The sequence below is a fragment of the Amblyomma mixtum genome, chromosome 5 (assembly GCF_055824585.1).
Source record: "Amblyomma mixtum isolate Tamu chromosome 5, ASM5582458v1, whole genome shotgun sequence".
Taxonomy (NCBI): domain Eukaryota; kingdom Metazoa; phylum Arthropoda; class Arachnida; order Ixodida; family Ixodidae; genus Amblyomma; species Amblyomma mixtum.
Genome location: NC_143016.1, coordinates 83,662,632 through 83,797,073, shown reverse-complemented (window position 1 = coordinate 83,797,073; position 134,442 = coordinate 83,662,632). Strand labels below are relative to the sequence as shown.

Here is a 134,442-nt window from a genome sequence, read left to right as displayed (position 1 = left end):
ACAACACCAAGACACACACACAGGACACCCGCTACGCCAAGACATCGGAATAATTTCGGCCACCGGGGGACCTGTAACGTGCAATGACATCGCACAACACACAGCGCCTTTTGCGTTTTGCTTCCACTGAAACGTGGCCGCCGCGGTCGGGTTTGAACCCTGGTATACTCCGGCTTAGTAGCCGAGTGCTCTAAACAATGAGCCACCGCGGCGGGCAGCTTCCAGACGCTCGGCGCCCGTGTGCTGTGCGATGTCAGGTGGTGGAAATTACTCCGGAGCCCCCCCCCCCCCCCCCCCCCCCACACACACACTGCGGCACCTCTTTCCCTCTTTCTTCTTTCAGTCCCTCACGGCGCAGTTGAAATGTCCACCGAAATCGGAGACAGTTACTGCGCCATTTCCACTCTCGAAAACCACTTTTTTTTTTTTTCAGTAGCTCGCCGCGCTGTCCTCAGTATAAGTTTAAGCCATTTCGTTAATCTCCACGTTTCCGCCCCATATGTGCTCCTGGATAGTTGAGCTGTTATATTCTTTTCTCTTTAAGGATATTGACAAGCTGCTATATTCATGATCTCAGAGTACCTGCCAAATGCGGCAGGAATTATCATATAGTTATTTCACTCTCGTGATCCTGATCCGCAGTCACTGCCTGCCATAAGCTGATGCATTTCCTTACCGATTCCGGTGCTTCGCTGCCTGTTGTAAACTGTCGTTCCCCTCCTAGGCTGTTTAAAATACATAGCTGTCTTCATATTAATTTTAGACTGAGCGTTTTGGTTTTCGTGTCTAGCTCCTCAATCATGCTCTGCCATTCGTCTCCTGAGTTACTTAGCAAGGCAATGCATCATCAGCAAATCGGAGAATGCTCAGGTATTCTCCATTTACTTTTAACTCCAGTTCATCCCAATCCAATTCTCTGAAAACCTCTTGTAAACACTCGATGAATGGGAGTGGAGAAAACGTGTTTCTCTGCTTAACACCTTTCCTGATTTCTGTGATATTGATGAACGTCTGGATAAACAGAGAAAAATACGACAAAAAAAACTAAATGGCAAAATATATAAGCTTGTCTGGACGTGTAAATACGTCTGCATCCAATGCGTATTAGTGACATCTACGGATGTGCGTAAAAACGTTCTGACTTAAAATAGCGCGCAGCTGAGCGGCCAGCACATTCTCGTCACCACATGCTACATTTTAAACACGAAGGATCGAGTAAGCAGCTCGAGTACGCAAAAAGCAGGGAACGCGATCATCTCTTTTCACTATGCACCCGCTTCAGACCGCACTCTTCGTAGCCCACATGTAAACTTGCCCCACAAAATAATCGCAGCCACTACCAGTGACCCCTCTGCGTCGAGGTTATTCGATGCGTCTCCGTTTACACGAAGAGAGTATCGAGTCTCGCATGTATGCAGGTGGCGGCACCTGGTTTCATCTGTAGAAGGTCCATCCCCGCACTGCTGTGAGCGAGTGATGGACGGCACTCTCGCCACTCGCCCTGTAGACCCCTATCCTCCTCTTGGGCTCTATATAGAGACAAAATTCTCTATAAAAAAACTGTTTATAGCGAAATGATGGATATAACATAGCATAGGAAAAGCCATCACGGGCGTCACTATTGAAAAGTATGCTTGGGGGTGATCTGCTATTGAACCATGTATTGTCCAAAAAATTAGATTGAACATGGTTTTCTGATTTTCCCATGTAAAATTTCTCACAAGGGTGAGGAGGAGCTACCGTCCCTGATAGCCACTTCCCCTTAGAAGCTACCACAGCAGCCGATGTCTCGTTTTTATGAAGTATGTGCATGAATCCCATTCACCTAAGATGAACCCCAATGACCCATTTCGCGCTGAGTATGCCTATTAGTAGCGGTGCCAAACACTTCCACCCCCACTTGATGCGGCAAAGGGAAATTGCCGCGCACAACGCTCTCTGGTCGAGCACTGCACAAAACGAGCGAAAAACTTTACCCGCCTCACGCGGGGCCTACATTGAGAGTTTATCTGCACGATTCTCAGCTTCGGCTTCGGCACACAATTTGGGCTGACGCTCTTATATTCGCTGGAAGAGGCCCACGGAAGGATGTCACCATTACGGATGCATGCACCAGGTTGCGCGTGCTGCGCCTCGTTGCCAATGCCACAGGAGCTCCCCCATCCTCCAACCTCCTCGCTCACAAACACACGGCTTGCTGCGAGCGCGCTCTGCTCTCTAGGAGTCAGGTGCCGTGTGCACTGTGCAGTTTAGTCTTCAAAACCGTTCGGGGTTGCGTTTGGTCTGCTTGGCGGTGTCACTGTCCAGCTGCTTTCACAAGGTCAGGTGGTTGGTTGGGTTGTTTTTGTTTTTAGGAAAGGAAATGGCGCAGTATCTGTCTCACATATCTCGGCGGACACCTGAACCACGCCGTAAGGGAAGGGAGGAAGGTGGGAGTGAAAGAAGAAAGGGAGAAAGAGGTGCCGCAGTGGAAGTCTCCGGAATAATTTAACGTGCACTGACAACGCATAGCATCGAAACGCAGCCGGTCAAAAAGAAAGAGCAAAAACAAATTTTCACTCACCAGAACGCGTCCATTGTTAAAGCAGTTGCATCGGGTGCGAAGAAGGTATGTTGTCAGTCTGAAGTACCTGTTCTCCTAACTACACTCGTGCACTGGAAAGAAACCACATTACCACTGAACATTTAAAAAACAGTGTGGAAAAGCCTGTCTTGCAGGCGTGCCAAATCTCCAAGCAACTCCGAATTGCAATATGGACTCCAGCTCGGTCTGGAATCCCAGGCAATCTAGCTGCCTATACCTCAGCCCAAGAATTGGACAACCGGGCGAAAGAATTTACTGTCGAGAGGTGGCGTCTGGATCTAAGTATAGCCCCCAAACTTACCGAGAAATTACAACAGCATACCAACTGCCGCGCACCCTCTAACCACTCGCTCACAAGGCGCTGACCAAAACCCAAGCGAACGCATGGCGACGGCTACAGACAGATATACCTACCTGCATTCGCTTCAGCTCTCGCGAATACGTCGCGAATACGTTGAATGCGCTCATAATCAGTTACATTAACACACTCCCTTTGGGAATGTCAACACCTATCCTTCACGCACCCAATAATCGCCACAGCCGGACAGTGGGGGGCACTGTTGCGCAGCTCAAAAGCCGCCGTTCAAGCGAGAACGGTCACTACGGAGGCCACCGCCGCGCAAGGGCGCTTGCGGCCGTCTAACCTCCAGCCCCTGCCTTAAAATCTCTCAGAAAGTCGTTACCTACCTACCTAACAACTCCGAAAATATGCGAGGAAGCTACCCTACCTAGAAACAGCTCCATAAAAATGCTTCACTGGACATTTCGGTCATGCGGTGAAGTTTCATGGCCCGCACGCACGTTCGTTGTGCAGCGAAGCCAACCAAAACGAGCACTCGGGCCAAAGTCGCCGCCGTGCCCCCTCTTTTAAAGCGATCCCATCGAATCCGACGCCTATAAAACGTAGCTAAATATTCGCAATAGGCCTCTTCCTGTCCTCTACCATATTATTCCCCAAGACCCGTTTTGTAGCCGCTGATGACTCTGCGGGCCGGAGGAAGGACGAGTGCGCGTTATCAAGGCCGTCATATTCGGTTTGTGTCGGCCGCTTGGTGGACGCCCGGTGAGCGTGTTGAAAGCTCCAGAAACGCACATCGGCGGCATATTATAAACCCATCTATCTAGTCTGGACCCCTCCACCAGCAACAATCCCCCCCCCTCCCCCCCCCCCCCCCCCCCCCCCGCGCCGCTTTCATGCATACTTCCCCGCGCCTTTCGCATCAAGGCTTTCCTTCTTCCTCCGCTACTTGCATACTTAACGACGCTAGCTACTGCCCCCAGTCACCCCTGAAGAAGCAGCCTATTAAAACTTCGTGTCAGTGATTTTATAAGAAACTCTGACACATCTCCAACCAAAAACTTTGAAACCTTGGCTTTAAACTTAAGTTTTTGGTTGGAGATATGCGTCAGAGTTTATTATAAAATTATTCGTATCGAACCCTTTCCGGATAGTTTTTAAATAATTGACACGAAGGTGTAATAGGGCACGCCGTAGTTTTTTTGTTTTTTTTTTCGGCGTTCTTTCAAAACCAGGGTACATTCCGACGCCGCACAGCATGCTGCCGTGGTCGGTCTGTGCGGGAAGGGTATAGTGTCGCTACGCGGTCCACTCGTGTTACGGAATTCATGATGCTCGTACATATGAGCTTCAAGATTTGACGACGCGACAGAGTTCAGCAAGGTTTATTTAGCAAAGCCTGCCTTAATTCCCCATATCGGATGTCACGGCTCGAATTCTCGTCCTTCTCATCGACCTACGTTTGACGCCATTTAGTAAGTAGAAAAGTCTGGGAGACACTGCTGCGAAGCGCGGACTCTGCCATCCAGCGACGCACCATCTATCTGGCGGAAGAGGCCGCAACAATCCAAGAGCTCCCTGCCAGTCTCTAATCCGCTGGCGCACGACTCCCTGGGGGAAGGGGGGGGCGTCTTTTTTCTGATGGAAATAAAGTTGTTTCAATCAATCAAGCAATCAATTCGGCTTGAAATGAAGGTCATAGAAATAATACATTGCTTTCGTGTTACATGTCTCCTAGTGGAGGAGATAAGTACTGCGTCTTCGACAGCTACAGCGTTAAATGCATGTTTTAAGCGGCACCGCCAGCGCTTCTCTCTCTTTTTCTCACTAAGATCCGTTCCGTAGCACAAGTAGTGGATAATCGCACAAACATTCGATTCTTATTCGATTCAGTTCTTACACTATTCGATTAATATCCGATCCAGTCTTTAACTACCCTATTCGTATTCAATTCAGTAGCAAAGATAGTCAAATGGTATTCGATTCGGTATCGGAAAAGAACAATTCGCACACCCTTACTCTGCAACCCTTCTTAGCCTCTTAATAGCCGTTTATAGCCCATGACCCCTTCATAGCACGAACAAGCTCTACCTACAAACAATAGCGACGTGCTTGACGTGCTCTTTGTCCTCGATTTAGCCTTTTGCCCCAACTCCGTCTTCCACTACCGCAGAGCATTGCGCTCCGCTGTGGTTTCGTAGCGAACCTGGTGCGAGCTGATCTAGAATGACATTACAAATTATAATCATAGCGTGATAAAGAAAGATTTCTGGTGCTTTGTAGCAGCTCTTAGTCGTGATGTAGAACTAATATAGTATTCAGCGCACGTGAAAGGACCGCGTGACATTGCCAGCGTTGTTCAAATCACGCGCTCCGGCGCAGATAACCTGGCAGTAGTAGTAGCGGCTATGGTTAGATGCATAGAGTTTCTTACTACTACCTAGAGGGAAAGCTGGCGGCGCTGCACTTCAGCCAACATGGACGCTCAAAGCATCATGGGGCGGTGAGCTACTTGTTGCGGCACAGTCGTAGTTTTTCGGGAACACAGAGTGGCAGTACTAAGGCGTTTCATTTCGAAAACGTAGTTCGTGTGTGCGCAGACGACTTTCGCGCGAACGCAGTGTGCAAAAGCCATAGTAGTGAAGACGCGACGACACACGACGCCAATAAAAGGTTTTACTCTTCCGAAATGCCATTAAAAAACCTCTTAAAGTATCTAAACAACAACATTTTTTTTAAAACATATTTACTTTTAAAAGTGCGCCTGTTAATTACGAAATATTAGTTTTTTTAGTGTTCATCACTTGGCCAATAGGAAAGCTAGTCATGTCTTATTTTAGGCAAACTTTGCACTTAAATGCTTTTCTGCTCGTTTGTTGCAACCATTAGACAAGATATTGAATGTTAGAACGTTTGTAGCTATCAAACAGCTTTATTTTTTTATTAATTTTTGGCCAAAAGTTAGAGTTCCGCAACAAGTAGCTCACCGCCCCATGATGCTTTGAGCGCCCATGGTGGCTGAGGTGGTCACGTGGGGTCTCCATGCAAACTCCCATAGACGGCTTGCCAGCTTTCCCTCTAGGTAATAGTAAGAAACTCTATGGTTAGATGCGTTGAGTGCCATTCTAGAGGGAAGTCGCGCTAGTCGCGCTGTGGTAGAGGGAAGTTCTGCTCTGCCCCACTGATCTCCACTAGGGGAGCTGGATGCCGCATCGGGCACCCGAAAGTGAAGCCACCGGAAGTAAGTGGCCTTGTCCCGGAAGTCAGCCTTTGGCAGTGCATGAAATCTGACCTCAGCACGGTTTTTCAGTTCCAGTTTTGTTTTCCTACTTAGCATTTCGTATTTTCGTCGTTCTCGTCTTTTTACATGACAATGCCTACCTGTTGCGTCATCAACTGAGTGAGGAGACCAGCGAAGTCTTCGGGAAAGACGTTTCAAAAATAAGGGCCCATTGCACCTCAATGAGACTACAATAGCAGACGACAGGACGTCGCTACGCGCAGCAAGTATGGAGCCTCGTTTACTCGGCTCGGGGTCGTCCCGTTTGCCTAGCTTCGCCAACTCTGCTCTTTACTGTGATGCTTGTTCCCACGCTCAAGCCCAAGTTATGCTTTCAATGGGGGATAAATATAAGAAAGAATAGGTTGAAACATTCACCAGGCAGCTTACTTCGCAGCGACCATTTTACCGAATTATATTTAGCGAAGGAGCGAGGGCTAGGCTACTTATCTTGTGAGGTGTCGACGGTGTTCGGTTGGTTCACATTAGCGCCTCCAAAAGGTATGGTACTGCTTTTTCGACGGAGCATGTCATGTACTGATTCGTATTGGAGCAAGTTAAGCCTGAATGGGCTTTAATTCGTGGTGCTTGGTGCATTTGACTTCTAACAGCGCTTCTCACGCGCACTGCAGCATTCGTCTTTCTTGTCAGTCATTCCTCTCGCGCTGTGCCTTTTCTTTCCTGCACGAAAATTCGGTTTTAAGAAGACCTAGCCTCATCATCATTCCACAACTTCTCCTTTACGCTCGGAAGACAGGAACCAGGCAAGAACATAGTGTTCAATGCACGTACCCCTTTGCCGAGGCAGGGCCTGCATGCCTGTTTTCTTCGCTTTCGCAGAAATTACAGGGTTCTGCACACGATGCTCACATTTCTCGCGTTCAGCTTGCTTGTTCTTTTCATATAACAGCAGACATTACTCGAGAACAGCGCAAAAAACTCAGAACGAAAGGGCGAAAGTCGCGACTTTTTGCATTGAAATACACAGCAGACACCCGACTTTCGGGACAAGCGGTCCAACTTCCGGTGGCTTCACTCGCGCTCGTCTCTGTTATAGCGGGACAATCTTTAGGGCCAAGCAACCCTGAGCTACCATGTGTCACGTGTTGGCGGCTTTCCCGCCAGTCTGTACCCTGCCACCAGCAATAAAGGACGTAACATATAATTGGCGACGAGGTAAAAATGGCAACTGCGCTGGGCACGATTGGGGAATTCGTTCCAACAGAGGCGGCGTCTTGGCCCTTGTATTTGGAGCGCCTCGAATTTTTCTTTCAAGCAAACGACATCGACGGTAACGAGAAGAAGCGAGCAACGCTCTGCAGCGTTTGCGGCCCAGCAACGTATGCCATCGTTCGCTCCCTTTGTTCTCCGGATGCGCCGTCGGCCGTGGCCTACGATGAGATCGTCAGGCGTCTCTCAAACCACTTCTCGCCGCGACCGTCGGTGACAGTACAGCGTTTCAAGTTTGGCACACGTCAACAGCAGCCCGGTGAGTCAATTGCCGACTACATCGCAGAATTGCGACGTCTCTCGGAACACTGCGATTTCGGTGCGTCGCTCGATGACATGTTGCGCGACCGGCTAGTGTGCGGGGTGCGAAGCGAGACCCTTCAGCGTCGGTTGCTGGCGGAGCCGGAGCTTACGTTTGCTACAGCTCGGGAGAAAGCCATTGCAATGGAATCTGCGCAGCGACAGACCGAGCAAATTCGCGGCAGTGCAGCATCGTGTGAAGTTGGCAGCGTGAGCGGGCAGCGTTTCGACCCGTGTGTTGCGAAGGTCTCTGCGCCAGTGACAGCCAAGGAGGGTACCCATAAGCAGGCTGGTTCGCCTGGAGGCACAAGCGTATGTTTCCGCTGCAAGGGTGCGCATTCGCCAAGCAGTTGCCCATTCATGAATATGCAGTGCCACTTCTGCAAGCAACGAGGGCACATAGTGAGAGCATGCAGGAGGAAGGCGGCAGCTCGCGCTTCGGCTGAACCCAACTCTCAGAACAAAAAACGGGCCAGTGGAGGCCGTCACAAGAATGCTGCGTCGGACGTTTACGACGTGTTCGTGCTGTCTGGTGAAGAGCCAGCCGTGAGAGTGGAAGTGCGCGTCAACGGAAGTCCCCTAGAGATGGAGGTGGACTCTGGTGCAGTGTGTTCAGTCATCAACGACCAGACTATGCGGAAGCTGCGAATATCGAAAAGGGCGTTGCGCCCAAGTAATCTTCATCTCCGAGCTTACAATAACAAGGAACTACGAGTGTTGGGTGAACTGACCGTGAAGGTGGAATTCAAGGGGCAGGAACATCGCCTGCGATTGGTGGTGGTTAAGGGTGCTAGTATCGGACTTCTCGGTCGGGACTGGTTCAAGTCTTTGGGAATAAGTCTGAGTGGTGTTCACAGTGTGTACGAGCCGAGTCGAACTGGCAGTAGGGGAACAACAGCCTTGCTCAAGAAGTATTCTTCAGTCTTTGAGCCTGGACTTGGGACAAGTAAAGGGCCTCCTGTACGCATAGAGGTGAACCCGGCAGCTCCGCCGCGATTTCTGAAGCCACGACAAGTACCGTTTGCATTGAGACCGAAGGTGGACGAAGCACTGGACAAGTTGGTGAGCCAAGGCATTTTCCAGCCTGTGCGGCACTCGAAGTGGGCAACACCTGTCGTTCCAGTTGTCAAAAAAGATGGATCGATAAGGATCTGTGGGGACTACAAGAGCACAGTCAATCGTGTAGTGCAGTGGGAGACGTATCCCCTGCCGACACCGGAGCAGCTGTTTGCCAGGCTGGCAGGTTGCTCGAAGTTTTCAAGGCTAGACCTCGGACAGGCGTATCAACAGAAGACTGTTGATGAAGAAACAGCTGACTTGTTGACGGTTACAACACATCGGGGACTGTTCCGCGTAACCCGTCTTCAATTTGGCGTGGCAGTGGCAGTGGCTATCTTTCAGAGGTACATGGAAGAACTGTTGCATGGAATTGATGGTGTTCTTGTGTTCTTGGATGACATCTTGATCGGTGGAAAGGATGAGGTGCAGCACAATGCTCGTTTACAAGAAGTGCTCAAAAGAATTCATGAAGACGGTCTGCGACTAAAGTTTGACAAATGTCAATTTGGTGTTGAGGAAGTGTGTTACTTGGGATTCCGTGTGAACTCTGCAGGTGTGCAGCCGACAGAAGACAAGGTGCGTGCTATTCACAAGGCCCCAGAGCCGACATGCAAAAAGGAACTTCAAGCCTTTTTAGGAGCTCTGAACTTTTACAACAAGTTTCTTAAAGGAGCAGCTCATGCCTTGGAGCCACTGTACCGGCTGTTGGACAAGGGTCGCGAGTGGCGTTGGATGGAAGCTGAGGCGGAAGCATTTCGCCAGGCGAAAGATCTGCTACAGTCATCACATGTTCTGGTGCACTATGATGTCAACAAACCCCTAGTGCTGGCCTGTGACGCATCCCCGTACGGACTGGGTGCTGTGTTGAGTCATGTGTGCGAAGATGGCAGCGAGAGACCGGTTGCATATGCGTCGAGAACTATGAGTGCGGCAGAACGGAATTATGCCCAGACAGACCGAGAAGCGCTCGCCATCGGCTTTGGCATAAAGAAGTATCATCAGTTTCTATATGGGAGACATTTCAAAATTGTGACAGACCACAAACCTCTCTTAGGACTGTTGCACCATGCCAAGCCCATTCCCCAGGTGCTATCACCACGGATGCTGCGTTGGACCCTCATGTTATCGGCTTATGACTATGAAATTGAGTATCGACCAGCGGAGAAGCTTTCCAATGCTGATGCATTCAGTCGTTTACCACTGAGAGCCAGTAGGGCAGAGGAAGAGGAGCAGCGTCTTTGGGAAGTAGGGATGCTGGAAATGGCGCCGGAAGTAGCATGGAACTCTAGGAAGGTGGCAAGATTCACGTCAAGGGATAAGCTGTTGGCTAGAGTCTGCAATTGGGTGCAGCATGGGTGGCCAGAGGGTAAGCTGCCAGAAGAGTTTGCAGCGTTTGTGAGCCGCAAGCATGAACTGTCGGTGTACCAAGGTTGTTTGCTGTGGGGCAGTCGTGTGGTCATTCCAGAGCCAGCTCGACCGTATGTCATGGACATTCTTCACACAGCTCATCCAGGAATTGTCAAGATGAAGGGGCTTGCCAGAGGAGCCGTGTGGTGGCCAGGAATCGACAGAGATGTTGAGCAGAAGGTGAGAGACTGTGCACGTTGTCAGGAATCCAGGTCTGCGCCAGCAGCTGCAAAGATTCACCCTTGGGAATTCACCAAGCGTCCTTGGACAAGACTACACATCGATTTTGCTGGGCCCTTCCAAGGCAAAGTTTTCCTCATTGTGGTGGACTCTCACTCAAAGTGGTTGGAAGTGTGCCGGATGAATTCCATGTCGACAGCTACAGTTTGTGCGAAGCTTCGTTTCCTTTTTGCTACCCATGGCATTCCAGAAACTGTTGTTTCTGATAATGGCACTGCCTTTTGTTCGGAGGAGTTCAGAGACTTCATGTGCCGGAATCAAATCCGACATGTGACCGTTGCCCCATATCACCCTTCTTCGAATGGTCAAGCAGAACGCATGGTGCGCGAAACCAAGGGAGTACTCAAGCGAATGGTTGGAGGCGATATCGACACACGTCTGGCTAGGTTTTTAATGACCCAGCATATCCTGCCTCATGCTACAACAGGCAAGAGCCCGGCCGAATTGCTAATGGGCAGGAAACTTTCAACTGTGTTAGAGCGTCTGCATCCTGACCTGCAGTCCAGTGTGCAGCAGAAACAAGAGCAGGTGATGCAGCGCCGTAGCCAGGCAGTGCGACTGTTTGATGTGGGGGATCGAGTGTTTGTGCGCAACTATCTCTATGGGCCCAAGTGGTTGCCGGGCATTGTGGATGCTGTCACAGGACCAGTGTCGTACTTGGTCGTCACCAAGGACGGTCGTCGATGGAGACGTCATGTTGACCAACTCAGAAGTCGTTCTGCCAGCTACGCATTGGACAGTTTCGCTTCTGGGATGTGTGAAGAGGAGGAACCGCTGGTTGCTTCCCCGGCAGGGTGTTCCGGGCTTGGCATTCCTTCAAGCCTAGAGGACCCTGGAAGACGGGACCAAGGAGAAAGACTGGAGGAGGCTGCAGCACCCAGTACCGAATCTGCTTCCTGTGGTGAGGACCGTGAAGCGAGTGCTTCCCTTCAAGTCCAGCGACCACAGCGCCAACGCAGCCGCCCTGCGTATCTGAAGGACTTCGTGACGTAGGGGGGAGGAGTGTTATAGCGGGACAATCTTTAGGGCCAAGCAACCCTGAGCTACCATGTGTCACGTGTTGGCGGCTTTCCCGCCAGTCTGTACCCTGCCACCAGCAATAAAGGACGTAACAGTCTCGGAAAGCGGGAATGCGGCATCCAGCTACCTAGTGGAGATCAGTGCTCTGCCCCACTGATCTCCACTAGGGGAGCTGGATGCCGCATCGGCGCCCGAAAGTGAAGCCACCGGAAGTAAGCGGCCTTGTCCCGGAAGTCAGCCTTTGGCAGTGCATGAAATCGGACCTCAGCACGGTTTTTCAGTTCCAGTTTTGTTTTCCCACTTAGCATTTCGTCTTTTCGCCGTTCTCGTCTTTTTCCATGACAATGCCTACCTTTTGCGTCGCCAACTGAGCGAGGAGACCAGTGAAGTCTTCGGGAAGGACGTTTCAAAAATAAGGGCCCATTGCATTTCAATGGGGCGACAATAGCAGACGACAGGACGCCGCTACGCACAGCAAGTATGGAGCCTCGTCTACTCGGCTCGGTGTCGTCTCGTTTGCCTAGCTTCGCCAACTGTGCTCTTTACTGCGATGCTTGTTCCCACGCTCAAGCCCAAGTTATGCTATCAATGGGGGATAAATATAAGAAAGAATAGGTTGAAACATTCACCAGGCAGCTTACTTTGCAGCGACCATTTTACCGAATTAAGTTTAGACCGAACCGGAGCGAGGGCTAGGCTACTATCTTGTGAGGTGTCGACGGTGTTCGGTTGGTTCACATTAGCGCCTCCAAAAGGTATGGTACTGCTTTTTCGACGGAGCGTGTCATGTACTCTTTCGTATTGGAGCAAGTTAAGCCTGAATGGGCTTGTATTCGTGGTGCTCGGTGCAGTTGACTTCTAACAGCGCTTCTCACGCGCACTGCACCATTCGCCTTTCTTGTCAGTCGTTCCTCTCGCGCTGTGCCTTTTCTTTGCTGCACGAAAATTCGGTTTTAAGGTGACCTAGCCTCATCGTCATTCCACTACTTCTCCTTTACTACAGTGAACTAGAATATTGGGTAGTGTGCTCATAGGCCCGCTCGGGGTGACCCCGCCGGTGTCGACAGGGCGCGGTGGCGCGTGGTGGCGCTGCACGCGTCTTCACGGGTGAAAGCGAGTGGCGCATTCGGCTGGCGTCGCAGTAGCCGTGGTAGCCGCGCCGACAAATTGAATTATTATCGCAACATTCGCGTGTGTGTCATCGAAATGGGTCGGCAGATCTTGAATGGAACTTAATTTCTGGCATGTGCACATGTTTATTTATTTCTCAAAGTTCCACAAGGGACATTGCATGAGGGGTTACATGAGCAACTTTTATCAGTATACGCTTGGCACGCAGCGATGATCACGTATTGTCACTCGTGCCTGCAATGTTTCCTTGCAGTTACAACGCACTGCGTACCGAGGGGTCATACCGCTTTTTGTCTTAATACTTAAAGTTAATAGTAGTAGCATGTGGTGTGGCGGAATTTGATTATATGCCAGGGACAAACGCGGAATGGAGAGTGTGTCGGCGGCAGCAGTTATTTCTATTCGCAAGGAGCCAAGCTGCAGCACACATAACACAGAGGGGCAGGGAGGTAGAAGGGAGACACATAAGTGAGCGAAAGTACAAGGAAGGGGGGGGGGGGCATATACATTATTTAAAATTAGCGCTTTGCGCTAAATACGATCGAGGCACGCGTACCGAAACAATTTCGACACAACAGTAACTGACTTCACATTTTTTTGCCATGCAGCATCCACTGCTATTTAAAAAAATAAAGAATGAGGCAGATTTGTCATCACTGCATGCATTTATGCTCGCTCATTTCGCCTCTGGCAGTGGTGGCTCAGATGGCGCTCGGCTGCTGATCCAAAAGACATGGGTTCGAACCCGGCCACGGCTGTCGAATTTCGATGGAGGCGAAATTATAGAGGCCCACGTACTGTATGATGTCAGTGCACGTTGAAGAACCCCAGGTTACAGTGAGTTGTACCCATGTGGTGGAAATTTCCGGAGCCCTTCACTATAGCGTCCCGCATAGCCTGAGTCGCTCAGAGACGATAAAACCCCGTAAACTAAACCACTTCGCCTCTTTTTCGTTCAACTTTTTCTAGCACTTCAGAGCAGCGTCAGCAACGGCTCAGTTTAAGGTACTTCGCCCGTTCGAGTTTTTCTTCGCTGCAATGAATTACATTCCGAAAGCATTCTTCATATGTTGGAAGTGGTTAGAAGCAGACTTCAAAAAGAAGTTGGTTCTGTGAGGTTTTCTGTGGAGAGGTTTTCAAGCTTCAACACAAATCCATAAAGCTGCGCCGGTGGGTAGAGCAGTTCGATCCATGGTCGCGGTATTTTGTCAGCCTCGCAGGAAAACAGTTTTCATTGGGAGACTGCATTGTAAGCAAGGTAATGCACATTTGGCAATTTGTCTCCAGTACACACTTCCGTGCAACATACCCTATTACGTAGAAAACAAGTCTACAGTCACTTCTACCTACGTGCTCATCGCGGTCATGCGCAGGCACCCAAGTTTGAATCTGGAGGGCCCTGCATTTGAAGGCCGCTTATTTGGGCAAGCTTGAACAAGCACTGGCACCATACGTGAACAAAAACGTGAAATGACCCCCCGAGAAGCGCTCAAACCAGTACAAAACCGCACAACAGAACAACAACGAGCCCACAAATACACACGGCGCACTGACGGCGACGGCAAATCCTACCGTGAAGTCTACTGTGGCGCCACCTCGTGTCGGCGCCGCGAAACAGAAACCTGTCGACATTCGCTGGGCCACCGCTCCCCCATTGAGCCGGCGCGGAGTGAGCACACTACCCAATATTCTAGTTCACTGTACCTTTACGCTCGGAATACAAGAACCAGGCAAGAACATAGTGTTTAATGCACGTACCCCTTTGCCGAGGCAGGGTGAGACCTGCATGCCTGTTTTCTTCACTTTCGCAGAAATTAGAGAGTTCTGCACACAATGCTCACATTTCTCGCGTTCAGCTTGCTTGTTCCTTTCATATAACAGCAGACATCACACGAAAACAACGCAAAACACTGAGAACGAAAGGGCGAAAGACACGACTTTTTGCATTGAAATACACAGCAGACACCCGACTTCCGGGACAAGCGGTCCAACTTCCGGTGGCTTCACTCGCGCTCTTCTCGGAAAGCGGGAATGCGGCATCCAGCCACCTAGTGGAGATCAGTGCTCTGCCCTCATGTGGATTTCTGTCGTTACAAAAAAAATTGTATTCGTTCTCGTAAAATAAGTTTCTGAGCGTAAATATTTTAAAATTGTTATAATTGTAATTAATATAATTAATAATTGGAGTTTGATTTTAGGATAATGTAGTGAAAATTAACAAAAAAACGCTCGGCGACTCGGCTACGGTGGCCGTAACTCGGCCGACTCGGGCCGACTTCCGTCTGACTTCATGCCGATGCCACGGAGTTCGTTTTAATTTCTACTGCTTGCATTGCGAGGTTTTTCCTTTGGGTATTAAGCCGTCAGAGTTTGGAATTTCGTTACAATGTCTGCCCAGAATCAGCCTGATCCTCTTTTTGACATCCGAAATGCTTTTTACATCGGGAACTACCAGTACTGTATCACCGAAGCTCAAAAAGGAAAGGTAAGCAGACCACACGGAACCGCCTTGCAGACTCCGCACAGAACTGTTGCTGGGACTTGCGTTTTCAGGGGGTAAATCCCAAACGATGTCCCTTCGCTGTTAAATTATTTGGATACCTCCCCTCCTCACATCTGTTCGGTTGTCGTGTTGTGCCCTACACGTCTACCCCGGTGTGGCGACCAGTTTCGTCGCTTGAAGTAGTGAAAGTTGACGTGTATGACCAGCGACTGTTTTCGCAAGGCTGATGCGCGCGTTCTAGTCGAATTGTGTAAATATCTCTCTGTCGTAGTTTAACGAGAACTGTTTATCATTGGTCGACTGTTGGTCGTCTCATTATCTACCGCAGCGACTCTGTGGTTATTGGGTTCGATACCGGGTGTCGGCACATTTCGATGTAGGCGAAATCCGAAAGGACTTGTGTGCAGACATTTCTGTACACCTTTAACCCCACAGAGTAGAAATAGCCGGAAGCCCTCTGTGCGTGCGGTATGCTGAGATAGCACCCTCTGGGTGCAAAGTAAACCAAGCGAAAGTGAGGAATGGGTTAACTATATCGCCGTGCTACCAGAAAAGTTACTGGAAAATGCTGCAATTGGTCCAGTAACATAATCCCTAGAAGGGGAAGTTAACACTGTTTACAGTTTAAAAACCCGTCACAAAAGCTGACCAAAGCTGACCAAAAGCTAATGTATGAATGTGTAGGTTTGATGTGCAGCCACCCAACAACATGCATGATGTCTGTGTTCCTAGGTGCAAAGGCCTTGCAGGCATTCTGGGGTTGTAAATGATAGCCTGTTGCACAAGGAGGCGTCAAACATGCTCTTACCATGAATCCAGTTCACCAATTCTTGATGCCGCCGCGGTGGCTCAGCGGTTATGGTGCTCGGCTGCTGACCCAAAAGACGCGGGTTCGATCCCGGCCGCGGCGGCTAGAATTTCTAGAGGCCCGTGTACTGTGCGATGTCAGTGCACGTTAAAGAACCCCAGGTGGTCGAAATTTCCGGAGCCCTCCACTACGGCGTCTCTCATAGCCTTAGTCGCTTTGGGACGTTAAACCCCATAAACCAAACCAAACCAATTCTAGAGAATGTCTAATCTTAGTCATCTATTTCTGAAGAATATCAGGCATACAGTACCTGAAATAAAATTGCGTGAATTCTGGGCTGTCGTTAAATTTTTTTGTCCTGAAGAGAAAGCACGTAAATACAACAACACGGAGCCCCTCTTGAGTGTTCATTTTCATTTAACCGTATATTTTCACACTGTTTCTTTAAGATCATAAAGCATGACAAAGTAGCCCAAACCAGGATGTTAATAGCTGCTTAGTGTTTCAGCAAAAATGGAAAACCATGCCCAGGACAAGGGTAGGCTGCCCTTTGGAGTTAGATCAACTGTCAAATTTTGTGGTAGTCTTTTGTCATTGTTGGCATATCCAACATTCCATAGAAATGGTGCCGCTGTAACTAACAGGCTGAGTGCAGACCTTTGTGTGAATGTCTGCTCATGCCCACTCTGAATGCTTTGCAGAACGTCAGTCCTGAGCACAAGCTGGAGAAAGACGTGTTCCTGTACAGAGCTTACATAGCGCAACGGAAGTACGGCGTCGTCTTGGATGAAATCCGTTCAATGGCTCCAGACGAACTGCAGTGCATCCGTATGCTCGCCGATTACCTGTCTGGGGACATGGCTCGAAAGTAAGTAGGCTTACTGCCTGACTTTATTCTAGAAGCTCCCTTCTCGCTTTTGCTAAATTAAACTGCAAAAGGGAGAAGTTCAGCACCTGTGTTACTTTTTTCAATATGCAGTTGTCATTTACTTAGGCAGCGCATTTTTCAGTCAGTAATTATAATTTACACAGGCCGAAGTGATGATGTGTAAGCACTTGGTCTGCAATCAGGCATCTCTGCTTTGTTTTCTGAGGCAGATTTATTAGCTTAAAGTGCTCATCATTTGTTGATACTAATTACTTGCACATGTTGTTAACGGTGCTAAGCTGCTTGATTGGAATACCGCATACCATTCTCATTCCCTTTATACACTTGACCAGTGTTGAGCTCTGCAAGGAGCAAAAGACGTTTCCAGTCTTTTGCACATTTTGCACCAAAACATTCCGCACAATGTACCACATTATTGATTCTGAAAATTTCCTCTAAAAACATGTCTCATTGACTTAATCATGAGGCCATGATTCATGTGATTAGCACAGCAGTTTTAACTGAATGATAGTGAATTTTTATGGCACAGGGCATCCGGAGCCCTCCACTACAGCGTCTCTCATAGCCTTAGTCGCTTTGGGACGTTAAACCCCAAAAACCAAACCAAACCAAAAAAGGGCATCTGCGGCCAAAGAGTGCCATGGCACAAAGTATTTTCGTTTGCTCAAGGTGGGGTGAAAGACCCATTTTCCCAGGCACTTCAGCCCGAATGAATCGAGCTCAAGGCCAGGGGAAGCTTGTACCCATTGTATGACCGGTGGGTACCCGGCGGCACTGGGGATCGAACCCCGCTGCAACCGCATGCGAGGCGGATGCTCAACCACTAGGCCACCGCTGCGGTCAGCAATTTTAACTACTCTCATCATGGCCTATTTGTGGCACATGTAGTGCAGCGTAGCTTTACCATAGTGCAGTGAAGAGGGGCCCATCGGAGCGAAGTGTCCTAGCACAAAATTGGGTCGACCTCGCATACCGGCACCATTGCATAACACATCTCAGCCAACTGCAGAAAAAGTTTTTCCGCATCACTCAGTCACACACAAAAAATGTATTCAGACACCCTTGCAAAATGAAGCTCTTTTAAATTTACCTTGAGAAGCAGCAGAACACAAGGCAGTTCAAGTTGCTTGTCATGGTGCGGTCATCTTATGTGAGCATTTTGAAACTTATAAAGGGACCAGGTGGTGAAGCAACTGGACCAGAAGCTGTGCAAGAGCCTGGACGTCAACAATGTCATTCTCCCACTTGTGGCTGCAACCATCTACTACCATGAACAGGTGAGCTTCCACGAATTCCATTTTTTGTGCAAAATTTTTTATGCCGTCACTTTTACAAGAACTAATGGTCAGTTAAATATATTTTTCATGCTGTTGAATTTATTTCTGTCTTGTGCGAAATTTCGGAAACATTTTCAACCTTTCACTGCTCCATAAAACTTTTTTTCAGATTTGCATATGTATGAAGTTAACCAGAACTAAATTCGTGGGAAGTGACAGAACAGTAATTTTTAATGTGGTACCTAGGCTGTAGTTGGTAATGTACAAAGGAATTTCATAATTTTTGCCTCTTCAGATTCTCCAAACAGCTGAATATGTTCTCCCAACTGATTATAGCTGCCACAGCTCCAACATTAATTGTCTGGCATGTTATCAGCTAGGTCCAGTAAGCCAAATCTCGTTACAGCAAGCAGTGGTTCAGCAAAATAACGTACACCTTCCGCTTTCTTAGACAAATCTAAGAAGCATGAAATTTAGCACCTTATCAGCTTTAATTGCACATTCTGCGCTTTTGACCCATCTATGAACATAGCAAACTGCCGCATGTCGTCTCACCCACTGCGGTGGCTCCGTGGCTTTGGCATTTGTCTGCTGATCCCAAGGTTGCAAGTTTGATTCCAGGCCTGACAGTTGTATTTCGAAGAAGATAAGATGAAAAAATGCCCGTGTGTTGTGCGATGTCAGTGTATATTAAAGAACCCTAGGTGGTAAAAATGCGTGCTTCATATCCAATGTGTCAATTTGGGATGTTAAATACTGCAATATGAAATGTACATGTGATCTCGCAGTCCATGGCCTATGTTCTGGCTTGCTGTTTGCAGCGTACAGCTTACTAGTGCCATAAGTGCTCCTTAAAACAGAAGTGAACAATATGACATGCTTCACGATGGCCTTAATCCACTGTCATTAATCTATTGCTATTGTCAGATTTCGAAGAAAGAGGTGGCATCTTTATTGCCATGTGTTGTCTGACAAAAGGCCTAATGTAAACACCAAGCTTTCACGTATTTTGGTCATGGTCCATAGCATTGTTCATTTTTGGATGTCGTTTGTGCATGTCTAGCTGCTGATTGTTTTGCATCACTTTTTATTTATTCTTTTATAATGAAAGCAATTTTGTTTCAGATTCTGTCTCGCTGTAATAAAACTCTAATGCACAAATTACAGTGAACATCAACATCGCTGCAGCTTTTTTTTCTACAGTTGCTTATTTTTGTGCGAGGCCTGCTGTAATGAGCATAGTTTTTCTACATCAACATTTATTTTCAGTTTATATACAGTAGTGGCAGACCTGATTACCCTTCTCTATTTTTCATGCCTGTTTGTCTGTGTTGCTAGAAGTGCAGTTATTATTATCCATTTGGTGTTGCGCTTTTGAGGCATGTGTTTGCGAGCCTGAAGCTTTTGCTGGCAGCCAAAGTGATGTTCATTTTCTTTATATCTTTTCCGCTTGCACAAAATAGAACTACGAAGCAGCTTTGCGAGTGCTTCACCAGACTGATTCCCTTGAATGGTGAGTGTTGACATCATGAGGCATAGTCTCGTTTGCGGAAATAAAAATTGTGTGGAAATAAACTGTTGCATTATTCGAGAATAGCAGACCACTTTTTAGTGGGTGCCTGTTTGGTTTGATCTGAATGGACTGACCTGCTTTGAATTTCTGTTCCAGCTCTGCTCTGACTCTTCAGTGTTACCTCAAATTGGACAGACTTGATTTGGCCAGGTGAGGATGGTAAATCATGGTGCATACATTCAAATGGAGACAGCTTACTTTCAGCATTACACATAAAAAGCTTGAAAGCCACATCACCCATACAAGATGTAGTTGACATAAAGTCTGCAGGAGCCCTTCATATGTCTCTGTGTTCCGCAGTTAGAAAGCCCTCCTTACCTCTAAAGGTGCAGAATGCTCGTACACATTCCATTCCTCCATAAGGCAAGACTGAAAGAAGTGTTAATTTTGTTACAGGGCATCACAGATTCTGGTTGCAATTTTCATAGCTTTATTATTGCACATCTTGTACGTGTGGTGAATTTACTGAGGCAGACAAAGCCTTTTGAAAATTAGAGGTCTCGAGTTAGGGTTTCTTGAAGTAGTAACTGCATTTAAGAGGTAAAAAAATGTATTCAAGGTGTATAGACACCAAACTTTTTCTTGCATGTTTTCTTCTTTCCAACGATGCTTTAGACGTTAGTGTACATGAATAACCGGTTGGTATTTGCCTACGACCGCTAAATAATTTATAATTGGATTTTTTCTTGGTGCCGTTTCGGTTTCTTTTCATGAGCCGAACAATGGCTATGACGTGCAGTTGATGTGTAGGTCACATGAGGCATGAAAAAAAACGGCAATATACCTGCCGATGTCGCTCTCGAAGCAGGCTGGTTTAAGTGTTGTTGTAATTAAAGCTATGAATCAAGGACTATATTTTTGTTTTTTTTTGTGCCTCACGTGACCTGAACACCAACTACACATCACAGTTTCCGTTAGGTTTATGAAAGCGAAACTGGAAAAAGCATCAAGAAGATATTGAATTATGAATTATTTAGTGGTCATAGTCAAATACCACATGGTGAACATGTATTTTGATGTATAATGCATAATTTGAAAGTAGTATAAAACATGCAACTAAATTTGGTGTCAATGGCCGTTTAAACAAAACATGGTGTGGCAGGTCATGTGTTTTCTGGTGTAGAAATTTTACACAAAAGTGTCTCGCATTGTCACATTTCAGAAAAGAATTGAAAAGAATGCAAGAGAAAGATGACGATGCAACTCTGACACAACTGGCACAAGCTTGGGTCAACCTCTACCTGGTTAGTGCTGATCTGTGCTTACAACTATGCTGAAATGGTAATGCGAGCCTATATCTCAGGCTTGTTGCTCTCTCTTTATATTTCCTGATGCAGTAGTGGAGTAGAATTTTTACGAAAAACTTTATTCTATGGGAAAACAAAGTTTAACTCGTATGCATTAGTTTGCACTGTACAGGAATGCTCGCATGGTTGAAGTAAATTGATTGATTCACAGATTTTGTGGCGCTGGTAGATTGCATCAGAATTCTGTAAACTGCCGATGCAGTGGCTCAAGTACAGATTTTCCAAAGTAAACTAGTGCTACTTTTGTGAGATTTAATGTGTTGAGTAATTGATGTTTTAGTAAGTGAGTGTATAGCATCACTGTAGTAGCAGAAGCATGTGGCTCACCAGGGTGCCCCAAAATATGCAGGGTGGAGACAAGCTGCAGGAGGCCTTCTACATCTACCAGGAGCTGGCTGAAAAGAACGCAGCTACGCCACTGCTGCTTAATGGACAGGCGACTGCCCACATTGCCCAGGGCAAATACGAGGAGGCAGAGGGCCTGCTGCAAGAGGCTATCGAAAAGGTATTCTTCTCTTTTCAAAGATTATGCACCCCCATGGACCTTTGCCTGGTATATTGGCAAATTGAAGGGTATCATGCCGATGTGCTGAAAAACTGGGTTTCCATCCCAGTCAGCCTCTCTTTTTCTAGACCAATCTAAAAGTCTAAAAAAAATTGCCTGTTGCTAGCAGACAAGTGGTGCAGAGACAGTTTTTCATTGCCTCAGTCCTGAATAAGAAACTTGCGAGGACACTTTGGCAACTAAAGTGTTGAGAGGCGAAAGCCAAGGACACTATGCCGTGACGACTTCCGGTGGATGTGACGTCACACCGTTCCCATGGCTATATCGGCGTCCGCGCTATTTCTACACAATTTCGACATTTTTGCCTATAATTAATTACCTAATTAAGCTACAGTCATCAAACTTGACTTCTAGGTTCATTTTTTCCTCCTCTATCTGAAGGAACCATTGGTTTTCTTCTATCGTTTTTAGTTCCCGAATTAGACGCATTTGACACACTTTGTTAACGGACAAAAGTATGAGCCATTAAAGGCCTTCACCTTAAAACTTGTCTCAAACAGATTGATTGAGACATAATTCACAATTCACAGTTATTGGTTTATGTTTAATAGGGTTTAACGTCCCAGAGCAACTCAGGCTATGAGGGATGCAATTCACAGCTATTATCTCTCAACTTTAAGTACCAAGACTGTCATGATGGAGATTGCACCATTCAGTTATAAATTTAGGATGTTTATTTTTTGGCAGATTCACATAGCTGTGTTTACCCTTCCAAACAGCGTGTCTGTGATTACATGCTCTCTTATAAAGGGTTGAAGCCTATTTTTTAGTAAAACATTCTACTTATGATCAGAGATGTGCATACCTTTGCAAGTTACACAGAATGTTTGTTTTTTTGCTGTATCCTCGAGAGTTACATTTCAAGATAACGTTGGATACATACACATTTCATCCTAGTAATGATCCTGTAATGCATGTCAGGGTTGGTGCAAGCTTTAAATGTTTCCATGAAATCTTCAGTTGCCCCCTTCTCCTTTGTAACCTTGCATTTCAGTGCGCTCAGGTTGGTCCTGTGGATAATTTGGGCTAGAGGAGTGTTAGTGGGCGTATCACCTCTGCTTTGCGAAATATTGAGCTCTCAAAACTTAAGTTGTTTACAGTATTGAGAAAGAGCTGCTCTACTTGTTCAGTGGTACGCAAAAAGATCCATGATGTTCAATTTAGGGCACACTGCTAAGTCAAAAACCTTACCTTTTTATAATAATTTGTGTTGAAATGTCAGTGGATCTTTCTTCCCTTACTAGTATTGGCTTACTGTGAATGCTAGCACACGTGGTGCTAGTACCCCTGCTGTTCTCACATTATGGTGATAACAAAAAGCAAGGAGAACAGAACTTCGCTACACTATTTCTGTTGACACTGGGCCACATTGAATGCTGCTTGCAGGATAGCAACCACGTGGAGACCCTGATCAATCTGGTGGTGCTCTCTCAGCATTTGGGGAAGACTCCAGAGGTAATTCATTTGGAAAATTTTCTGAATTGTCTGCATTTATGCTTCCTGTTCTCATTGAGAGTGTTTCCTTTTCTTTTTTTTTACTTTGCAACACTTGTTCTGCTGTTTTTCTAATTTCATTTGTACACTTCTAGCTCCTGCAACCAGACAACTAGACTAGAGTTTGCGTTTTGTTTGAAAAACAGCAAACAAAACGCTCTCTTGAGAAGATATAGATATGCCATAAACACAGCCATGGGCATAGGCACAGAGTGTCTTTGTCTTGAGTGTGGCCTTTGTTATCTGAAATGAATGAGCAAGTTCTAAACAGTCATTAGTAGTCACTAATGTTACCCTCATTACCCATTTGCATCATCATACTGTATACCAAAGAGACTTTAAATGGCCGTCAATGTCAACTTCATAGTCTTCATTGAGCCATATTTATGACACACTTTCCTCAAAATCTTCATCATGGCACATGCATTCGAAGCTTGTAGTGCACACCCGCACTGATAGCTCTTCTGACCACTAGAACCGAAGAGAATGTCCAGCTCAGTGGGTTACAGTGGTACACTGTAAATTGAAAACAACTTCGAGCATTTCAGCACACAAAATCTGTATCGTGTAGTATGAAACAAGAAATAGAAAAGCAGTGCCAGAGACGTACAGCCTTTCTCAAAAATTTATAGCCGAACGGGTTTACTTCTAGGCCGTGCAGTGCAGCTCTTTCTGCATAATCAGTGTTCCAAATCACTTGACGGGGGGGGGGGGAACTATTGTCTTCACCCATATGGAGCTGAGTACTTCCACAGATGCTACAGAGCCCCACCACATGGCTCAGGAGCCAACCCGTTGGACCACATATCTTTGACGAAGGTTGTACCTCAATTGCTGTTGCCGCATTATTAACATGTTAGCATTAGAAGCCCCACCAGGAAGAAAAAACAGCATCCGGCTTTGTAGTGTTAAATACACCACCTGCCACCTTCCATGGTTAGTAGTAGCAGAGTGGAGAGAGGGAAATCCCCCTCTCTGCTTGTAGGGCAGAGGAGGGAGAGGCCGGAAGGTGGCTGCTGTGAACGGAGGTACTGGCACATGCAGAGGAGTGGGCAATCTGAAGGTGGTCGCCATGAGAACAACCGGGCACGTGGAAGATGGAGGGCCAATCAGGCAGTGCCAATCAGCTTTTGCTGATTAATGCATTAAGCTGGCAAACTTAGCTTTTCAGGCAAAGAGAACATGAACTGGTGGGCGAGTTGATCAGACATAATTCTTAGTAAAGCAGTGTGGCTTCGTGTTGTTGCGCTGTTTCACTATGAAGCAAGAAAAAGACCTAATGCCAACACACTGTCATTGCATGATGATAATTGGGCACCCCCCGGAATATTTGTATGCTGCCTTCTGTGAATTTTGTGCTACAAGTGCTCACCCTCGATATTTTATATAGGCGAGCATAGCTGCTCATTAGCATTCACCCAAGAGCAACCATATGGCTACAAAGGGAAACTTAGTTATAGTTGAAGGATAATTTGTTCTGGTCTGGAGATGGAACACAAAGTCACCACCTGTCTGAGGAAATCTTTCTACCATCCAAGCCACACACAACGGCTGGCAGATGGTAGGGCAAGGCCAAATTTATCAACTAACTTGACAAATTCTTCCTTTCATAGAGCAAGTGCCTTGGACAGGTGGAAGTCCCAGGTTAAACCGGCAAACCAGGACAAATTTTTCTTCAACTGTGAAATTTCTGTGAAAGCTCTATTGGTTTCGTTTGTGGCCATGTGGCTGTGCTTGAGCGGATAAATCTGCTCCACCTTGGCAGAGAATTCCTTTGAGTGCATTGGACTAGCCTGTGTATTTTCCAGTGTTTTGTTCGACCATCCTTTTAGTTAAAAGCACAGAAAGCCTTATTCCAGTCTCCTTAGCTGCTCTCTAACTTTCAGTGTGAGAAAATGCGTTTTTGTATTTGCATTCATTTAAAAGCTTATCTTTATGATGCAAGCACACAATGATGCTTGATGCTGCTTGTGGAGGAATGTAACAGATGGTAGAAATGTTTTAAGCCACCAGTGGAATGCGAATGCTCTCTTGTCACCAGCAGAGCTCAAAAAGTGTAGGGTTTCTCGGCAATTTTGCATGCATTATGACACACATTTTCATCATGTTGGCCAGCTTTGCAAGGCACCTGTTTCAAATGCTAGCTTTAGCCACAAAATTTTTTCACTAGGCTAAAAGCCATGCAATAGTCTTGTGTCGGATTAGCACATCTATAGTAATGGACGTGCTTTCCTTTTGGCATGACCATTTTGGCATGACCAAGTTGCTTTTGAAGGCTCGTGTTGCCTGAGGCGAGTGTGTGGCACTTTCTTTTTCTTAACTCACCCGCAGGTGACAAGTCGCCTGTTAAGCCAGCTTCGTGACACTAACAACAGTCATCCATTTGTGAAGGAGTACCAGAGCAAAGAGCAAGAGTTTGACAGGCTGGCCAGGCAGTACGCACCCTGAGCAGCAATTACAAGTGCATTCCAGTTGTTTCCAAGCCCTCATAATAAAATTTTTTCCCCACTGTGAAAACAGTGTGCAAGCAGTGCAATGCAATGCTTTGTGTAGTCTCGATGACTTGGGAGAGGCCAATAGCCTGTCATTAGTGATGCAATACTATCGATACTATCAATAGTTGAGTAACTATTGAACTATCGATGGCAAAAGAAACTATCGATAGTACTATCAATAGTGCGCTATCGATAGTACTATCAATAGTTAGCACTTTCGATAGTTCTATCGATAGTACTTCCGATAGTTCTATTGATAAGTTCTATTGATAGTGTTGATAGCCGTATCGATACTACTTGCTATATAGTGCTGTCGATTCTATAAAATCAACCAAAAAATTGATAGTACTATCAATAGTGTGCTATCGATAGTAGTATCGATAGTTAGGACTTTCGATAGTTCTATCACTAGTACTTCCGATAGTTCTATTGATAGTGCTATCAATAGCTGTATCGATACTACTTGCTATATAGTGCTATCGATTCTATAAAATCAACCACACATACCCACTGCATCCTAAACTTGGTTTCCCGAGTGTGTGGTATGGAGGCGATGGTATGAGTAACTGACAGGACTCGCCTGTTTTCGTAGCTCTGCACCGAGCTCTGCAGATGCTCCATACGTAAAGCTACTGGATAAAGTGTTAGTGTCGCGAATGTCCTAGTTACGAAGCATGTGTGCGAAAAGCATTTCTGCAACAGTTACATCAGCAAGACGACGTCTGCAGTGCACGATGGTGTCGTGTTAGCCAGCACAAGTTGTGCTGTTTGTCCTTTCATTGGATGCAGCTCCAGCTATTTTTACGAACTGTCCAAGTGCACGTTAAAGAACCACAGCTGGTCGAAATTTATCTGGAGACCTCCACTACGGTATCCCTCATGTTCTCTTTGGGACATTAAGCCTCATAAAACTGTGAAACCAGTCAGGTATCGAAAATGTTTTGGTTATGTTGCTAGTCAACAAATGCATAATATCAATGGTGTTACTATCGATAGCCTTACTATCAACAGTCTCACTATCGATAGCGGTACAATACATGTAATACTATAGATTCTACTATCGATAGTACTATCAGTAATACTACTGATAGACTGATAGTAGTACTATCGATACTTTTTTTACACTATCGATAGTTTAAAAAAAACTATCGCTACTATCGATAGTCAATTTCCCGATAGTTTTGCATCACTGCCTGTTTGTGAAGCCTTATGTGTGCGTGCACAGCTGAACCGCTTTCGCTGTGCACATCAAGCACAAGTATCATCACAGAATGCTTTGTAGACAAGTAGTGCCATCAGGCAACGTGTAGTCTTCTTTTTATTTTTTTTTTACTTGTTTTGCAAGGATGAGGACTGAGGGGTCTCTTCTGTGCTTTTCTTTGCCAGCTTTGTGTGGTTACATGTTTCCTTCTCTGTAAGAAAGATGCACATCCATTCATTGTTAGTCTTCTCGTAATCTGAGCGTACATTGAGTGTGAGCTAAACACTAGCAACTATATTTGCTGGTTTATCTCTGAGACAGTTTTCCATGAGTTGTGGCTGAATTGCATCTGAATAGAAAGCCGATTACGATATTACATTGAAGTTGCATGGTGTTAATGACTCGCCAAACCTTACTTTCTATACAGAAGGCAGGGCTAACCAAAGCAAACACAATTATTATGCTGTAATATGGGCGAAGCCATAACAAAAGAAAAATGCCCCAAGAGCCTTTTACTTTTTTGCACCTGTATCAATAGATCCTGCACCTGTATCAATATATTCTGCACCTGTATCAGCAGCCTGTATCAATAGATTATCGCTTTCTAATGACAAAAAGGCAGCTAAGGTGTCCCTCATATAGCCATGTGCAGCTTCGGAACCTTAAACCCCATGTCCCGCATACATACCACTTTCACTGAAAAAAAAATGCTTTTGAAAGCTAGAAAATAAAAAAAAAACATGCAGGTATCGCCACCACCATTTTTTATGCACAAACTACTACATGTCAAGATTGATTTTTGTATGCGGACCTCCAAGGTTAGGCTCATGGAGAAAGAATTTACGAGACCGTTACATCACATTATTTGGAGCCAGAAGTGAGGGCTTCGCCATGCTATTTGACTCGTCGCACTCATTGTCTCAGGGCACTTGTGCATGTGCCGGTTGTCGTGCAATGGCAGGCGAGCAGACAATGTCACACCAGGCTGCCAGCAGCTAACAGACCTGCCGGTGATACTGACTGCGCAGCTTAGTCTTAAACTGAAGCATCCTAATAGTTCCTGCAGAAACATGACTTCCAGCACATTTTTTTTCATGCAGCTCAGATACCGAGCGCCTCTCCTATGCTTTCCTTCTTCCATGGTTAGGTTACACTGCTGTCTACTTCCAAATAGTGACCATGGAGTCTTTTTTGGTCTTGGGAGTCATGACTGTTAGTTAAGAGGTGGACAAATTGACGGTCAATTTGCGTAGTTAGGCCAAATGCGAATGAGGTGCGCTGGCATTTCGGTTTTCACTTCGGTTCTATTGTTCGAATCCATTGTTCGCGGATGGAAGTTTTTCGGATAGCGAGAATGGGTCAATGCCCATACATGCGGAATTGGTCATTCTCTGCTTTACATTCATAGAATCCTGGAAGTCCTCATACCACTCCCGGCACAGTTGTTAAGCAATGCGCCACTGCCCCGCGATGGCAGGTGCTGCCGCCGGTGGGGATTGTGCAACACAGGTTGCCCTCCCCGAGCAACCTCTTGCGACCAATCATTAGTTGAACTGCCGCCTGCCACAGTAGAAAGAAAGAGTGCGTGCGTGTGTGTGTACACACATACCTGGCACGTTGCCCACAGCCCAGTGGGCAGCCTGGCACAACGCAGGCTTCAGACAGACAAAAAAAACACACAACGGCTAAATGTGGGCAATGCCCATTATAGGTGCTATTGCACTAAAAGAATTTTAATTTCGAAACCCAGTTTTCTCAGTAATAAATACGTCAAGTGCAACTCTGTTCTATCTCGCATTTCCTGTGCTCAACAGTGTACTGCATTCAAAGCCTAAACATGTCCCAATGCTACCAATATTTAGAGAGGAAAAACTGACTAGGAAAGTTTGTGCATGCTAGAAGAACATGCAAATGAGTCTCCCGTTAGCAAAAAAAAACGGGTGCTATGAATTTTGCTTTAGCTTTTCATGTACCAAGTCTCTTTTCACATGCTTTCTCCGGAATAAGTGCTTCCAGTACTATTTTTTCACTAACTCTGCTTAACCTGTGGTGCTAAATTTCCTAAATGAGAATCATGCAACTGCGCAACGGTATTCAAAACAAGCTGGTGCTAGCATTATTTTCTGAGTGTTCCCCAAGTATTTTGCAGATGTCATTTTGAAGGATGCAGATGTTATTTTGAGGACTCAAAAAAAGAAACCTCCGTGGTTAAAGGTGCGCGAAGTTTAAACGCCTCACATGATGGCAGGAGACTGATGCCAGAGTGCTGCTATATGTGCCAGCTAATAATTATAGCAGGCCAGAAACTGGTCTCAGCTGCAATGGGCTCGTAGTGCCGGTCACATTCTAATGTGACTGGCATGGACCAAGACTGTGCTCACTATCTTGCACTGCTATTTAGTCACCGTTGTCAAAGAGCAGCTTCGCTTGGAATAATAATGCTGATGTTCTCCTGATCATTTTGATGTTCATGTATGTAGCCTTGTACGATACCACTGTTTTGGGGATCATGCTGAAAGTAATTTGCTTTGCCACTAAGGGTGCCTTGTGTAGGGTGCATCAAGCGACATGAAACAGGGGCCAAAGGAAGCAACCGCACAAAGCCAGGTCAATGACCTGGGTTCGCTAACTGTGTATAATAACTGATTTAATTTATTAAAATGCTAGCAATTAATCAGAGTGAACATTTTTACACCTGTTTGCCGCATATAAAGTCCCAAGTGCAAAATCAATCCACCAAAGTCTCAGGTGCAATACGGCACCACTAACATAGAAAACCTAATCACATTTCAGACAACTGGTCAGATGTTCGTGGTCTAAAGAAGCCACGATTGTCTCTCCATTGATCAGATAGCTTATATTACTCTACAACAAAGAAGATGTAGGAGCATCAGCACGCACACAGTTGCGAACATTCAGCACTGACAACTTGAGAAGATACAACATGAGTAGACAAACAAAACATGTCCATAGCTGACACATATGAAGAAGCCTTGCCTGGTGCATCGGCTGCAGCTAACACATAATGTAGGGTATCGCAACACAGTGATGGTATGTCACTTAGCACACACAACATTTTTGCACAAGACAGTTAAGGGCACAGGGTAGGCTGTAATTATTGAGTTTTGGTTTTCAGCCAATCTCAAATGCTGAAAACTTTGTGAACGTTATTCAGCAACTCGCATGCTTTTCAACCCTGCCTGAACAGCTCGGTTCACAGAACCTACTGACAAGTGGGCATGCCCGATTTCTTTGGAGCTTGCCTACTCGCATATCTGCTGAATCATGGAACCAACATTATTCAGCGACTCACATGCTTTCCCGCCCTTGAGTAAAGCTAGAATCTCCCAGTTTGCAAAACCTGCTGGTGTATGCACATGCCTGCCCTTACTTGCAAATCTTTTAGATGCCGAAGCCTTTCTTAACATCGTTCAGTGAGTGTTATGCTTTTCCGGCCTTTAGTAGACCCTGAACAGCCTGGTTTGCTAAATTTGCTTGCAAGTGAATAACGAACATGCCCAATTTCTATCTAGCTTGCCCTCACTTGCATAACTGCTGTGTAAAATGATGCTGAAGGCAAAACTAGGAACTTTTCTAAGCCAGAAAAATTCCTTAAAAGCAGTAAGACAAAGCACAAAGGTACTATCAACAACAAATGAAACACTAACAAGAAAGCTGAAATGGGAAAAGGAAAACGAGATTATTTTCGATGAGGGAGACTGAATTACTAGCACCCTTTTCACGTTGTTGGCGCAACACCGCTGTGTGAAAGTGTTAGTGCACTCCACCTGCATTTCTTCTCTAGCAGAAGACATTTTTGTATTCTTGTGTTTGCACAACAAGTACCCTGTTTATTGCTGACGGTACATAATATATTTCATTGAACAATAGCATTTTTAACTTGTCTCCTACACAGCATGCCATTTCTTCAAACCTGTGCAGTTATTATGTTTTCTTTTGTTTTTGGTCAGAGACTTTTATGAAGTAGTGGTGTAATCCAGGCTATGCCTGGATTACCCCACTGCAGAAATGCATGCATGCTGATCCATGTTATTTTGCCACAGGCAATCATGCCGTCATTCCTCTTCCATGGTTAAAGATCTCGCCTGTTGCTTCTGCAGACGATTGCATCCTAAGCAGCCACCAGCAGTACTTGTGGAAGGTTCCGCCCATGTCGGCGCTATCGTGTTAGATCATAGCAAAACAGTTAAAGAATGTAATTTTCAGAGGCGAGTCAAAACGGTCATTCCATCTCGAGCGCCGGGTGATACCTTTGCGCCGCCAGTGCACATGTGCTGATTGGTCCACACGTACCGTGCACTGCCTGTACGCACACGCTGGAAGCGATTCCAAATGGCACACTTGACATGAGGAGGAAACTCCAACTGTTCTTATGGCGAGTCCTGTATTTAGCTATGCATATATCAGCAACCTTTCCTCACAGATGTACGCTTATGTTGGAAGGGAGTACAAGAACTGCTTACACTCCGCTGCTGCTATCAACGGATACTGCTTCTTACACACCGCCTCCCAGCAGAACCAGTGCTTGCAAAAGACGACACACTGGCTCATACACTATGATAACAAGCTGAGGTGCAAGTAATGTATCGTGTTATACTCTCGTTGTCTACACGAGAAGTGTGGAACATATCTCTACATCAACAAAGACTAGCATTGTTTCAACACTTTTAGTGAGAAGTATATTTTTTTCACTGAGCTCATCCATTTACACATTTCACACACACCAGGTGCCCATTGACTGCAAAAAAATAAAGAAAGAGACTGAGCCCGGATTCCCTCATTTTTGCGAATTATCTTCTTCCTAAATACTCAAATCTCTCCGCATTAATTTTTATTCCACAAAGTCTTAATTTAGGCCTCAAAGGTTAAAAAAACAAGAAAAGGTAAAAGGCTGACTTTTCCCCAGCGTTATCTGCACAGATATGCAAATCTACTCAACAAGAATGAAAGAAAGGGCCATGGCTTCAAAAACAAAAAGTAGGAAAACAGTGAATATTTGCCGAAAAACTGTAATTCTGGTTCGATCAAATGAATATCGAACAAAGAACAAAATAAAGCAACAAATTAGCTATGTTTTGCACTTACTGAGAAAATGGGTCTTAAATATGCCTCAAAATATGTGGAAATTGCAGGGCCTACCCTGTGCCCTTAATACATTAAGTTCTTTATGGCCTTTTGAGTACATTTAGCCAAAGTGCCATACTTTCACGGACACCACTGACGATGTGCATAGACTCAGAAAGGCCTAACTATGGCTCTGTTGTAAGCAACATATCTGCAGTGCTGTATTTACAACAATTTTTGCATAATTGACATCAAAGCATTCATGCGAGCAACAGAGTTGTCCTGCAAGACCTCCTGGCAAGGTCAAGTGACGCAGAGCAAATGATGCTCCAATAACCCTTATTACCACTTCAAAGTGATCACAGTAATCCAATACCATCTGTAGCAACGAGAGAAGCATTCAGTCATCACTGTGAATAAACAATCAAATGCAAAAATACTCATAAGGTGCGCTGGTTAAGTATGCGTATTACGAGGATTTCCACTACTCACTTAACGACTGATATGTCAGAATTTCATGCCATAGAAAAATGAGAACAAGAGGCTAATGACATCTCCATTGTGTGAAGTCATTATCATTGGCATAAAGCTCCAGCAGATCATGAGCGAACTGCCTACCAAATGCGGTATATTCACGAACAACTTGCTGTTAAAAAAGCCATCAAGTAGGAAAATAAAAGTCAAGCTCGTGTAAATCACGTTCAGATAGACAGAAAATTAAAACCCTGGAGATGAAATGAGTTTCTTTGGATTAAGGGGGGATGCTACACTTCATAGACAACTTTTTTATTTATGAATAGATCTCAACCAAATTTTCACATCTTGCATATTTTGATGAAGTGATTCCTCAGGTGTAATTACTTTTGCAATAGGACAAGTAGTTTCCGACATACTGTACAAGTTAGGTTCTTTGTTTGGAGAAAAATTAGCATCTTAACAGAAAGCCACAACACAGTGGTTTGAGTATTGAATGAATCTAGGATGTTTAAGGAGTGTAATAAGGTATAAATAAAAGTTCTGGGCCAATTTGAACTAGACTTACAGCTCATCAAAGTTGCTAGAAAAAAACGCCATCTTCGCACGCCAAAGATATGACCCATTTTTAAAATTTTCTGAAATAAATATTGTATTGAAATTGAGCATATTACATTCTGCATGCATTTACCTTTCTGACAAAAAAAAATTATGTTGATAGCTGAAATAGAACGAAAGCTATTTTTCCTCCAAAATCACAAGTGTACCAAAATTGCTGTTTTGAGAAATCAAGAAAAAACGTTTCAAAACATTTTTATTGGGAAAAACCCAATAAAATTTCAAGGAAATGCTCCAGGGGCATAATCGGGATGCATCCCATCTCTATGCCTCTTTTTGGCCTGCTTCCTCACTTCCAGAGAGGCTTCTCTCTTTTTCTTTGAGCTGGCACTTCGACGCAGATCTTTCTCCCTGGCCCTCTGATATCCACTGCTCGTGATGTTCATATCTAGCTGCTGTAGAATTGCAGATGATGCATGAAGATTCCCAGTGTTGAAGCGCAGGACAGCTTCCGCAACAGCAGCTTGCACGGCAACGAGTGAAGAATGCTGCTCCTTCGACACTAGACTCCAAATCACGGAGTGGAGACTTTCATTTGCATTCTGGGTCTTGCCTCGCTGGCACCTCTGGAGCAGGGTCCTTTCGGATAGCCGAGTGTAGACGGGCAGCATTGCTTCTGCGACATCTTTGGGCAAATTGTAGTGGTGCCCGGGCTCTGGCTCACCCTTTGCTCTAGCAGCATTTTGACGACACCATGAATTTTCTCCAGTGGGGCATAGGCTGTGATCTGAATGTTCGTCAGTGGATGTGACATGCCTGTATGTTGCCATTACAGCCTTCTGCATTGCGTCCACGTCACCGTCGTTAGATTTCAGAGCCCAGCCGTAATACTTGCTCAGTCTCGTGATGAGCTCATTTGTTAGCCGGCCTCTCCCACCAAGGCTTCGCTTCCCCTCTCCTTTTTGTTTCTGCACCAAATTCCTCAGTGCTGTCCCCATGCGCTTCTGAACATGGTTCACGCAGTCCTCCTTCTGCACATCAATGAAACCGTACACTTTTGCTTCTTGGATTGCTGTAAATGTACGGCTGTCACCATCACACAAAATGGTTGTGTACCGCAATCCATGTCGCTCTAGCGATCTTTGGAAAAGTATGAGGCCAGCTTCGACCTCCATGTGACCAGCTTTGCTATCACTATTTTTCTGGCATTGGTGTGTGGCCTTCCACTCTGCGTAGCCCTCAGAATCGGGCTTCGGTCCTACCTCACACCCTAAACAAAAGTTAGAGAGTACAATGTAGTCCAAGACATAACCTGAAAACAACTCTATCACTGCACCCACGCATATGTGTGAGGAGTGACCACGTGTCATCCAAGAGCCATCATAGCTTACTGCTATATTGCCTCTATGACCAAAACACAGGTCTTCATAGAGTGTGGCCACCTTTTGTGCACACTGGTTCATAGCGACCTCGGCCGCTTGTGTGGCAGCAGGTGCCAAAGACTGCTTCAAATGTCGCTGAAAAGTTTTGTGGTGCATACCACGGCGCGACAATCCCATTGCCGCGAATATATCGTTCATGGCTGTCTGGCCATTCCCCGTTGAAACCATCGCTCGCGTAGCCAGGAGGTTGACGTCGAACGGGTTGCAGGTCTTCGAACCATCAACTCGGGGCGAGCTCCATTCGGTCGCGATGTCTCCGCAGTTGTCGCACACGGCAGTCAGCTTCACCGCGAGGCCGTAATCACAATCACCTCTCACTATATGCACTGGCTGGTTGCACGTTTCGCATCGCATAACTTGAAGGAGCGAGTTGAGTGAGGCGATGTTCACGATGACGTAAGGAGCGGCACGCTGATCCGGCACTGGCGCCGTTGCCGCACTGCTTGCCTCTGCAAAAGGCTCAACCTTCCGTGCCGTTGCCGGTATCGACGAAAGTCGTTGAAGTGCCGTTTTTTCACTGGCGAGAGCCTCCCGCACTTCTCTGTCGCCAATAGCATCGGTGCTTATGCGAACGCGGCCGGAGTCGACACAGCGAACGCTGTCAGAGGAAGCAACCTCGCGCGCTTCTCTGTTGCCGATAAGATCGGTGCTCATCCGAACGCGGCCTTCGCGCACGCTATCTGGGGAACCGATCTCGCGTACTTCTTCACTGATAACATCGGTGTTTATGGTCGCGCGGCTGGAGTCGACACCTTGCTCGCTGTCAGGGGAGGCGTCCTCGGGCACGACGGCGTTATCAGGCGATGTCGGGGCCTGATTGTCCATCACATGCTCCCGCAACGCGGTAGCAGCACCAGCACGCTTTCTGCCCCTACCTTTCTTCCGTGTACGGCCAAAATGATGCAGAGATCGGTGTTTTTTCGCACCGCCAGGCATAGCGAACCGAAGTACCACGTTGAGCACAACACGTTTTCGCAAGAGCAAATACCTCTTCAAAATGGCGGCAGGCACCGACCACAAGCTTCCTTAGCCAATCAAAAACCGCCATTTTGGTCACATGCTTCAAGCAACCAATAGAAGGCCACTTCGCGCATCATTTTTGTCGTTGCTTTTTTTCTTTCTGCGCGAAGCTCAGGGTTGCTTACTGAAAAAAAATAAAAGCTGGAAACCGCAGCTTTCAAACAAGACAAAAATGGCGCCGATCGAGTGCGTAGTTCCCGAGCTGAAGGCGGTTGAAATAGGGCGAATTTTGACCTCAATTTAAAGGTCCGCGTGCCGTATTTGTTATTATTAGCTGGTATAATGCGTGAAATAAACGTAGTTTGGAAGCCAAAATTTGCAGATCGGTGCAGAATGGTCTCGGGAACGCGAAAATGAAGTGATTGAAAATGCGATTTTTGGGCCGATTTTCGGCTCTCAAGTGCCGCGTCCCCCCTTAAGCAAATCTCAAGTCACCCCAGCAAGGAGCACAAACACAGAGACAACAAGACAGCACATTTGGCCTATTGAACCTAGTGGTGCTTATCCAATGCATTTCTGACGACTGCAATGGCAAGCACAAAATAAAAAATAGCACACACATGCAAAAGACGTGATCTATTTGTGTGTCGCTAACATAGAGACCATCACAACCCCTGTGTTTTAAGGGCAACTGATGAGGTTTCAGAATTCGATGAGCTTAAAACGGCCAAATGTGTGAAACATGCAGGTAAAGCCTGCAAAAATCGTTTTGACCAAGCGTCTGCAATGGTGGCGCACTTGCCGAATAAAGCGGTGTTGGTGTTCAGGCTTCTCTGCAGTGCACAGCGACGAACAGAGGCCGCGATAATGGCATCATGTATGAAGGCGCTATGTTTCTAGTGAAAGAATAGTTGTTTCATGAAAGAAAACCAAAGCCACCGAACGTGAAGCTCACGAAGCATTGTTTGGCAGCATCAGACAATGCACAGTAGCAAGCAGGCGAAGGCTGCGGACATCTGCAATTTCAGCAGCAATGACCTCGCTACAAGTTTGCCTGCACTTCTCCAATGCAGTGAGAAGAAGCCTGAACATTGTTGTGGTTCAGTCGACAATTGCGTCACCATTTTAGATGCTAGTGCAAAAATACTCTGCATGCTTTAGATAGAAGCTTCATAGATTCGAATTCTTGAATAACCTCAAATTCTCAAAAAACGATTTCAGCTTCCCCTTAGGAAAATTAATACACAGAGTGCATCAAAAGTTCTCAGGCCATAGGGTCAGCCATATATTCTGGGACCAAAGTTCCCTCAGAGGTGAGAGTGATACTTCTCCTACCCTCTACAGAGACTTTTAGGTTTGGAGCTGTCGTAAATGCCCCATGACACAACTCAAAAGCTGACCCTGTAGCCCGAAGGCTTTTGGTGTACCCTGTGCCTCCACTGTTTAAATTACAACTGCAACAATCTACTACTCAATGTTAACTTGAACTGCCACAAAGTTAAAATGGCATCTTATATGCACATACCTATATATACAGAAGCTCGAAGACTCCAGCTCGAAGGCATGGACAATTTTTTTTCCCCATTACAGTTGCAACAATGAATTACTAGTATACTCATTAGTGCGGCCGGTTAAAAAGAAATAATATTGCCCAGCTCGCACTGAATTACTAGTACAGGAAAAACAATTCTGTGCTAGTGCAACTTCACAAATAATCGTGCAAACATAGTTTACAATAAACAGCATATTAGGAAAACATCATGCCACAAGACTCAACAAACAGATTTGTCGTTCTACTAGCTAGATCTGACATTCCTGCGCCAACCCAGTGCAACTGCTCGCAAGGTGTTGGCAATACTCCCAACTTATACACAAATCTAGCCTCATGTGAACAATTTGTCAAGGTTCAGCCAGCAACATTCTTTCTTTTTCACTCTCAGTCGCCTTCACAGAAGGGCGCTACTCGAGCACAGCCTGCCTGCTACAGACCAACACACCATGTGCACAGAATTAAAAAATATACAAGTATGTTCTCAACATTACGAGCATAAACGAGACCTATTTGAAAAACCCGGCCATGCACGGTCTTTTTCACAGCTCATTACCTGCACCAACAAAGAGGTGCACCTCTCCACACAATTAAAACAGCGCCCCAGTATCCAATTAAAGTTAAAACACGATATGTCAGCCCACCATTTGAACTGGCTGTGGCGAAACGTGGTATTCACAGCCATCGCTAGCATTACTAGCGAGCACATCATCATCTGTCTCCGGCTCCATCAGCATCGCTGCTTTTGTGCTCCGGCGAATCCCAAGAGAGGTGGACTTTCTTCAGATGCTCCGCAGCCCGCTGGCTGATGTTCAGCGCTGGTTGGAGCGGTGCCAGCTTCTCCATGCCCATGAGTGACAAGCTTGCAATGCCCATGTACGCATGCATGGGGTCTGTACAAGACAAAGTGGGTCACACAACTTAGGTTCGGCCATTTCTCCCACAAGACATAGGCATGCACGCACACTTAGGTAGCCCGAAAAGCTGATCCTAGCTTTTGTTATTTTATGGGGTAAACGTGCCAAAGTGACTCAGGCTATGAGAGACGCTGTAGTGGAGGACTCCAGATAATTTTTACCACATGGGGTTCTGTAACGGGCACTGAACATCGCACAGTACGCGAGCCTCTAGCATTTGGCCTCCATCAAAATGTGGCCACAGCGGCCGAGATCGAACCCCTGTCTTTTGGGTCAGCTTCCAAGCATCATAACCACTGAGCCACCGTGGTGGCTTAATAGAATTTTTTTGGAAGGGGCTTTCGAACCCAGGCTGCCGCAAACAAATTCACTGTATTAGAGCACTACACTGTCACCGCAGCACCGATTCTAGCTACAACACTACCTGTGATAACTGAACTCATAGTCGCAATTGTTGCAGTGCCGCATTCAAGTTTCAGAGTTTCGTTTTTTTCTTCTTAAATGTGCATAAAAGAGACATAAGAAATAACAGCACTGCATAAAAATAAAGAGAAAAGCAGCACTGAACACGACACCGAAGTCCAGGAATTCTATAAAGGCTATCCATAGCACAAATCTGTTCTCCATTACACCACGAGTAGAGCATGCACAGATGTGGTTGAAGAATGTAAAGCAAACTGCAAGCTTTTCAAGCCTACCAGTACACAAATGGAGGCACAACACTCGCTGACAATACTGAACCACGCCAGCTCACATACCAGGATCACTGTCGGGCCATTTGCAGAAGCCGCCTGTGATTCCATCCTGAGTCGATTGCAAGAACTCATAGTTCTCCTTGTGGTCCACAAATTGGAAGGCACCAAGAAGCTGCACAAAGAAAAGAATGGATGACAGCTGTACGTCTCAGTGTGTCTCTATGAGTCCAATATCTTTAGCACATCTCTGGCTGGCATCTCTACTGGTGTGTTGTAAATCACTAATCCTACTGTACAAACACTTCAATTCGCTAGGCGCAAGCGAGTTTCTAAAGACAACTCAGAAAATTAACAAAAAGTGAGTGCAGTGATGAAGGCTAAGCTCTACAGCTCTACCACTAAGCTCTACAGCGCGAGGAGAAGCCAACTTTTGGAAGGTGTTGGGGCCGTGAGGCAAAGCGCGCAGTGCACACGGCAGAAAAAAAATAATAATAATTAAAGCTGGCTCTGAATGTAGAAAGAAGGCGGTGCGGGGTACTGAGAAAGGGAAAGCTAGTAAAAGTGAAGTGAGAGGTAGGATAGGGAAGAAAAGGACAAACGTTCACAGCACGGCAGTGCGAAAAGCGGAGGTGCAGCAGCATTGCGTTGGTGGTTTTGCCGCACCTGACAGTGTCGCGCACATTTCTTTACTGCCTCTTAAATGACGCTGAAGATGCAGACGACGCCGCTGAGCTCATGCAAAGCTTTGGTTTTTACATAAAATCAATCTAGCATTAAATTCGTAGCCGTGTTGTACTCGTGCAAATACGGTATTACCACAAGACACGAACAAAATTGCAAAACGTAACGAAATGTTATAACTGAAAATAAATAATGATCACATAGAGGGTCGATAAGAGCAGGATGGAAGGTATTTCTGAGCGTTTCATTTATAAACCAACACTCTGTGTTCAGTAAGAAGTCAGAGAGCATCCTCAGAGCCATGCCACCACCAACAACTGATATAAAGATTTTTGCTTGTCTGAGCTACTTTACTGCACAGGGGTTCATGTACTCTGACTGTTGGCACCCACTATTTTACAGGTAAATAGTACAGTTGCACATTACATGCCACAGTTAGGAAATTTAAGTCTCTTTAGACATTAGACATTAATGGAAAAACAAGGCAAAACAGGCCGCTTGCCATTTATAGTAAATGTAAAAATATCGGCTGAATAACAGGTTTAGTCAGTCAGTCAGAAAAAATTGGAAATTATAACGGAAACACTCAATTCTTTTTTAATTCATTACTACTTGAAGCAACTGAGGAAAAAATTAAAACTGCCTTGCAGAGAAGGCAGCTTCAGGCTGAGGTTCACTTAGTTGGATGACACTAAAATCAAAACTACAATTCAAACTTTATGTTGGGGCTCCTTGTTCAAGACCGCAAGGCTAAGCCAACTCAAAGGTGGGGAAAACCGGTGTGCACCTTGAGGGCTCCTCCCACCCAGAAGGAGTAGCAGGTGTCGATGGGCTTGTTGGGGCGACCCTGGAATCCCGTCAGCTGCCGGTTGAGGCACCAGCGCTGCAGGCTACGCAACTGCCGCTCGGTCAGCGCCGATCGTAGCCGTCCCATCAGGATGAGTGCGGACACCGCACAGTACGTCGAACCACCTGCACACACCAGCACGCCAAACTGCCTGCATCACACACCAATCATTACGCCACCAACAAAAATGGGCACCAAGGCTTCCCCTCATCATCATCATCATCAGTCCGACTACGCCCACTGCAGGACAAAGGCCTCTCCCATGTCTCTCCAATTAACCCTGTCCTTCGCCAGTTGCGGCCACCGTATTCCCGCAAACTTCTTAATCTTATCCGCCCACCTAACATTCTGCCACCCCCTGCTACGCTTGCCTTCTCTTGGAATCCACTCCGTTACTATTAAGGACCAGCGGTTATCTTGCATTCGCATTACATGCCCTGCCCAACCCCACTTCTTCCTCTTGATTTCGACTAGGATGTCATTAAGCCGTGTTTGTTCCCTCATCCACTCTGCCCGCTTCCGATCTCTTAACGTTACATCTATCATTTTTCTTTTCATAGCTCGCTGCGTTGCCCTTAACTTAAGCTGAACCCTCTTTGTTAGCCTCCACGTTTCTGCCCCATAGGTGAGTACTGGTAAAATACATATTCCCCTACTGGCTCATTAAATACAGGCACCACTGAGAGAAAACATTCTATACAAAGAAGGCTTTGATCAAAATTAACATGTCCAATGACCACACATGCATTTACCTAAAATAATACTCCATTGCCTATAGGCATATTCGATTCAGGATGTACAATTTCAAATAACAAAGAAAAGTTCTGGCGAAAAAAAAAAAGCAAAGGAAGGCAACAGGACATGTTCCACCTCTATCGTTTTTACAGAACCCTGCAAAACAGCCGATAGCAACTGGCCCAACTCAAAAGCAGTCACACCAATGAAGAAAACGTGTGAGCACCCACCATGCGATTCTGTTCCAGGGTAAGGCGATATCCCTCCATCATAGCTCTGTCAAAGAAAGCAAATTTCCTTAGAACACTGCGCACTTAAAAAAGCAGATATCTTTGCACTGCCTACAGCAGTCGTGCAATCAACTGGCTTCACATGCTAACAAGTACATTTTATGCATTCACATTCAGCTTAGGTTAGGCCACTCTAGCAACCAAATGCATTTTTGAAAAGGTAAAGGAAAGTGAAAAGAATGCCAGTCTTGGTAGAAGCAAGAAATATTTGCGGTTAACAATTTTTTTTTTTCAGTCACTTTTAACAGGCACACAGGCTGTGGAACATAGTAGCGGAGCGCTCCGGGTTGTATTTTTGATCAGCTTAGGTTCGTTACACGCAGCCTTGCGTTTCGCCTCCATCGAAGCATGGCTATCACAGCTGAAAATCACTTTCAAGCTTGTCTTCCGCGGCACAATACTTACAGCTACTGAACGACAGCAGTGCTGAGCGTCATTTGGCATCGCTTGCCGACATTTCACTTTATAGCACTGCTGTGACACTCTTAGAACTCCTACAACTGCAATAATCCATAGCTTGACCATCTAATGTGCCAAGTTTCTATTTCACAAGCCTTTCTCAGTGCTACCCAGGTGACCGAGCAGAGAGTGACTGTCATTGTGATGTATTAAATGCTGGTTAACTTAAATTTTTTCCATTGTTCAGAAGAATTGTGTCATTTGTCCAAGCTTTTCTATTGCAGAAAAGGTCATTATATTTCGAACTCAAAAATGTCAGGTACTTCTTGACTATTTGAGCTAGAAAGAAGCGCTTACTGACAGATTACGAGCATTACTGGTTGTGCCCAGAGCACTAATAAATAAATTTCTTAAGCAATCATGGTGAATCAGTGGCTGTGGCATTCAGCTACTGGGCACAATTTCATGGGTTCAATTCCTGGAGTGGCTGCACTTTAATGGCAACTAATCATAAAGCCACCCACACATTCAGACTTAAGTCGATGTCAAAGGTGCACTGAAGAGGAATCTGAACTTGTCTTTTTGCCGCGGGAACTCGATCTACACGTTCCTAGCATTCTTAGAAACTACGACTTATTGCCCTGTGTGGCCGATTTCCCTAATTAAATCGAATTAACGCCCGGCTCCCGCCTTTTTTTTTTCGAATTTTGCCTCGTACGGTGGGCGGAGTCGACCAACTCGGGGAATGCCTTTCAGCCAGCTCCGTGGAGGCTTTGCTTTCGCTTCATTTTGTTTTTTAGGTTTCCGTGAATAAATAGTTTCAATTGCAGATAATATAACCGCAAAATAAGCCCGCAGAAATAAAAATACGCGCGGACTATTTGCTTCTACGGACTACTACGTATTACTCCGCCGATGGCAGAGCGGCGAGCCGCCACGGGACTGGGTGAAAGGCACTCCCCGCGTTGGTCGACTCCGCCCACCGTACGAGGGAGAATTAAAAAAAAAAAGGCGGGAGCGGGACGTTAATTCGATTTAATTAGGGAAATCAGCCACAGAGGGCAATAAATCGAAGTTTCCAAGAATGCTCGGAACGTGTAGATTGAGTTCCCGCGGCAAAAAGACGAGTTCAGATTCCTCTTCAGTGCACCTTTAAACAATCCCAAGTGGGTAGATTAAATCCAGCGCCTTCCACTGCATCATGGGTCGATGTTCACATTGCAACTTTCGCAAGAAAAAAAAAAGAAAAATCCATTACATTACTTTACTTCAGAGGAATTTTCCATTCAAGCTGTGGGGCTAGTGGCACTACATGCAGTCTACCTGAACTGGGCATGCTGCAGGCATGCCCTACGCTACATGTATACCTAACAACTAGGCCAAGATGTCCAAGACTGACCAGATGAACAAACATATCCATACTCACAATGTCACTCAGGAACTAAAACTGACTGCAGCTGTAGCAGAGGCCGCACTCTGACTAATGGGATGATTCATAGTGCATGAAAGCAATGCTGGCCATCTCTGGGCACATCTCTGCCCATCTCTGGGCACAGAGCAGTGATTGCAAACACAACGCAGCATGACCTTCTTAAGGGGGGACACTGGTCTTGAAAAAAAATTTTTATTAATTTAGTCATAGTTATGAAATTTTCAGGGCACATGTGTTTTTATGCACTGATTCTAGATATGTCATGTAAAACAATTCCTTGAGCACTTATGCACTTTTTATGCAAGTATTTTGCGGAGAGTTTTGGAAGAAAATTTGCTGCAGGAAACTCGCTAAAATGTATGCCATTGGGTTCTCTTGACACCAATGAATACAATAAGGGTGAAATTGTCTTCCTGTTTATCATAGAACTTAAGTTATAGAGTTTTGAAGTTGTCGCTTCAGAAATGAGAAGGAAAGTGTGTATTCCTGCTTCTGAAGTGGCAGCTTCAGTACCCTATTACTCAAGTTCGATGAGAGCCAGGATGATAATTTCACCCTTATTGCATTCATTGGTGTCAAGAGAACCCAATGGCACACATTTAAGAGAGTTTCCTGCAGCAAATTTTCTTCAAAACTCTCCGCAAAATACTAGCATAAAAAGTGCATAAGTGCTCAAGGAATTGTTTTACATGAAATTAAATGACATATTTAGAATCAGCACACAAAAATACATATTCCCTGAAGATTTCGTAACTGTGACTTCATTAATAAATTTTTTTTTTATTTTAAGTAAAATTTCTCGCTTAGGGAGGGCGACCGCCTTCACCGCAGCCCCCTTCAAATCCGCCCCTGGTCAACACAATGAAAATGAGAAACACTTATGGTGGAGCAGCGCCCAGCTGCGGGATGAACATCGACGAAAAAAATTAAACAAAGGGCAGTTAGGCAATAGGGAACACTTACGTAGCAACTCTGAATGAAGTTCACAGCACTGTCCTTGTCGAAAACAGACCAGTCGTGCAACAGGGAACATATAGCAGCAGCACAGTAGACAAACCGCATGTCATCCTCACTTCCATGAATGTTGGCTATAAAGCTATAATGGAAGAAAAAAAATTTAGAGGCGATCAATTGGACTGATGCGGTGGAAATGCAACAGCATTCTTCTTTCACTCGCCAATCTATCCAAGTTCAGGTTCTGTTCCAATTCTGAGTCCACTGTTTTTCACTCCCCAAGCTACTGCAATTGAATTTCTTTTCCAGTTCTGACTATGCAACTACGTAAAGTGCGTCACACTGTTAGATCGCTGCGAGTCCTCATACCAGTACCAGCGCAGTGGCGTTACAGTTAAGCAATGTGCCACTGCATTGGTAGGTGGCTCAGTTATCACACCCAAATGATGAGGTGCTCTAGTAAATGCACTGAACTTATGCAACCTATACAATTAGAGTTTCGTCAGTAATGAAACGCTTTCAGTACTGAACCAAATAATGTAGCATTTGGTTCAATTTCAAAATAAACAGTTCTAATCTCCTACATAAAACAATCTCAAAGTTTAATGACACCGACAACCCACTTCCACATCGCGCCATGTGGTATAGGCCCGAACTGCCATAATTTATGCATTTTTTATTTAACACCCGGTGGAACATCGGCAAGCTCTATTTCTCCAGTGAATTTGCCAGATGTACCTTTCTTAGCCACTGTTGAAAGCAGTTAAGAAGTGTACAACAGAACTGATGTCCCTTTACGATTTCACTGGCTCTTCTTCAAGAAAAATAAATGGTTTGGCTAAATTGCTACAATACCATGTCTACACTTTCCCAACATGTCCATGGTTTTAACAAGCACAATATTCACCTCAAGTTAACAACATTTACTCTGGCCTGAAAACTTTTCAAACAAAATAATCATCCACTTTGTGTTCACTTCAGTTTGCAAAATAATCATTTGCACATGCCTAAAAGCAAACTGCCGACTCTGCACCATAAGAAGCTGCCCGCTATGCCTGCTATAAACACTATGGCAGAAACACTGCAAAAATGGAATGCCTACCATGCCTTCACACCCATAACACTCTAGGTAAAGACAAGACTCAGGGAATGAAACCCACAATCTTCCACCTAGTAAAGCACAGTGATATGTCCCAAACCTACCTTCCAGACTCTTGCTGAAGGGCTTTGAGACCTTGCATGACTGCATACCTGTCCACTCTGCTCAGGTCGTCACCCAGTATGATGAGGGTTGCCAAGGCTGTGTAGGTCATGGCAATATGACCGCAGTTGAATTCGCTTTCACTACCATCCTGGCGATAAGAGAGAAAAGAAGCATATCTCACATGCACTGCATTAAAAACAAGGTGCTTTTCTTTCCTTGTGTAAACTTAGGTAAAATCAGGCTGCACAACATTCACCATGCTCATGTGCACCTAGCTACGCCCATGCTAATCTTGGGCAAATTTAAGTCACTGTCTGTCAAATGGAGCCTGATAAATGTGGACAAGAAAAGAAAGAGGAAGTAAAATTAAAGCTCAGCCTCACAGATATGACATGGTAGCATCAACGGGTTCATGCCCGTATGAGCAAAATTGGCCATTCTCTACATTAGATTTATAGATCCCTGGGAGACCTCATACCGCTCCTGACACAATGCCATCATAGCAGTTCAGCGATGCACCACTGCCCTGCGATGGCAGGTGCTACCACCGGTGGGGATTGTGAGAACCAGGTTGCTCTTCCCGAGCGACCTCTCATGACCAATCACATGCCATGGTGGGCGGTTTGGTCACAATCCGGTGGGCTGGTTACGATGATGTCACAAGGTCATATGACTTACGTGGCCCAACGTGCCACCTAGGTAGCTTCTCTAGGGATTTTTCGTGGATTTTCGCTCACGGTCGACCACGATGACACCGACTTTTCTGCAACACGGGACCCTTAACGCTGTCGCGTTAAAATGATGCAGTGAAAAATAAAATGTAAAAAAGTGCTCAGCTATCATGAACCTCACAACACATCTGTAAAATCAAAGGACAAAATTATTTGACCAGTACAAGTCGGATGGTCCACAGTTACTAACACAGGATCATTATTCACAATACTGCTCACAGAATGGGCACTAGTTCAAGGACAAACTTTGAGAAAAAAAAAAAGCATTGCTATGCAGTGCACAAATGTGCACATCCACTGCATTCTAGTCTTCTTGTCCTACTGTACATTTTTCAACCGGTCAAATATGAATAAACTAACCTAGAAACACGTCATCTGTTAAGCAAAGTTGGGACTGACAAGACCCAACCATGAACAGCAGCAACACAAACTGGAGTCGAGGTGAGTAGTATCATTGGCCACTAATGCGCGGAAACAGATCCAAAGAATCCCCTGCCCAGTCCAAAAACAGCCTTTGCCTTGTAAACGAAATGTTTACGCTGGTCTTGAGATGATGGAGGTTAAAGCGAAGTCCGTGACTGCAGCATACAAATTCAGTTTGTAGCATGCTGCTTAAAGGCTCAGTGTTTCGTTCGCTCACCTCTGGCTGACGAAACTAAAAAATAATGAGTAAACAGCACATCCACACTGGCAAATTACCTGGGGTTAAACGGTGCATCTGAAACGTACATTTTGCAGCAGCAGGAAGCCCAGACTCATGGAACATCTGTTATCTAACACTGTAGGCGTGAACAGCTGTATAAACAATGCCACCATATAGCATGCAGAGTATTGGTTTTAAGTATCCGCTGATGTTTTCTTTAGTCCTCTAGGCCACAAAAGACTCTGCACTACTCAGTTTGAGTTGCTCTTTCTGTACTACTCACTTTGCAAAATGGAACATCTAAAATTTTTTTTGGCAGTTTGGCAGGAGACAATGCACACACTTTGCATTTTAAGTTTACTCCCTGCAGTTCCCATGCTGAATTATGTTTAAAAATATCACACACACTTTGTATCGGTTGAGTAGGGTTCACCTAAACACAATTATCTTGCAAGTTCACAACAGGCGGAGCCTATGTTTTCTTCACCAACAGTCAGCCTTCTGCACTTCCTTTCTCCATCAAGACCGTGAAATGGTGGCAAGTCAGATAGGCAGGCTCATGCATTCTTTGATGGATAATAAAATGTATGACCTTTAAGTGAACACCCTAAAACTTCAACAAATCATGAATGTGCTCACTAACAATCAATCTGTTGATGGCATGATATGTCCCTAAAAAGACGTGAAAAAAAAAAAGAGCAGTAGGGGGTGAGCAGCACATAGATCAAATAGGAATCATTAATAGCACAAGACAGATTGCTGAGCTCACCAAGTTGTCTCCTTTGGAGACAGTTGCATGAGATCCCTTGAAACCACAGCGATCAAGGTTAGTGCCTGAAATAATTCAAACACACAAGTGAACAGAAATGTAGAAGAGTGGCTAAAGGCCTGTGATACATTTACTTCAACATGTACAATGTACAATAAGCAACATGTACAATGTACAATAAGCAACATGTACAATGTACAATAAGCAACATGTACAATAAGCATTCAACAACATCATCATGGGACATGCTATGCAGCAAATGGATAGCCAATGATAAGATTGGGTACCCGAGTGGAATCCAAAGCAAATGTAGCCGGGAGTAACAAAAAGTCTGGTGGAGAGACGAGATTACAAAGACTGCTAGGATGCAACAGCCACAGCTGGTGTGGGACAGAAATAATTGGAAAGCATTAGGAGGGGCCCTTTGTCCTGCAGTGAACATAATTTGGCTCGTCATGACTATGATAACTCTCAACATCTCCACAACTGCGCAGACATATACCTTCAGGCATGCAAAGCTAAGATTCCTCATGGTCATTGCGAAGTCATTTACACTGTGAACAGCTGTCTCAACATACATGAAATGAGATATCAGACAATTTTGCTAAACTGAGATACCCACAAGTAGAACAAGTTCTCTAGGTTTCTTCGTGCTCACGGGATGTATGGAAGTCATGGTCATTACGCAGAAAAGCTCAGGCCACTTGGGGATGCAGACTCACTATTATAAGTTTACTATTTTTAATTTGCCCTGCAGCACATTAACGCAGACACTTACACTGAGCTTTTTAACACCAGATGCAGTCATTTATTGTGCAAAATATATACACTGGTTTTGATGTCTGGTGCAATGGAGGATATGAGCCATGGTCAAAGGTTGACCTCCCTCATGAAGTGACGCTCATGAAGGTTTCATTCACTCATTACTTATTAATTTCCTGAAACCCCTAAAAGCCCTCACTACGAGGGTATTACATGGGGGGTGGCAGAGATACAATCATGAAAAACTGAGCAGTTAGCAAAGCAGAATCATTGAACAGGTAACAATTGTATCAAAATGTGGCGGAACAACACTCAATAAGAACATATAATGGCAAGAAATAAACAGTGCGAAACATAAAAATCAAACGCATTAGGGTGAACAGAACTAGAAGAACTACACATCTCTTTCACTTTTTGAAAGTTCATGAAACACTGTCGGATTATAATTTCAGTTTCGATTGTAGAAGGTAGCCGGTTCCAGTCCATAATAGTTTTGGGAATGAAAGATTTAGATTAATGAAAGATTACCGGTCATAATACGCACCCAGCAAAGCAAATGTCACCTGACCGAATGGAATACTTACGATCGCTGTTCGGAAGCACTTGTAACGAATATATCCATTCAATGATGCGTTGCTTGTTTTCTATCGCGTCCAGGGCGTTCATAAGATCCAGACCGGATATCGCAAAGTAGGCAACAGTCATCCTGAAACGAGGACAAGTGCTCAAAGTTGCGCAGTCGTGTGCATGCCGACTTTTGAGTACTGTTATCAAAACGAAAAACAAAGTGGGAGTCGCATGAAACATGACATCTCCGCGCAGTCCACTGTACTGAAGCAACGAACGTAAAAGCCGATCGGCCGTTTCGAAGCATCAAACTGCTAACATCAACGGCGGGTTAAGCATGGTGTATACTGTTAATGCTCACACAGTAAACTTGTAGTTGTCATTTTCAATTTACCTCATTTCGTCCAAGGATGACATGGCACAGGGGAGAACATTGAGGCACCTTTGAAAAAACTTAATGTGCTGAGCCCTAAGGAAAACCATTGTGGCGACTGTGCACCCAAAAGTACTTGGAGCTTCAAAAAACAAAAGAATCGGCAGATATCCACATAGCAATCGGTGCTAGCAGACCGATCTGAAACCAACACCCAGCACACGTTCCTCAAGCTCGTGCGGCACGCACGGTTTGCGGCTGTTGGAGACTGGTGCTGCCACCTCAGCTTTTTGGCTTGCTAATATTATTGTGCATTAATGTTTGGACTAATAATTAAGCACATACAGAAATATTTTCATATAACTTCAATTTTGTACACGCAAAACTACTCAGGAACAACTGAAAATTAATCAGTCTGCAGATGACGAATTATGGCTGGCGCGAACTAGCAATGGCGGCGGTCAGTGCCAGTAGTATGTTAGAGTTTGTTCGCCGTATTTTTCGCGAACGTCGAGATCATGGGTGCGTACAACACCTGAATCAACTCTCTTAATGTTGCTCGACGTGTTCGCCTAACAATTCTTTCCGTCTCATCTGCCTAGCGCCCAGTCTTTGTTTGTGAACATTATGATAATGTCGCTCTCTGTTGCTCTGTTGTGGTGCTCCGAGTGCCACTTTTGACGTTAACAAATTCGCCCTGCTGGAATTATTAGTTTTGTCACCGCTGAGGCGACATTTAAATACCCCTGTTTTAATTCCTGGCAGCAGTTTGTAGGTCCGATAGCGCTAACCAGTCCTTTCTTAGCCGTAATCACTCCGTCGTCGCCAAACCATTCGTGCTCTACTTTCAAGGGAAACTAGCCTTCCGCACTACGTAGGCGAACAAGAAGGGTCTTTGCCGATCTTCAGCTTTGATGCGTTTGTTTCTACCATGCGTAGCATTCCTGTAGTGGCTTTCTTTGGTGTTATTAAACGTGGTAATGAAGCGTCTGTACATCGTGAAAGCGAGCCACGTATACGAGAAGACAACGACGCGTCAGGAAAAGTACCAAACGACGCGTATTGTGTTAACGCTGTCGAGGCACACCGACCTTAAATGTCATATCTATAACGCAAGCAAGATTGCTGTGAATCGTTACGATCTATTCGTGCTTGTTTAGTTTGCGAACGATCGGGATAATTTGACTCGCGTCCTCGTTAACTTGTTAACTTCAGGTCCTGAGAAATGATGCGATCTGCGCTTACACCGCGGACTTCGCGGTACAAAAGTTTTTAAACTTGATATGAAGCAACAGTTCAGGTTGACGTGTCGTTTTTAGTACAGCTAATTTCATACAGCGCGAAAAAGTGACACAGACCCCGTTACGATAGTTTTCGTGTGTTGTGAAAAATTGTGCATCGCTCAAGTTTACTTTCGTCGTTGTTTCTTGAACGTGCTCATGAATATTGATTTTTTTTATTTTGTCCACCAACGCAGCATGCTCACAATCAGGCAGCTGCGGACACTATACACGGACGAGCTCAAAGTGAAGCACCTGTCTTCAGAAAACCGTGAAGTTTTTGCCTCTATTGTCACAACCGTGTTCAAGGAGTTTGAAGACTTGGCCGAAAGCAGAGACAAATCATCGCAGGTAGCGAGAGCTCTGATTTTGACCATCTTTGTGAAAATTGACTAGACTCCATGCTTCTGAGAAAGTCACATGCTCGCTCTACGAAATCATGAAACAGTGCCTCACATCCTGCTGTAAAGCAACCATAAGTTGGGTGCCATTTTTAGAATAGCCTTCCTAATTTTGTTATAGTCAATGATGATGACAAGCTTTTTCTTATTGTATTGCAACATATGTTGTCACCTTGATGATACCAGGAAGTCGGTGTCTAGATGGCTTGCACATGTCACAGGTACCGTGATGGAGTACCAAGCATGGCATCCACAATGAAAGTTGGAGCGGGTGGCGATAAGCGCAGTAAAAAAAAAAAAAAAATACACCACCTTTTGCCATGCTAGTGAGCCCCAACGTGACGGCCACTGGGACATTGGGGAAATAGTTGCTGTTACACTCGTGGATACATATTGGGCATGCCAGCAGGTCTTTTCACATCTCGCTCAAAGAGCTTACACCGCACCTTGTCTGACTGCATTTTCTTGTTTGTTCAGGACATCAAGTCAGATAATGACTCCTCTGCGGACTCGGAGGACACCAGTGCCCTGCGCTCAGTGCTGCCTCAAAATGGCAATTGCAACATTGACACCGACTCGCCCATCAAATGCCCCAATGCCAAGAATGTTCAGCGCATCATCGACTCAAGCAGTGATTCTGACGATGATGATGTGATTCGAGCTGTAAAAGAAACACTTGGAGTGCAAACGCGTCGGCGAACTCAACCGAAACAGGCTTCCATGCCCAGTGTCACTTTCACCACTACCACAACTACAACCACCACCGCCACCTCCACTGTCAACAGTACATCTCACACAGGTGCCAACACTACATCATTAGCCATCACATCCGATTCACCGCACATTTCCCTCAAGGTTCCTCCAAGTGTTTCCTCAAATGTTTCTTCAAGTGCTCCTTCAAGTGTCTCTTCAAGTGCTTCTTCAAGTGTTTCTTCTAGTGTTTCTGCGAGTGTTTTGTTGAGTTCAGCTTCCAGCCTAGCCTCAGGTCTGGGCCCGAGTGGTCCAGTCAAAGAGGCTTCTCATGATGAATCCAGTGCTGCTGCTTCCAGTACTGCAACCAATGCAGTGTGTGGTGCCATTCCGACTGTGGTGTTCCCAGTGGTTTCGGTGGACAAGGCTGAGGCCCCCTGTGGAGGAGATGCATCCGACTCGTCGGACTCGGAAGGAAAGTTGATGATTGCAGAGTCCCCCATGTCTGCTGAATCTCCGCGGAGGCCTTCTTCAGATGGTGAAGGCAGTGCCAGGATTGGAGAGCCAACGGGGAAAGTCAGAAGGTCCTCGCTGCCCGTTGAAAACAAAAAGGCAAAACCAGTCAGCAGTAATATGAGTGAAGGTGCGTAGAGTACTTCTTAATTTTTTTTACAATTGTATTGTTGTGTTTAACGGCTTTGGCCTAACTAAAGCTCTGTCTTCTCTGAGATGCCTATTAAGAAGTTAGCATGTGTAACCAAAAACCTGCCTAATGGAAACGAGAATCTGCAGTGATTTCAAGCACTCAGCTTAGATGGGGCACAGTGTTTACACTGTAAATATAGGGCTCTTTGTTTTCGGTTAAAAATTGGTTGCGCCCAATTCTTCCACCCTGAACAGGTTTTTGAAATATCAGATTAAGCCCAGTTTCTACTCGAAAATATTTACGCAGTTAAATGCGGATGTCTTGTGTTTATTGTAGAGTGATGTTTACAATTAACTGTTGCCTTATGACCTCATCTAATGTTTGCCATATATGGTCGAGTGGGTGAGGGAACAAACACGGGTTAATGACATCCTAGTCGAAATCAGAAGGAAGAAATGGGCTTGGCCAGGGCATGTAATGCGAAGGCAAGATAACCGCTGGTCCTTAAGGGTAAGAGTGGATTCCAAGAGAAGGCAAGCATAGCAAGGGGCGGCAGAAAGTTAGGTGGGCAGATGAGATTAAGAAGTTTGCGGGGATACGGTGGCCGCAACTGGCAAAGGACAGGACTAATTGGAGAGACATGGGAGAGGCCTTTGCCCTGCAGTGGGAGTAGTCAGGCTGATGATGATGATGATAATGGTGTCATCTGTAAACATGCTTGCTTTGGGGCATATAAACGAAAATGAAAAAGAAAAGGCAGATATTCAGGTCATGGGAAATATGGCAAATGTATGAAGTTTTAGGTTATGACTGAATCCCGTCAGGCTGGGGGATAGGCTAGAACAAACATGGCCTCTGGCCAGTTGGGTTAAAAGGTTGACATTTTAGTTTGTTAAAACAAGCCACTTTAGTTATCGCTTCATTATGAATAAGGCCCCCCCTTTGTGGGAGCCAGGACGTCATCCTTTTAACCCACCTGGTTGGTGTCTGTATTTTTTTCTCATGGCATATGCTGTGATGCTTTTAGAAATTGCTTGATGACACTCCCAAGAGTTTATCTTTTTGTTAGAATGCCAGCAGCATTGTTACGCTTTTAACATTTCTGCATAGATTCCACATACAAGACTGTGTTTAAATTGCTATTTTATTTGGATTCTTAGTGAAGGCAGCTGTCTTGCCAGTCAGCCTTTATGTAGACGGCTTCTAAAAGGATGCAAGAAACAACGGAAGCTTGGAAATGATGAGAAAAACAATGTCACTCTAATTTGCTACAGCGGCTGATGCTCGTATGAGTAACAGCAATGTCTTCATTTATGAGGTTGGAATACAAAAGAGTAGTCCACCTGTTTTTGTTCTCGTCGCTGAAATAGCAGCTGGAAAAGGAGGCATAGGGGGCTTTTATTTTTGTTTCCTAATTAATTATCACCTTTTGTTTTACAGTATTTGCACTGCATATAACAGGTTAGGCTGCATTATAGAATGGCTCATCATTTGTTGGTTGAGGTGCTCGCAAGTAAGCTGGCTCATTTTTTTGCCATGATCTGCGAAACTGCTTTATGCTTTGTATTCTGTCATGAGCTTGTGCTGGAAGTGTACGGAAATGCCAGATAGTAAGCTTCATTTATTAATATCGATAAAACATTTCTGTAATGGACATATCTTTGCCGACAGTTCATTAGAGGAAAAAAAAAAAGATGTGCATTATTGCATAGGTCTCTGCTCTGGCGATATTGCACAACAGCTCATTAAAAGACTCCCGGAAGCAAGTCAACAAAGGCAGGCAGCGGCAGCATATACCGTATTTTCCGGTGTATAAGACGCACCTGCCATATATGCAGGCTGTCACTGAAAGCGTTAGTATATAAGACGCACCCGTGTATAAGACACACCCCAATTTAACCGGTTAGGCTAGTGAGAATGAAACACGCTTGCGCGACCATCGCGAAATTCACTGTACCTGTGACAAATTCTTAAGCAACGCTAAGTGATCGAAAATGGCGACACTCACATTATACCCGCCCACGTTTTAGAAAAAAGAAAAAACGAAAGTGTCTGCATTATGTCCATAACAACATTTTATTTCTACTTAAAACCTATGAAGTCTTCATCTTCGTATACGCTATCAAAAAGTTTGCCCATTTCTGGCGGCAACGAGGCTGAAACATTCTCTTCGTACTACGTACACGGAGCAAAGTTGCAAATGGTGGCTAAAAAAGAACACCGGCTTGTCTTGACTTGTCTTGACAGTGGCGAGAAGCGCGATTGTCTTCATCTTTTGGCATTTCACATTACTTTTGCTTGGGGCCTCCGAAACGGTTGCGTGTTTGTGATCCCGGAAGTCGTCATCCCAGCTGTTTCATGATAAAGTTCACCTAAGAAAAGCTGCGCTTGGCGGTCCCCGCAGTGAAGTATTAACCGCGTTACAACCGCGTCATTGGTAGTGATATTTTTTCGATGAAAAAAGCTTGAACATGAACCTGAGTAACTTCTGAACTCGCAAAAAAAACCGCGAAAAATTAGCGTATAAGACGCACCCTTGTATAGGACGCACCAGCAAGGTTTCTGAAAAAAAGCCGCGTCTTATACACCATATAATACGGTAAATGTCACCCTCATAGATTGTGTGCTTTCTGCATCATCTGCTGCACATACCGATTTCGAAATTTGCATTCAGTACGATATCTATTGTGGACATGTCCAGGAAGCATTGTGCTCTCTATTGGCTCCTTTACTGAATTGAAGAGCTCATTGAAACTGCAGTTTGAAGCACATTGAATATATTAGCAAAGTCTTGCTTTGTAACCTTTGGAAACAAGCAAAATTTTTATTCTGATGCTTTGAAGAGCCATAGTAGTAATCTTAGTTTTAAGTTATAGTCTTTCATTGTGTTTTCTTCACACGCTATCTTAAAAGGCACATGCTTGTGCACCGAGTGCCTTTGCATCTGTCAGGAGTGGAGCGCATGAGATGACCCTAGGCAATAAGTTCAATGTGTGCCGGTATCTGACAGGTAGAAGTCTCTGCTTCCCACTCGTGTCATCTTGTGGACAGATGCGGAGGCACACGGTGCATATGTCTATGAATTGGAAGCTGAAGAACTGTTGTCTGACAGTGAGTACTTTTGATAGGGCAGTGCATGATCGGTTATAAAAGGTTCAGCTTTGCCTCCATTCACACTGTTTTGTTCCTTTCGACACTTGTCTTCGCCTATGCAGCAGCTGGTACCTCGGCGAAAATGTGAAACCACAGGGCAAGTACAAATGCACGTTGGAACCAGCACAGCTGGCGATCTGTTTCTTACCGACCGTGTGCATCCTTGATGCCCCAGCACTTACCCTCACGACACTGAGTTTGGCATCACTGTGTGCTGTGGGCTATGCACGCTTGTATCTCAGCACTTAGCTTCTGATAGCACTGGAGAAGCCAGTGTAATTTACGGCAAACTGATGGCATCGCGTGAAGAAAAAAAATTTAGTCTAATGCTGAGTCATACATGTGATCCTTCACATGTCTTTTACTATGTAGTTGAGCCCACTTATAACGACCGTGATAATGAATGCTTGCTTTTTTACAAACGAAGGCAACATGATGAACGTTGTGGCTATGGTAGCTGGTCTTGGCTAGAGCGAATGTACAGCCTTTGTCAGAAGATTAGAGCCCAGGGGGTTTGCTTCTGGGCCACACTGCTTTGCTCGTAATGCGCGCTCAGCGTCCCAAATCTCGTGAAGGTAAGAAGATTTTTCATCCTGCTCCCTCCGATGCGTAGGACTTCCACGAGTGCTACAGGAGCGCCACAATAGTGCTTTGAAGCACACCCCCTGGGTTCTAAACTTTTGACAAAGGCTGTACATGGAACTCGCTTCCATTGAGCTTCAGGTGCCACAAACTCGCTCTGGGGCATTGTACGCTGCCGCGGTCTTCGTTGTAGACGTACATAAGCATCAAAACCTCAACAGCCTTCGCTTTTCTGATTTTCACAGTTAAACCATAAAAATAACATCGGTTACACAAACATCAGGATAGGACAAAAAACTGACCACCAATTACTGGTCCTGTGTAATACGAGCTTCAGCAACAGATATTTGCGTTGCTGAATGCTTCATTTGCCGCACCACGGAAGGTTCAAAGGTTCAAAGATTCAAAGGTGTCTGCAAAGGTTCAAATGTCACAATCACTAGGTTGCACTGCTGCGCTCAGAGGATGCCACAAATCTGTTGTAGAGCAAATGGTGTTATGCCACTTCCCTTTCCTCTTCATTTCTCCTTTGTGTTATGCCAGCGCCGATGCCAACAATGCCACAGAACTAGGAAAGTGCCTTTAACAGCTGTCGTTCTAAAATGAAAGTCTGCAATGCAATCACAGCATTGCCTTGGCTTTTGCACTCTGTTGAGGTCACTGCGAAGTTTACCCACTTAGAGAAGTGGCCTAATGACTGAGAAAGGAGCAACTTACTCGTGGGTTGTCAGCACTACCGGTCCTCCCTTTTAAACACTGGTTCCCAAGACTTTTTCTGCAATGTGTCATAAAAGGAAGAGATCTTGTTGCCAGAACCGAGCCATAAATGGGAGGCATTGCGATGTCATCTCAGGAACGTGCTTTTGAGTCGTGCCAGTTATCAATCACCTGCACCACATGCACTGATTTCTTCCAACCAAATTAAGTGATGCAGGCTGAAAAAGTTTGCGTGCCTACACCAAACCTGCACACTTGCAAAATGAGTGGCCACCAGCTTTCGCTGTTCACCAAACTAGCCACACCTCACAAAGCCACTTTCTCTTGCTTTGCATCTGAGCAGATTCACACGGAGTTCACAGTTATTTGGCCCACAATTCAGCTCTTGCTAAGATTGCAAGAGTTTGGATGGTGTGAAACGCTTTCTGTGTGCTACAGCTCGCTACCGCCACTGAATTTACATGCAGCTCTTTTCTGGAAAGCTGTCACCAGTTATTGCTCAGCAGAGGCAATGCCTTGGCAAAAACTAATATCGTAGATGCTGAAGTGACCAAATTTGTGGGTATAAATTTCACGACTGGCTGTCATATGTGCTGTGATTAAAAGCAAGCTTTGATACATGCTGGTCCTAGACACAGACCTTAGGGTGATGATCATCCTGTTTGTTCCGAGGCATAAACGTGTGACTGTACAGAAAACACCCCAAGGCAATAGGGACTCCCACATATCCGTAAAAAGCACACACGGAAGTTCGCCGTATGGCAGTCCAATCTTTTATGTCAAGTGCACTTTCTGTGGACGTCCAGATATATAACCAACAAATAGTGCATGATGCTCATGGTGGTTATAAGTGGGCTTGACTATATTTATGAGCTTACCATGTTCCGCATAGCAGTAATTTTTTGCCAGGGTGTTCTAGATGAGTTTGGGACCATAAAAACATAAATAGGGGGATTAACTTTTGAGACATGGTTGTGTTTTTACTGCACTAAAGCTAGGTGCCTCGTTAACAAAAAAGCTGTCCTGCCTGCGGATGAAGCCTCCACCTTCCAGCTGCCACCTGCCATGGTTTGCAGGTGGAGTGTGCTAGCACTATACTCCGTTTCATACATAGCTGTCAACGCTGTCAAAGGTACGGAAATAGTCCGCTGCAAAAAACAAGCAAAATGTATCCGTCCGCCTCGCGTCGTGGCTGAGTGGTACGAAGTGCGCGCCTGTGTGTTCATTTTACAAAGGGCCTAGGTTCAACTCCCGGCTCGGCTGGTTTCTTTTTTATTATTTTTTATTTTTCTTAAAAGATTCATTAGGTAGAAACTCGAAACTATCAAACTCTAATACCTACTTTGATAAACACAGCGCTGTTTACTTGTCTCGAAGGGAAAAGGCAGTGTAGTGTACGGCATACATACGATGTAACTTGAGTCGGATGGCGTTGACTGCAAAGCTGTCATATTTAACACTGTGAGAGCTAGATATGGTCACCTTGCTAGGTCGTTTTTGCGGTGATCTTATTCCAGTAGCGAGACGTTCCTTGTTGTATTCCAGTAGCGAGACCTACATTGTTTGTAAAACTGGGTTGGTTTGGTTGGTTTATGGGGTTTAACGTCCCAAAGCGACTGAGGCTATGAGAGACGCCGTAGTGGAGGGCTTCGGAAATTTCGACCACCTGGGGTTCTTTAACGTGCACTGACATCGCACAGTACACGGGCCTCGAATTTCTCCTCCAAAGAAATTCAACCGCCGCGGCCGGTGTTTGTAAAACTGTCGTAAGTAACCTGCGCAAAAGGAACACGTAAAACTGTCGTAAGTAACCTGCGCAAAAGGAACACACATATTGTGCTAGCGCACTTACATTACATTTAGTTTAATGAAGTAAATTGGGTGTTATTTTTTTAATATCAACTCCGATCATTCATGGGCAGCTGAAACATGTGGAGCACAGCATACATTGCATGCTGTTTCACAGACTGTAAGCAAGTCAGCAAAGGCAGGTAGTAGCTGTTATATCCTGCCAGGCGGCGCTCTTGACACCTGGGAACGACGACGAAGTGTGTTCGAGCCCGTGTTCTGTGTGCTCGCACGGCACTTGCAGGCTACAGGCAGCAACCCCAAGGTTCTGCAAATAAACCCCGTATCAGCGTCTCTTCGGTCGATACAACAGGAGCAGTGTATGAATATTGCCATTGTAGTTTGTGCCCATCTGGCCGCATCTGGTGTGCAAACGGATTTTATTCCAGTATAGCAAAATGATGTGTGGTATCTTCTGTCATGAATTTATACACTTATTACCATCTTTAAATCCAGACTAGGGAGGGGGGGATTACTCAGAATTAAAATTCACTTAGTTTAAATGCTGTGTATTCGTCCGAAATATTTGTAAAATACTGAAGTTGGGGTGGTGAAGTGTAGTGCGTAGGTTTTCTAGGTACTTAAATTTACGCTAATAAATGAGGTACATTGAGTCTACATCTTTGGTCAGCCATCATGTTCTGAAGACATTGCATCAGTGCCTATCAGATGTCAAGTGTTTTCAATCAAGGTATCTCTCCCTTTAAAGTGCAGCACCCGTTTTTGGGTGGAGCGGCCTTGGTGTAACCGGCAGAGTGAATAAAGAGCACAGTGGAGTATGAAAATACAGCGGCAGCAAAGAAATCATGAGGAGGAAAGTGCAAGAGGAGGGTACGGTAGGAGCATTAGGAGGGCAGCAGTTGAGGGTACGGCAAGGGTAGGTGATAACGGTGCAGTGTAGGAGGCGAGTACTGCAAGATCTGTGCTCCATTGGCAGCAACGGCTGCTTACAAACACACCGCCTGAGAAGAAAGGCTCAGCAGCGACAGATTGCTGCACGCGCTGCCGAAGCCAAAACCCGGAGCCACCTCCGTTTGGCACTGCATGTTCAGTCTGCAGTCGCCTGCGGTTCAAATACCGCAGCAGCCGTGCTCAAACATCGCATTATCGAGAAATGTAATTTGCTATTTTTTGGTAGGGAATGTCTTCATGATATCGGAGACTTGCGAATATGTGTTGCAGTTTTGGTGCTGATTTCTTTGCTTTCAGTACCATTTCTCAGGGCCAAGGGCATGCTCAGAGGCAGCAAAGTGACATATTTCAAATACGTCAGTGTGGCATTTTTGTGTGTTAGACTATAATTTGTTAATTGCAGGGGGAGAAACATTACTGTAGTTGAAAACCGTATCTTCCGTCTACTTAGGGTCGAAGACGCCAACCCAAGAGAGCAATGGGAAGGATCACAAGAGCATGGACGACATGCCTCTGTTCACTCTGAAACTGACGAAAACCAAGACAGGTGGCTGGATTATGGTCAAGCCAAAGAGTGAAGAGTCCGATGCCGGAGACGAGACGTCTTCTCAAAAACCCAATGTAATCCGGAGAAAGCGCGTTGCGGCACCTCGAAAAACCAAGGACAAGATACCGGAAAACGCCCGTGGCATCTTCGACTCGAGTGATGACGAACCGTTGTCAGAACTGCGCAATAGGCCACCAAAAAAGAAGCCAGTCTTGCCGCAGCAGGCAGCCGCAGTGGCGGTGACAGAAAACACCAACCTTTCAGAACTGGAGCAGAAACTTGCCCGTACGCACAAACGGAGGAAAAAGCCGGCTGACGGTTTCCCGCCTCCAAGCAAAAAGCGCAAGGTAAGGGAGTGAGTGTAATGCCATATCGCTCTAATGAAATGTGATGCTAAAACAAGCTTAGATATGTTTGCCAACAGCTGTTAGGATCAGCTAAAAAAGTCCCTTAACCCCTTAAAAGTTTATGAGAACCTCAGCTCGTCGCATGCAAGACAAGCTCAGCACGTCGTGAGTATTTCGCTACTTTCTAAACGGCTTTTGACTAACAGAAGTCGTCAAAACGTGTTTTTTCTTTTACAACATAGATGGCAGTAGTCATTCTTTTATGATACCAAAATGACCAGAATTGAGCCATTTTGGTAGTCTTTTTTTTTTTTTTTTATGAGCCCATAAGGAGTTCACCATCCTTGTGAACTTTTCATATATATCCAGCAACCTCTTGCCATCCACAGTGGCTTCTGTTAAATCAGGTTTACCTTTGTTGCACCACTGAAATTGAATTCTGCCATTTGTTACTTTTCGTTGGTTGGAGTGGAAGTAAACGCATTTGAAAGCTTATTGGGCTTAGTGAAGATTGGGGTGTTTGCAAGTGCTACACTGAGTCTGTCCATCTACCTTGCAGTATACTAAAAACTAGAAAAATGGAAGGCAGCCTGTTGGTTAAACAAGTTTGCTTCTAGGACCATTCAGAGTGTATTGCTTATAATCAATTAGTATAATGAAGTATTCATTTTAGATGCCGCTGTTGTGCACTAAAGAATGGCAGGCACTCACTGTAATATTAGCTCGTTGAAATGTGCAGTGTTTGTACTGTCCTCCATTCTGCACATTTGACTTCATGCCCATTGATAATTTTGCTTACAGTCTGGGGTGGTATTCTCCCAGTGTCGCCTTTTGCGACATGTCGCATTCGCTCTTCGCTGATTGGCTCGAGCCGCGGTGACGGCGGCGTGACGACACGGACCCGCCTTCCTGCTACGTCACCGTGACGTCACCCCAATTTACTACGCTTAGTCGAACAACGGAATGTGCTGAAGCGATTCGCGCGGGCGACAGGGTACGAAATTGATACTAGACGCCATGGATCCCACTCTCCTTGCCTGGTTTTTGAGTTGCGAAGAAGAGTGGCGTGTCCGCGGACATCGCGACCAGTTTGCCTTGGCCGACGAATCTTGTCGGCGGCATTACCGGCTGTCGAAGAGCACAGCACTGTGGCTACCGTCTGCTGAGCCGGACTGCCACTCGCCATGCGAACTTACTTTGCACCGTCGGAAACAGACGACGAAACAGACATTGCCCGCTGCGACGAGATGGCCTTGGCAGCGCTTGCACTCGCATCTGCATGACCCTTCAAGGCGTTTTAATGCACGTTAGTGCAACGAAACAGTGTCTGCACGAGCCAAAGAGGATTTAAAGCAATGTGACGACTTTTACAAATGTATAACTGAACATTAGAGAGCTTTAGTATTACGGGCTTTGCGTAATTGCGTCCATAGCGGAATAGCGGGTCCAGAGTGCGCATGCACAGAACGCTAATGGGGAAATAGCGTTAGCGTACGAATGCAATCGGCAGTTGCGGCTTTTGCGTCCTTAGCGTGAAAACATGGCGGTGAAAACATGGCGGCGGCCACGACCGAAGCGTGGCCTTGTGGTAGAGCATCCGCCTCGCATTCGGGAGGTGCTGGGTTCGATCCCCAGTGCCGCCGGGTACCCACCGGTTTCTTTAATGGGTACAAGATTTCCCCTGGCATGGTGCTCGGCTCTTCTAGGGTGAAATGCTTGGGAAAAGGGTCTTAGACCAAACAGTTGCCTTGGCGGATGAGTGATAAGTTCCCCTGCCAAGCAACCATAAGTCCGCCTCGTGCGGCATAAGCCCAATTTGTGGCCCTTTTTCTACACGACTCTCTGCCCACAGTGACGGGATTTGAAGGCGCAGGCTCCTTTCCCAAGCAATGTAGCCCTAGTAAGCCGAGCACCAGGCCGGGCCATAGCTTGTACCCATTTTGAGAAAACCGGTGGGTACCCGGCCGGCGGCGGGAGTCGAACCCATCACCTCCCGAAGCCGAGGCGGGCGCTCTGCCACGAGGCCACGGCTGCGGTGTCTTTCCAAGCGAGAGCTGCCCACTTCAGCCAATTCAGCAGTCCTTGCGATTCCGGTCGGCATGTTTACCGGCAACTACTGGTGTTGTTACCTTTAGCTATGACTTACCTTGCTTCGACGATAAAGTTTAAGCTGCAATTCAGCCTAGTTTTTGAGATATGCTCTCGATTCTGGAGCGCGCAAGCCTAATGGGACCTCCAGCTACACTGCTACCGTCTGCAACTGCCCGAAACGCAGCCGAAACCTAGCACAACCGTCCAGAACGAAACAAAATAGATTTGGAGTTTTTTTGCGGTGTTTTATAAACTTAAATGAAGTAAAACGAGTTTACATTAAATTTGCAAATGTTTTTTGAACATTAGACGTCATGTGATGGCAAATATTCTTGCTATTAAAGATACGAAACTACTGCTGCTAGTGAATCAGCAGTGGTAAATTGTCGCTTCTTGGAGTGAATGAAAGCACCGCCAACGAAAGTGCCGGCGGCATTTTGCGTTTCTTCGAGCAACTGTACGCACTTTTTTAGGCCCCGCCCTAATGCGACATGTCGCAAAAGGCGACACCGGGAGAATACCACCCCTGGTCAAAGCTACTTTCAGCAGTGAGCATGTTGTGCATATTTTATACACCTAGTGTTTTAGCTCTTTCAGTTCCAGTGATGTTGGTTTTAGTTTCACATAATGACGTGTTCTGCAATGTGATGAAAAGGGACACTTCATTGTTTGGGTGGGCCTAACAGTCAGTGCTAAAACTTCGCAGATACAAGGCTCATTCTGTTCAAATCCTGACATGAATTTCAATGGTTATGTCACTAGTAATCAGGTGTCTTTGGTTATGTCACTAGTAATCAGGTGTCTTCTGTTTATCACATCTAGCAGCTAGGTGAGAAGAGTGTCTAACAATTGTGACTCTCTTGTCAGCAGACTGAAGTCTTATTGCGTGCTGACTCTTAAAACACTGTTGCCAGAATTGTATTCTTTGTTATTGTTGTCCCTAAAATTGTTGTCTACTTTTTTTGAGTGTGTGTTCTCAAGCCCCGTTTTATCCAGTTTTGTTGCCAGTTAACAGCGCACGTTTTACGCATGTTAAATTTCTTGTTTGATGATTCACTGTGTTGTGCATTGCATTTTTTTTTTCATCCGCCCTATAAAAGACCCTAAAGCCTGTAAAGGGCCTTAGGATATGTGAATACAAAAAGCTGTAAATTATGATCATCTTTGAGATATAAATATGCTTTCAAATTTTTATCTGAAATTAAGCATAGACATCTTAAACAACAAAAGTTCTTGAATGTCGCATAGTTCGTTTCTCTTCTCATGTACCTAAACTACATTCGTTTGCAACATCTTTTGGGTTGTAAAAATTGTTGTTTTTATTTTGGAGCAGGGAAGGTTATCGATTTGTTCTTAATTGACCTCTTGGCCTACTGCTCTCGAATTCCGTGAGCTGGTTTGGCCTGTTGTGTGTTTGCTTTGGAAGCATAACCGAGGCTGACATTTCCTTTCTGTGTGTGCTCCAGCCGGCAGCAAAGCCAGCCACTGCTGAGAATCCGGCCGTAGCCAGGCTCAAGCGTTGCATCAGCACTGCGGGGCTGAGGGTCCGCTACGTTCAGCTACTAGAAGAAACGGACTCCGTGGAGCAGAAAGTGGACAAGCTCATGAAGGTTCTCAGGGATGCTGGGCTTCAGGGTGAGCCTTCTCTCTTTGCACGTCAGCGCGGTTTATTTTCAACTTCTGTTGGGATCGCTAGGACCGTATGCATGCGTCTCGTGCAGTTTTGAGATGAGGACTGACATCAACACCTCAGCTGTCCACCTTCAACTTCCTGTGGCAACCCAACTCCCTCACTTTTCTTTTTTTTTTTATTTTGCATGATGTTCAGAAAAATTAAATGACGAATTTGTGTGTGCCCTTAGGGATTTTCTATTCTGTGCCCATGCTGCAAGTACACATAGATCACATGTACTACTGGCACTAGTAGTAAGGAATAGCAGTGATACTTATAGTAAATTCTATCGGAAATTCTGGCAATTTTGTCGAAATGTTTAGTTTTCAGTTGTGATGCGGCATGGATACACTTGTATCAAATCAATACACGCTTTTGCGCTTCTAAGTGTCGTGAATGTGTCGCTCTGGTGTCCTAATCCTTTCGCGCAGTTCACTCTTTAAATCAAATCAATATGAGTCGGAAAGTAGATATTAAATGGAATCAGTTGCAACATCTGGTAGGAAGACAGGAGAAAACAATGCAAAAGAGAGCAAGCATGTTCTTCAGTTCCCCAAGTCTATGAAAAAATTCATTTTGATGACCAGCCAAAACAGTACCGTTTCATACAACAGTTCAACTTGTAGAAACCAGCAACATACACCATATCTCAGCCTGGCATTGAATTTCTACAAGGAGTGGAAATTCATTTTTGATAGTTCTGCTAGTGAATGAGAAAAAGCATAACTACACCTTGTTACTCAAAAGTATTCAGTATGTTGGTTCTGTTATGGTTCTGTTATATACTAAATATTGCTTGCTATATAAATTTTGGGCAGGAGGTATGTTGAAGTAATAGTTAATGCCACTTCATATATGCTTTTTTAATGCTGTAAAAGTTGGAAAGAAACATTATTTTTTTACAGAATAATGTTTATGACACAGGCAGTTTTATAATGGCATGCAGCCATTGCGTTGCCTGAAATGCCTATAAAAATGGTGTGTGTTCTTTCTGTGTTTTTGAAATGATAAAATACACAGATCTCACCTCTATGTAGTGGTGACTGTTTCAAGGTACTGTGAATAGGCATAGCCCCATAATTCAGTGCAGAGGATATTTGTGCCCGATTAAATAGAGATGTGAGACGTTTCTGATGTATTCTCTGAAATGGTGATTCTAGTAATAGCATTCTATGACACTGACCATATAAACTGTTCTCAAAATGTTGTGGGCACTAAGTTTTTTCACTTTTCACAGTTTGATAGCTGTCAGTTTCTGATTTAGCTGCTTCAATGGTATGTTTTCATTTACAACCACCAATAGCTACATTAAGATTTTTTATTATTTTTTTTACATATGGCTCCAGTTAAGATCCTAGAGTGACTGATGTTTTTCTTCGTACAAAAGCTAGCGCAAAACACGACACACACAAGAAAGGTAGACAGGACAACGCGCGTTGTCCTGTCTACCTTTCTTGTGTGTGTCGTGTTTTGCGCTAGCTTTTGTACGAAGAATAATGCACCAACTAGCCCAGCAACAAGTGTTACTTGAGTGACTGATGTCATTGACCAAAGGTGTCTGACAGTTCTAGATTTCCATTTCTAAGTTGTTTCTGTCCTTTTGTCGGTGTTCTCGTAATGCACAGTGTTGTAAAGTAGCGTGCTTAAAGGGACACTGAGGAGAAATTGAAGTTGGCTTGTATCGACAGAATACCACCTCCTGATTACAAAAACGCCACTCATACTGACAACAAAGCTCTTGTAACGTAGAAAAGAGCAAGAACCAAAATATAGGTATCGCCGCCACAGGCCAAACTCGCAAGTACAAGCATGATGACGTCATAGGACAAAACAGTGTTGCTAGAACCAATGGTTCTAGCAAAACTGGGACACGAGAAGCCACGAATCACTGAGGCGCAGCCAATGCGTGCGCAAATCTCCTTGACGTCGCCAGATGGCGCCACGAACCCGGCAGCTACGCGCGCCCCTGTAGCATTGGGACCAATCAGCCAGCGCCTGCTCACCGCCGGCAGGCGGGCTCCTGGTATTCCGCTAACGGTAACAAGGTACACGGTGTGCTAAAGGTGTCTATTTGCGAGAACTTCGTTGACGACTTCGAGAACGGGATCCAACGTAACGCCGGCAAAACGCCGGTGCAAACGTAAACGAAGCGGAGGTAGCAACGGCCGCAATAGCCGATAGATGCCTTCAACGTGCGGCCGGCGGTAGCTTTCTTTTCGGCTGCGGCTATGCCGCTCTGCTGGCGGCCCGAAATCACGGAGTCTGCGTTACGTCATGGGCACATCATGTTTCACGTCACTTAGTCCTGTGTCGTCATAAGAGAATTCCAAGTTTGAATCAGAGCGGCGGGAAAAACTTTTTCAACTTCGAATCCAAATTTCTTTGAAATAAATGCATCTTTCGCTGCCGGCCAAGTGGCAACAAAGCCATGAAATGCCAAACTATCGGATTTTGCTATAAAAAAAATTTTAATAGAGCTCTCCTCACTGTCCCTTTAACAATAACACTTCAGCTCTTCCTTCTCGCTTGCCTGGCACCACAGTGTGGTGTTAATGACAGTTAGCAGCGACTTGGAACGGAACATTCCTCTGCTAGACACATGGTTCACTCCTTTTTACAGGAGCTTCACAAAAGGGGTTGCCCCCTGGTGTTGCAGTTTTTTATTGAGGCGGACTTTGACCACTGTTGCACCTTTTTTTACCGGAGTGTACCAAACTAGTGCCATGAACCCACATTTCTGCCATCAGTCTTCCTATGGTGGTAGTAGTGGTGAGCAGCTGGAGATGCTGCATCATTTTTGCATCAGTTACACATGGCACACACACAAGATGCTGAGCTGCTAGTCACTGCTCCTTTTCTTTTAGGCAAAGCAACACTGAAGAGCTGCAAGGAGCTGAGGCAGAAGCGTGAAGAAGAGAATGAAGTTCGGAACCTTGACAAAAGCTGCATTGTAGAAAACTCTCAAGGTAGCTGTGGGTCTTGCTTTTTTTATTGTTTGCTGGCTGCGGTGAATATTGTTTATTTGTGTTGTTAAAGTAGTATTGGCACTTTTTCACATCATTTGCTTTCATTTTTTCCTTAATAAACTTACTAGTACATTTAATTCAATAATATAATCTTATATTACAAAGCAACAAGTCGGGCTGTGAAGGTCACTGGTTGAGGGCTCTGGATTAATTTTAGCTACCTGCGTTTTGTTTATTTTTTTATGCGAAGCATATTGCTAGAGCTACCACTCACGCCGTCGCCGTGGGACCCCCACGTGACACCGTGACGTCACACCACGTGACATCGGATGAGAGAGCCGGCCTCCACCTCGCGCCGTCGCCGTGGGACCCCTAGCCGTCACACCCGCGCATTCCCGCGCATTTCGAACGCGCGTTCACACTCGGTGTAGGTGAAACGCTCGCTCCACCGGGCAGGCAGACGCGGCTTCCGTGGCAATCCAGGCGCTTACCCAACGCGCGTCTCGGGGTTAGTCGGCGTTCCGCTGTAGCCATGCCGTTGTCTTCCCCCACGATGAAGGCTTCTAGTGGTTGTATTAAAATGACCAAGTATTCAACCAAGGAAAGCCATGTATTACCAAGCCTAGTCACTAATATGCTTCGCATCTGACAAGGCTTAGCCAAGCTGAGCCTCAGCAATTTTTTTTTAAGGAACACTGAGGGCAAATGGAAGTTGGCCGTTATCGATGGATTACCACTTTACAATAACAGAGATGGTACTTTTGCTAGAGACAGAGCTTGTATAAGCTAGAAAAGATTTAAAACATAGAATGTAGGTATCACTACCGCTGTCTGTATTCGAGAGCAAACTACAGTGAATCAAGACTTTATTTCACGCGAATCACTGAGGCTTAAGCTACACCATCATTCAATTCCAAACAATGATCACAGAGTTCTTTTTGCTCATGACATCTTAAAGGTGCACTGAAGAGGATTCTGAACTTGTCTTTTTGCCGCGGGAACTCGATCTACACGTTCCTAGCATTCTTAGAAACTGCAACTTATTGCTCTGTATGGCCGATTTCCCTAATTAAATCGAATTAACGTCCGGCTCCCGCCCTTTTTTTTTAATTCTGCCTCGTACGATGGGCGGAGTCGACCAACGCGTGAAGTTCCTTTCAGCCAGCTTCGTGGAGGCTTTGCTTTCGCTTTATTTTGTTTTTTAGTTTTCCATGAATAAATAGTTTCATTCGCAGATAATACAGCTGCAAAATAAGTCCGCATGAATAAAAATACGCGCGGACTATTTGCTACTACGGACTACTACGTATTACTCCGCCGATGGCAGAGCGGCAAGCCGCCACGGGACTGGGTGAAAGGCACTCCACGCGTTGGTCGACTCCGCCCACCGTACAAGGCAGAATTAAAAAAAAATGGGCGGGAGCTGGACGTTAATTCGATTTAATTAGGGAAATTGGCCACACAGGGCAATAAGTCGCAGTTTCTAAGAATGCTAGGAACGTGTAGATCGAGTTCCCGCGGCAAAAAGAGAAGTTCAGATTCCTCTTCAGTGCACCTTTAAGTTTGATGTGAGTGACGGGGAAAAAAAAAATGTTTCAGTTTTAAATGCAATTTTTCAGCAAGAAATGTGTCTTGTTGCTGCAGGACAAACGTCAGCATAGCCATAAAGAGCCATAGAATCGATTTTTGTTGATGAATGAAAATTCGGTGAACAAAAAAAAATGGCCAAGGTTCAGTGTGGCTTGAACCTAGTTGTACAAGCGAAAGCTCTGTTAAGCATGGTCTCCACTGTCTCAAATCAGAGTTCAAGGTCAGGTACCTAATGGTCATATACATATGATCACGTGGTCATACTACCACATCCTGGGCCATACCACCACACAGTTAAGTTCAGTCTGACCTTGTGAGGCATTGAAGGTCATTGTCGATGTGGTACCCACTATCTCATATCAAAAGTCAAGGTCAGGTACCCAATGGTCATAGTCATATAATCACAAGGTCATTTGACTATGACCGCTGGGTACCTGACCTTAACCTTTGATCTTGACATTTGATATCAGATAGTGGGCTCATACTATCATTCTTTGGCCATACCACCGCGCAGTTAAGTTCAGTTTGACCTTGTGAGGCATTGAAGGTCATTGTCGATGTGGTACCCACTATCTCATATCAAAAGTCAAGGTCAGGTACCCAATGGTCATAGTCATATAATCACAAGGTCATTTGACTATGACCACTGGGTACCTGACCTTAACCTTTGATCTTGACATTTGATATCAGATAGTGGGCTCATACTATCATTCTTTGGCCATACCACCGCGCAGTTAAGTTCGGTTTGACCTTGTGAGGCATTGAATGTCATTGTCTCATCCACATCGAAATTGGAAGTTGTGCCCTGAGGAGTAGAGCTCTTGCTCTAAAACTCGATGTAGTTGTCCTCATTGGCCCTTTAGCGTGCATCAGACTCACCCTGAGTGGCCCTTCGTCAAATTTGCGTCGCAGACGGTGCAACGAAGCGGACGACGCGGAGTGCAGCCGTTTGCGCCGTCCCAAGTGCCACACCACCTGAGGAGCTCCAAGAGGCAGTCGACGAGCCACACAAGGTCTTCTCAAGGTTAAAAGACATCATTGACAGCGAGGACAGTGAATGATGATGAGAAGACACTGTCCGCATGTACATAGGCAGTCTCACAGCAGGCCAAGGATCGCAGTAGCTCTTCTCACGCTCCCAGCGTGGCTGATCACTGCCGTCACTCACGGAAACGCTCGATGAGCAGCTACGCCATTTGGCTACCCTTAGCCGCTTGCTGGCGACAGTGACGTTTCAGGTGATGGGAAGAGAAGCTGTGAGGCAATGGTCTAACCTTACTTCTGTCTCCCTCCTCCTTCATCGTTTATACACCGCGTTTTTTTTTTTGTGTCGCATTATTTTTTACTTCTTCACAGTGTATCATACTATTGTATACATAGTGTAAATGGGGGTTGTGAAATCCCAGACATTTGGGATGTGGCTTGCAATGGCCACTGAGAGATTTTGACTTGCCTGGTCCTGTCTTGTTTTGTCCGTAGTGAAGAAATCCTTTTACCCATTGCTGGAAGGTCAACACGCCTTCTTAGCTTACGCACAGCATAGGTTACAAGGTGAACGGGTGGTAGATGGCCTAAAATGCGCACACACTGTGCTTTGCTCTGTCAGTGCGTGCCACTGGCGGCAGAGTCAGTTTCAAACTGAACCAAATAGATTTGCCGGCAATTTGGTGCCGTCACCTTGCTAGCAACTCGTATGCTTTCTGCCATGTTCTCTGCTTGTGGAACCTGTTTAAGTTAAGGTGCTGAAGTACTTGCCTGCTGCAGTAAATTGGCCCTTGTTTTTGCAGATTTTTACATACTTCTTGAAGAGAAATTGTAATTTAACAAAACTTCTGTTTGGGCTAGATGGTGCATAGCTTATAAATAAAATGAAATTTAAGCGCACACGAAAAACGCACACAAGAGGAGGATACACAAAGCGCCTGTCCTGTGTGTATCCTCCTCTTGTGTGCGTTTTTCGTGTGCGCTTAAATTTCAATTCATTTATGAGAAATTGTAAGTCTGGTGTTTTGAGTTTCTCTTCTGAAATATTTTTTACCTGTACCATTTGTTCCTTTTTGAACAGGATGCAAAGCATGTGCCAGGAATTGGTCAAAGTTGCATGTCATCAACTTTTCGAGTAATGGATTTGCAACTTGCAAAAAAGAGGTTGGTGACAAAGAAATGTTATGATTTTATTTTGAGCATTCAAGTCATGCAGCCAAAGCTCCACTTTCGTACGGCTTTTAAACTTGACCACAACAGCATCACAGGGAATGTTATGTTTGCTGGAGAGCTTCCGCTTGAACTGGATTTCACGCAAAGGTTGTGAAAGAATTGGGCACTGGTTGAAACTTGAGGATAAAAAAAAAAAACTCGCCCTTCTGTTTCTGAAACTAGGTCAAAGGGTGAAACTATGGTTCGTGGTTATGTTTCTACTACTACGTCAACAGCTCGTAGCCCAGTTTGTCCCTTTAACAGCCTCTTCCTAGTACTTACTTGCGCTTGCGAGCTTTCTCACCTGCAGTTTCTTTTTTTTTCCTTATCAACTTTCCAAACTAAACATTCCAAAATTTCACATTTCTACAGCCTCGGGCTCTGGTTCAACTTCGGGATTTTCTCGGGTTTCTCATTTATTCCCGTCATACTCTGCACATGTGGCTCCAAATGCAGTTTCTTTCTCATGTACTTTCTCCTTTTATTGCCTTTTGCAAATGCCGCTCTTGTGGAAGGTACTCTTACTGCTGCTGTTTGCGCTTTATTTGCAAATTATGGTAGTACAGGTGCCCACCAAATGTTTCCAGCACACAAAAATTGCAACAATGCCTTATTGCTGTGCATCGCGCACACTGCTGCCCAGAATGCCTGGCTGTGTCTCTGTGCAATGGGAAAATTCAGGTTTTTTGTGATATTCCAGAATGACAAGGCATAAAAAATGAAAATTGGTCTTTGAGGAAAGTAGTCTAGTTTATAGACAAAAGCGACTGTGCGATGTCAGTGCACGTTAAAGAACCCCAGGTGGTCGAAATTTCAGCCCTCCACTACGACGTCTCTCATAGCCTTAGTCGCTTTGGGACGTTAAACCCCATAAACCAAACCAAACCAAACCGTAGTCAAGGGCTCGGAAATTTCGATCACCTGGGGTTCTTTAATGTGCACTGACATCGCACAGCACACAGGCCTCTAGAATTTTGCCTCCATCGAATTTCGACCACCATGGCCGTTATCGAACCTGCGTCTTTCGGGTCAGCAGCCGAGCACCGTAACCACTGAGCCACCGCAGCAGCAGGTTTTTGAGGAAAGGAAATACTGTCATACCTCGTTATAACGAACATGGGTATTACGAATAACTGGCTGTATCGAACTCTTTATAAATATTTTTGACAAATGCATGCAATTTCCACTTTTTATATTAAACACGATTGGCCATGAAGCTGATATTTTGAACTCCCTAGCGCCAAACTGTGCCCGTTCGGATGGCAGGTGGCAGGCTTCGCCGCACTGCAGAAGTGACTGGTACTGATGTGGCAAGCGTTTGTGCCAAGGTTTGCACTTTTATCTCGTGCTTGCCAACAGCGGCCTGTAGGGTTGCAGTCCGGCTGTCAGCACGCGTTCACACCTCTGGCATTCGTTGACAGCGCCCTGAAAGCAGCAGCACAGGCGGTTGTAAGCTTGCAGCAACAATCCTGCACTCATGTCAGCTGTCGTCGAGGTGGTGAAAATGGTGATAGCTTTCGCTCTGACGTACCGCTTTCCACGTAACACAGCTGTGATGCGGGGAAGCCACCATAGCCAGCACATAATTTGTGTTTGCGGTGCTTTGCGGGGAGCCAATCTAACTGGCGCTCGAATTTTTGCGGCCTTCAGAATAGCCGTGAGCACTTCGAAAAACCACCAAAACCTGGGAAAACAGCTTCTATTTCTCCAATAAGGATTGCCAGAATTGTTGTCCCTTCACCTGCGCCACTGTTGCATGTGTTTCTGACGAAGTTTTATATTGCGAATTTCGGCTGTAACAAGCTATTTAACGATTTTTTACTTGTTTGCTATAACGAGGTTTTAATGTAATGCAGTAATTGTCTCAGATTTCGATGGACACCCGAACCGCGCGGTAGGGGAAGGGAGAAAGGTGGGAGTGAAAGAAGAAAAGGAGAAAAGAGGTGCTTTAGTGGAGGACTCTGGAATAATTTCGACCACTTGGGGATTTTTAATGTGCGCTGACATTGCACAGCACACGGGCTCCTTTGCGTTTCGCCTCCATAGAAACGTGGCCGCCGCGGCCAGGATCGAACCCGGGAACTCCGGCTCCATAGCTAATGGCCCTAATCACTGAGCCACCATGGCAGGTAAAGGCAGCCATTCTTTGTTTGCTGTCAGTGCATGTTAAAAAACCCCATGTGGCTGTAATTAATATGGAGCCCTCCACTACCACACCCCTCATAGTCCATGTGCAACTGCAGGTCATTGAAGGGAAATTGCGTAGGTTTTAGAAATCAACGAGCTTAGGAGGGTTGAATGTGTGAAACTTGCAGGTAAAGCATGCGAAGTCTTGTTGGGCTAGCACTTGAAATAGTGAAGCAATCGCCGATTAAAATCCGGACACCCTTCAAGCTTCTCCGCGGTGCAAAACGCCAAGTGGGGGGCACATGATTACGTCATCGTAGGTATCGGTGCATTTCCAACGCACAAACACCTGCTTTGAAGGAAAAAGAACCAACGCCACCAAAGATTAACCCTGCTGAGAGTTGTTTGGCAGCGTCTAAGAAGTCGGGGCAGGTTGTGGCTGATGACAGCGGTAATTTGAAATCATACCTTCCGTGGTGTCACGCTGAGTTTCTCCACACTCCTCCGGTGCATTGAGGAGAAGCGCAAAATTCAATCGTCGATTACATCACTATTGTAAGTGCTAGTGCAAGAACACTTGGCGTGCTTTATCTACAGTCTATATAGATTTGAATCCTCGAATATCGCGAAATTCTCATTAAAGTGCTGCAGTTGCCCTTTAAGCGCCACACACTACTGCTGCTACTTTTTCTTGTACTGCAGTGACCAAAACCAACAGGTTTAACGCCATTCATGTCCAGCTGCTGGCAGAATTTTTCATTAGTTCTCAAAAAATGCGGTCATGCTGTACATTGCAGTGCAGTTATAATATTACTAAAAAAAAACGAAAAATCCAATCGCTCATTATATCTGGACTTGGAAAAAAGCTTCTAGAAAGCACGCGTATACGTCCTAATTCGCATTTGTCACAGTCAGAGAGTGCGCTTTATAGAAAGTAGGTTGTAACAAAAAAACAGTTCATTCTAATCAACTAAGTAATAGGTGCGTCATGTGTTAGGCACGCTAAAGAAGTATCAGCTCCTCCGTAGCAGCTCCAGCTTGACAGTTTCATTGTGCATAGCATCGAGCTGCTGCGTGTACACTGACGGTAGTCCTATTGATAATTGTTTGCCAATTCTGATAATTCTAAAACAGCTCATTGTTATAACCAATGTGTCATTTATACAGTAGACACCCTTTGTGATAAACTTGGATTGACTAGAAAATTTGTTCATCGTATCAGAAGTTCATCTTAACTGAAGGGCGTCTAAAAGAGGTGTGTGAGCATGCTAGTTGTGTCCAAATATATGTTATATGAAAAAAATGAATAAAATAGCCTTTCAGGGAGAAAATAATTTCAAAATATAGTATGCATTGCACTGTGCATTGCACCATGCATGAAGTGAGATGAAGACAGAGCATAAAATCAGGTTATGTTCACGTACTTGAAAATGCCATCGACGTAGTTTTCTTTTTCCCCATCCCTATTTTCTCGCTGTATCCATGGTGGCTGCTGTTTGCGTGTTTTCTTCCGATTTTCGCTTTCCATCCTGCTCTAAGCTCTTCGAAAGGTGTCCAGCAGGGTAGCCGTGCTTCTCTTTTTTTATCTCATTCCTTTTGCTCCATAGCTGTTACCAACACTATGAGCAGGCACACTGAGCGTTTTTCCTTACGCTGCAGGCAATGTGCGCGACGCCGATATCTGGCTACCTCTGGACTGCGATAATGCTTGTTGCAATGCCACGTCTGTTGAAAATGCAGCCCCGGAGTTTTTAAACCCGAAGTCAATGCGCACACGCAGTTTGAGCATGCACGCCTTTTAATCTAGGAAGGGCAACGCTTATTAGGTGACGTACATGAGATGCCAGGATCTGTGCCCGCAAAGGCGTGATGATGCCCTGACTTTTCCGCGCCCGCAAGAGGCCTTTCCCCCAAGAATGTGCGCTTTTTCAAAACTGCTTCATCGCAGCTTTGTGCAAAGGTGCACAGAAGTCATCTCATGGGGGTTCACTTTCTTCCGTAGAAGCATTTTATATAATCTTTTTATTTCCTTAGTGCCACACAGGCGCCCCGTGAGTGCCGTTACTCGGGGTCACTGTGGTTTGTGGTTGCTGCGGAGGTTCATCTTAACCAAAGGGCATGCGAAACAATTCATCTTGGTTTATGGTTTATGGGGGTTTAACGTCCCGAAGCAACTAAGGCTATGAGGGACGCCGTAGTGGAGGGCTCCGGAAATTTCGACCACTTGGGGTTCTTTAACGTGCACTGACATCGCACAGCACACGGGCCTCTGGAATTTCGCCTTCATCGAAATTCGGCCGCCGCGGCCGGGATCGAACCCACGTCTTTCGGGTCAGCAGCCGAGCACCGTAACCACTGAGCAACCGCGGCGGGGCAGTTCATCTTAAGTGGATTTTTTTTATATTTTACATTTTTAGAAAAATTTGTGGAAAGTGTAGATCCCACAGTCCAGTGGGATAGTTCAAAACCAACTGCTAATTTGATACATGTATGGACGCAGAAACGTCAGTTGTGTTATTCTCTTTTTTGTTCACTAGTGCCCATTTCTTTCACACTGTTTCCTATTCACCGAACATGCTTTCGCCAAACTGTTAACTGTGAAAAAAAAAAAAAAAAAACTTATCTGTGCAACTTTAAGCGCACAAAAATATGTTTTTTATAGAAATTTTAATAGTTTTAAGTTCTTGATTCATATTGCAGCGAAGAAGCACAAACACACGAAGAAGGAACATGCAAAAAACACGGACGAACGCTTTTTTTGCGTGTTCCTTCTACGTGTGTTTGTGCTTCTTTGCTGCAGTATGAATCAAGAATGTTACCAACTTGCCCAAAAACGTGTTTTACTCTAGCTTTAAGTTATCTCGGAACATTGTTTTTACAACTTCTCTGCCCACTTTAACTTTCAAATGTGCTACAAAAGCAGCACTTAAATGTCTGTACGCCACTGTGTCATCGTATTGCCTGTGCTGTGAGTGCTATTAAGGAAGCATGCTTTGGGGTTATACATGTGTTCTAATTAAATTAATATGAGTTATGGTTATTTTTTTAGCTAACTGGTACTACACCAACTTCAAAAATTCAAGCATATTCTGCTGTAGCATTCTTTGCGTACAGTAATGGAACTGCTGTACTGATACATTGCCACAATGGCATTGTAGCTATAAATTGCTAAAAAAAATAGCGGAAATGTGCATGTGGCAAAATGTGTCACAGGATCTGGAAAAGTGTAAGATTTTTTTGCATAGCATTGAGCTGGTCTCTCAATAAAGGTGCACTGAAGAGGAATCTGAACTCTTATTTTTGCCGCTGGAACTCGATCTACATGTTCCGAGCGTTCTTGGAAACTTCGAATTATTGCCCTGTGCGGCTGATTTCCCTAATTTAAATTGGATTAACGTCGGGCTCCCGCCTTTTTTTTTTAATTCTCCGCAAACGGTGGGAGGAGTCGACCAACCTTTCACCCAGTCCCGTGGCGGCTTGCCTCTGTGCCATCGGCGGAGTTATGCGTAGTGATCGGCGAAAACAAAGAGTCCACGCGTATTTTTATTTTCGTGGGCCTAATTTGCAGCTACGTAGTCTCTGACTAGACCTATTTATTCACGGAAACCTAGAAGAAAGAAAATAAAAGTGAAAGCAAAGCCGCCATGCGGGGAATTAAAAAAAAAAATGCGGTAGTCGGACGTTAATCCAATTTAATTAGGAAAATCGGCCGTACAGGGCAATAAATCGCGGTTTCTAAGAATGCTGGGAACGTGTAGGTCGAGTTCCCGCAGCAAAAAGACGAGTTCAGATTCCTCTTCAGCGCACCTTTAACACATGTTTCATTAACGCGTGTCTTGAATTACCGGTCATGTTAAAATTCCTTTACGATGCAGGAACTCCAATAGGTACTGTGTGTTTATCACTGCTTGTCTTGCAAGGTCTTCTTGGCAAAACTTGGATATCTCGAAGTCTGGGCTACAAAAAAACTCAGAAAAGAAGAGGGGAGGCCTGCAGATCATGCCATAATATGTGCACTTGACCATCACTGTGTACTATTCTTTAGTTGGCACGAATCTGGCAGTGACGTGCTCCGCCTCTGCTCCAGAACATGAAACAAGGGTGCAGTTCGTTTCCCAGATCAGAAACGGCCAGGCAGTCCAAGAAAGGGGACATGTTGAAAGGAGCAGACACCTCCAAGTGGATGCAGGTAGCGGCAGCATCTGGTACATGGCACAGATGGCAGTGGTCACCACCACCAAGTTATTAGCAGTTGTATGCTCAAACTTTGCATGCATGGTTTTGTTGGCCATGTTTCTTTCAGTCTCGTACGTTAAAAACTTAGGTACCTAGCTTATCTTGAAACTCTTTCTATCTCAAAATTTTGCATTGTTTCTACAACTTTTAGTTCATCATCATCATCAGCTTGACTATGCCCACTGCAGGACAAAGGCCTCTCCCACATGTCTCTCCAATTAACCCTTTCATTCGCCAACTGCAGCCACCGTATCTCCACTAACCTCTTAATCTCATCCGCCCACCTAACTTTCTGCCGCCCCCTGCTGCACTTGCCTTCTCGTGGAATCCACTCCGTTGCCCTTAAGGACCATCGGTTATCTTGCCTTCACATTGCATGCCCTGCCCAGGCCCATTTCTTCCTTTTGGTTTTGACTAGGATGTCATAAACCCGTGTTTGATCCGTGACCTACTCTGCACTCTCCCTTTGATTTAATGAGGTTTTCGTGTACATTTGGTTGGTTACTGTGCTCGGGAGTAGAAATGAGATCTGTGCAAAGCAGGCAGCTATGCATTTAGCTTGTAGAGAACGAGGAGAAGAGATCGACGAGTGGCACAGGTGTACAAGGCGTCTCGTGTCGTACCCACGGTGGCGCCGGCGCGTCTCGTTGCCTGTCTCCTTGTCCTCTACAAGCTCGCGGTGACAGAGGCAAATGCTAAACATTATTGCAGTCTCCTCTTGCTCTCCTTAGAGTCAACAGAGTGCAGAGCTTAAAATCAGGGCAATCTCAGGGGGGCCTCAGACACCCCACCAGGATTGGCAAAGGTTCTGAGACCCCCCCCCCCCCCCCCCCTCATGCTAGACTATAAGGACCGATTGAATCCGAAGCAGGCAATCATTTTTTATTCTTAATTGTCACAAGTAGTTGGAATATTTCTTCCTAATCGTTTTAAAAATTTCACTGTGATTTTTAGTCAGAATCAATGACATTTTTGCTAAAACCCGAGACTGAGAAAATTAAAAAGTCGTCAGCGCTACACAAAGGCTGGAAGAAAAAAGAAAAATTCAGGGAGGCGCTTTGTTGACCTCAAGTGCGGTGAGTCGGAAGCCTTAAGCGCGATGGTACTGCTTGCGTCACTGATGTGTGGTTAAGATCTTAAGCTTCGCCTCTAAGAGTGGAACATGACAGCGTCTTGCAGCGATGTCACGGAGTCCACAGAACTCTATCGCCCGTTCGGCTCTACGCCTTGCTCGTCCGTCAGTTGGTTTTTGAGGAAAGGAAATGTATCTGTCTTGCATATCTCGGTGGACACCTGAACCTCGCTGTAACGGGAAGGGAGGAAGATGGAAGACACTGTATTTACTAGACGCGCCTTTGTTCATTCCAAACCATCGAGCTGGCATGATGGAGTTGTAGCGTGCTCGTCTCGCACTCTGGAGGCCCTGGTTCGATTCCCCAACTCGACCAATTTCCTACTCGGTTTTATTTATTTATGTGGTCTGACTAGAAAGGTTAATTAAACTACTTGGTTAATTAAACAATTAAATAACCTCAGTCCCACTTACTTGGAGCATCACTATACCATCCCTTTAATTGGTTGCATGGTTACTAGCCAAAGTACAATTGGCCCGTTTGAAATTCACACTCTGTGACGTCACAACCATTTCGACCAATTGAAAAGCGTGACATTTCTGTCGACAGCTCCTGCTTACAACGATGAGGCATTAAAGGCCTTAAAACCCATGTCCTCACACCACGAGTCAGTCCGGAGCTGGCCACAGCTCTGAGGCTGCACAACAACAAGCACACTGCTAGAGCACGGGGATTGCTTGCTTGAGGTCTGTGTTATAAATTGAGCAAACAACGACCTTAAAAAATTATTTGTATAAAAATTGTATAAAAGAATGTGTAAATGTGTAAAACAGGCCACCAGCTGCTTTCTCTATCCCTCTCTCTCCCTCTTTATTTCCCTCTTCACCACTGCGCATGTGCCATTGAGGGAACTGTCACATGACGGGCATGATGGCGAAACCGCCAATGCAACTTTTCTGTCATGATTGGATGGTGTCGCAGCAGATGGCTCCTTGAGCATGTCATTTTTCCCACTGGTGTGATTCTCACTTAAAGGCCTACTTGACAAACTTTACTTCGGCTAATTTTGCGCTCCATATAGTGTGCATGTTATTAACAATATTTATATTTAATATTAGGGCTGTGAAGCGTCTAGAATTTTAGTTAGAAGCGTTCAAAAACCTCTGTAGCAGACGACGCAGACCCCTAGCGGTGTGCTGAACAACTAACAAACCTGACCGGAAATGACGCACATTTGAGACACCGGCATCGCCGGCTCGCCAGTTTCAAGCGTTCTGAAGTGAGTGCGCGCCCCTTGTAAGCTCTTCTTCTGGCGCGTTTCTGGCTGTTTTCACCGCGAAGTTCGATGGTATCCGAGAAAAATAAACTGCTGGCATCATGTAGACGAAGTGCATGACCGCGGAAGGGAATACGAGGAATGCGGAAAGCACCATGTATACCTCTCGGCCACTGCCCTTCACCCCCGATCTCGAAAGCTGGTGTCAGCTGTCTGGAGCTCAGGTTTTAACGTGAATTCCCCTCTCTTCTTCAAAAAAGATAATGGTGGGTGACTGACGCTTCTGCCTCGCGCTAACCCCTTTTGTGGGTTGGGCTTTGTCAATAGACCTGTCCCGGTCTACACCATGCATCAGAGCGAGCGAGAGAGCGCGCGCGTCAAGACCGGCCGTGATCAGAGCCCCTACGTCTTTCTGGCCGGATCGGCAAAGCATGCCACGAACCGAAGGCTTCGAGGCGTCTCTAATCGGGAGAATAAAGAGGATGGGGGAACCGCTCGTCACAGGCTAGCTAAGGCGGTCCAGAAGTTAAAGTGGACGGCTTTATTGCTCATAGAGCAACGCCTTTTTGACGGCACATTATTTACACCAGGCAGAAGTCTAGGAGAGGTCTGCTTCGTCTGAAAAGGAATCAACATATGCACACCCGTTTATTGCAGGTACAGCTCTGCCCAATGCGCAATAAAGCCGTCATGCGCCGAGTGTATCTGCTGCCTTGAAGATTTGCAGGCCAGGCTGAGAATCCTGGAAGGCCACACAAGCGTTACTGAAAACGTCGACTTTCTTACTGCCTCACGCCATTCACACTTGAGGTCGATTACAGGAAGCTTCAGCGTTACCATTCGAGACGCGTCTCCAAGACCCCAGAGAACTGCACGCATGTTATTTGAATGATAATCTTTTCAAAGAATTTAGATTTTATTCAGTAGGGTAAGGGTGCGGGCTAGTTGGTGATCCATAACATATAAATACCATAACATATAAATATCAAATTTATACGTTGGGTTAGAGACACCTACGGTAATTTGCGCGGTGGGCGTATACGGTCGACTGGGGTTCGGCAACCACGTCGTTCTGCCCAGCTGTGTGGTTTGAAAAGATTAGAAAAACCTTTCCGTCCCTGCAGCACACGGGCTTTAAGTGGTTCTAGGTAAATACTGTAATGAACGCAACGCATAAGTTTTTGTTCATTTGAATCGACATGTATTTCGCAACGCGCAGTGGCTTGCCCGACCGAGGCGCGCAAAGATGAACCAGCCCACCATCGGCACCGCACTGATGCCACGGTCCTCGAAGAGAAAAATATATATTTATTTCGCAACACAAATTTTGCTTCTGGCATATTCTTTCGCTTAACGCAGCACTTAATTCTCTTCAGCTCTCTTTTTACACATCCATCTGTTTTTATTGATTTAACTGGCGTTCACAGCATCTGTTCCAAATTTCTCTGCACAGGCAGGAATACCTTTCGACGGGGGAGAAAAATGAGAAGGAAAAGGAGAAGGCAGGTCATTTTTTTTATCAAGACAACAACAATATTGCACGCACAGCAGAGCTCACATGTGCTGTTGGCACGCGCGTGCCCGCTCAAAAAAGCCGACTTTATAATACAAGCACTTCTACTTGGCCTCCATTTGAATATGCTTCCTTCCTCCGCTATATCCGAACTTTGCACAAGCTGTAATCGAATACTGCCAGGCAAACAGCGCTCACAAGCATTGCGGCGCGATCATCTTCACTGAGGTTGAGCCGGGACTTTTCTGGTCTACTACAGCAAATAAAGCACGTTTAAAACTTTTTCTAGGGCGTTTCATCCGTGTCAAGATGTGTGTTTTCACATATAACCAGTATTTATCGCACAAAGTGCTGCACGCGCTACCGCTACCAGCGCTTTGCTCGAGCCGCAACGAGCAGACGCTCCGAACCCGTCCGGAGTAGTCTCGAACATGCGTCACTTCCGGCGGGCGGCAATGGCGCCCGTTTTTCCAGTTTTGGTATTGAAAACTCCGATTTTTGCGTGCCTTTTTCACCGTAACTGCTTGAAACTGGAGCGTAATGTTTTGTGGGTAGCATAATACCGGGGTGTACTATGAAAAAACAACCTTTTTACGATTTGAAAAATTTCGGTCAAGTAGGCCTTTAAAAGGAAAAAACATAACTATCTTAGCACAGCCTATGGACTTGAAACAGTAGTATAGTGCTCTTTGCAGTTCGCAAGGCATGGACAGGACGCATCAAAGCAATTCAGCAGTGGTAAACAGGCACGCCGTGGTCATGCATCACATGTGCGCACAACTGTGTAGCCAGGACCAACCTGTTTGAATGAGCCATGTGGAAATGGCTAAACTCACATGGAGACATTCTGCACAACCGCACAAAGCGCACAAGTCAGTGCTGTGAGGAGCATATTCAGCAAGCATATACCGGGTGTCCCAGCTAAATGTAACCAAACTTTTAAAAAAGGCGAAGTGTCCTAGTCCAGTGAAACCAATTCAGGATTGTTCATAGTCGCGTGGCCTAGTCTTGAGTATTTTTTTCGCTCTTCAAAGTTAATTAATTAGTTAAGTTTAATTAGCTAACTTTTTAATTATTGACTTCAGGAAGAAAGTGTCAATGCAAAAGTTGTAGATCCCCTCGAAAAACCACTAGTAGTGCTGTTTCCGTCAAGTTACGATTGGCGTAGCTTCATTTATTGGCCTTAAAAGAAAGTTGTCACTTGACCAGCTGCTCGCTCACGTCTCTACCCCAATGTGCACCCAAAGTCTCATTGAGGAGAGGACTTCGGAAAAAATGGATTTTATTCTCTAAGGCGCGTCTTGGGACGCTGAAGTGGCACAGTTGTCATGTGGAAGCTTTTTCTTATTGTGCGGGTTATGGTTAAAGGCCGATAAAAAAACTACTTTACGTAAATATTACTTTGCTGCAAATGTTTCAGTAAGGTGTTTCTCAAAGCGATCTACAACTTTTCCATTTACACTTTGTTCCTCAAGTCAATAATTAAAAGTTAGTTAATTAAGCTTAACTAATTAGTCAACCTTGAAGAACGAAAAAATATTGCAGACTTGGTCACGCAACTCTAAACAACCCTCATTTGGTTTCAGACGGCTAGGACGCCCCGTGTTTTTTAAAAGCTTGGTTACATTTAGCTGGGACACCTGGTATACATGCACATGGGCGTGAAATGCCTAGGTGGAAGAGGCCTCGTGCACGGGCACTTAGAGGTCAAGCAAGACGCACACAATCACGCACATTTAAGAGTGGAAAAAAAATTATTTAGCAATTGTGAACACAGCTAACGCACATGTCGTTTCAATACTTTGGTCATGTCAGTTAGGTTGATTCTGGGAGGTGTCTTGTGCACAAGAGACGAGTACAAACAAAGAGATACAAACCACGTACGATGCTCATGCTGCATGTATTCTGTGTCCCTTTGTTGCTCCTTGTCTCTTTAGCATCCAGATGCATCAAGATACATACATCCAGATATCCTTGTTGGCAGCATTCTTTGACGTGTCAGTGTAGCTGACATGGATGATTGCCCTCCTGTGGAAGCAAATTCACTGAGAGCTCTCCTATTGCTCAGAGTGTGCTCCATGTTACAAGGGGATCGGTACGCTAGGCGCCTTGCGAAAGCTGATGTGTTAGGAAGCTTTCAGAACTGTTGTGGTGTAGAGGAATTCTAATACGATAGCATTTGTCATCACCCCCTAAGCCCCGCCGATATCTGGTCTCACGAAATTCGCTGATTGGTCGAGAGAGGTCACGTGACCTTGTGATGTCATCACAACCTGCCCACCATTTTGTGAGCAACCTAGTTTCGCGACAGCAACCTAGACAGAGAATCGAAATGAAAAATCAGAAAAAGAAAAAATGTGATGTATGCAAATGTCGGCACCGTAGCTGCACAGCAGATACCTGCTACTGCTGCTAGAAGTCCGAATATGGCAGTTGATGGACAGACAGTTGCAAAGAAAATGACGCTAACGCACACAGAAGTTGCGACAGATGCTGTGGCAAACGTGAAATTTAGTGCTACTGCGTACCATTCTTAAGGTGACTTAAGTACTATCCCAGTAGTTTTTTTTATCTCTAATTTTTAAGGTCGCTTTCGTTTGCCCAGTGCAGGAAATCTTAAAACCGCATGTAGCATGTAAATACATGCCAACTCTTGCACCAAAACAGCCTGAGGCCATGCAGTTAGCACTTTTTTATAGTGCTACAACTTGAGCTTAGAGGTCAAACAGGAGTTCCATCACTGTGCATATGAAAATGTAGGCCCAGGGTTTGAGTCATTAGGAAAGGTGTTTCCGAGTCCCATTTTCCAGCACCTTCAGTAGCCGCCAAATGTCAGATGCAGATGAGTGGTCTTCCCTGTCTGAAAGCTATTTGTAATGAAGTTGAGAGGTGTGTAACTGCTCTTCCGTTTTGTTCTTTTATTGCAGAAGCTCCTTTCTCTAAACCTTCAAATGCATTCTGTGGCATATTTAGAAGACATGAAATACCATACTACCATGCCTATGAAGCGACTGATGAGTGCAGTTTGAAGGCTTCCCCCCCTTGCAGGCAGTACAATAAATTTTTGTAGATTACAGTGCAAGAGACCTACGTTGGACTTGCAGTGTGTTTTGTTCAGTCATGCCAAATTTTAGTAACCACCTGTGCTACTACTTATAACTGTGTGTTTGACGTTCCAGCATCTGTCATTTGCCTGCTCACCAGGAGTAATCTGTAGCTAAATTTAAGCTTCTTTAATGTTTTAACTTGCTTGACAAAAGAGGTGCAGGTAATTTCAGCATGTCTTGTAACGTACCGTCTCAGAGTGGAACAGGCGTTACCTCAATTCATCCTGATTTCTGGTTGTCTGCAATGGCCTGAAATTTATGATGAAACTTTAAGAAAGGGTTGAGTTAAATTCCTGTCAGTGTTAGCATATGTTGCACTCACAGGCTGGCTTTCATATGCAACGATCGTTGTGCAAAAGACCTCCAGTTCTCTTAGTTACTACATTTAGGATTACTGAAAAGTGAGAGGCTTTTTTTGCTCAGCAGGTGAGTGTTGAGGTTTTTTTCAGACCCTTAATTTGCAGCAGAAGCAGTATCAGCCAGAAACGTGGCAAAAAGTAGGCTTTGCATTGCGCACAATTTTTTTTCATTTAACTTACTTGAGATGCTACTTGATGAGGTGAGAATTGTCATCGGTGGCACTGTCGCGTTACTGTAATGTGCTTCCACGTTTGTGCATGAGTTTTGTAATGATGCTGCCTGCAAACGGTTCGGTTCTTGGCGGGGCAAGTTGTAAAATGCAGACGCTGCGGCGCTGGACATGTTGCCTTAGTGTTAGGTCAATATGTAAATGATGTCCACGCTTTTGTGTGCATTTGGAGATGAGAGCTTGTCGATGGCTGCAGGTGTGACCTTAAGTATGTTCAAATCATGTGGACTTGCCAGCAGTATGCGCTCTTAATCATTGTGCATGTGGCCAAAAGTTAATTTGCTCTAGTATGGTTTATTGTACTACTGGTGGCATCAAAGTGTTCTCATGTGCTGTGTCAGTGGTACGATGTTCTGAGGCCACATTCCATCGAGTTGCTTTAGCTATTAGCCATTTTATTTGTTTGCTGGTCACATTGGCACATACCAGGGCCTGATTTTATTGTAGGCGCGGTTTAAGCAGGGGGATAAGGTCAGGGTTGGTTGCCTGCTACTCTTGTACAGTGCATTCAGTATCAGCTATATGAATAAGTCTTTCTCAACTTCTAAAGTGCTTACTGTTCCAAACCTGAGTGGCCGCTAAAAAATATTTTCTGTTCATAGAGTAAACTTGACAGATTCAGACTAAGGACTCGGAACACGAGGGATGTGTTTAAACCCTACCTGCCCTGCTACCCCTTCCTTCTTGTGGTTTTTTTTTTTTTGCTGAATCTTTGCACATTGCTAGCTGGCATCTTGTAAAGTGCCAGCCGCCACTTACTACCAGTTGCTAGAGCAGTTGGCATCTCTTGGTGGAACTGGTTGGCACAAAAAATGCAAAAAATAACCCCCTGGACATTGCAGTGTGGCATGCCTTGTCTTTGTGTTTGCATATTAACTGAGGCCCTGATGCTTTGTAACGTTTTTGCTTTGTATGCTGACTTTTCTGAGCCCCGACTTTAGTGCTTAGGTCTTGAAGGTTTATACGAAATTAATTTGCATACATCTAAATGGAGAGAAATCCTGCATGCATTGTGTGCTCTCGACTACCTGCCAGCTGTCTGTTACAACAAGCAAGTTCCCAGGCAGAGCACTACATGTTTCTTGGCAGCACACAGGCAAGATCACGAAAAGTGAACAGTCTAATGGCTGTGTGGCACACTTGGACTACATTTAACTGGGGGCATCTTCTAATGTATCATCTCTCCCATAAGCTGCAAAGTGCGCAGCTTGGAGCCACAGTAACCATGGCAGCCACAACTAAATTCAGGATTTCATTTTAGCGGCAGGTCTCAAGTGTACATTTTTGTGATGGCAGCATGCAATGAAGTCAAGCACAAACTAAACTTACCTATGCATCAGCTTATGTTGTAATTTGCCAATTAACATTGATGGTCGTGATGCCAAGATAGTGAAGTGCTCCAGGGAGGACAGTACTGAGTTTTATTTTGCTGTCTTCCAATATTTTTTAGTGTAATTGGCAGCCTAATATGCAACGAAACACATTTAAAAGTTGGCTGCCTACCTGTAAAATGTCAGTCTCTTCGATTTGACTGCACTAGCTGCACGAGTTCAGAGAGTGCAGTACTGTCGTATACGTTTTGCCAGTCCAGCGCGCGCCCTCTGCACTTTCCTCTTTGTTTTGTACAAGTGCAGGCCTAGTTCTCGACTAGTTCTCGACTGCGCTGCACTCACTTCGGAGCTAGTGCCAGCCAGTTTATGATGCCGGGTGGCCTGCACATTTTGTGAACTTGCCTATTCGTTTTGACAGCGACAGTGTGGCACTAGTGTTGTGAACTGCCGGAACCAGCCTTGCGCGCTCATTGCACAGTGGTAGAACTTTAGCAAAACTAGTGCAGCCAGTGCAGCCAAATCGAAGAGACCTTGTGTGTTCTGGTTAGAGTGCATTGCCACCTGAAGTGCAGATTTCTGTGACTCGGCTGTCAGAGAATGCAGTATAGGCAGACCGCACTGCTTTGCTGGTTGATCAGTTGTGATGGTTGTCCTGTTCACAGTGGCTTGAAAAGGCATCAGCAGTTGCACCATCCCACATCAGAGGTGTTATTACTGCGCCAAAGCATGCCGCCTTATGTGGTTGTCTAGAGCGTGAATGTTCAACTTGCAACTTCTTGTTGTGACCGACAAATGTGCAGCATTTACGTTACGACCTGCCAGTTAACCTAAAAGGAGTTTTTATGCAAAAGGCACTAAACCCATTGAGTGCTGTTATATCCGTCTCTATTTTTCCCTCTTCCAATGCTGCCTAGTAATTCTGACATTTCAGTCATACATCTACTGAAGGTTTTGTTTTTTTCATCTATAACTTATTTTTCTAAGGTTACTTTTTGATATCTATTAGTTCTCTGGAAAGCAGGGTTTTGTATTCATTGTGACAAGGATCCACTGTTAAATCTTTAATCTTCCTCTGTGCTTAAACTACTCACACTCGTAAGTAGTTCAGGGGGTTCTTCAGACCTAACTTTAAGGTTCTGCACACTGGCTGCTATGCCAGATAATGGTCATATTGTTCTGCAGGACTTGCTTCGTAGTAAATCCAAGGTGCAATTGGACCTTTTCTAATGCTGTTTCCTCTCCATTCATTTGGCTTGCTGTCAAATTTGGCTAAAGGTTCCTTCTGGTGACTTTTGTTCTCAGTTAGTGTTATCATTACCTTGTCACTTAGGCACAGTCAAGTGTTTCCATAGTGTTGGTTCATAAGCATATTTGCATTCCTAGTGTCACTCCCACAGTGTGCGCAGGCTTCCACAAAACCTGTAGAGTGTGCCAACAGTAAAGAAGCGTGTGGCAGAGGTGTTGAAGGTAACAGCTGTACATATTGTGATACCATCAGTACCTCCATGTAACTGATTTTGCTTTGCTTCGGTGACGGGACCTGCTGTGTGAGAACTGTGTTGTGTGAATGTGTGTGCATGTCACCAGCCCGCCTTGACATTGTCTTAAAGAATCTGTGAGAGTGAAGTTTGTGGATGATGGTTTATGATGTATGTGCATCATTTTTATGCGTTTGTATAGGCATGTTTGCTCATGCGTAGTGGTGTTCAGCCTGGTAAAAAGTGAGTTTATGGTGTGAACTGGGCGGTTCTTTGTACATTGCGCCTTTCCTGATCTTCCATCCATACTGAGATGTCTGGGAGAGGGTTCACGCTTTTGAATGGCGTTGATATTTCTGTTTTAAGAAATACACATGCATATATAGTGCTCCACTCATCATGTAGAGGAGGAATAAAGCAATGTAAAAAGCACCCACTTTCATCTTTTTTTCTGGACGACTGGAAGGTGTTCACGGCTTCTCACACTGCTAGTCAAGTGCTTGTGTCGCAGCACACCTTTAGTGGGAAAGACTGCTGCAGGTAGGACTCGGTGTGAGGTTGTAAACAATGGCAGTGAGAAACTCATTAAGTGCAGGAGAAGCTCGCGCATTAGATTGACTTTGACCTTGTCACGCTTGAATGGCTGTTTTAGGGGTGTCCTTCTTTGCCTAGTTGATTAGCTGTTGCAATAGAGGGAGCTGCATAAGCTGCCGATGTAGGATGTCTGGATACTGGCACAGTGCTGGCATCGAGGCACACAACTGACGTTCTCTAAGTAACAGCGTGCCTAAAATTCATTCAATCAGCTTCATGCAGTGTGATGTGCATGACGCAATATTTCCTTGAAAACATTTTTTTAAATATTTACTCAATGAGAGTGCAAAAGGTAAGAGCCCAATGGAACCACTGCAGGTACAATTGCTGACAGAATATGGACCACGCTTCGGCGTTCCATCTGCTTCCTCTCTTTGTGTAATGGTAAAACAGTTAAATCTCGCTATAACAAAATAACAAACATAACGCAAGAATAGCTATTTCCTCTTGGCAGTACCCATGGAAAGCCATGTGTTTGATATCTTGCTTTTATGAAGTAAAATTTTATTATTAAGGGATATAACGAACCTCAAGTGAACTTCACTGGCCAGTTCATGCACCGTCTGTTGATTTGTAATGATGTGCAACAGTTGCGTTGATGGGTAAACTGAAATTACCGGGAATGTTATTCGGCTGTGTCGATCATCCCACTAAACAAGCGAAAACCCGCTTGCAGAATTTCTCCGGGTGATCGATTCGTAGGCTTCGACATGAAAGATTTCGACTCTGGAGCACCCGTCTCAGCCGAAACTCGAACACGTGGCCCACTGAACGGTGTCGCAATGCGCAGTGCAAACGGACCTGTGTGCTTGGATAGAGTTTTCAAGGTGATTGTAGTTCTCCCGTCCTCCGATTTCTCTGGGACACCGCATGCAGTTCTTTTTTTTTTCCATTCTCACGGCGTGGTCGCGTGGTGTGACTGTTCGGGGGCGCATTTGGTCTCCTTGATCGTATCATGGGCACGCTGGTTCCACAAGCCAAGATGAGTGACAGCGGTGAAAAAAAACGAAAGTCCAAGATGATTTCCGTTGTCCAAAAGGCGGCCATGATCAAAGCACTGATTAACTTCGGTCCAGCGTGTTTGTTTTCCAGCTCAAGACGTTGATGTGATGTGGTGAAGCAGTAAAGTTGCGCAGTTGTGACCAGCGGGATTGCCCGTTATGCTGGGAAGCCAACCAAAAGGGTGCTGACACAGTTGTCGCCGCGCGCCCGTTTTTACTGCGGCCAGTATCGGCTTTAGCGCCAAGAAAACAGGGCTGATTATTTGGAATTGGCCTCTCCCGGCCCCCTACGACATTGCCACTCCAAGACCCGTTTTCTAGGCGCTGAAGCTTATGCGTGCAGCGGGAGGTGCGCATGCACGCTGACGAGGCAGGCATAGCGGTTGGTGTACCTATATTCGGCCGCATCGCAGGCTTCCCTGAATGATGTGGACAGGGAAAGGAAAGGCACCTTTTGAGCCCCGTATTTAGACACTGAAGGCCGCTGTAAAAGCGGGCGCACGCGGTACCATTCCATCGCGAGCACCCGTTGTGAACGGAGTACCTGTTTCGATCGAACAAGTATAGGCTGGCCACAATGACGTCAGCACAGATTGGCGACAAAATAGATGCCAGCTGTATTGCCCTCGGTCTGCACGATGGTAGGCAAGCCCGTTGGCGTGCGAGGACTCCAGCCAAAGTCAGCCTAGGCCACAACGAAGAAATACCAGGGCTTCTTGATTCCAATTGTTATAGGCGCACAATGGGCATTTACGTGCGGAAATATCGAATACTCTAATTTTTTATTTTTTTTTTGTACCGAAAGCTACATTGGCCACAACTTGCGATTTCGCTGTGGCGGCGCTCCGAGGAGGCACAGATACCGACCTTGAGCCGTTGCCTAGCAACCGCTGCAGCTGGCAGACGCCGCGCGCTCGCCGCGCCATCTGGCATGACGTCACACCGCGGGCCTCGCCGCGGAGCCGCCGCCGCCGTTTGGTATGACGTCACACCGCTTGCCTCGTCGTTGCGCTCGTCTCCGCTCGCTTCGACAGCTGTGTCGCATGCCTGATAACAGGTCGGAGGTTTTTGAAGGAGAGCTCGCTTGCGCCGCAATCGCAGTTGAGGCGGCATTACGGACGGCGATAGCAGGAGGAGGCCTGGAATGGACATCGGAACGAGATGAAAGGAAAAGAATCGCCCAGGAAACAGGAACAGCGCGCCGAACGACTGGCTAAACACCGCGAATATGCGGCCGCGAGACGGGCACGTTTACGTCCGATATCTTGACCGCTAGCAGCAACGACAGCCGTCGGAAGAGAGACCTGAGTCCTGCTTTCGCTACGTATATCCTGGCATAGCCAAGCTAAGCCGCAGCCAATATATTTATATATATATATATATATATATATATATAACGCATGAGAAGAGTTTGAGCGCTAAAGCGTGGTCCATGGTCCATGTTATTCTGTCCGCGACTGTACGGTCATAAAAGCAATCTGGCTGCCGCTGCAAGGTGTGCTGCCAACTCATAAATACAAAGACACGGAACACCAGCGGTTTATGAACGCTGCTCCTTGCGTCCCGGGCAATGTGAACGGTACACTGGAAGCCCATAAAGGAGACCCCTGTCAACACATCCGTTGGTAAAAACTGTCGTTGACAAGCTTGCTCTGGTGACAAAAATTGGTTTTCTAAGCGCTGTAGTGAAATTAACACCTAGCTGCAAGTCAGTGCTATAATTAAGTCTTGCAACGATCACCCAAGGCGAAACCGAAAAGTCGGCGCCTTGGAAAGGGTCTGTCAGTAAAGTTGCGGTATGTCTCGGATGTTAAAGAACGCCGCTTCACAAGTATCCTCCTACACGATTTTTTTTTTTAATGCGCTTTGTGGAAGCTGAGTTATATGCAGACAAAATTTGAACTTCCGCGTCTTCGCGCCTTTTCCTCCACTCTCGTCACTTTTCGCACGCCAAAACGTAGGTACTCCTCTGCCGGTCCCGCCCACTCGGCCCCTCGCCTACGTCCACCGACTCCCGGCGCGCGCGAAGTGGCCAAAAGATTTTGGCGAGGCGAATCAGTGATAAACCCGGCTGCTGATGTCACTTGCACAACCACACAACATGACGTCGTATGCCAGGTTTCGCACGAAAACCCCCGGCACCGCGCGCGTCGCCGCGAGATGCGAAAGCGGGAATTTTTAAAAATGTATTGTAAATTCTCCGCTCGCTTTTGAGGTCTCGTACGCGGCATGAACGTTCGGTGGCCTGTACTCTACATAACGCAAGTGCAATGGATTTTTCGGGCACAAAGCACAGCATGGCACAAAGCGCAGAACGGCGTACACTGACAGTCAGCGGTTCCAGCAGCACCAGCGCGAAGCGCGCGCTCTCCGAGATGATGATGATGATGTCCTCAGGCTGAATGGCACATACCCACGGCGGGGGATTGAAGAGCAGTCCCACTGCTGCGCGGGCACTTCTTCGTCGTTACAATGGCCCCCGGCGAAAGAGGAGCCATCCTGGCGACTCAAGGCGTGGTGCACGGGTTCGTGGTAAGGCTTCAGGCGGCTAATGTGAACGGTTTCACGGCGGCGGTGGTCTGAGGAGGGTGTCAACTGTTCCACGACGTAGTTCACGAGGGAACTCTGAGAGACAACACGGTAAGCGCCGTGATATTCGGCGAGGAACTTGGACGACAGGCCAGGAGGGCCAGAAGGGACCCAGAGCCAAACAGGGGAGCCGGCAGGTAGGTGGGTAAAGGGCTGACCCGAATCACGGCAGCAACCAACCAGTGTTGCTGCTGTCACAGGCCAATGGGCAGTGCCATGCGCCTGGAGCCGACTAATGGGCGGCGCCTTCTCACCATCGCCTCTTGCTCCCTCTTTCCCCACTGCCTTCCTTCCCTCTCCTATCTGCGGACGCCGGCCTACACCGCGATCTCGGGGAACGGAACTTAACAGCTCTCGCTGTAAAACCACAGATGTGAGCCCCAAGTCCAAGCCGTGGCTGCCACTTCCGTTACAGGCGAAACACAAAATACGCCCGTCTCCTGTGTACTGTCAGTGCTCGTTTAAGAACCATCATCATCATCGTCACCATCAGCCTGACTACGCCCGCTGCAGGGCAAAGGCCTCTCCCATGTCTCTCCAATTAACCCTGCCCTTTGCCAGCTGCGGCCACCGTATTTCCGCAAATTTCTTAATCTCATCCGCCCACCTAACTTTCTGCCGCCCCCTGCTACGCTTGCCTTCTCTTGGAATCCACTCCGTTACCCTTAAGGACCAGCGGTTATCTTGCCTTCGCATTACATGCCCTGCCCAAGCCCATTTATACCTCTTGATCTCAACTAAGATATCATTAACGCGCGTTTGTTCCCTCACCCACTCTGCCTGCTTTCGATCTCTTAACGTAACACCTATCATTTTTCTTTCCATAGCTCGCTGCGTTGTCCTTAACTTAAGCTGAACCCTCTTTGTTAGCCTCCACGTTTCTGCCCCATAGGTGAGTACCGGTAATATACAGCTGTTGTGTACTTTTCTCTTGAGGGATATTGGCAAACTGTCATTCATGATCTGAGAGAACCTGCCATATGCGCTCCACCCCATTGTTATTCTAGTTATTTCCCTCTCATGATCCGGATCAGCTCTCACTACCTGCCCTAAATAGACATATTCCCTTACTACTTCTAGTACCGCACCACCAATTGCTAACTGCTGCTCTCTTGCTAGGCTGTTGAATATTACTTTGGTTTTCGGCATGTTAATTTTTAGCCCCACCGTTCTGCTCTGCCTGTCTAATTCATTAAATTCATTGATCATGCTTTACAGTTCATGTCCTGAGTGACTTAGGAGCCCTTCACTACGGCGTCTTTCTTAGCCTCAGTCGCTTTGGGACGTTAAACCCCATAAACCAAACCAAACCAAACCAAACCGACTTAGCCTAATCCTACTGTCCGCTATCTACCATCCTACCGCTAATTCGGAAATTTCGACCACCTGGGGCTCTTTAACGTGCATTGACATCGCAAAGTACACTGACCTCAAGAATTTCGCCTTCATCGAAATTCGACCGCGGCGGCCGGGATCGAACACACGTCTTTCGGGTCCGCAGCCGAGCGCCAGAACCAATGAGCCACCGAGGCGGCATTATTGGAAGCGTAATTGTATGTAAATGTAGTGCTTTAGCAGAACGGTTATATATATATTCTTTCAAATGTGATTTAACAGTTGCCCGAAGTATTGTGAGCAACGTTGTAGTATTCAGTTTTTTTAACGCGATAGTGTTAAATGCCCTGTGGAAAAGCCAGTGTTATTGGCCGTAAGCGATAAATTCTGATAGGTCGACGTGGTCATGCCGTCACATCACCTCGCGCGGGAAAATCAAACACCCTACAACGCTCTCGTTAAACGTGACGTCACGCGTGGGATGAAGGGATGAAGCCCTCCCCGATACAAGAAACTACGCTGGGCTCCTCTCGAAAAAAAGTTCTGGCTATGTGCTCGTCCCACACCCCTACCCAGTGTAACTAAACACTTGGATTGGTGTATCAGCTTTCGCGCCGCCCAAGGTGTCGCCGAAGATCGCATTACCACAGGAGTAAACGTCCGGTCAACTTTGCGCTTCTTTTTTCAAGCCTCTCAAACGTTCGATCGGCAACTTCAACAATTAAGCATTTTCATTTAAATTAGTTTGTTTGTTGTGGCGCTCTGCTGATGAGTACAAACTCGCGGGTCCTGCACCGGTCCAGGCAGTCGCAATTCGACGCAGACGCCATACATAAGCGGCCTTGTATTGAGATTCTCTCGGGCATTAAGAACCCCAAATTGTCGAAATTATTACAGAGCCCTCAAATATTCACGCTTTGCCTTATAACTTATAAAATATAGCCCAATAGATATAGCTGTTGCTCATAAAAATCTGCTTATTAAAATTGGACGAGTAATATTGACTTGCTGCTGGCTCGAAAAATGTACTGTCCATGCAAGTTCGCGCTGAAGCTCTGGAACTGTCGACTATATCGTTGATTTTTGCAATTTCGGGAGTTTATTCCTGCATGTGCCTAGTATCCGAATAAATATTGAGTTTTGAATCCTGACGATGCATCTGATGACCAGATAAGTCTGGCGATGTGTGCAAATAAATGTTGGAAAGGCAGAAAATCCTTGGGAGCCAATTTTTACCCTTCGTCTTCCTCTGATGCCGTCCGTACTTAACCCCGAAACATTTCAAGCAGTCAGTTGCATTTCAAGGAAGCGTAGGTACCAATCAATTTGATTCGTAGCAGGAACATTTACGGCCCCCGTCAAAAGTATACAGCTCAAGGGGTTTGCTTCTAAGCTGTTTAGCGTTGCTCCCTAGCACGTACATCTAGCCGTCCAAAGCTTGGGAGAATTGAGGACGCGAAGCCGTTCCTCTTTCGAGAAGTTAGGGTCGCCGAGGATGCATAACGAGGCATTCTGCAGGCCTCACAAGCAAACCCCTTGGTCTGTATACTTTTGACGGAGGATGTACTACCGCATAGCGTTGAAGTCACAGAGATCCCCATAAGCCCTGAATGTTGCCTGCTTTTATGGCAGCGAAGATGGTCCCTGCGTTCAATGAAGTTGTTTGCCAATTACGACCGCTGTTAATAACAATGTTGTTATAATTCGGTACGCCTTCTTGCCATGGCGATGACGCAGGGACCAGGACTGTTATAGCAGCTGATGATGCGGGCCGCGAGCAGTTAGCCGCCCTACTTCACCTCGCGCCATTTCTGCACGTCGTCACCCCGGCTCGGAAAGTACTTGCCAGTTGCATGTGGCTGCTGCCACCATTCCATTTTGCTGCCATTCTTCAAAGTTAGCGCTGCATCCACAATGAGGTAATATCTTGCAGCAACAACCGCGATTTTTCTTCGCGTCACAAAATCCACTAACGTGCTTAATGTAACGTCGTAGTTGAAGTATAACAAAACATAATCCAACCATAATCCTCTACGGTCAAGGTAGCTAAAGGACAGCGGTCATAGGGTTTTTTTTTTTTATTCGAGCTGTTTGCCATTAGGAATTATGAAAAAGGAAACAAAGTTATAAAAAGGAATGCTTGCTTCTCGTAGAAAACAAGCGCATAGACAGCCAGCGCCCATGCACTCCTCTCATGTCTTAGTCACAAGGAGTTGGCAGCACCATTCCCAAGCACCTGACTCCTGATAAAGATGATAATCTAGCCAGAGGAAATCGTTCTGATAATCAATGTAGGCCAAGTGCCGTGTTGTTTGAGCTTTTAAAAACTTCATCGCATGATTTCCATTCATTTGCTCGAATAAAACGTGTAGCAATGATATTATTAAGAGAATTATACAGTGTTTCTAGGTTGCAAATAGGTGCAGTGGTCGATCGCTCGCGGTTATAATTCGGGCAGTGCCAGGACACTGTCCAGCGGCGCAGACTTATTCACCTTTTTTATATTTTTGTAAATATTGTAAACAATGTATCAACCTCTTCCCTGTCCTTTCTCGCTATCACTCCCTTTAGTACTTTTCCTTGCTATCCTCTCCACGTCTCTTTATTTCCGCCGACTACAGCTGAGGTGCTTAAGATGTTAAGATATCGGACATCTTTTCCTTCTTTTTTGTATTCTTTTTATTAAAAAAACTTCTTCTTCTTCTGCTTTGTTTCTTCTCCTTCTTCTTCTGCTTCTTCTTGCATCACCACGAACGATGGCGTTCTTGCATGCATTGTTATTGCGTCCATCTTTATTTTGTATCCCTTAATACAACTACCGAGTCTTGACAGCTAAGGTCGTCCCTTCATCACAACAAAGTTTGACATTTAGTGTATCGTTGTTCAAGCGAGGGCGTTGCATCGAAGCTCGGAGTGTACACAAGGGATCCGCCCAGGTGTAATCAGCTGTGTTGCCTTGTAGAGCAATCCATTCACAATGAACGTCTCGACGTTCCGCATCTTCCGGTGTCTGACACCAGGTTAATATTGAACTATGGCAAGCCGGCCTGGCTAACGGGGCTTCACTCTTGAAGCGGGGCAGACACTTCATATTCCTGTCCTTGAGCAGTCGTGGCGTGTTCGGAAGGTATGGCGTCGTTCATGCGACAAGCGGCGTTTCGTAACCCTATCAATATGCATGGAGTCCCGAGTGGATCGAATCCGCCTATTTGAAAAGATGTTGCGATCAACGCGTGCATACAAGTGGCGCATTGTTCGGGATAGGGTTCTGTGGCGCAGCCATTGTGTGCATGACTCTTTTATTCATTTCACGTAGCGAAGACGGCGGTCGGTTCCGCTCCTCTTATGGTGTCTCTGAGGCAATACATTCCTGCTGCGCTGCCGGGCATCAGCGTTTGAATAACTGCACGCCGGAGAAAAAAAAAATGTTGAGATATTCACAGCAATGGCTGAATGCTGAATGCGAGTCTTTCTTTAAAATCTGCTGCGTAAAAAAGCAACGTATAAAAGGAAAATAACGGTGGGGGGAAGGAAGGGGGACGCTTGACATTTCACCAGGTCCAGAGGTCTAAAGGGGGTGAATAGGAGATATTCAAAATTCCGCAAGTGCGCTTTCCCGCATAACAATGTTGCCCCAAACAAGATGGCGGACCATGCGTTTCCAGCTGAAACAAAGCAAGAAAGACTGGTTTTTTGTTTGATTCTTCCAAAATACATTGCTTACATTCTATCCACACCTTCAGCGCCTGTCCTGTAGCCCACGCAGTTCCTTTATAGCGATGTCGGCCATCTTGTCTGGGGCAACATAGTTATGTGGGAAAGCGCACTTGCGGAATTTTGAATATCCCCTATTAAGTGAGGGGGTAGACAGTGGGAATTATGTGGTACAGCCATTAGTACTTTCGACTAGACTGCTTAGTTCATGAGGTCAACGTTAACCTACAACGTACATGGATGTGTAATGCGTTAGTCATCGCAAAGAAAAATGGAACGAACATAATATTTGTTTTAACTTCTTGGGCATATGGGCTGAGCGATCTCCGAAAATGAAATAGATATGAAACGAGAAATATTGCGACATTTACTTCAGTTGCATAGCTTCCATTTGCAGTTCAGTACGATGATATTATTTCCCCTATATGAAACGTGCCTTACACTGGACGCTTCTTAATGAGCGTTCTGGAGTAACATGATTCCTAGCGGCTAGAAATGACAAACAACCTTGTCCTGTCGCATTCTTTTGTTCATAGTTTCCTCATTTGTCACAGCGACTACAGTAGCATCGCGGTGGTCGTGGCTTCGAGCCCCGGACAAGCAGAATTTTTTCTTCATCTCCAAAAATTTGAAAAATGTGGTTCAACTTTTTGCTGACAGCACACTGCTGCGCTCAGATGCGCGCTAATTTTGTTGCTATTTTCTTTCCTGCTTATGATACACTGATTTAGATCGGTCCGCTTGCCTTCCTAATTTTTCGTGTAGTCCCTACTGTTTAGGTTGATAAGTTACTTTTTGCATGTTTTCTTACAAATATAACTGCGTCACTTACTTTGCGGTAGCTGTAACAAGATAATTATTCCGAGTTATCACTGCAACCGCCGCCCGACTACGAATTAATAACAGTAACACTGCTTCGGCTGGTTTTGTTTCAAACTTTGGAACATTGAAAATGACTCCAAGCAGACGTGGCCCCTTGTTAATTGAGGCCGTGTTGTCCTTGTCCAGGCTAACAGCTATGTGGGCGTGCTTTTTATGGGGATTATAGTTGGCCGACAACATATATTACACGCATGCGGTAAAAGGCCTTGCCGGTACAGCGACACGGGACAGAATCGCTCCCTCAGCGACGGTGACCTTTGCTTAATGGTCCAAACAATTACCAGGTGTAGCCGAGAAGATTACCCGCTAAATGTGAAAGGGTGTCGCCCAGTCGGCGTCGCATGCTACCCGTATACGGGAGACCTTCGGTTCTTCCCCCAAACGCCGTACTTCCCGAACGGCGCGCCCTCCTCCGGCCAGGTATACGAAGTGAAATAAATGAAAACTCCTTTCTGCGTAACCGGCCAACCGCGTTTTCCCAATGACCCACATGCGGCATCAGTAGGCGCCGCACGATTGGTAACCCCGGGATACGCGTGCGTGCGCGCGCTTGTGGAAAGGAGGACGCGTACAGGCGCTTCGGGGGAAAGGGGGTGCGTGACAGGAAGGAGATAGGAAGAGAAAAGGGGGGGGGGGGGGGGGGGCGTGCCGCTGAGGGCTTCGGGAGTCGCGAACTGCGCGAGCGGTTCGCTCGCTCGCTTGCCAGTGTGTGTGCGTGTGTGTCGCACACAGCGCGTTGGCGCGCCGTCCTGTGACGACGCCGACACCGACGCCGCCATGTCACGCGAAGTGGAGCTGGAACGGCCGGCCCGGGTCGAGCAACGGGAACGGGTTTTGCCGCAAAAGTCGAAGCAGCCGCCGCCGTCCCAGGGTCCGGGCGACGACGATGTGGTGCTCGAGAAAGAGGAGCAGTGCGTCTGTCAGATCTGCACATGCGGGTGAGTTCGACCGCCGGGCGGACACGTCGGGCGTCACGTGAGGCGTCGGCGAGGCAGAGCGAGCAGCGCACGCTACCTATGAGCCGAAGCCGTAATAACGCCCGATCGAGGCCCGTGCGGGGACAGGGGTTTACTAACTCACCGACGGTGTTAAGGCAAGCGGAAAGTGCGAAAACAATAGCAACGATGAACGCTTGTCTGGCCTGACTTTTATGCTGTGTCCGAAGCTTAGAACCGCAGCTGGAAGCGAAACTGCACCGTTTCATTTGGAGAGAGCTCCTCTGTGGTATGTGCCTGTATGTGTAAGCAAGAAAGAAAGCAATGAAGCATCAAAGCTTCGTGGGTCGTAATTGTAGACGTTACGGGTGTATATGTGCATACAGACTACCCTGCCAGCCTCACACCGCGTGATTATCTCGTGACACGCCAGCAGATCGTTCGGTCCAGGGTGTCAGGCAATTTCGTCCGTGCTGAATAATTTGTTCGTGCCGAAAGCGCCTCCAGTGTTGCTATTTTGGTCTCCGCACTCTCAGCACCTGGCTCGCAATTGTATTCCGCCTGCTCTTTCGCCTCTCTGAACTTGTTCAGTCGGGAATTGTAGAGGAGTTCACAGAGCTACGATTAGAGGCGCGGAACATCGATGTGTTTTACATCATCCAAGGTTATTTAAGTCCGCTGCTAAATAAATACTCAAATAAGTGCAGATGCACGGTCGGCGAAACAAAGTAATGCTGAATAAGAATGACTCTGGGCAAAACTTCTCCATATTTATTTGTATGTCATCTCCTCGTCAAGAGTTTGTTATATCATTGGTCCGGGAACTGATGCATCATTTAGTTGACTCTCTGAGTGAGATCGTGCTGGCATTCGGAATATTTTAGAACAATATAAGCTCAGTTAGTTAAAATCATATTTAAAATGAATTAACTCCAACCTCCCGTACTGCCGCCGAAAAAAAAAATAAAGAAAATGTGCTGTGCATGTACTGACAGTGACTGAGTGCGCACTCTGTCGTGAACCATTTACTCTTTTTTTTTTGCTAAAATTCGTAGCTTGTATGTTTAATTCGTAGTTTTACTAGTGATATATAACTCTTGCTAGTCAAAAATAGCTAGTATTCAAACGCAGCATATTTTATCTCGTGCAGACGAGCATGCTCAAGAAATCTGTTTGCATATCCATAGCGACACGCTGAAAAGTCCGAATTCGTACAATACCCCCTTCGTTTTAAGTTTAACACAGTAAATTTTTCGGACGCCTGTCAACGTGCTAAAATTTCAGCTTTTCTATTTTTGTTTATTTCATTCTCTTTAAATTTCACGCGATTCAGTGCTTTGTCTCAATGTTCCCTTCATGCACGTAAATCAATTCAAGTATATTTGGAATGCTCGCCTGGATTTGCGTCGTTATTTATACCCCAATGTTGACTGACATGTCGCCGATTAAGGCACAGTTTCCTTCATATTGATCATAACCACTGCTTCCCAGAACTAAACAATGCTTCCGCCTCTTTACTTGCTTGCAAGAGTGGAGCTAAGTCCTTGTTCTTGCCCGCTGAGAACTGCGACACGATAACGCGGGTTAAAAGGGAATCTCATCGACCCACTGCCATGTAGCTGGCTAGGACAAGCCCGCAGGCAGGCTGTCTGACTGTGATACCGAAAGGTAGCGTGAGTGGAGCTTTTTTTTTTCCGCTGCTCTTCCTTGTCAAATCAACAACACCTGCGCGCAGAGCCCGCGCGGACATTGACCCTGCAACAAATCGTTTCCATGAATGGCTACACGCTTGGAAACAGCTGCTAAAGAACAGGCACACACGTGTGACAAACCGGGTGATGTGCGTCTTAAAGCTCAAATGACATATTCCTGCACTGATAAACAGTCCATGTACCAAACCTACGCCAAAAGAAAGTCTTCGATCCGTTCTCTTGATTCACGCCCGCAAAATAAAAGAAGAGAAGAGATATACGCTTTGGATAAATATGATACAAAAACTCAAAACTAACATAGAACACATATATAAAAAAAGCGTCAAAACACTAACTGCTTCTCAAGCTGAAGCATTTGCACACAATACATGACAGCGCGTGGTGAGAATTTTCTGGCGCAACACAATCACAGCAATACACAGCTGGTCGCATGCTCCATGCGTTAATGGCGCCTTACTTCCCACGCACATGCTAGGCGCCGCTTGCGGTGAAGGCCAGATTGGGATATTCTAAAATGTTAACACAAGCAAAACTAATCACATACTGCAATCTGTCTTGTGCACACAACACCACATATTTGTCGTGAGTAAACTTCGCAGATGTTATCAAAACAGAAGGATGATGGATGACGCTCGTGAACAACCAGTATGCTCCTGCAAATTTTTTCCTCGTCGCGCCTAGACAGAAGGTACTGTAATAGCATGTAGCAGAACTTCTTCCCGTCTTTACCCTCAGTTGGAAACTTAACAATAGGTGCCTTTTACTGGTGTACGAGATTATCGAGTATGAAGTTTAGTTAGAAAAATAAGAGGGAATAATGGTCCGCTACTTCGTCCACATTTATCTCACTCTTATGACCTATGTAATTAGCAGGAGTACCTCTAGATTGACGTTTTATTTTCTTTACTGATCTGGGCATGGATCTGGCATCTCAAGCTTTCATACTAACCTATGATTTGTATGATTTTGCATACTTACTGTTTCAGTTGTTGCTGTAATTCTGCTGTTATTCCCGTGGTCCGTAATATCCTGCTTTGCAAAATCGCCAGCCTGTGTGTGTATCGTGCCGCGTCACTAGCGGATTAGCAACGGCCATTAAAAATCCGAAGCAGCTAAGGGCTCAGACGATTTGTTTATGCGTTTGTAGCATATATGCAATAATAAAAGCTGATCTTAATGTTGGATTCGATTCGTGACGAATAAGATTCGAGTTGTAGAGCAGTGTTAGCTCATGTGTCTTTTTCCAAGGTGTGAACGCATACTGGCCTGCTTTCCATGTTTCAACAACCACGGAAGGCCATTCATTCATCATGAATGCTTTCTGTGTCGCGCCTATCGCTCTTATCGATTTCATTTTTCCCCGAGGTTTGGCGAACCGGGGCTATCCGCTTCGGCCCATGTTGAAGAGAACATAAAAGAAGTACGTAGCAAGGAGGAAAGCGGGCAGCGATGAATGTAGAGGGGAAGAGGCAGACGAAGGGAGGCGGTCCACCGACGTGACTCGCACAATGATTCGCGCGCCGTCTGCGAAGGCCTCAAAAAGTCTGTGCCACTCCCTCAAACAGATCCATGGGGGTTCCTCGTGAAAGCTGGCTTCACTGCACAAAGAAGTAGCTTGCTAGGAAGCCCACCATCGCCGGCTGTTTGCGGAAGCGTTGAGATTTGGTTGAGTGGTTCCCGGGTGCTTCCTACTTTTTGTACTACAGCGTCAGTGGGCGGAAAGGGAGATTTTCTTGTACGTCCACGCTGGCCTGTTTTAATATTTATGGTTCTCTTGTACTCGTCGTACGTTCTTGTCATTATCAATATTTTTGTCCTGGAATTTCTTTTTGTTTTCCCTTGTTTTTCTTCTTATTCTTGCATGCTGTGGTCATGCATTTAATGAAGCAGCCGTTCTATTCCGTGGTTGTTTTTCTTTTTTTTTTTTTTTTGCAAAAAGACGCCGATGCGCCCGAGTTGCTCGGATATATTAGTGAAGTTCTCCAGGTGCCGGTCACGTTACACCGAACTCTATTAATCACTTTAGTTCTTAAAAGAACGCAGGACATTTAAACTCAGGGAAGCCTAGTGCTTGAAATTAGTGGCAAATAACATGTATAGAATGGATCATGGGCCATGTTCAGATAATTTTAAATGCGCTAACTCGAGACAGGCGCATTTTCATATTTTAATCACTTTAACCTGCCGCATCATTGTTTCCTTCCCGTGGCAGTTTATAGCTCCGTCTGGTATCTGTACATCTGTGACTGCAAACGCTGGGGGTCTTAACAAGAGTATGTACTATGAGTGAACGAAAAGCTTTCTCTTTGCACTTCACTCAGAGTGTTTTTATGAAGCGCGCTCCAACTAACTCAGACCTCGCTGTTCAAAATCATCAAAATCACTGCCCAGCATTCGATTCAGCGTCAAGAAATTCCTGTTTCAAGATATACTTCTCACTTTCGAGCGTTGTCCATTGGTTGAAGCGGTCTGGTGTTTCGACACAGAAGCCAAGATCTTTGAAAGGACGTCAAGTCGAAATCAAATGGCGAACAGCTTGTATAGGCACTTTATGTTAGAGATTTATCCACGCATCTAAAGTTTTGCTTGACGTGAAGACATTCATTTACCCTGCCAGCATCTTGCTGCGACACCATCCGCTTAAGGTTAATTATAGTAAATCGTTTGCGCCCTTACTGGAACCTGAGCTTGATCACGATGGTTGCAAGCAATGGCCAAAACCTCGGAGCATATCGTCTATGCACTGGTTTGCGGTGTCGTTAAAGTCAGGCGGTACGCGCCCTTTCTGTTTGACTGTGGAACTGGGAAACTAGCTATGGCTTAAACACACCGTGAATAGCATAGAGGAAGAGCAGTTGTAACGACTCACGTGTGTTTAAAACATATCCTACAAATTGTAGAGGTCACTACAGGCTCCTGGTTCCGCTTAAAAGTCCTGGTTCCACTTAAACCCCAAGCGGTTTACCTCTGGGCCATGCAGTGTAGCTTTCGTTTTGGCTCGTCAGCGCTCCAAATCTCTCGAAGAAGAGACGGATGCTCGCTCTCAATCTCCACGCTTAATCCCGGAAACTGAGGCCTTCCAGGAGTGTTGTAGAGCCCCGCTGCACGGCTCAGTAGCTGACTCATTGGACTATATATTTGAGAGAGGCTGTACCTACAGCATAAAAGAATGCCTTATTTCATTTAGCTATTAGCCTGCAAGCTTTTTGGTCCAGTGTGCAACTAGCTTAGCGAGGACAAAATTAATGCCATGTATGGCTGAGTTCTGGTTGAGAATGTGAATTATCGAAGCAATTTGGTTTATGGTTTATGGGGGTTTAACATCTCAAAGCGACTCAGGCTATAAAAGACGCTGTAGTGAAGAGCTCCTGAAATTTCGATTACTGGGGTTATTAAACACGCCTAAGTAATTTTCAGCGCCTAGTGAAAAAGAAATAAAAGAGAAACGGCTTGTCTGCGATTTCGAAACAAGGCACAGGTGACTGTTGGACTGCAGGGCGCTGTACTGAAGGGAAATAAGAAAATGCTTATTTTACTCAAAACACGTCAGCCTTCTTGGTGTGAACATAATTAAGACCTTAGTCACCTCGGCGGCTAAGCTCAAAGAATCAGCGGCAGTATGCTGCCTTATTGTTCAGTAAGAGTGCGGTTGGGCCTTTACTAAGCTGCAAGTTCTACTACCGTCCGAGGTCGCGATACTTGCACACCAGTGATAACACAGCGCGGAGCAGCATCGCTTCTGGTTTCAGGGAGGAGACGGAAAATGAAAACCTTTTTGCCATCCTCACGCAAAAAAAAAAAAGGCGGTAGGAAAATTCGATTGATTCGTTCTTTGACCATCCTCTTTCGGACCCGCCTCCAGTAAAGAAGCACGCCTCTCAGTAGATGATCATGACACAAACGTAAATCGAGCGAGGCGAAAGGACATGACCAACACGTGCGTGAGGGGGCGGCATCAATTGGAGAACGACAGTATATCTCGCTGAAACCGCTCTACACGTCTCAACGTTTTCGGTGTGCTACACAATCGTCATTATATTACTATTGCCCCAGCGGCGCTAACCGCCCACCGCTTCTTCCCAGCGTGCGCTTATACGCGCTAGTGAGCGTAACGGGGCTCAGCGCGAGGCCGCTGCGGCGGCGCCGTAGGCGGGCGCATCTGCATCTAGCCCGCTCCCGCTGCTACCGCTGCTGCTGCTATATCAACCACGGCAGTGTTTGACCTTGGCAGGCAGCACTCGCAGCAGAGCGCGCGACGCGGGTGTACGAGCGCGAATACGTGACGTTGAGATAAAGAAGAAAAAGAGGAGCTCTGTTCCAACCCCCCCCCCCCCCCCCCTCCCCCTCACTACCCGCTGGTCGAGCATCCTAATCGTCACATAGTGTGTCCACCGCAGCCAAAACCCAAGGACGTGCGCGCTGCCGTCGTCCCGAGAACTGCAACTGGAGCATGTCCCGACACGGAAACGCTCTCTCTGAACAAAGTGTGTGTGGGATTCACGCGGGCTTTTATGCTGGCACCTATAGCGAGAGAGACAGAGGAAAAGAGTATTAAAAGTTTTGGGAAGGAGAGGGAAACAAAATCGATATTTCTCTGCCCTTTGTTTTTCTTTTCTTTGTTTTGTGATTTCCTTCAGCTGTATTCAGGCGTCAGGCAGCGAATGGAAATTGTTTCTCGCTGATAAGGATTGCGCAACTGGAGAGCGACAGAACTCAGCCGGTGCTTCGCCGATATCGCGCCTCTCGTTTGTATGTGCATCATTTATGATCTCACGCTTCGCGCTGGTGCCTCGCCACCATGCATGCTGGGGATGTTACTGGGTTGCATAAAAGCGGTCTGTCGGGATGTCTGCGCTCAGCGCGTTTTTCGTTTGTCTCTTGTACCTTTGTCCGTATGTTTTTTTGCAAGTGCATCGAAAACAGAGCCTTAACGCATCGCGAGTTTAGTTCTTGGTATATCAGTGAAAATTATATCCACAGCGGAGCCATACTGAATTGCAAACAAATGTGTTTTCATTCAAACACTAAAGCTCCGTGTCAGAATGTGAGTTTAAATACTGAGATTGCGCACAGTAATTCACTCTAGGCTTTTATTATCAACCATGAAAATTTAGGAGGGCGTAGTTATAGGCCACCTGATAACACACGCGAAGATTCATGAACAGCGCTTCATTGGCAGATTTGTCCTTGGGATTGAGTTGAAAGCTGCCCGTAATGCTGCGGCATCAGCGCCCAAGACGTTGCAAACACGCGAAGTGGAGACGCTAAACCATCGGTGGAGTTGGGCGTGTCCTCATAGTAGTGAGTCGGGCAGTGAAGCCTTGGATAAGTCGAGAGTCAATCCGGCCGTGAAGATTGCCCGGACACGTGGAACGCGATTCCATATAAGCGGTGCGGAGTTCCAGATACAAGTATGAAGAACAGTGCTCCAAATATGCTACGTTCTGAAATATGTAGAACACCGCTCTGGATTCAAATATTTCAATTTATCTAGGCACCCAGTTTACTTATCAATGCATAAAGAACTTTTTGCCACTGAAATAAGCCAGACTTCTTCAAAAAAATTTATCTTGATTCTCTTCAACATATTTGGCAATTCACTGAGTATACCGGATGATCGCACTCACCTTACACTTGATATCAAGGCCTTCGGAAATTCTATGTAAGGGATCTTGCAGAACTCTATACTTACCACGCGTGCTTTACTTATAGTGTGTTTATGTGTGGCTCTGACCGAAAAATGGCTGTGACGTGTAGTTGAACTTTAGGTCACGTGATGCTCGGAAAAACGGCAATATGACTGCTGATACGTCGTCTGTTGCAGTCTAGCTCTTAAAGCAGGCTGGCTTAAGAGCTATAGTGAGCTAAAACTACCTGCAGTTTTTCTGTGTTTCACGTGACTTAAAATTCAACTGCACGTCGAAGCCATCGTTCGGTTGATGAAACGGAAACCGAAACAGCATAAGAGAACAAATTCAATTATAGTTTATTTAGCGGTCGTAGACCAATACCGCGCGGTGATTCGTGTATTTCAATATCTAACGCATCATTTCAAAAAGAAGGAAACACGCATAAAATTAGGTGTATATAGTCCATTAAAAGGGTAGTTATGTAAGGGTTCTGAATGAACATTTGCTGGCCAGTGTTTCCAGACTGTTCGAGCTGCAGTCTTTGAGGGATAATGAAAGGTTGGAAAAGTAGAAAAGGGTTGAATGGGCAAAAACAGCCCGTTTTATGGCAGAAGCAAACATAACGACAGCAGTAACACGCTGATGGGTATCCCGGGTGTCGTGATGACAGTAATAGCTCCGGTCATGTGGCTTATGTGGTCGCACATCTCCTCCTGTGAAATGCCCGCGTCATCACCCATCGCAACTGTGCTTTCTTGTCTTGTTTACCCTTTCTACAGTGCAGAAATGATGATGGATACATTATAATGGCTTAGGCACACCTCTCTTCCTCTCCTCTTAGTACACGAATCCACTCTTTCAATCCCTCTCTCATTTCGGCAGAACGAAATAGTGCTGCGGAACATATAAATGATTGATATATGATTCTAGAAAGTTGAACGCAAGCGATAATGATGACCGCAAGTATTCGACCTCGATGTGAAGCACCGCGCACAGTTGTTCGAATATTTCTGCGAGCATTTTTTTTCCAAACGGCATTTCAATAAGCGCTTTTCTGTGCCGTTTTCAGGAGCGTTTCATACCAGAGGAAACAACTCTGGAAGCACCCGTTGCTAGCAAGGAATGATGGTCTCTGTTTTTTTTTTTTTTTCACCATAAAATTTGTTTTTTATGTCTTATCTTTGAGACTATGTTATTGCTTGGTATGAAAAAAAAAAATCCCCAGTCAGCACCTTCATTCATATCGGCGCCAGAATTTATTGCAACGAAAGTGGTCACTCGGCGCAGACTGGGTTTCTTACCAGAGCAAGTGTGTGCTCAGTGTGCACCCTATTCCGAGACTACCACCCTTCTTAGCAAGGTGACCGAAGATGCACTTCGAGCTCGCGCGGCTTCGTGGCTTTACGGCCCCAAATAGCTCATCACACCGCTTCTACGTGCTCTTTCTTCCGCCTTCCGCTGCCTCCTAGCGTGCTTCAATCCACTTACGCCGACTTAATCGATCCCTTACAGCTTCGAAGCGTCGCGTTTCTCCAGCAAAAGCTTAATTTGGCCGCTCCGTTTCGTAACAGAATGATACTGCCCCGCCGTCCTTCCGGCGCGAAAGGAGCGCCACCTGTCGGCAAGCCCTTTCAACTGTCGCCTCGCGTGCAACAAAGCAACTTTGCTCTGGGCTCCGGCTCCACGCCAACTGCAGCAGCACTGGCAGCGCAGAGAAGCCCGGCGTACAGGTACACCGCTGTACATGGCGTGTCGAACCGGCGCGCGCTCTCCCCCTCACCCGCGGTGAATGGCAAGCGTTACGCAAGAGCGATCCGCCGCGCGGCCAATTATAAACAAAGCGACACGGCTGACGGAGACAGAGCGTCGCACGCCGCGGACGCAGGAAGAGCAACATGGCGGCCTCTCTCAGTGTGTGTGCATCTGTTTGAGCCGCCGCCCTTTGTTGAGAACTCAAGGACGTCTTTTTTTTTAAAGGCCTTCTTCAATGGCAAGGTCGCCCTCACGTCCCCGCCCGCCCGCACTTCCCGACCTACCGCGCGGTCCGCATTGTCCAGTCAAGTTCCCACATCCGGGAAATTCCATCAGCTACCGCGTTCTCCGAATTGAGGCCTGCGCGCTGCTGACACAACGCGGGGGAGGCGGTGGCAGACTCGTTCGGGCTTTCTTTTTGTTTTCTTTCTTATTGTTTTTCTTTCTTTGTTGCGTGGCACGTGCGTGTTGTCACGCTTGGATGAGCGGCGACATTCTTTTTTTTTTCTTTCGCTCTCTCTTCTTCCGACGTGCATAACGTTCTCGCGTTGTCGGTGCTCGCGATGAGCCTGTGTCCGCCTCCCGTCGATAGGCGCGTGCGGTGACACGTGCTCTCGTTCCGTAGGGAGGGAACGCACGCGGGCGTCGTAGGTGCGTGCTAACCAAAGAGAGCAGTTTCTTGGATGCGTGCTTTTCTCTTTCTTCCTGTCCATCGCTCTGACATCGCGGAAAGGATGTCAACGAGATGTCGCTACGGAATAGGAAGGTTTGGTTTGGTTTATGGGGTTTAACGTCCCAAAGCGACTAAGGCTATGAGAGACGCCGTAGTGAAGGGCTCCGGAAATTTCGACCACCTGGGGTTCTTTAACGTGCACTGACATCGCACAGTACACGGGCCTCTAGAATTTCTCCTCCAAAGAAATTCCAGCCGCAGCGGCCGGAATCGAACCCGCGTCTTTCGGGTCAGCAGCCGAGCACCATAACAACTGAGCCACCGCAGCTGCGAAAAAAACAAATGTCAAACGATGAATATCGTGGCGGTAGCTTTTCAGTGGATAGGAAGTGAGTGAGAAGTCGATAAGCGGTTTTTATTTTATTTTAGACGTTTTCAAAAAACAACCTGAATGTCTTAAGCCCTTCATACGTTATAGGCGATGAAGCCCCTTTAGAGCTCTCAGACATGTGAGCTCAGTCTTTACTACGTGTTCTTCTTAACAGCTTTCCTCCTATCCACAAGTAGTTAGACTGCCCCGCCGCGGTGACTCAGTGGTTAAGGCGCTCGGCTGCTGACCCGAAAGACGCAGGTTCGATCCCAGTCCGCGGCGGCTGAATTTCGATGGAGGCGAAATTCTAGAGGCCCGTGTGCTGTGCGATGTCAGTGCACGTTTAAGAACCCCAGGTGGTCGAAATTTCTGGAGCCCTTCCCTACGGCGTCCCTCATAGCCTGAGTTGCTTTGGGACGTTAAACCCCAATAACCAAACCAAACAAGTAGTTAGACTAGACTATCGCAACGTGTGTTATCGTAGGGCGCAGCCCATATCTCCACTGCCAAAGCGGTTCCCTTCCGTGATGGTGTCCGTGTCTTTGCCCTTGCGGCAGCGGCGCGTCGTCGCAATATTTAGTTCAGGAGACATTGTTGCATTGCCCGGGGCAGGTTTTCACGTTTTAGTCTGCGTCGCCTATAACAGGGCATTAGCCATCGATGGAGAGACTACGCATCCATTATTCGTTCCTCTTGCACTTCCAAGCTAGAAATCATAGAAATCAGCTGGATGCCGACTTGTCGTGCTGAGCTCCCGCGCAACTCTATGGCAGCCTGTCCGTGACGATGAATCACAAAATAGCTGTTAGATCTGTTTCCTTGTATCATGGCCCAGCTTGATGACACTAGCTTGCCCCAGCGCAGCACATTGCCGTCACTTATTATTCGCTCGCACAGGTTCAAGGAGCGCTTAGCTGCATCGATGAAAGGCCCAGTGTTTTTCTCCTCGCGTTTTGGTTTCACTCTATCGCTCAATCTTAATTTTTGCGTCGTTGAATAAAAACAAAAGTTGCTATTATAACTTCTTACTGTTTCCGTTCTTGAGGAAAATTTTCATTCACGAAGTCGCTTGCCCCACCTTGTGAAAGAAACGTGGGCTGATGACCCATCGTCACGCATGTCCACAATCGCGTAAACTGCGTAAATTTCTTAGAACTGAAGTAAAACAATATTCATTTAACAATAAAAGCGCGGCAGTGGCCTAGCAGCTCTGTCCTTAGTAATTTTCTTTTCCCTCCATTGTTCGTGCAACTGTATATAGAAGAGAGGACATGAACGAATAAACAAGAAAGAAATGATGCACGGCTGCATGATACAGGTGCTTTCGCAGCGATCACAACGTCACGTATGCCGACTAACTACCTTCGCTGCACGTTCGGTGACAAATAAATGCGTGCCCTTCATGACACTCGCAGCCCCACGAAATCCAACTGCCGGCAGGCAGTGATGATTGATTAGTTCTTTTTAATTAATGCCGTAGCATTAGAAGTCACAGGGGGTCAAAATGCGTCGCCTGCCATAAAATTCACCCATTGGTTAAAGGAAGTGACATCAGCAATCCGGAGCATTTTTATTGGCTAGAAGGAAGTGACGTCATCATACCGGAGCATTCCCATTGGCTGGAGGAAAGTGACGTTGCCAGATGGGAGCATTCCCATTGGTCTGAGGGTAGCGACGTCACCTCCGGTAAAGGCATAAACGGCTACTAACGCTATCTTATTAACAAATAATGAAATTGAGGTGTCCCTGAGAACTTTTGCGTTTTAGTTCTTGTCCAGCTGAAAATTTGAACCAGCGAACGAAAACTCCAACATTGCTCAGAAAGACCATGCATACCACAGTGTGTAGCACTATTTATTTATTCAAATTACCCTTAAAAACCAGCACAGAGAGGATGCCTATAGAGATGGGTGCGGTACAAATGCGCACGTACAAATAACCGGTAACTCATATTACCGGTTATTCCTAATGACAAGGACGTAGCTCATTCTCGAGTGGCAGTGCGTTGTCGCTTCCCGCGGAATATTGATTATCCAATTTGAGGTTCTTTATTATTCAACCCGCGACAAGTCTATTAATGCTCTCAGGCATTGTTCGCCGCACTGATTCCGAAGGAAGCGATCAACTTGCTCGGAAGTATCTTTTTCCACTATGCCCACTGCTTTCGGTGGCAGGAGAAGAACAAAAGGAGAAGATAGCAATAAGCTCCCCCCCTCTGTGAAACATGAAGTGCCCGCCGCCTGTTCGCGTGAGTGACGCCGCCGGGTCATCGGGGTCCGCAGCTGCTCCGCCAACTATATAGGGCGCCTCGCCTTCCCCCTTCCGCCTAAGCGCGCGCTCAATCCTGGCTGGCCGCTTCATTGCACTCGAGTCGGGGCTGCTCGGGTCGCGGCCGCCGTCGAAGCCGGCGCAAACTCGAAATCTGGCCACGTAGTGTGCAGTGTCGTTGCCCTGATTAAAACCGCCAGCCGCATTTGGTGGAGGGGCTGCACCGTACGCCACTTCCTCTTCTGGCGCCACCCTCACCTGCTCCCTTACACGGTGTCTGCTCAAAACCCTGTCTACCCCTTTTCTTCTCATGCCTTCTTTCCCCCCTTTCCCTCCAGTGGGAAGCTTTTTTTTAAAATTAACTCGTTTCTTGTTTAGTTATAGGGAATATGGCTGATTTAAATCATTGCCGTAATTGAGGGATGCGATGCTGTGCTGGAATCTTACCTTTCATGCATCATCCACAGCCGCTCCCTCACATTGCCTGCCTCGAAGACCTGCCTACACATTCCCTTCCATATTTTCTGTCAGCTTTTGATCTTTAACGTACACTGACATCGCGCAGAACACGGAAACGTGAAAGGCGCTCGTGTGCTATACGGTGCCAGTGCACGCTAAAAATCCCCCCCAGGTAGTCGAAATTGTTCCGGAGCCCTCCACTACGGCGCCTCTAACTCTCTGTCCTCTTCCACTTCCTCCTTCGTCCCTCCCCTCATGACGCGGTTGAGGTGTCCACCGAGAAGTGAGACACAGTTACTACCCTTTGCTTTCCTCAAACTACATCCCACTACATGGGCTTGCCAAAGTATGCAGGAACGGCCCGAAAATCCAAAACCCATGACCTGAGCAATGGGAGGCCGTTCTGTCCAGCTGGCTCAGCAAACAGATCTGGACTAAAGGTCCCTCCCTGTTCGAAAGGGGGGGGGGGGGGGGGGGGGGTATAGTTTTGAAAATTTATTCCTTTCGTCTTTAGTTATCCGGAATGCAGCGCCATCCTTGTTGACGAGAAGGTGTGCAAGTACTTCACGCCATGCTTGGCAGGCATGCGACGCAAGTAAGGCCAGATGGAATCATCATGAAATGAACGACTTACTTTCACATATACTCCGTGTGTAAAGTGTGCTTTGTGGGAAGTTTCTCGCGCCAAACTTCCCACAGGTGACTTGGTGCTTCAGCCCGTGAATACTCGAGCGGGATTCATACCTCTGTTACATATATAGCGTTTTCCGTTCGTAACAGCTCGAAGAGGCCGCGCTGTCGTTAGTGGGACAACGGAAGATGGAGCAGTAGCTTATAAGTGTGCGCTTGTTAGCGGCTCTTGGTTGCACTACACCATTATGATGACCTTTCTCTGGTATACGAAGGCAGTTGGCGATGTGCGGAGCTCGTTAAGTGAATGAACGGAAAGTCTGAATACCATTAGCACGAGGTATACGCGTTTATGCCGGCGTGTTAACGACTATCAGCGTTTAGGATAATTTCTGTTCCCATTTTTCTTTTTCTTTTCCTGCCGTTTCATGGTGCGTTTGCTGCGCACAACAATGCGCAATAATATTATAAAACACGAAGATGTCGTTAATCGCAGTAAGAGCTTTGAGCATTTGAAAAGGTCCATGTCGTCTTTCCGCGGTGGTTGAAGGTGGCCATGTAGAACACTACGAGCGCTGCGACAGTCTGAAACGGCTATGAAGTCATGATCAGCTTAAAGTGTGAGGTAGAAAACCACTCCTCGGCTGCCTGCAAATCACGAAAGAACAGGAAAGAACTGCCTCTCCGCCCATTTGTTCCCAACTTTGTCTTCCTTTTCCGCTCGGTGTTTTTAATTGATTTTTTTAATCAAGTGAATGACATTACTAACTTTAGAGCTCTTCACAACACTTCCGGACTACGACGTGGATGTATGCGCAAGCATCTCATACACGCACGGCATCGAAGCCATCGACAGAACAGTACCTGTTAGCTCGGAGCTCTCTGTCGTTGCTGGAGAAGCGAGCTCTGGTGTCTCCGCCGCGAGCGCTGGCTTTCTCCCTTTTCATCCTCAAAGAGAAGCGCAGTGTTGTAAGCAGAACTTTTTGCGGAGCTTGTTTAGTTACAACAGTTAACGGTAAAAGTGCGGTACAAAGACGATGACAAAGGAAGGTACCAAGGACGCATACAGGGCGCAAAGTTTCAACGATTTAACGCCAGGAAACGAGACAAACATATTACTGAATGAGTATTTAAAAGGCGATAACTGTCTCTGTAGCATATAACAGCGTCGGGAGCAGCATACTAAACTCTGAACACGTTGAAACTACGCACAGTCAACTGAAAAGCCCGTATCTTTCTGTGCAACGGATAACAAAGGCATGCCCAGGCACCTGTCACGCTCCTTAGAAATAGAAAAAAAGGCTTTAATCGCACCTCCTTCTGTCTTGTGCAGTGTTATCCAGAGCAACTTGGTCTTGATGAAATCAGGGCAACTATAGATGTATGCTATCAACAGCGAATCAAACGCCAGCAAGACGAATGCGAAGAAGAAATGAGGGGATTTTAATAGGAGGAAGTAAATACTAGCCCAAACTAATTTCACCTGGAAAGCGCGGAGACTGTTCTTTAAAAGGTTATTCAACTTCGCCTGTATTTCCTCTCCAGGAGCTAATATGTTTGCATTTTGTGTTGGCATTCAGGTTCTCTTGCTCGCGTTTCATTTGTTGTAGACTGCACACAGTGCAGCGGTAGATGAGCACGACAGAGGGACAGGTTGTGCTCGCAAGCCCTTTCATTTCGCCGATGTGGACACACTGACCGAACAGGACACAATAGTAAAGTATCTTGTAAATTACTCGGAAAAGCAATCAATGGAGCCTGCGTTGTGTTTTTTTTTTTTACTAGTGTATCATTTTTCCACTTGTCAGCATGGGAAACAGTTCGGTCCGGATGCAAGACAATGAAAAACCAACACAGATCTCGCATCAGCTTGCACCCTTCTTGCACGTGCTTTGCAGCACAGCATTACTTGTTTGCAGTGTTTCTAGACGCTTCGAGAGTGGTTGCCTGCTTGGCTATAGTTGGTTCATAGTAACTTATGTGAAAGCGGGAACAACATTAAGGAAGGGGCGAAGACAGACACAGAGTGAAAAGAGCGCAGCCTTCAGACTGTTGAATATGTCACGCATAGGTACAAATACGAAGCACCAGCTGGAAAGGGAAACAAAGAAAAAGGAAAAATTACGTAAAGTTAGACGCTTCGGGTAATCGCTTATAAACTCCGACCACCGAGACGAGTGAGAAAGGTCACGATAACAGCGTTGCCTTACATATTAACAGTGCCACTAAGCCTAGTGGCCTACAGCGCTTCAGTAGTATTCACTCGATCATTCTCTCTGTTTCTTACGTCACGGACGACGTCAACGAGCGATTTTTGAATGTTCAAAGGCATGCACCACATGGTAACAGCCCGTCCCGAATTTCTGGTAGTTCCTGGAATTATTGCACTGGTACTATTTCAGCGTATTGGTTGAAACAATATAAACAAGAGCTTGTACAAGTCAAATAAGTTGAAAACGGGGGCCTGAAAGTGTATGCGAAACACTGTAAAAGGCGTCTAACGGCATGCATTGCTACGTACCCGGAATTTTTTGCAAGCGTTTGATTATGGTATGGCTGTTTGATGTGACATTTTTATCTCAAAATATATATTTTTTTCTGTGCACCCAATGCTTAGAAGTGTGTAACATGTTACATATAGCGTCCTCGGGATTTCGATGTTTGGTTTTGCTTCGGAAGTGCAATGCTGATGTTCACTGGCGCTCACACATTTCAAATTTCATTCAGACGAATCAGTGCTTGAGTAAATATTTACTTCTACAAACTGAAGACAACTTTGGTCGAACTCTGCGGAAGCGTTAGAACAAGAATGAAACTTCATTAAACTGCCAGCTACTAAAATCTGTTTAGGTTTTTTGTTTGTTTGTTTTTTTCTGGACGAGAGTATTTGTGTTCTGGCCTGCCCAGCGATTGTCTATTGACGGAAGTGCTTTCATGCACTTTAAGCCAAAGTTGAAGAATAAAAATTAAATTTACGTCGCTAAAGTATACAACAGCTGTATCTTACCGGTACTCCTACGGGGCAGAAACGTGGAGGCTAACAAAGAGGGTTCAGCTAAAGTTAAGGACTACACAGCGAGCTATGGAGAAAAAAATGATAGGTGTAACTTTAAGAGACCGCTAGCGGGCAGAGTGTGTGAGGGAACAAACGCTGGTTAATAAAATCCTAGCCGAAATCAAGAGGAAGAAATGGGCTTGGGTAGGGCATGTAATGCGAAGGCAGGATAACCTCTGGTCCTTAAGTGTAACGGAGTGGATTCCAAGAGAAGGCAAGTGTAGCAGGGGGCGGCAGAAAGTTAGGTGGGCGGATGAGATTAAGAAGTTTGCGGGGATACGGGGGCTGCAGCTGGCAGAGGACAGGGTTAATTGGATAGGCATGGGAGAATTCTTTGCCCTTCAGTGGGCGTAGTCAGGATGATGATGATGATGATGATGATGATGCCTTGCAGTCCGCGGGGTTGCGTGCCTGCGAGTTAGATTAAATGAAGGAGTGTCGTCATGGTACCGTGGCAGCCTCCTCATAGTTATGCCAACCTTCGAACAAAACTGCAGGGGCCGGGCCGAAGCATTGTGCGACGGCTGCCTCGCGTACGTAATACGTAGGGTCACGTCAAGCGCAGCTGTTCTTTGGAGTCGCGCTCCGTCATCGACCTCCCACCGCGCACTCATGCATTCTGCCTTTATGCGCTACAATGCTTGCATTGTGTGTGCGCCTTTGGGCAGACCTTTACTGAGACCCGGGGACATCGCGTCGTACGAAATGTACGAACCTATTTTCCCCCTGAAGCTGTGGTTTTGTTAGGCCGCTGTTCTCGAACTCTGTTGGTAATTTCGAATGCGGATTTCTCGACCGATAGGTTGCGGTGCTGCAGTGATGGAAATTCCTTTACTTAATCCAAAAATTCCCTATTTGTGCCACTTCTTCCCTGCAATGGTTCAGAAAATTCCTGAATTTTCCCCGACGTTCCTTTTGTATTTCTTTTTTATTAATTCTTTGTGTTTGTCGGAATTAATGAAGGGCAAAGTGCAGGAAGTCCAACTCTTTGCGAGTTAATATTTTCTTATCCGCGCTGCACCATGTATTTCAGCCAAGGACGACCCCTGCGAAAATTAGGCTGTCGTCATCGCCTAAGCCTACGTGCTCAAAGAGTTGTCAAGAATCCAGTTTTGGTTTGGTTTGGCTTATTTGGGCTTAACGTCCCAAAGCGACTCAGGCTATGAGGGACGCCGTAGTGAATGGCTCCGGAAATTTCGACCACCTGTGGTTCTTTAACGTGCACTGGCATCGCACAGTACACGGACATCTAGAATTTTGCCTCCATCGAAATTCGGCCGCCGCGGTGAGGATCGAACCCGCGTCTTTCTTGTCGGCAGCCGAGCGCCGTAACCACTCAGCCACATCGGCAGGACAAGAATCCAGTTTCCAGTTTTAACCTTTGTTCAATCCGAATTCCCATTATAGTGGAAACAAACTGAGCGATTGACACGTAAACCTGCATGAACTGGATGTCTCATAAGTGACTTATATAAGTCAGGCTAGTGTCACCTCAAACCGACTGCCGTATTTACTCCAGAATTGGTCGATCCGTCGTCTAGGTCGACACGCTGACTTCAAGAACAAGAAAAAAAGGAAGTTGAGTTTGGATGTAGTTTAGGTTTCTTAGTGACAGCTCCTAGCTGCTAGCATGCGATTTATGAAACCGGCACAGCGTATCGCACACCGCTGATGCTGCGGCGCGCTGAGAAACGCGTTGTCGCAAGCAACTGTATGTGCGTCCAACGCAAGGACAAGCGTAAAGACGGAGGTATATACTAGAGCGTAAGAGAATGCACGAGCTGGAACCGCCTTCTTTTTTTTTTCTCTAATGCACTACAGACAGCCTAAAGTTCCGCAGAGTCATCGATAGATAAACTGGAAAAATATGTCGAGGTATTTTGTAACATCTTCAGCCGAAATAACTGCCCTCCTTTCCCTTCCAATTGCTAAAACTCCCTAAGAACTTGCGGATTCTCTTTTCCCTTTTGGCTCAATTTCAGACACGGAATTCTCTGAAATAGCTATGTGAATGCTTATTAAGAGTGCTATACGACAAGATTTCACATATTTCGCCGCCTCTGTTGCGACTTCTGCGTACGTTTGCATCCGTTTCTCATTCCATAATCGGACTGCTAGCCGCAGTAGCTGGTATCCGAGATGCTGTGACGGTGCCGACATCATTCATTCTTGTATAGAAGGAGGTCGCTCAAAACACGGTGGGGCGGTTGTGATGACGTCACAAGGTCACACGACCTCTCTCGACCAATCGGCGAATTTTGTGACACCGGACATCGGTGAGATTTTGGTATGACAATTCTAATGCTATCACAATAAAAGGGAAAATTTCCCCAATGGAACATAACTACGGTTCGGTGCAAATTTACTGCCACAGGTAGCCCGGTTGGACGTGGCACCCACCATAAAACAGACAGTTGTGTCTGTTAGCAAGGGCAGTGGGAGCGATGATCGATGAACTACGGGTCGGTGGCAGGTCAAAAGTCCATCTTCTCTATTGAAAACTTCTCGGCATAGAGAAAGATGATCGAACGACGTCCCGGAAACTTGCGATGCTGTTATGGCACTAAAGTCGAGTGTCGGACTGTCGCCGTAAATTATTCTGTCCACGCCAACGTCTCTAGGCAGAGAACACATGCAAGCTACGAAAGCAGCGGCAGAAATGTACACTCAAGGATAAATCTCCAGGCAGGAAAAGTACACTTTAAAAGCACTAAAGAAGACTAAAGGAAAAATACACTGCAAAAGCGCTGAATCAGTTCGCAGGTACACCTAATTACATTAAGCGTGGGCAATGCGGTATCATTACTGACAGTTAATGCCTTTACATCGAGCTTTGTATCATCCTTTCATCGTTTTGTTTTCGAACCCCTACAAGTCTGTCATGGTTGCGTTCGCGGACCCCTACACGCTTGTCTGCATACAGCCAGACAACTCTACGGGACATCTAGCTGGTGGTTAGATGTTTCCCCGAAGGTGTCTTAAGCTGGCGACACGGACGCAATGAAGATATATCGAAACGTAGCGTTGTCCCTCCCGTTCTGGTGACATCACTGAGAATTATGTGACCAACCACGCATTTTTCTCCCGATGAGGCTTGTGATCATCGCATTAAAACGACTACAAAAGCACGCAAACCAACTAACCAGCAAGCAAGCACATGAACAAATCAACAACCAAAATTGCCTCACACAGCATGAGGAATCACTTAGTAAAAGTTAAAGGTGTACTAAAGAGGAATGTGAACTCGTCTTTTTACCACGGTAACTCGACCTCCACGTTCCGAGCATTCTTAGCCAATTTTCCTAATTTAAATCGGATTAAACGACCCGGCTCCCGCCATTTTTTGAACTCACCGCTAACAGTAGGAGGAGTCAACAAACCTTTCAGCCAGTCCCGTGGCGGCTTGCCGCTCTGCCATCGGCGGACTGACACGTAGCGATTGGTGGAAGCAATGAGTCCATGCGTATTTTTATTTCCGTGGGCCTAATTTGCAGCTATGTAGTGTCTGACTGGATCTATTTGTTCACGGGAACCTAAAAAACAAAATAAAAGCGAAAGTGAAGGCGCTACGCGACTGCCTGAAAGGCACTCCATGCATTGGTTGACTTCTCCTACTGTTAGCGATGAGTTTAAAAAAAGAAAGCGGGAGCCCAGGCGTTTAATCCGATTTAAATTAGGGAAATCGGCAGCACAGGACAATAGTTCGAAGTTTCTGAGAATGCTCAGAACGTGTAGATCGAGTTCCAGCGTTAAAAAGGCGAATTCAGACTCCTCTTTAGTGCACCTTTAAAGCACCTCGACCTTCAAGTTTCCTGAAAAAAAAAGAAATGAAAACTTTTTTGCAGTGAAGTAAAATGGGTGCAATGCATTATCACGTAGAAATGATCTTGCGGTTCTTTGCTGGCAAGAGTAACACTCGAAGAGCGAAGGGCAAAGTAGAGAACACGCGAACACCGCGGTTGAAATCACCCTGCAGTTTTCCTGGCACACGTGTTTATACATAGCAAATGGTCGGCGTGCCAGGCAGTATTCGCGTCGAAGACAGGAAAAGTGCCGCAGATATGGACCTACCTACTTGTTCATGCTAAGCCTAGCCCATAGAATGTTGCCGGGTGTCGCAGTCTTGTCTCGTGACACCATGACATCATGTGCAAGTGATGGTGGCGCCTGTAATGTTGAGTAAAAAAGATTTGATGACACGCAAGCACGTGATCACTGATATTCTGCGCACGCTTACCTTTTCTTAACGCAGGAAACACCGCTGCGGCTCTGCGTCGTTGGACTCTGCATACGACTTGCAAGATGCACTGCTACGAAGAGCATGCGCAGGATGTGAGTATTTTGCGCATCTACGATGTGCACTAATGAAGTGTTCCCGCGTCTTCTACTGACTAGAGCCGATGTCTCGCGTGTTAGCGGGAGGTAAGAAGCAATACCTATTTTTCTGCACTGATGCCGTAGCGATTTGTTCTGGTTTGGTTTGGTTTATGGGGTTTAACGTCCCAAAGCGACTAAGGCTATGAGAGACGCCGTAGTGGAGGGCTCCGGAAATTTCGACCACCTGGGGTTCTTTAACGTGCACTGACATCGCACAGTACACGGGCCTCTGGAATTTCTCCTCCAAAGAAATTCAAACGCCGCGGCCGGGATCGAATCCGCGGAATGTCAGCAAATGGAGAAAAAATGTCTTTAGAAGCGACGTTTGGTACTGTCGGACTGTCGGACTGTAATAGGACATTGAGTCACCCATGCAGGTAATTATCCTTGTATATATATAGGGGCGGTATTCTCACGGTATGTTGTATAATTGAAAAAAAAAAAGTCGTTGTAACCTGTGAGGTGCGAAAGCTTTCTTTCCTCTTATCTGTGTTAGTTCACTTCACCGCAATTTTTTGGAAAAAGATCGTTGAACGTGAACAAGACAAAAAAGAATCTGTAAAGAATAGACGTCGTCATGTCTTGGAAGCAATTAGGCGTCGATACTAAATGATAGAATAGTCAATACCACCGACACTTGCTTGTTACCTAAAATACGCGTATGTGACTGCAGCAACATCTGGCATATCTTGCTTTCTGTCACTGTTCTCACTTACATTTGTTGCTTTTACTTTTACAGGTGAAAAAGAAGCCGGCAGAAGGCAGTGGGAAGTGTCACCGGACAGAGTCCGTCAGATTTCAAAATCATATCGCAGCATCGAGCGTCAAGATGACGCAAGCGAAACGACGACCGTCTCTGAGCAGAGACTGTCCAGGCAAGAGCGGGCCTCCGACAGCAAAGTCTTCCATTCAGAGGCGATCGGCGGTGGGACGGCAGCTGTCGATCGCGAGATCGGTGCTGAAAGCAGACAACGCGCTGCGGACGACCTGGAATCTGGGCAGGCGGTCATGCGTGAAGGCGCCACTGCGACTCACGTTGTTCGAACCTCCGAATTCGCAGCTCATGAAGCCGAAGAGCACATGAGGTCAGAGGGAAGCTGTCACCGTCACAGCGCCTCTTTGCAAGCTGATGGTGACCTAGTCCAAGGCAGGGTGTCGTCACGGTACCGTCCAAAGACTTCACTAAGGCTCGAGGGCCCTCAGGAGTACATCACCACCAGTTCCGAGTACTTCTCGACTATCGACAAGAATCTGGTTGCCAGGGCAGAGCAGTATCAGATGGAGCGACAAGCGGCGTCCAGCTCACGCCATTATCCGCTGACGCGACCGCAGACCAGCTTACGAACGGGGGGCAAGACGCACTATTCCACCACCACTGCTGAAGACTTCAAGCTCCATGAACAAGCCGAGAAGGTCACGAGGCGTCTGCGACCCAGAAGGTTCGACGATCCATCTTACGACACCGCACACGCAGACGTCGAGGGCGATGTCAAGAAAAGGCGGACCGAGGCCGACTACGCAGCTGAAGATCAGGTGACCACGGAAAACGTCCAGGACAGAGCAGAAAGGACCGCGGCACAAGACGACTCTTACGGCGGCCTGCTGAGAGCGGGAGAACTAGTTTCATCGGCAGCACAAACGCAAGAAAAATCTTACCTTGAAGCAGAGCATGAGCATCGAGCAGCAGCAAGAGCTGACGAAGCACGCGAAGAGCGCGAATTGCTCCAATCTCAAGTGGTGGAGAGAACAGAGCCAGCCGGTCACCTGTTGACGACAATGACGTCAGAAGCATATTTTCATCCCGAGGTCTCCGTCCCGTTTTATCCCAAAGACAACCTCGCGGTGCCGTCTGGTGAGATGGATCTGCGGACGACGCACGAGATGGAATTCTACAAGAAAAAGATGGACCGAGTCAGGCCCGTTAAGCCCAAGTCTCTGGCAAAGCTGTTTGGAAGCAATGGTAGTTCATCTGAAGGGGACCTCCAGGTGGCTCCTTCACATCGTGTTGGAAAAGGCTCGAAGCTACAGCAGAAGGAAAGAGTGGAACACACACACGCTGCTGGACTCGCGTCCACCTGCGATGACTTAAAGATGCACCTGGGCTTGAACAATGTACTCATAAAGCATAAGTCCAAGGGCCAAAGGAAAGCCCACTTTGAAGACGACAGCTTTAAGTGGGATGGCCCTGTTTCGTACTCAACTACGACAAATGAATCGTACAAGAAGCCGGAAGCTAGCCACGGGAGAGTCGCGGCCTGCAGAAGGCCTCAGAGCCACGATGTCTTCCACAGGTTTACGCAAACAGGAGACGAGTTACGGAGAATCAAGGGCAAGAAAAAAGATACTGATGAAATCACCATGTTTGGCCGCAAAGATTCCACGGAGCTCATCGCTGAAATTCAAGGCCTGCTAGGTGCAAAAGACACAAGGCGCTGTGAACACAAAGCAGCCAAGCAGAGCGCATCTGCACGCAAGAAAACCGGATTAGAAACGACGTCAAGAAAAGAACGCACTGAGCAAGCAGTGCAGGCCGACAGCTGGCAAGGCCTCCGGCAAGAAGCACAGGAGCGACCACGAGGGCAGCAAAAGGTTAAAGGAGCCAGAAAGGACGCAACCCACAAGGCTCGCTTTGCAGGGCAGGAACCACCGCTCGTGAACAGAGAAAGAGTGGCCATACTTGAGAAGAGAGGTGAAGAGATATCGATGAAACAGCACAAAAGTGAACTGAGAGAGGTAGCCGAAATTAGTACCGGGCAACAAGAATATCTTGAGTCTTCTGCGACCGCCAGGAAGTACGAGGGCATGCACCAGAAGAGAGCGCAGACTAAGGACGACGTTCATAGGAGTGAAGAGGTCATTGTGGAAGGTAACGAAGCACAGGGTTACTTTGATCAGGGTGCCTTGAGTTCTGAAGCGCATCGCCTTGCCATGCAGAATGCCGAGCGACCTATTGTTTCTAGGTTAGAGACTTCGAATATCAGCGGGGCAGACCAAAACAAGTTTTACTTCTCAACAACCACAGCGGACAGCTTCAAGAACGTTAGCGAAAAGATTCAGCCCCCAAAACCCTTTTACCCTAAACCTAATTTGGCGCCCGAAGGGAGCATGAGCTTCGAAACAGTCCACCACGGAGAGTTCACCCCTAAGACTGTCGTGGAAGTGCCGACGCCGGTCCGGCCCGTTTCGACGCTCAAACTGAGCGATGACACGTCGTACGCGGTCAGAAACGAAGACAAGATTGGCTATTCTAGGGCGCCTCCTGTCGTGGGCGAGACGAGGTTTTCCATCAGGAAGCCGGAGTCTACGCTTGTACTTGGTCAGGACTCTTTGGATTACAAAACGACGTCGCAAATTGAGTACAAGGCGCACGAGATCCGCGAAATGGAAGACATCTACAAGAAGTCCGTGAAGGTCAAGCGCGACAGACACAAGACATACACTAGGGGACAACCCGCCGTGGCAGCGTCGGCAGTGCCGGGCATGCAGAAACAGCGCCAACGCTCATCGTCCGGCATCGGAGAGATGACGACGACCATGCGAGCGGCCTTCAAGCCAGTGACTGTGGAGCGCCCGCAACCGTATAGACCGCAGAGCAGCCTGAAGGTAAGAAGCAGCGAGGATTCTTACGCTGAAATCTCGACCACCATGAGAGACACCTTCCGGCGGGTCACGCCCACGGCGAGAGTCAAGCCCATCAAGCGTGAAGCGAGCTTGAAGAAGCTCGGCGACGACACCGACTACGCGCCCAGGAAGACGACCACCAGCGAGGCCTACCGCGAAGTCAAGATCCCGCCGAAACCTGAGCCTTACCGCCCTGTAGACAACCTGAAAGTGACCGGAAGAATGACGTTCTCGACTACGACTCAGGAATCTTACGTCTCGCGGTCGAGCCTGCAGCATCACGCTAGCGAGTTCGTCGAACGCGCCAAGCCGATCAAGAGGGACGCAGTCGCCAAAGACATCATCTTTCCGGTTGACTCTTCGGAGGCTCTCGCCCAGGGCGCTGCTGACTACACCATGGCTCGTAGGACAGAAGAGTCGACAGAAGTGCTGCGGTCACTGGAGAACACTGGTACCTACGCTCGCATCAGCAAGGCGCCACGCGAAAGACCGCGCACACACCAGAAGGTGGGAAGAGGAGCGTTCGAGCACACGACCACGTCTATGGCCGAGTACCAGGATCCGAGGACTCGATCGTGGAAACAGCGCTCCACTGCCACCGGCCGCCTAGTGCGGACGGCGAGCGCGGAATGTCCGGCCTCGTTTCTCAACACGGACAAGTCGGAGTACGTCTTCAAAGAAGTCGTTGGAAACCATAGGTTCTACCTTCCCGCAGTGCAGTGATTGTGCCAGTGCCTGCCAGAAGAGAAGTTTTTAATCGCGACCCCCCTTCCCGCCCCCATGTAACACCGACGACACTAACTACTTACCAGGGTGAATACAAGCAATGCAGGGAAAAGCAAGGTCGCGAATATATGCCTGCGTTGTGTTTGCAAACCGTTATGTGTGCAGAGCGCTTCTCGCACCCTGTCATTCAGAGCCAAGCTTAACTGAAAGCGCGTAGAGCAGGCGGAGCCGAATTAAATTTGTTTTCGCGCGTGCTAGGGGCCAGCTAGCTTCCTTACAGATAAGCAAACACGGCGTAGCTCCAAGTTAAACATGGTTGATTTTTTTGTTTATTGTGCCACAGGCGACTCGTATGACCAATTCTGTAAGAAGTAATCTGAATTGTCATGCAGTCACTGTCAAAATCATGGGAGCTTGAGTGCGTACCACTTGAATCGAGACTACAATACAGACCGTCAGGGCATTATGCAATATGGGGGAAGTGGGAATACTGACCTCGTGACACCGAGCAGCGGAGAGGATCATGAACCATCGTGATGAATTCGAAGCCGTTCCGATGAAAGCTACCTTAGCTATCAGTCTCGGTTTTTACTAAGATCGTACGTGCTGCATTCATGACACAAAGTTCCGTAGAACTTCATGCCTCATGATAATTTCGTTTTGCGATTGCGCTTAAAACATCATAGCATCGCTTTAACAAGCCATCTGAATGCGTATTGTATTCATTCGTAGACTAGAGTACATGCAACTTGCAGCTTCTACCAGCCAACAAAATCGTATAAAGCTCTTCCTCGAAATTCACTTTGTGAATGCATAATGTTGGCCGACGAGCGAATTCAGCGAATGACGACAATACTTTCGATCGATTTGTATCAATCTGACTGGTGGCTTTTTCTTAGTTGGAAGGCCACTGTAGCGATTACACCAATTCATAAGCCTCGTCTGATTTCCGCTCACACGTGAAATCAAGATGGAGAGCTTCCCTTCGTGGATTTTCTGAGGATGTTATGACACTTCCGAACACAACTCGATGTGTTCGACAAGTGCTTCAATCCTCCAACTTTAATTCACGAGACGTGCAGTACTCAATACCGACCATCAGTATTTAGTACTATATGTAAGTGTTTCAATTGCAGTAATGCAATTACGGCTGTCAAGTTTCAGGTGTTTTACAATTTATTTTCATTATTGTTCTTTGATAGTTCTGAGCGTCACGTTCAATTGGTGTCTAGTCACTTATGTGTAAAAAAACATTACAACTTATAGAAAACATTTTACTAGGAGGCGAGTCTTGGTAGAAAAGATTCTCTGTGATCGTAAGTAGAAACTTTTTTAAGAAGACAACGCAAGGTTCTTTTTTGCTGACAGCTTTAAAAAAAAGAGAGACAAAAGTAAAGCTGGCTACGTGAAACTTAGCCACACCTTTAACAATATTTCTTCTAAACCAAGAAAACGGAACTGAAAAATCTTCTCTTGGGGTTTTTTAGCCTATGAATAAAAATAAAGGCATGAAAGCGGTAGAAGCAGTTGCAAGGGCTTGGCTTAAGTAACTTGCTCTAACTTAGCCTGCATAATTGTTTTACTCGTAAGCAGGACTACACGCTCACTGTTATGCGCATCTGTTTGATTTCGCTTCACCCTTTTCTCGCATTGTTATCTTTTACTCATTGCTTTGTTTGTTTGTTGTTGTTTTTTTGGCGAAACAGCGTGCTGAATTTTCATTCCGGAATGAAAATGCACCATTATCCATCAGGCGCAGCTAAATTCAGAATACGTTTTGCCTCACAGCTCCGGTCATCTCTCACGTGGCGTCCGCGTGTTGCTTTATTTTTTGCGCACATCAACGTCTATCACCCTTAAGCAAAGTCCTGAAGCCTTCTTTGTTTAAAACTGAAGGCCGTTACGCTACCCTTTTCTACTGTTGTATTCACAGTAATGTAGAAATGAACACAGAAGCGATGAAAATAAAGTTGTTTTTTCCACAAAACCTCTTCCAGTGCAATCTGACTTCCTTGGCAGTTGCGAAATATTTGAAGCGTCCTTTATGAAGGCCCTCGTTGTGAAAAAATAAAGTCGAATGTTTTAAGACACGCACGTTTCAACACATTATCAACAAACTCACGGTACTCACGGCTACAAAACTTTTAGCACTTGGAAACTCTTAGAACTTCTCGCTTGGTTGTATCTTCTGTGTAGCTCAAATGGCACGCTTCTGGTAGAATTTGGCTGCAGCAAGACGGAATGATGTAATATAACTAAAACTTCTAAAAAACCACTGAACTTTCCCGGAAGAAGCGCTGCTGCAGCGAGACTATTCAAACAAAAAAAAATCATCCACTTGATAATAACAATCAGTATACCGACTCGGAGCGGTCTTGTGCCCTCCCTTTCAAAATCAAGGACTTTCATTCATTCATTCATTCATTCATTCATTCATTCATTCATTCATTCATTCATTCATTCATTCATTCATTCATTCATTCATTCATTCATTCATTCATTCATTCATTCATTCATTCATCTTGTGTTTTTAGTAGCACTAGATCTCTTAGTACAGTAAAATTTGTCTTCCTGGTTTTGCTGCCCCCAGAGGCGGATGTCTTATAAGCAAAGAGTGATATTTTATATGGTCGACCTCAGACTGCGTTGAACTGAAAGCGCCAAAGCCCCAGCTCTGGGTCGACGAGGGTCCTGGAATATTTTATGGAACATCTGGCGCCGAAAAACTACTGGTACAGACTCTACACATAAAGGTTACATGGTGCAAAAGACGAACCATTTTGTTTCCTTTTGACGATCATTTAACCCTGACGAAATGTTTGGTAACCAGACTGCCGAATATACAGGTTGACACCAAATGACGTCAATCTCATTATTGCTTCTTGAAGTCATCAACGTAGGCGCAACAATTAACTGCTGCAATATTCGGCACTCACTGGTTCATTTTCAATGCTTACGCCGTAAAGGGACCGTCTGCTGACTTTTATCAACTATATTTTCTTTTGCGCCGATCAAAAGCTGCTTACCCAAATAAACGAATACCCACCTGTGGCGCTGGGAAATCCGGCAGAGCAATTTAAAATTTAATTTTTTTTTTATATGGTAATGTCGCTTTCTCGCAGATAGCCGGCGTCTGCAAATTCTAACCTCAGAGACACGAGATAAACGCCCTTTCATAAACAGGCCAACAGGTGCCACCATACTGGACACTGGAGTAGAGTAGAGTAGGAAGGAGTTGAAAATCAAGCTCCCGGACACTTTCCCAAGAGTCCAAAAAGCCGGTCGCTTCGAGGGTCGTGGAAAGGCCTGTAGTTAGCATGGTAACTCTATGCAGCTCTATGCAGGCTGCGTGTAGTGGCAATGATGAGTGCTACATTAGCCTAAATGCATAGGTTTTATTGAATCTACAGTTGAGGGCGCTCAGGTAGTTTTAAAAACACGGTCAAGAAAACAAAACTTGTGATATTTATTACAGATATCAGCTACAGCTTTGCCGTCAGCAGCACTGCTTAACAGCGCCACTGGCAGCAAAGTTGCAGCCTAGTCTTTCTGAAAAGATTAGAAGAGAGGATTAGAAAGCGTAGTTAAACCGTGCAAGATATAGTGGTTAATTGAGAGATAAAAATATTAAGGTTTTTGAAGTTTCTTCGAGCAAAAATGACGCTATATACTGCGCTCAGTCCTATTCTAAAAGAGTATATCGACTTGAGGCCATGTTGCCCGACTACTTGGAAAGTCGGTGCGTTTTAACGCAGCACGGTGCAACCTTCTATCTGGCTTTACTTTTTTTTTGCCAATTTAAAATATAAATTTCTGCCGAAACAGCGAGTCCTGCCCTCGTTAGTGTCATCATAGGAAGAGATCTACAAAAAATTGCCATTATTTTTATACTTGTTTCTGCCAGTGGACTGCTGTCCCTTGAAAGTCAGGAAGTCAGCACGAAAGATGCACGGAAATAGTTGAACCAACTTATTAATTAACCAACTTATTAATCGGTAGCAAAATAATACCTATTTCAATTTGGTAATGACTTGTCTTTTTGTCTGCAAGCAAGTAAGCATTTTGGCCGGAAACACTTCGCTTTGTTGTTGAGTGACCAACACACAGGCCAGAGAGTACGGTATAACATGTGTCATCACCATCATCATCAGCATGACTACGCCCGCTGCATGGCAAAGGACTCTCCCATGTCTCTCCGATTAACCCTGTCCATAGCATGTGTACTCCGGCGCAAGGAAGCTGCTCAAATTCACATATATTGGCCAAAGAAACGGCCTCACTAGGCTTTAAACCAGGGCTTGGGGTTGTTGAAACTGTTAATCTGAACTCTTCAACTGGCTGCGTTCGCTGATGTTGAGCTCGAAAGAATGCCATCGCCACTCGGCTTAGCGGTCTCCGCAGTGGAACAGGATAAGTAATTATAGGTGTACAGCAGGCTTTACATCAAACAGGAAATCAAAACGAAAGGTAAGTCGAAAATCATGTTTTTTCATTAAAGTTTTAGTTGCGAAAAAACACTCGTGTTGTGTCTTTCTCCCACCTTGGTCCTCATTTTTGGCGTTAACTATATCATGAATGTACGAAAATCCCTAGTAAGGCTCTTTTTTTTATTAACATGAGGCGCAGGTTTCACTTAGTTTGCCAGGCATGTCAAAGCAGATATGCCCTCCTTAAGTTCTTGTCCGCAGGCTTCTCTAGAGACAAAAGATGAAATCAGTCCAGCGCACTTTTGTTCGAGGCATGGCGTTAATTTCAACCAACGCACACCAGAGCACAAGCGCTGCGATCAAGCCCCGCATTCTATTCTACTGCACAAAGTCGCATGTACCAGGGCAGTGTTCTTAGGACTTTATTAATTGTGATACTCTGATTGGGAATGCGCGCGTCTTCTGCCGCCAAGTTTCGGAAGATAACAAATCTATGCTACCTTACCACTCATGGCTTCAACTCTCAGTGGCGTGATGTAGAATTTGAGTTGCCCGTGACAGTTTTAGTGCCCCAAGCGGAGAGACAGTTTGTCGACTTCCATATTTTTGGACAAAATAGTGGGCTTTATCTGGAATTATCTGAAAGCATGTGGGGCTAATGCGCTGTTTTGAAAGGGCCTTTATAAAAAATAAAAAAGATTTTGATTCATTACGCATTGATACACTATGACCACTTAGTGAAGAAAAAACCTCCGTCAGCAACAATGTCTGCAAGGAAAACTGCTACGGAAAAAAAATTATGGAGGGAGAGCACTTAAGACTACTTACGTGCTTTAAATGCGAAAACATTTTTATTGTCTTTTTTATTTTTATTTATTGATAATGCTTTTCTCTTCCTTTCTAATCTCACTCCTATTCATTAGTATACAGTCGTAAGGCAACACATATTCTAGGTTCTCCTTTGTTCGCCGAGAAGCAATGCGGATTTGTGGCCTATGAGTTGCGGGCTGGCCTCGCAGACTGTAAGTTTTGGACTCGCACCTTTGGAATAAAGTTCATTTTTCTTTCATATCGCGGTGACGTCATTTGGGATTTTTGGGTGCACTACTGCTGGTCAACGCCGACGCCTGGTTACGTTACCGACGAGCCATGGACTGCTTTCGCATTAATAACGCAATGCCCTCTTGCACCCCAATAAACACTGTAACTCCCTTGAACGTCCTGTCGACATTTAGGACATCCATGAGACGTCCAAGAGAATTCCATTGCTCATTGGGACGCTTTCTACATTTTTGCCTTGCGTGCAGCGCTGACCGATCGCTACTCGAGCCAAGGCCATTCGAGCCTACGGGATGCACCGAACACGAAAAGAAAAATCCATAGGCTTCCGATCGATGAAATGTTTATAAGGTGGCGCCAACTGCAGACTCTACCGGACAGATTTTCGCACCTTGCACCCCCTCTTCCCCTGGTAAGAAATAAAAAGGAGTCATGCACCAGTGGTAGAATAGGGAGGCGAACCTTCGACCTCTAGATTCTCCAAAAGAGAAAGGAGAAGAAGAAACAGAATGCTCGGACTTAGCACTGGGAAAGGCGAGGATGTCGCCAATTTAACCTTTATAGCGTGCAATGGATGCCAACGCTTCAACATGGTAGGTTGTAAGTATGGAGAATAAGCAAAAAACGACATGTAATAACATCGATTCAGATATGTCCCCCTATTCCAGTGTGTCGAAGTTGTTCTCGTATGCTGCCCACACTTTCAATTAATTAATTAACTCACTGCGGACTGCCGCGAAGCTATAGTAGTAGGTGGTGGCCCCTGAAGGATGGTTACGAGGCGACAAGAACGGCTGTTAGCTCCCGCGCTGTCACCCACGCTGTTTGGCCAGACAGAGAGGTGTGCAAGAACAGAGCGAGATTTTAGAGTACAAGCCGAAGAATGGCTGCTTTTTCAGCGAGATGCTTGGCCCAAATAGGGCTAATTTCGCCGTAGTACGAATCAGTTCGCTGTGTTGTTGTTGTTGTTGTTGTTGTCCTCTAGATAATGGCGCATACCCACTGCGGGGGATTGGCCAAGACACAGGCGGCAACTGATAGGTGTACAAAATGTTAAACAAGAAAATAATGGTGGGGAAAAATAAAATAATCATGATAATAATAGCAATTAGGAAATAAATGAAAGGATCTCAGATGTGTAATTGAAATAGGCTAAACAAATGCTGTGAGATCGGTGACTGAAATAGAGAACGGGGCTAAATATTCCACGTTTCAGAAAGCTTTCATTCCAGAGAAATATTGATCAAGAGAAAGAGCAGAGCTTAAGACGGCAGCCGTTTAGTGTCTGTAAGGAAGTTTTGCATGGCGGAGAGCACATTCCAGTTGCTGTGCCCAAGGGAGGAAGCCCCAAGAGACAGAGCAACCCCAGCTGACAGACTTAGACCAAGCTGTCGTAACGGAAGCTCCAGCAGGCGGCTCCGTAAAGAGGAGAAACGGCGGCAGGTCAACAAGAAATGATCTATCGTTTCGGGTTCTCCGCAGAACGGGCACAATGGGGAGACCGCCAGACCAGATCTATAAAGGTAGAAGTTTAAAAGAGGCACGCGACAACGTAGACGCGTGAAGGAAACCTCAAGCTTGCGTGATCGCCATCCTTTACTGCACCACGGGTAAAGGAGATGCCGGAATTCGGGAGAGGAGGTCAGAGCCGATGCTGCGAATTATTTCAAGAGCAGATACCTGCGAAACCTGGCCGCGGTAATATATGCGCTGGGTGGAAGCACAGATACGACTGGGCCTTGAAGAGATGCCTTCGCCAGGGTATCAGCAACCTCATTCAAATGGATTCCTCTGTGCCCAGGCACCCAGACCAACCGTAATGAACACACGTGGGGTGGAACCAAGCATTTGAGTAACCGAAGAGCCTGAGATGTTGTAGACGCGGTGAGAGAGGAACACAACGATAATGAATCTGTCATAATTATGACAGATGACAAGGAGCTGTTTAATTTGCGCAACGCTAAGACCACAGCTAGAAATTCGGCCAAATAAATAGGGGTGTAATCGGGAAGACGGAGTGAGAATGACCAGTCAAGGGAGATGGAGAAAATGCCAACACCGGCCTTTTCTTCACACTGTGAGGCGTCTGTCGCTATGAGCACATGAGATTTAAAGCACAGCAGGTAATCCTGCAATAAACCGCTGAGCAAATGAAAAGGCATTAACTTTGCATGTTTTGGAAAGATGTCATCGAAGACAATCTGAATAGATGAGTTGGCGCATACCGGATGGATGTCCGAAATGCGGACGTTTAAGGGGTCAAGGAGGGATTGCACCAAACATATCTGAGGGGTACGGAAACGAGACCAGGTTTCGTTGAAAAATAGCCGAGGCTGACGAAGGAAGATCAAATTCGCAATTCGCTCAGTTCTTTTTCTTCTTTGGGAGGGAGACCCCGATGAATGCGTATGTTCTCTTACCGTCATTTCCTGTTGTATTCGAATCATAATTACTGCAACTACCTCTTCATTGTTCACAGCGATCTAGACACCTAAAAGTTTTGTGAACAGTAAAGCCAATGTAAACGTTTTGGAGAGAAGCGAGCACTGAGCCACCATCAGTATTAGTAATGGTTGTCCGATCTGCGCGTGTGCGTGCGATACTCGCACGAGGAAGAAAGAGAAGAAGACAAGAAGCTGCTCCAGGTCAGTCGTACGCTTCCGCCTCAAGGGAGCTTGCCCGCAAGTAAGCTCGCATCTGTTTCTTCCTACCCCCGTGCGTCGAAATTTGTGACTATATTGAGCCGATCTCAGTTAAGTAATTTACTAGCACGTGACTGCGACAATTTTCTAAATTCCGTAAAGTATACGCTGCGGTGTTGGTTTGGTACTGAGCACGACTAGAAAGCAGTCTCTTATCTTTTGCTGGTAACCCAACATGACGTCAGAACGATAACCTAAAACAGCGCTCTCTAGCCACGGGGCGCATTAGCTAATTTTGTTGTCCCTCGGGCCTGCAGCCGGAAAAGGAATGCAGGGGAACGTGAAAAAGGCAGCGCAGCATACATGCCGTCTATGACATCTTAAACAGTGCGAATGTAGAGTCAGTTACTATCCTATAACTTTTACTCAGAGCATGTATAGCTTGTAAAGTGTCACTGCGAGCAGTCGGTTGAAATCAAACAGCAATTTAAGGAGATGCGATACGAATAGAAAAGAAACCAAGATGCTGCTGGCCTGGCTGGAATCGTTAAAGCTATCCGGCAGGATGAGAAGTGTTCGCTGGAAGCACATGGCCTGTGGACTTCGGGCTTGAGACCCCTGGCTGAAAGATTTCGTATAACGCTGCGGTCACAGTAGCGAGATGCATATTTTTTTTTTGAGGGGGGGGGGGGGGGGGCGACAGCGTAATTTCGCAGAAAACAAGATTTATAGCTCCTCTACACAATTTTAGCCGTTCAGTTTATAATAGCACTCAGATCAAAATACTGTTAGCTGATCTCACGATTAGGCTATTAAGTTTTAATATGTGCTGTGTGTCAACTGCATCAAGAGAAACCGCACACACTCAGCGCTTTCACGATATCGCCTAGAGCTCAAAAAGTAGCCGCAAGGTATTGAAACTGCTTGTTTCGCTGAGCCTCATATGATAGCAGCAATGGGATGAAGAAATTGAAGAGTACTGGTGCGCCAGCAAATGCACTCTGCCAGTCACCATTGTTCTGCGTATGGTGCGATGCTGTCAATTGTTTTCGTGGCCAATGCTCTCCACACGCGTCGAAGGTTGCGTTTGTTTCGGTACCTGCCGGATGCAGCGATGGCGGAGCGCGACCAGTGGGGGAGCAAGTGCACCTTCCTCCTCTCTCTCATCGGAATGTCCGTTGGAATGGGAAACGTCTTGCGCTTTCCCTACGTCGTCTACGACAACGGCGGAGGTAAGTTCACCTGTCGGCATTTCCGCGGCATAGCTGTCTGCAACGTTTCCCAGTAACATTGACAGATGGCGTCACTGGTTGCTTGCACGGTTACATGCTCTCCAGCTTGTAATTTTGAATCCTGTTCGTCCGAACGCTTTCGGCAAGGCGGCTGCACCCACTGTGCAGCCTTATACTTATGAAATAATTATTCTTATTCACAATTTCCGATTCACTGCTTATTCGAGCAACGAAGCAAAAAAAAAAAAAAAAAGCAGGAATGAAAGCTTCAAAGTGTCCGCCGTCAGCTACGCATCAAAAGTTATCTTTAAATTCGTTCTCTTCACACCTATGAATCACTCTTGTCTGAAAGTTGCTCCAATCGACCTAAAAGCACTCTTAAGAGCTGCCATAGTGTTAATACGAGTTTTCGAACGGGCCACGGCCACTTGAGCAGCTACAACACCGACAAAAGGCGGGCAACGAATCACCCTTGTATACACTATTACTGCCTCTCCAGAGATCCCTATCGCGTGCTAACATAATCGCAGCGAACTATTTTTCGGAGAATATGCTACTGAAAGAGAACCCAAGCTTGCTTTTTTGCGCCAGCAAGACTGGAGGACACTGCTTTCTTTTCCTGAAGTAGACGGAATAGTTAAAATTCTAAAAGCGGTCATTTAACCAAATTCTTGGAGAAAACAGCAGTTTCAATCGCTAGCATTTGCATTCAAAAATTTTGAAAGCTCGAGCAGTTTGCAGTCTTCTAATGTCTATTCTTTTCTTTTGCGACTCTGTTGAGTGCACATGTACCGTATTCACTGGCATAATGAACGCACTCGCGGAATAAATGCACCCCCTACATTAGCTGTCAAATTTTTCTGAATATTTTCCTCCACGTCATAAAGACCCCACCTAATTTTTGACTACCTGGCAAAAAAAAAAAAAAAAGACGCGCTCATTATGCGAATAAATGCGGTGTTTTCTCCTTAGTAGTGTGGAACACACCTCAGTTGGGGGTCATATCCACAGATAAAACTTTTTATCCACTGAGACCCCATTTTCGCCGAACAGCAGTTCTCCAACTCCGCTTTGCGCCTTGCTTTCTTTGTCAGGCGCATTTATGATCCCATACATCATGCTCATGATAATCGCCGGAAGACCGATGTACCTGCTGGAGCTCCTCCTGGGTCAGTTCTCCGGCTACGCTCAGACAAAGGCCTTCGACGGATACCCGCTGGCAAAAGGCGAGTTGGAAGAAATGAAGGACGGTCAATTGGATTGATGCGCAGGAAATGAGAGACTCACCATTATCATCATCGTCATCAGCCTGACTACGCCCACTGCAGTACTAACGCCTCTCCCATGTCACTCCAATTAACCTTGTCCTTCGCCAGCTGCGGCCACCGTATCCCCGCAAACTTCTTAATCTCATCGCCCACCTAACTTTCCGCCGCCCCTGCTGCGCTTGCCTTCGGTTTACATGCCCTGCCCAAGCCTATTTCTTCCTCTTGATTTCGACTAGGATGTCATTAACCTGCGTTTGTTCTTTGGCTCACTCTGCCCTCTTCCGGTCTCTTAACGTTAAACCTATCATTTTCCTTTCCATAGCTCGCTGCGTTGTACTCAATTTAGGTTGAACCCTTTTCGTTAGCCTCCACGTTTCTGCCCCGTAGGTGAGTAC

At 46.0% G+C, this 134,442-nt stretch overlaps 6 protein-coding genes across 6 annotated transcripts in view; 4 read left to right on the top strand and 2 right to left on the bottom strand.

Annotated features, from left to right (window-relative positions):
- Positions 1-14,809: 14,809 nt before the first annotated feature.
- Positions 14,810-25,506, top strand: epsilonCOP (coatomer subunit epsilon). The gene is made up of 9 exons (XM_089545374.1): positions 14,810-15,034; positions 16,562-16,728; positions 17,924-18,026; positions 19,490-19,539; positions 19,696-19,749; positions 20,762-20,843; positions 21,256-21,411; positions 22,858-22,926; positions 25,297-25,506. The coding sequence occupies exons 1-9, from the start codon at positions 14,936-14,938 to the stop codon at positions 25,411-25,413; spliced, it is 897 nt and encodes a 298-aa protein (XP_089401500.1). The 5' UTR covers positions 14,810-14,935; the 3' UTR covers positions 25,414-25,506.
- A 7,511-nt stretch (positions 25,507-33,017) lies between these two features.
- LOC149342857 (uncharacterized) lies at positions 33,018-35,658 on the bottom strand. Its single transcript, XM_089545372.1, has one exon. The coding sequence runs from the start codon at positions 35,154-35,156 to the stop codon at positions 33,060-33,062; it is 2,097 nt and encodes a 698-aa protein (XP_089401498.1). The 5' UTR covers positions 35,157-35,658; the 3' UTR covers positions 33,018-33,059.
- Positions 35,659-35,661: 3 nt separating this feature from the next.
- Positions 35,662-48,974, bottom strand: betaggt-I (geranylgeranyl transferase type-1 subunit beta). Its single transcript, XM_089545373.1, has 9 exons — positions 48,750-48,974; positions 48,373-48,494; positions 47,027-47,091; positions 44,883-45,031; positions 43,689-43,821; positions 40,835-40,880; positions 39,810-39,994; positions 38,405-38,513; positions 35,662-37,622 (listed from the first exon to the last, which is right to left on the bottom strand). The coding sequence occupies exons 1-9, from the start codon at positions 48,836-48,838 to the stop codon at positions 37,441-37,443; spliced, it is 1,080 nt and encodes a 359-aa protein (XP_089401499.1). The 5' UTR covers positions 48,839-48,974; the 3' UTR covers positions 35,662-37,440.
- A 175-nt stretch (positions 48,975-49,149) lies between these two features.
- Positions 49,150-87,528, top strand: LOC149342855 (uncharacterized). Its single transcript, XM_089545371.1, has 9 exons — positions 49,150-49,250; positions 50,206-50,359; positions 50,887-51,742; positions 59,409-59,851; positions 63,409-63,577; positions 66,479-66,580; positions 69,083-69,194; positions 70,236-70,318; positions 83,519-87,528. Exons 1-8 carry the CDS (start codon positions 49,150-49,152, stop codon positions 70,291-70,293), a joined length of 1,995 nt encoding a protein of 664 aa, XP_089401497.1. The 3' UTR covers positions 70,294-70,318; positions 83,519-87,528.
- Positions 87,529-97,899: 10,371 nt separating this feature from the next.
- On the top strand, positions 97,900-125,481 carry LOC149342854 (uncharacterized). Its single transcript, XM_089545370.1, has 3 exons — positions 97,900-98,149; positions 118,948-119,027; positions 119,812-125,481. Exons 1-3 carry the CDS (start codon positions 97,989-97,991, stop codon positions 123,414-123,416), a joined length of 3,846 nt encoding a protein of 1,281 aa, XP_089401496.1. The 5' UTR covers positions 97,900-97,988; the 3' UTR covers positions 123,417-125,481.
- Positions 125,482-132,661: 7,180 nt separating this feature from the next.
- LOC149342853 (sodium- and chloride-dependent neutral and basic amino acid transporter B(0+)-like) overlaps positions 132,662-134,442 on the top strand; it is a 4,102-nt gene continuing 2,321 nt past the window's right edge. The window contains exons 1-2 of the mRNA XM_089546846.1: positions 132,662-132,779; positions 133,874-134,005. Coding sequence (XP_089402972.1) covers positions 132,662-132,779; positions 133,874-134,005 — 250 coding nt within the window. The remainder of the gene's footprint in view (positions 132,780-133,873; positions 134,006-134,442) is intronic.

Excerpts from the sequence above, each read along its gene's own strand:
- epsilonCOP (XM_089545374.1), top strand. The coding sequence starts at position 14,936 with ATGTCTGCCCAGAATCAGCCTGATCCTCTTTTTGACATCCGAAATGCT. Across the intron at positions 16,729-17,923 it reads TCTGGGGACATGGCTCGAAA|GGACCAGGTGGTGAAGCAAC; the intron begins GTAAGTAGGCTT and ends AAACTTATAAAG. Across the intron at positions 21,412-22,857 it reads TGCAAGAGGCTATCGAAAAG|GATAGCAACCACGTGGAGAC; the intron begins GTATTCTTCTCT and ends TGCTGCTTGCAG.
- LOC149342857 (XM_089545372.1), bottom strand. The coding sequence starts at position 35,156 with ATGCCTGGCGGTGCGAAAAAACACCGATCTCTGCATCATTTTGGCCGT.
- betaggt-I (XM_089545373.1), bottom strand. The coding sequence starts at position 48,838 with ATGGTTTTCCTTAGGGCTCAGCACATTAAGTTTTTTCAAAGGTGCCTC. Across the intron at positions 48,495-48,749 it reads TCATCCTTGGACGAAATGAG|GATGACTGTTGCCTACTTTG; the intron begins GTAAATTGAAAA and ends TCCTCGTTTCAG. Across the intron at positions 43,822-44,882 it reads CTTCAGCAAGAGTCTGGAAG|CTTTATAGCCAACATTCATG; the intron begins GTAGGTTTGGGA and ends CTTCCATTATAG.
- LOC149342855 (XM_089545371.1), top strand. The coding sequence starts at position 49,150 with ATGACGAATTATGGCTGGCGCGAACTAGCAATGGCGGCGGTCAGTGCC. Across the intron at positions 50,360-50,886 it reads GCAGAGACAAATCATCGCAG|GACATCAAGTCAGATAATGA; the intron begins GTAGCGAGAGCT and ends TTGTTTGTTCAG. Across the intron at positions 63,578-66,478 it reads CAGGGATGCTGGGCTTCAGG|GCAAAGCAACACTGAAGAGC; the intron begins GTGAGCCTTCTC and ends CTTTTCTTTTAG.
- LOC149342854 (XM_089545370.1), top strand. The coding sequence starts at position 97,989 with ATGTCACGCGAAGTGGAGCTGGAACGGCCGGCCCGGGTCGAGCAACGG. Across the intron at positions 98,150-118,947 it reads TGTCAGATCTGCACATGCGG|GAAACACCGCTGCGGCTCTG; the intron begins GTGAGTTCGACC and ends TTCTTAACGCAG. Across the intron at positions 119,028-119,811 it reads ACGAAGAGCATGCGCAGGAT|GTGAAAAAGAAGCCGGCAGA; the intron begins GTGAGTATTTTG and ends TTACTTTTACAG.